The 111,089-nt window shown below is 55.3% G+C and overlaps 4 protein-coding genes across 5 annotated transcripts; 1 reads left to right on the top strand and 3 right to left on the bottom strand.

Annotated features, from left to right (window-relative positions):
* Positions 1-17,113: 17,113 nt before the first annotated feature.
* Positions 17,114-41,508, bottom strand: LOC121353636 (TCDD inducible poly(ADP-ribose) polymerase). 2 transcript variants are annotated; one of them, XM_041467616.1, is made up of 6 exons: positions 41,370-41,508; positions 30,246-31,243; positions 22,004-22,172; positions 20,821-21,002; positions 17,984-18,259; positions 17,114-17,807 (listed from the first exon to the last, which is right to left on the bottom strand). In XM_041467616.1, the coding sequence occupies exons 2-6, from the start codon at positions 31,178-31,180 to the stop codon at positions 17,360-17,362; spliced, it is 2,010 nt and encodes a 669-aa protein (XP_041323550.1). In that variant the 5' UTR covers positions 31,181-31,243; positions 41,370-41,508; the 3' UTR covers positions 17,114-17,359. The 2 variants fall into 2 exon arrangements, with proteins under 2 accessions (XP_041323550.1, XP_041323549.1); XM_041467615.1 differs by lacking the exon at positions 41,370-41,508 and adding an exon at positions 33,044-33,286.
* A 1,192-nt stretch (positions 41,509-42,700) lies between these two features.
* SSR3 (signal sequence receptor subunit 3) lies at positions 42,701-45,950 on the top strand. Its single transcript, XM_041467646.1, has 5 exons — positions 42,701-42,952; positions 43,629-43,755; positions 44,197-44,295; positions 44,799-44,930; positions 45,562-45,950. Exons 1-5 carry the CDS (start codon positions 42,814-42,816, stop codon positions 45,626-45,628), a joined length of 564 nt encoding a protein of 187 aa, XP_041323580.1. The 5' UTR covers positions 42,701-42,813; the 3' UTR covers positions 45,629-45,950.
* Positions 45,951-48,155: 2,205 nt separating this feature from the next.
* Positions 48,156-104,720, bottom strand: LOC121353823 (voltage-gated potassium channel subunit beta-1-like). The gene is made up of 11 exons (XM_041467983.1): positions 104,182-104,720; positions 68,522-68,644; positions 60,568-60,612; positions 60,225-60,268; positions 57,628-57,714; positions 53,648-53,733; positions 52,642-52,762; positions 52,099-52,193; positions 51,074-51,194; positions 50,118-50,206; positions 48,156-49,545 (listed from the first exon to the last, which is right to left on the bottom strand). Exons 1-11 carry the CDS (start codon positions 104,451-104,453, stop codon positions 49,456-49,458), a joined length of 1,173 nt encoding a protein of 390 aa, XP_041323917.1. The 5' UTR covers positions 104,454-104,720; the 3' UTR covers positions 48,156-49,455.
* LOC121353647 (voltage-gated potassium channel subunit beta-1-like) lies at positions 88,515-101,716 on the bottom strand. Its single transcript, XM_041467647.1, has 2 exons — positions 101,198-101,716; positions 88,515-88,624 (listed from the first exon to the last, which is right to left on the bottom strand). The coding sequence occupies exons 1-2, from the start codon at positions 101,407-101,409 to the stop codon at positions 88,591-88,593; spliced, it is 246 nt and encodes an 81-aa protein (XP_041323581.1). The 5' UTR covers positions 101,410-101,716; the 3' UTR covers positions 88,515-88,590.
* Positions 104,721-111,089: the final 6,369 nt, after the last annotated feature.

Below are 111,089 nucleotides of genomic sequence, written 5' to 3'. Positions count from 1 at the left end.
CGGCGGCCGCCGCCATTTTGTGGCCGCGGCGTCCGCCGTAACCGCGGCAACAGCGCGTGCGCGTCACAGGGGCTGAGGTGAGGGGGGCGAGCGCGGCGCGGCGCGGGCTCGCCGCAGGATCGGGGTTTAGTGCACCCCCAAAAGCCCCCTGACACCCCAAAGCCAGCCCTGACATGCCAAACATGGCTCCCCAGAGCCGCTCCTGACACCCCGAAGCCGGCCCCGACATCCCAAATTGGGCCTTGACACCCCCAAGCCAAACCTTGGCACCCCAAATTCCGCCTTGCCACCCCGAAGCCGGCCCCAAAATCCTGGATTCGATTTTGACACAAAAAAGACAAAACATGGCACCCCAAATTCGGCCCTGCCACCCCGAAGCCCCCCAATACCCTGAAGTCAAACCCTGACACCCCAAAGCCAAAACATGACATCAATGTCCCCCCAATTTGGCCCTGTCACCCCAATTTGGCCCTGCACTCGCAAAGTCACCCCCAATGTCCCGACTTTGGCCCTGACATCCCAAACCCGTCCCTGACTCCCCAAATCCTATACTGACACCCCAAAACCACCTCTGCCCCCCCCCCCCCCCAGCCAGCTCTGACAGCCCAAATTTAACCGTGACACCCCAAAGCTCCTCCTGACACCTCAAACCTGTATCTGACACCCCTAATTCAGCCCCACCAGCCCCAGTTCGGCTCTGGTGCCCCAAAGCCACCCCTGACACCCCCAAATCCGGGCCTGCCGGCCGGGTCATCTGCGTGTCACACCCGAGGCACGAGCTCAGCCTCGGGATGAACCGGGAGCCGCCAGCTCCCGGTGAGACCCACTGGAGCGAACACAGTCACGAAAATAAATAAATCAGGGAAGGATTGGCAGCGAGATTCGGCAGTTTCAGCGGGATTAATTCCACTTTCTGCCCTTCTTTCCAGCGCTGATGGGTTCCTGTTTCCTCCAAAACCCAGCCCCTGTTGGGACTTGGATTTGTCACACAGCAGGGACCATCTGCCCAAAGGAATTCCTACATCCCCAAAGCACTTCCTACATCCCCAAAACATTCCCTACATCCTTATATAAAACAATACACCCCCAAAACCATAATTTAGGGACACACACACAAAACTGGGGACAGGCCATGGCAAAAAAAAAAAAAAAAAACCTGAGGTGACCTTAATTTAATTTATGCACGACCCATCTCTGAGGTGAAGCATCAGTAAGGTTGGGAGACGAATAGGGGAGAAAAGGGGGGTTGGATTGAAGAAAGTAGTGAATTTTAGGGGACAGAAAAAAAAGCTTCATGGGAAAAAAAGGAAAATTGCATCAGTAAAGAAGGGAAGAAAGGAAAAAGGGGTAAGAGTTGTCTCAACAGAGGGATGCAAAGCCGGGGGGGAGACGGAGGGTACCGTGAGCCCGTTCGGGCGCCCGGTGCTCTGCGTCTCCCCCCGGCTTTGCACGGCGGTGCCACGCGTGTCACCGCGGGTCCCTCGCGTGTGGCCGCCGTGCCCCGTCCCGCGTTGCGTGCCGAGCTCCGAGCCGCGCTAATCCCGCCTTGGCAGCCGCCTCACGCCCCCGCCTCCATTTTAACCTCTTCGTGCTTCCCCGCCAGGCGCGGGAGAACGGGGGGAGCGCGTGTTGCGTGTGAAGGGCGGCTCGCCCCCCGCGGGGGTCATTAATTAAGATCTGCATTAATAGGAGCTGGCGAGAGCCCGCCTTGGCTGGGAGCGGGGTCTGGGAGCGGGGTCTGGCCGCGCCGTGCCGGCAGCTGTTCCCGCCGTGCGTGATGGCGGCGGGCGGGGGGGCGGCGGCGGGCGGCGGCTCTCACGCGATGGCGGGGCTGACGTGCCGAGCCAGGGTGTCGTGAGGCGCGGCCGTGAGCTCAGCGCGGATCACCGCGGGCGGCGAGCGGGGGGAGCGCGGCAGGGCGGGGGGAAGGCGGGCTGCAGCACGCAGCAGGCAGCGAGGGAGGCAAGGGGGAACGGAGGCTGCTGCATCCCGGCCCCCCCCGGGCTGTGCCCGCTGAGGAGGGGCTGGAGGGGGCTTGGACAGAGGGAGCTGAAGGGATCCAGTCTTGGGGATCCCGTGTTTGGGGGGCTGAGGGGCTCCTGTGCTGGGGAGAATGAGGGGAGCTTGTCCCAGAGGGTTCTGAGGGCATCCAGTTATTGGCGGGGCTGAGGGGAGCCTGTCCTGCAGGAGCAGGTGAGGGGATCCAGTCCTGGGGAAAATGGAGGCGATCCTGTGCTTGGGGAGCTGGACAAAGGGGAGCTTGTGGATGAGAAGATCCAGTCCTGAGAGGCTGAGGGGAGGCTATCGTAGGGGAAATAAAGGGGATCCTGACCTTGAAGTCTGAGGGAAGCTTGCACAGAGGGAGCCTGTCCTTTGGGAAGGTCGAGGGGATCGGGGGAGATCCTGTCCTGGAGGTGTGGAGAAGCTAGCAGAGCCATGCTGAGCCAGCCGGGATGCTCCCAGGCCAGGGGCCCTGTGGGAAGCAGAGCACGGGAGAAGCACTCAGCTCTGAAGCAGCTGTTTCCTCCCATCAGGAAGCCCCCACAAACCCCCACTCCTCACGGAACCCACCGCCCGCTCCACACATCCGCGGTGGCTCCGGGGGCTGAGGGGGTCGGTCAGCCCCTGCACATCCAGTCGGGCTCTGGCCAGGCTGGAGCACGGCCGTGCCCGTGGCTCGGTGCCGGTGTTCGTGCCAGCCCCGGCGCCCGGCACCGCTCGAGATCAGGTTCCAGGCAGTGCAAGCAGCTCCAAGGACAAACGAGCGGGCAAGAACCGAGTGCGTGACACGCAGCAGTCATAAGGCAGCTATTTCCATTGTTTTCCGGCAGGCTTTGTACCTTCTCAAACACACGTGGAAAGCCTCCCGCTGCTTAGAAATCCCAGCCCAGAGGAGCAAAGTCCGTGCCAGTGTACAGCTGGGAAAAAAGGCAATAAACACCAACACCCTCTTCATACAAAGCGGGACCGGCCGAGGGGCTGGGAGGGTGAATAGGTGTGTCCACACCTGCAGCATTCTCTGGACAATGAGAAATCCAACTTTTATATCCCAGCCCTCTGGCTTTAGGCTGCCCTTACATTTGCTCGGTACAAGGAGCAGTGCGGGGAAGCGGTTTTGCAGCGTTGTCTGCAAACAGCTCCTCTGGGAAGCTCCGGTTGTTTTCCTAGGGAGGAGCTGAGCTCGGTTATCGCTCCGTAGGTACACAGGGGATTTGGGGAGGAGCGGGGGGTCCTGTGCCGGGCCCGCAGCACGGAGGGGTCAGGGGAAGGACAGGGCTCGGAAGGCAGCGAGGTTATTCCTGGTGCTCCCTGCACATTGCATTGGTTCCCCTTTTCCAGCAGTATGGGGTTTGTTTGGTTTGCTCCGTTTGCCCCCTCTTTGCAAATGTCACAAGGACGAGAGCGTGGGGGGAGAGGGGCCTCAGTGGGAGATGTTTGGAGAAGGGATCTGAGCGCTCGGGCTACCTGGGAGTCAAGGTCAGGCAGGTCACTCTGTGCTAAGAACAGAAACTGCAAAGCAGCAGGGAAATGATAAAATCAGGCACAGCGGTGGGGAGCGGGGTGCTGGTGGCGTGTGTGGGAGGGCACAGGAGAGGAAATGGTCCCACTCTCCAGAGGCACGGATGTGGCCCGGAGCAGAGCACAGAGGAGCGTGCTGGTGGCAGTGGGACATGCGGGGCTGCAAAGGGATCCCGAGGGATGTGCTCCTGCCGTGACATTGCCAAATCAGAGTCAAGCTCTTGGCTGCAAGAGCACATGAGGTGACTCAGAGAAAGAAACCATATGATTAAGCAGCAGCTGAGTGCCAGAAGTGAAGAGCTGTCAAGGATAATATCAGGAGTGTGTGTGTGGAGGACAGTGGGTTTATTTGCCACGATAGGAAAGGATTTGAAAGGGAATACAAGACGCTTGTACTGAGTCTGACTTGGCAGCAAGAGGAGTTGGGAAGGGTGCCAGGAAAAGCGTCAGGGATACAGGGCTGGAGTGAGGAGGGAATGCAGAGCACAGAGGCAGCTCTGGCAGTCAGGAACGGGCACAGAGGGGCAGAGGGCACAGACCAGTCAGCAGGATGGGATCTGGGGAGGGAATCAAAGAATTGTTAGATTTGGAAAAGATCTCCAGGATCACGGAATCCACCCTTTGACCAAATACCACACTGCCACCAGCCCGGAGCCCTGAGTGCCACATCCAGTCCTTCCTTGGACACCTCCCTGGGCAGCCCCTTGGAGTGCTGAAAAACCCTTTCCATGAAGAAATTCCTCCTGATGTCTAACCTGAACCTCCTCTGGCACAGCTTGAGGCCGTTTCCTCTTCTCCTGTCAAAAGGCCCAAGCAATAGCCCAACCCCCTGGGAGATGGTGCAGAGGGTAGGAGGCTTTGTTCTCTATTTTCAAGGCATTCAAGGGCATATCTATAAGATCTCCTAATGCTTCTGGATGACAATGATGGTGGCACTCCTGATGGCTCCTCAAGCAAAACAGAGCTGTTACCGTGAGGGTGAGGTTCATCATGCAGGACTCAGCAGTTTCCCAGGAGCCTGCCAGGGAACTCCCATGGGATTGCAGAAACCTCATCAATCTTCCCTGTTCCCCCAGCCACCAACGATCTGCTCTTTCCTAATTTACACACAGGAGCTGGAGGGAGCAAAACATTTCTACTGCTGCCTTAAAAAAAAAAAAAAACAAAACAAACCTGAAAATCCTGCCAAAACAGAAACTGCACACAAAGCCTTCCCCACTGGAAGGGGACAAGGATGGATGAAACAACACAGATGTTACAGCCTTGGTGAGCTACTGGAAGAAACACCAGGCAGTGATGAAGGAACTGTGGAGTCACTGTAAAACAGGAAAAGATAGAGGGAAAACACAAATGAAGGAAGCTGGGATGTTTAGAGGATGGAGCATCCCAAGGAGGATGGTGGGGCTCACTCGAATCCAGGGGGCAAGATGAGTGTGTGTGCATCATTCTGAGATCCAGTGTGCAAAAACAATGCCTGGGTCTCCCAGCTTACAACAAAGGGAATGGGAATACCCATACAAGTAAGGACTAGTGAGGAGAGTCTTTGCAAGCCCCGAGACCGTGTTATGATATTTACTGGTGACACACTTCTGGAGCTTTGCTTGGGCTCCTCTCCATCCCCTCTGAAGCCCTTTCAAACAGCAGCGTGCAGTGCCTGGCAGGAGGCCAGGCTGCTCCTTCCTCCGTCCCACCTTAGTGCCCAGCTCCTGCTTTGGGATTGCCCTGCAGCGTCCTGGCACATCCTGGCAGGAAAATGCAAATGTTGCATTTCCATGGCATGGCCTGACAATGTAAATTTATCTCCCACGAAGAGATAACAGCACGTGTGTGTTGGTTGCAGGCTGTTGCTACAACAGACTCGTTAAAAGCAGCCCTACCCTTATATGTGCGGAACTGGGATGAAAATAAGGTGGGATAAGATTTTTCTTGCTTTGCTTTAGAGCCTGTTTCCTCATCTGTCAAACCCGCTGACTTCAAAAGGAGCAAGGGCAAGACTGCAGCTGACATCCAAATATAGATAATGTTTACTGAAGTGCAAAACTGGTTATTTCTGCTCTCTGAAGGTAGATCCTGGGGGAGGTGATGGCCAGAGGATGGCCCTCTGTGCTGCCCTGACCAGGAGCTCGGCCGTCGTGTCCTCAGGCCACCTGCGGTGACCCGTGGCCACCTGAGGTGACCCATGGCTACCTGAGGTGACCCATGGCTGGATGCCAGCTGAGCTGGCAGCCTGTGGAGCCCGGGGAGGTGCAGGAGCTGTAGCAGCCACCACCTCACCGTGCTGGGGCTCCTCTAGCACTGCTCAGCATCACAAACTTTGCCCCCATTCCTGTGGATCTGTCAGCACGTGATGGTTTCCATAAGCTGTTTGCTATTTCAAAATGTCTTAAATGGTTTAAGAAAGGAGATTTTAGATTGCTTTAAAATCTTTAGAATTTTTTTTTGGTGATTTATCCCAGATAAAAGCTATTGAAGAATTTGGCACAGCTGCCAGCAGAAGGCCCAGAGCTGTGGGATCAAGAGTGGGGACTCCCTGCCAGGGGTCCCTGAGCTTTAAGGTCCCCTCCAGCCCAAGCAGCTGTGACTCTGTTGTCAGAGGCACACAAAGAGGTGTCCGTGGCTCTGGGGAAAGCAAACCATGTGTGTGACCCGTGAGAGGCAGGGGAGGCTGTGAAATGGGCCAGTGTTTCCTGGTCACCATGGAGTCACCGAGGGAACAGGCAGATTTTCTTCCTGTTTACACAACATGGCACCAGCAGCTTTGTCCCCATCTCTGGGGACCTGCAGCCACCATTTGGAAGCCATGGTGACACGCCATGGTGATAACACATTGCCAGAGGGTTTTTGAAGGGGTCCCCAGCTGGCACAGAACCTGGCCCTGCCACAGGATGCTGCAGTGCAGGAGGGCTGGGAGGAGATGCAGCCCCAGCCTGCAGCCACCACGGTACGAGGGAGGGCACACCAAAGGTGGCCCAGATATGTCACAGGGAATTGCTCCCCAGGGAATGGCAACAACGACCTGCATCCAGTCTGTCCTGTGAGGGGGCTGAGGGAGCTGGGAAGGGGCTCAGCCTGGAGAAAAGGGGGATCAGGGGGAACCTTGTGGCTCTGCACAACTCCTGACAGGAGGGGACAGCAGTGGGGTCAGGCTGTGGAGAGGGAACAGCCTCAGGCTGAGCCAGGGCAGGCTCAGGGTGGACATCAGGAAGAATTTCTGCATGGAAAGGGTTAAACTTTGGCAGGGGCTGCCCAGGGAGGTTTGGAGTGCCCATCCCTGGAGGTGTCCAGGGAATTCACACAATTCACCTCATGGCACTGTGATAAAATAAAAGTGAATTCATTCCCAGCGGGTGCAGCGAGTGCTTTCGTGAGCCCCCGGCAGAAAATTTCATTCCCAAAGAGTTTTGCTGTCGTGTGGTGATGGTGAGGAGCGACAGAGTCCCCAGCTGCACCAGCAGAGCAGCACGGGCTGTCACAGGGCATCAGTCACACAACCAAGCTGGCATCCCACGCTGCAGCCTCCTCTCACGAGCCATGGCTGCCTTCCTGCAGAACCCAGTTCCAGGCACTAGGCTCCCTGACCTTTACCTGCTGGCCTTTCTTCCAGAGCTCAGAGGAAGGGCTGTGGGTTGTTCTGCCAGGTGTGCGGGGTGAGAGCCACGTCCCCCAGCAGGATTTGGGGTGCCCAGCACTGGGATCAGCTCACAATGTGTCCCACTGTCCCTGCACTCTCCCTTCTCCCCGTTCCTCTGCAGGAGGACAGCACACCGAGCCCCCCTTTCTGGGGAGGGAACCTCCCTTTCCAGACCAAGTCAGATCTGACTCAAGCCTGCAATTTGGGGAGCTCTGCAGTGTGTCACCCGCTGACCCGGGCTCGGTGCCTGCGGAACAAAAGCTCTCCCTGCTGCTGTTTGCTCTTTGCACAATATCCCTCTGAGTACACGTCCCATATCTGGGCCGATAGGGTGGGAGATACTCGCTGTAGTATCTTGCACTCACAAAGGGAGGATCAGCACTTCCTGCTGGGGGTACAGCACTCCCCGCCCCGAGATTAAGGGCACATTCAATATTTATCGAGCTGTCACACCTTGAGGCCCTGTCAGGATTAAGCTCCGCAGTACCTGGTGCTCTAAAACCCTGATAAGAGCCAGTCCCACTCCCCCCGTGCCGTGTGTGTCCCTGCTCACCACCAATGTCACAGTGCCCGGAGCTGCCACCCCGGTTATTTTAAGGATGGCAATGACTTCCACACAGGTGTCACCTTTCAGAACTCTCAAAAATAGAACTTTAGAAAGTGCTTCACGTAACCCTTACCTTGTAAAGCCTTCCCAGTGGAGGGGAAGGGACCAGCCAGAGCAGCAACAGGACACAGGAGTTTTGGGAATTAACTTGGATCCAAAAAGAAGCATAATTATAGGTTATTTACACAGAGTCTTTTTCCTTCACAGACTGCACAGAAAGTGGATTGAATCATAGAATCACAGAACCACTGAGGCTGGAAAAGCCCTCCAAGACTGAATCTGTGACCGATCCCCATCCTGTCCCCAGCCCAGAGGACTGAGTGCCATGCCAGCCTTCCTTGGACACCTCCAGGGATGGTGAAATGATCAATTGGCAGAATAATCCTCATTTTACACTGAAAGAGAGGTTTGCTCAGACAGGCCAAGCTGAAAGAGCATCCAGATCTCTGGATTATAGAATCATGGAATGGTTTGGATTGGGAGAGATGTTAAGTTCATCTCATTCCACTCTGCAGTGGGCAGGGACACCTTCCTCTATCCCAGGGAGCTCCCAGCCCCATCCAACCTGGCCTTGGGCACTTCCAGGGATTGTTCCGTTGATTTCAGCCCACTTGGTCACAGCTTTCCTGCTTTGTAATAAATCTATGATCAATAACAGATAATTCTGTCAAGGCGGTAAGGGCAATCAGACAGGACTGATCACTTATGTTTGCAAAGGTGTGAGGCTCCCTGTGAAGTGCCTTTTGCCAGTTCTTTATGGGGCTCAGAACACAGTGCCATCCCCGACTCCCTGAGAGCCAGCACTTCCCAGCTGTGCGTGTCCCCAGTGAATCAGAGGCAAACCCTGCCTCTGCTTCCCAGCCTCCCCTGTTCCATGGCACTCCAGAATGTGTCAGGACAGCAGCACAGCTGATCTGGCACGTCACCGCTGCTCAAGGAAATGAAAATAAATACAGATTTATGAAGGAAGGCCCATTTCTGGCACCAGGCACGGATTTCCTGGCTGACTGCTAATACCAAAGTGCAGATCCTCTCTTTTATATCAGCCAGGGGAAATCCCAGCAGTTCATGCCACAGCATTAAAAAGCAGGGTTCTAAAAATAGCGTTACAGAGCTGGACTGGAAACAGCAGTAAAAACGAGAAAGGAAACCTTGTCCTTTTGTGTGCTTGGTTTTTTGAAAGCAAGGATGTTAAATTCAACCCCGAGAGTTCATTTCAAAACAACAGGGCTTGGAAGGTGAGCTGGCAATATCAAAATAGCTACTGCACAGGGACATTTCTCTGTTTAAATCCTACATTTATTTAATATTTCCAAAACTCGCCTCTCTAAAAAGGAGGGTGTTTCCCAACCTCCGTGTTTTGTCATTCCTGCTCAGCCACGTTCATTTATCCCATGATCCTGATAATTAGTCCACATGGATAGACTTGAAATTCAGATATTTCACTCTTTGACCTGCAAATTCACATTCTGATACAACCCAGGTCCCTCGTGCCATTGCATTCCCTTAAACTCACGGGAAGAAGAAGAAACAGGGAAGAATCTTTCCTGCCTGAGGGCCCCTTGGGAGACCACACAGGAAAACACATCTCATTATCCCACCATAACGTGGGAAAAATCAAACATCCCCAGGCCAGGGAAGTGATGTCAGGGGCTGTAGGTTTCTCACAGCTGAATTAAATACACAACACCCACAAAAATCCCAGCTCAGTTGGATGCAGGACGGCTGGGACTCGCAGTTATCCCAGGAAATCAGCAATCCTTGCAGCACTGCTGAGCCGAGGAGATCCCCCGGGCCTTCCCCCGGGTGTGACTCCCTCCCAAACGCCTCTCTGGCAGGTTGGGAAGGCAAAGTTTGTGGGAATTTCTCGTGGTTTTCCCCTGGAAACAGAGTTTCTCAGGAATGAGGCTGTCCAAGAGGAAGAGGTCAGTGGGATATTTGTACAGCTGGCTGATCAGGTTGCATTGGTATGGATTTTCCAGAGGTCTGGTTACTTATGGACCTGCCAATCCATTCCCAAACCTGACTCATTAATTTCACTCAGTAAGAACTTCAGTATGGCAATAGCCAGCATTGCTTTGCCATATTTTTTAGCATTCTTGCTAATCCATAAAACTTAGCAACTCAGCATGAAAACCACAGGAAGACAGAGCTAACGAGGTCCTCCTGTAAGGGCCTGTTTCCACAACTCCCATTAATATTAATTGGCCTTACAAGAGACACAGCAAAAGGAAAACAGACCCTAGAAGACAGAAAAAAATCAACTTATTTGCGCAGCCAGGTAATGATCCCCTTTCCACAGCCTCACTCAGTCCAACAGCTACAGCTATTCTGGCTCTACCCCCCCTCAAAAGCCTCGAGACACATTGCAGATGACCAGACTGCCAAAGACACTCAGTCACATTATTTATGCTGTCACAGCACATGACTTAATAGGAAAAGAAGAATAAAATCCAAACCCACAATGCTATCAAGGGAGCACTTGAATTTCAGCACGTATTTGATTTCTAAGTAAGGTTTCAAGTCTGAACAACCTGGTCTGGGGAAGGTGTCCCTGCTCAGGGCAGGGGAGAACAGGAGGGGCTTTAAGGGCCCTCCCAACCCAAACCAGGCTGGATTCCTGATTCTGTTCAGCCCTCGAGGATGAGGAGATCAGAAGGAAGGATGAGGAGCTCTTGGGGCCGGTGCCATCCACTCAGGGCTGCCCGAGCAGCTCCAGCACTGCTGGGTGGGGCTGCAGCCAAGCCAGCCCCCAGCTGAAACTCCTTCCCATAACTATTCAAATAAAACATTTCCATAACCACAACCAACAACTGCCAGCAGGCTGTGAAGTGACAAAGAAAGGCTTCTCCAATAAATTTCATGAGAAGGAAGGTGAAAATGCACATGAGAGGTTTTGGCTGGGGCCACGTGAAGCCAGCTTTTGTTAGGTGATGTTTGTCCTTGTGGGAATCGTAGGCTGTGATCAGATGGAATATGTTGGGATCTTGGGATTATGATGTGCAGGGCCAGGAGTTGGACTCGATGATCCTTGTGAGTCCTTCCAACTCAGGATGTTCTGTGATCCAGTAAAACCTGACACACGCCAAACCTGAGGCATCACAAGCCTTTTACATGAAGCCCACAACAAAATTTCAGTCATAGACAAGGCACATTTAAAATAAATCAGGTTTAGGGTGGGGGGTTTTGTTATTATTGCAACTACACAGCAGCCAGCAGCAATTGCTGTGCCCTCCCATCCCACCGGGATGCCAGCAGTGGACATGGCACTGAGCTACCACTCCTCAGCCTCCTGAAAGAGATCATTAAAACTCACTGTCAATTAAGGCTCAGGCAGTGTGGAGGTGCCTGCCCAGCCCAGGGGGCTCAGGGATCACCGGCAGTGGCCAGCAGTGGCCCGACCTCTCTCTCCCCCTCCCTCCCAACCCATCCCTTGCATCACTCCATGTCCCAAGGCAGCAGCTGCATCTTCCCACACGGGCCATTAAACTGAATAATGCACTGGTGTTTCCCGAGGAGAGGAGCTCCCCAGCAAAGTGCTGATTCTGGGAATTCTGGAGGGAGGAAGGGCTCTGGTAAGAGGAGGGGAAGAGCAAAGGCTCCTTCCAAGCCCTGCTAGGAGGGTGCCAGGCACACACAACACACACATCTGTGCTCCTGGACCCTCTCCAGCTGCCTTTTGGAGAATGCTAGGCAGGAAATTGATGCCACAGGGCAAACATTCATTCTTCCCGACTTCCCTCCCAAAGCAAGCCCAGATTTGCCCTGGCTAGACTGGCTTCCTGCAGCCTCCCCGGAGCGCCCCCGGCAGAAATGACGAAAATGTGTGTGAGGTGGAAAAACAAACAAACAGCGGGCTGCCAGATGTTTGCAACACCGACCCAGGAGCACAGAGCTCACAGGAGCAGCTGATGCTCACCTTACATTTCCAAGCCAGGCTTGGAGAAGCTGCCAAGTCCAACTTTCCACCAAGTACCCCCATTTCCATAAACCGTATCTCCAAGGGCCACATCTCGACCCCTTCCAGGGACGGTGGATGCTCCAGGCAGGAGTGGGGTGTTTAGTGCTGCATCCCTGGGAGTCAGGGAGAAGAACCCTGCCTTTTCCCTGCTTGCATCCTGGCGTGGGAGATGATGAGGATTTAGGAGGCACCGCATCTCCTCGGTGCCGCACCACGTCCCCTGCCCCTGCCTGGGACACTCGGAGGAGCTCAGGCTGAGCTTTGTTCCCCGGGGCTGTGCAGTGACCGCCTGTGCTGAGGTTTGGGCCAGCCCGAGCCATGCAGAGGTCGGGAGAGAACAAACCCTCGCAGCGTTGGTTCATCCAGGGCTGCTCTTGGCGGCGTTAGTTCTGAAATGTGCTTCCCATGCCTAATGCTCTGGATGTGGGCAGGAATGAGACAGAAAGCACCTGGATCATCTCCGTCAGCAGGAGACTTCTGAGCTCAGCAGATCCCAGCTGAGATTATCTGGAAGAGGCATCACTTGGTGCCTTGGCCTCGTGCTGCATCCGAGTGAAAGGCAGAGCCCTTTGCTCTGACTGTGCAAACACCGAGTTCATGGGAAACAAACAGCAATTTGACTCCATAGTGGTATTTACTGCAGCACTTCCCTGTCCTGCCCTTCCTGTGACCCAGCGGAGGGGGTTTGGGATGGCTCTCAATGAACACCCGGCCTGGGGGCAGCAGCACGAGCAGGACAGGCTGGACAGGCCTTGGAGCAACCTGCTCTGCTGGAGAACTGCCCCATCATCGGGGATGGACTAACAGAGAGGCTCAGGCTCCAGGCTGGGCCATGAGCTGGGAGCAGATCCACCCTCTCCATGGACACCATGGGTCACAGAACCACGGAATGGTTTGGGTTGGGAGGGACCTTAAATCTCATCCCGTCCCCCCTTGCCACTGGGGACACCTTCCACTGTCCCAGGCTGCTCCAAGCCCGGTCCAGCCTGGCCCTGGACACTTGCAGGGATGCAGGGGCAGCCACAGCCTCTCTGGATCATCTCCAGCAGGCTGAAGCCGCGTCCTGCCAGGGCCCATCCCAGAGCAGCTGCAGTCCGTGGCTGTGGAGCGGCTCCTGTCCCCGTGCAGCTGCGCAGAGCTGGGCGAGGCTGGCCCTGCTGAGCTGCAGAGGTACAGGGAGTGCACGGAGTGCACAGACAAACAAACCCCAGCGTGGATCAGCACATGGGAATGTGCTCCTCGTGCACGGGGAGAAGGCAGGAGATGATTTATCACGGGCTAATTACGCATGAGACAACTTGTACCCGGCTGGTTGGACAAGAGGGAGCCCGAAGAAAATTGAGGCAACAACAACCCTTAGGTCAACCTGACATTTGTTGTTGGGTCTGTGGGAAATTATTCTCATAAAAACAGACTTTGTAGCCATAAGAGAAAAATAAATATTAATGCAGAGGATGTGCTGCGATGGTTGGATGGGGATGACACGGTGGGGACGGAGGAACCCCAGGGGCAGCCAGAGATGCTCCCTGTGTCCATCCCCCAGTTCTCACTGCTGTGTGAGAACCTCAGATTTCCACATTAAAAACTACAAATAAGGCTGGGCAGGGGTTTGCTGCTGGGATCATGAGGCTCTGGTGTGTTGTGCTCTGTGCCACCCATGACTCAGCCTCTCATGAGGGACCAAATTCCCCTCCAGCAGAAGGAAACCCAGGGCCAGTCTGTGCCCACCCTGCTGGGACACCACAGCCTCGTCTCACTCTGCTTCTCCCAGCACAGCTGAAAGCAAAGGGATCTTTTTTCCCAGGCAAAACTCCGGTGAGCTACAGGAGAGCCACAGAAATCCGATGGAAGTCCTGGGAGAGCCACCCAGCCCCGGCTTCCTGCTCCCAAGGAACCTCTCACTGCAGCCATTTATGGTCCCACTCATCTCCAGCCCCTCTCCCACGGTCCCTGCCCCAAGCCTGGAGGTCACACACCCAGCTGCAGCCCAGGAGCTGGGGTGTGTCATCCTGGGCCACCACAGTCCTGCATTTAAGGGTTTTACCCCTCACAGGGACATTGCTGTGCTGGGAGGCTGTGCAGGAGCTGGGCAGGTCCAGCCCTGCAGATTCCCAGGGCAGGCTCAATGGTGTGACCTCAGAGCTGACCCTGCTTTGAGCAGGACGTTGGTTTAGACACCTCCCAAGGCTCCTTCCCGCTCACAGGACACCTCCCTGGGAACCTTCCCACCACCAGCCCCCTCTGCCTGCACCTTCCCCAAAGAGCCCTGCACAGCTCTGCCCGGCAGCCCTCAGCGCCTGGAAGGGGGGGACAGGAACACTTCCCACTCCAGGGCCATTCTCTGACGAATGCCCCAGAATGACCAGAACAAACCCCAGGCAGGGCAGACACAGCCGGGTCCCTGCGGGTGCCCCTGGCCAGGGTGGCTACCTCGGGAGCAGCGTTTGTGCCCGCTGGGAAGAGGGGACAGGCTGGCTGTTCCCAGCACCTTCGGGCAGCTGACACTTCAGAGTCTGCTCCAGGAACAGCTCCTGCCCTTCTGCCCAGCTCCCAAATCAGCTCCTGCTCAGGCTGTTCCTTCCTCCCGGCCTCTGGGGCACCTTTATCCCGCTGTCCAGAACAGGCTGTTTCCTGACAAATCCCAGGCACGGCGGTGACCGCGGCAGGGTGACCTCACCCTTCACTGTCACCCACGTCACTGCCCCGGCTGCTGCCTCCCGAGCTGCGCTGACCGGGCAGTCCCCAGGCACAGGGTCCCCAGGCACAGGGCACCAGAGCCCCCCGAGTGCCTGGGGTACCCCCACACCCCCCCGGGGTACCCCCAGACCCCTCAGCCCCCGGGCTTGTGGGGTACCCCCACACCCCACAGCTCCCTGGGGATCCCCACACCCCACAGGCCCCCGGCTCCTGGGGTACCCCCAGACCCCCGGGCTCCCACGGGAACAGAAGCACGGCTCGTGGCCCGGCCAGCCCAGCCGGTCCCCCTCGGCCAGGCCACCACTGGTGCCACCCCGTCAGGGCCACCAGGTCCCCGATGGGCTTTTCCCAGCCCGGCCTTGCCCCAAGGCGTGTCACCCCGGCGGTGACACAGCGAGATCCTTATCGCAAACCGTCCTTTGTCACCCGGGCCATCCTGCCAGCCCAGGTGACAGCCCCGAAAGCAGGGCAGGAGGCACGAGCAGGGCTGGGCCCAGAGGGGCCGCTCGGGCCCGGACAGGCCAGAGGGGCCCGGCAGCGGCGGGAGGCTGGAGCCGGGCCCTGCCGCACCATCCCGCGGCTGCCACCGCCCTTGTGCCCCCGGCACAAACAGAGCCGGGAGCGGGGACATCCCCTGGCACAGCCCTGTCCCTGTGCCCCTCTCGGGCAGGATTTGGGAACGGGCGATTTCTCAGGGCCCTGCTCAGGTGTCCCTTCAGCAAACGGTGCCGCGGCCGGCGCACGCGGGAGGCAATTAACAACTAAGGTAATTAGGGGCACGCTGTGCCCCTGCCAGCTCTGCCCCACGCTGCTCCAGCGCCCCTGCCCAGGCAGCTGGGAGCGATCCCACAAATCCCCCATGGACAATGGGGTCACCAATGCTCAGCTGGCCGGGCACTGCGGTGACACTGACACGGGACAGTGACACGGGACACTGACACGGGACACTGACACGGGACACTGACACGGGGACACTGACACGGGGACTCGGCTGCGGCCCCGCCGTGCCCAGTCCCGGGACCAGCCGGGATCCCCGGGGCCAGGCTCAGGTGGCCCAGAAGGGGACACCAGGCCGTGTCACCGAGGCGGGGCTCAGCCCTGCAGGGTGGCTCAGACACTCAGCACGTTGGCAAGGAAACACCATAAATATTTTCAGTGCATTGTCAGCGGCGCCTCCCTCATCCCACAGCTCCAGGGAAGGTGGGAAGGGAAGGGAAGGCTGGGGCAGACCCCTCCCAGGGAGTGTCCCCAGGCACAGGCTGCGGAGGAGAAGGACCCAGAAAAGCAAAACCCCATTACAACATCCAGGGAAAAGCACAGCTGATTTCCTGCCTGTGGAGAGTGGGAGGGGAGACCGAGTCCCCACTCGGGGGGAGCAGCTGTCCCAGCTCCCGCTCCATCCTGCTCATGCCAGGCCCAGCCTGGGCAGGCCTCGAGCGAGGAACGACTCAACACAACCCCACAGGAACAGCAGCCCTCATTCCCAGGCTTTGGCTCTGAAATCAACCCAAAATCTCCACTCCGGAGCCACCACGGCCCCGGTGCAGACCCCCCCAGTGCCACACCTGGGACACCTCCAGCCCTTTGGTGACTTCAGCTGTCCTGAGGCAGCCCCCAGCCCTCCCTGGCCCCGGTACCTTTCTGCAGCCATCCCGTGGGACGTGAGCTGCTCCATGGTCAGGAGCAGCTCCATGCTGGGAGCTCCCACCCTGCCGTGCCGCTGTCTCCACCTCCTGTGGGAGCTCTCCCAGATTGGGGTCACTGGAGCCAGCTGCTGGTGCCTCCCCTGCTGCTCACCTGCAGCTGATCCCAGGCAAGCGGGAGATCCAGAGAGGAACCAGCACTGGGGTGCTGCTGGGAGCAGGGAATTCTCTCCCATGGCCCAGGAAGGAATTCTCTTCCTGAGGCCCCAGGAAGCTGACTGGAGCAGGTTGTCACAAGGCACAGCTGAGTTTGGGGGGAGCCCCAGCACACAGAGCCTGAGGGTCCCTGCCCATCCCCTGAGCCCCACAGGAGCTCCCTGGAGGGCAGCGAGGGCTCCCAGCCACACCTGTGCTGCTGCAGGAGCCTTCAGAGGGACACACAATTCCTGGAAAGGGTCCCAGTGAGGACAGGGCACCTCAGGTACATCCAAACCACAGGCCTGGAGGTGAAAATTAGAGTCAGAGTGGTTTGGGAGGAGAGAGACCTTAGAGCCCATCCTGCACCACCTGTCCCTGCACAGGCAAGACACCAACAAGTGACAGACTGTGTGTCCCTGCTCCTGCTGGGAAGCATCCCAGGTTTTAAACCCTCCCCACAGACTATGCTAATCTCTTCCTAATTTTACCCGATTTTAGAAAATTATCTGTTTGTGTTGTCCTGTTCAATAATGCAAAGTGAGCAGGGGGTAGTTTTGTGATCTCTCCCTCAGTCTCTCTGAAATATGATCGTAAGAACAATTTTACCCGATTTTAGAAAATGATCTGTTTGTGTTGTCCTGTTCACTAATGCAAAGTATGAGCAGGGGATAGTTTTGTGATCTCTCCCTCAGTCTCTCTGAAATATGATCGTAAGAAATAGTGGTTGGGGGAATGTCTTCTTTAATATCCTTGGGATGAAATGTGGTTCTGAGTCCCCAGAAATGGCCATGCTGAAATGTTGAGAGATCAGGGCGTGACAGGCACAGAACACCACTGAAATGACACCCACAGACACATTCTGAAACATGAATATTTACTAACATAAATAAACAGTGTTTTATAACAAAAGGCACAGATTTTCAACTATAAACAATGGAAAAATATGTACAGTTTCCACACAGGGAATCAACCAGCAAGTGCACAGTTGGTCACCTCAGCGACCTTCCTTCCAAGTCATTCCACCAGTCAGGAAGTGTCCAGATTTCACCTCCCCCACACGAACTGCTGCCAGCCGAGTCTGCGGCAGGGAGCAGCGCAGGCTGTCAGATGGAGACGGTGCTGCTGACCTCCTCGTACTGGATGATGAAGTAGGGGTAGCTCTGGTCGTCGTTGAAGATGACGAAGATCTGGGGCTCGAAGTAATTGTCCACGCAGGAGTCGTAGAGGTCGCTGGTGATGCTGCCGGGCTCCACGGGCGGCGGCCTCCTCATGGTGTGGTTGCCCACCGTGTACCTGCCCGTGAGCACCTTGGCCAGGAACATGAAGTGCACGCCCTTGGGGGAGCGCTTGGAGAAGTTGTGGGAGTAGCTGGCCTTCCTGGCGAAGTAGCTGCCCTGGCCGAACATGGTGGCGTGCTTGCCGCACACGCGCGGGTCGAAGTTGTGCTTGCAGATCCCGTCCACCACGTCCTGCGACGTGCCGTGGAACAGGTGCCGCTCGTTCATGATCCTGTCCAGCCCGGACATCTTCTTGGACATGTACTCCTTTTTCCTGGAACACAAAATGGGAAGTGAAGGTGAGCGTTCGCTGCGGGTCAGCCGGGGAGAAGCTGTTTTCATCACGGGATCACCCTCTGGAAGAGCTCAGCTGTGAGAGGAGACACAAATCTCTCTCGTAAAATTCCTCCTCTAGGAGTATTCATTATTAAAGATCTGCAGTTCTCTTACCTTTTATACTTCTCCCAAAGGAACTGGTTCTGCACTCGCAGGATTTTCAAGATCTTGTATTTGGTCTCTGGCACAGTCTTGTGGAACAGGTTGTAAATGGTTCTGTAGCTTTTGTCTTCCTTCAGAACAGGCACTTGGATGAAGTCCTGAGCTGGATCCATTCCAATCCAGGTCTCGGGGTAGAAGCTGGGAGAGGTGACAGCAGCTGGGGACAAGTCGTGTGCGGCGGCGGGGTCGGAGCACGGCGAGGGCACGGCAGAGCTGCCACCCAGGGTCCTGGGGGGGACAAAGGCTGTGCTCAGACACCCTCAGCAGCCTCCAGGCACCCCCAGTTCATCCCCAGCAGGGCTGAAAAGCCTCTGATAACCATGGAAGTGTCCAAGGCCACGTTGGACAGGGCTTGGAGCACCCTGGGATAGTGGGAAGTGTCTGCCTGTGGCAGGGGGTGGCACTGGATGGGATTTAAGGCCCCTTCCCAAACAGGAAGATTCCTACTGCCATTTACACAGCCAGAGGTGGATTTGCATTTGCAGCTGGTTATTTTCCTGCCCCTCCTCTGGGAATGCTGCCTGGAGAGCAGGCAGGGCTGAGGGAGGGAGCTGTGGCCAAGAAGCCCCATGGATGCCAGGAAAAAACCCTTGGAAAACCCAGGAAAGGAGCCCAGCAGGACCCTGCTCCTCCCCTCCTGCAGCTCTGTGGAATCCTCACACTCTGGGAGCTGCTGAACTGAGAGAAGTGGCCGTGGTGGTTTGTGTTCCCTGATCCCACCTGAGTGAGCAGCCCTTACTCAGCTGAGTGAATCCTCACTGCCCGGGTTCTCCCTCCTGTGCCCAGGGGAACACTGGGACCATGGCACCTGCAGGGCCCTGGCTCACACCAGCACAGCTCCTGCAGCTGCAGCAACTCGTGGGGCGAGCTCCAAAGTCCAGCAAGGAGGATTTTCCCAAAGTATTTCTCTGGGAAAAGCTGCCAACCCTTCAGTGCCCCGGGGCAGGCAGCAGGAGAGAGCCACTGGCTGCTGCCAGGCCCAGGGTGGAGCTGCTCTCCAAAGCCCACAGATGGCCAGAAACCAAATCAAACCCAAGGAAAAGCGTTGGGAGGGGAAGTTTAGTGGAAAAAGATCTATTTTTAAATCAACACATGGAAAGCTGTGACAGCCCTCCCACTTTTCAGGGCAGAAACACTCTCTGAGTGTTCTCTGGCTGTTCCCTCCTGCTCGAGGCCAAGGCCAGGATTCCCTTCATTTGCATGGATTTGACTCAATTCCAACTTCTTCTCACTGGTTATTAACAGTTGAGCAGAAACCCAGAAATATGTTCTACAAATTGCTAATAAAATAGCAATCAAATATCAAAGTATGCATTTGTTTTTAGTTTAATTTTCCTCTTTGATGGGCAAATGGGTAAAAAACCATTCCTGTAGGGCCTCATCACTCACACTGGACCGGAAGAGCAAGCAGAGATTGCCAGTAAATTGTGGATTAATGAGGAAAAATCAAATCCAGTAAAAATCCTACAATCCTTTGCTGTACTTTGTTCAGTTCTTCTGACTGGTGTAAAATATTCATGTTATTTATTCTACAGGGGAAACCATAAAAAAGTCAACATTTTTCATTCCTATTCAAGGATTCTTTTCCAATTCTAGAACAGATTTAAGCAGGTGGGAGGTGAGGGAAAGAACAAATCTCAGGTGGCATCATGTAGGAAGTGGAGGCAACACTGACTCCTGAAGGACAGATCCCATAAATATTTAAAATACTCCTGTTCCTGCCAAGAATCCGTGTTTTTAAGTGAGCTTTATAAGGTCTTTGGATAAATAAAATCAGAACAAAGTTTGGTGCAGAACAGAAGCTCAGATTTTAGTCTGTAGCTTTGGTAGCTGCCACAGACAGTTCTGGTCAATCCCTCACGAGTGTAGAGCCCTCAAGGCCCAACAAAATTAGCTGGGAATTCATTGGGAATTGCATAAATTTAGCAGATTACTGTGGTAAAATAATCCCAGGCAGCAAAACACGAGGAGGAGCCCTGAAATCCTCATTTTTCATTAGGATGAGAACCAGGACTGCTCAAACAAGCAAGTCCACTCCTGGTGTTCTACTGGCAGCCTGCAGTTTCTCTCTGATAAGCTGGGGTTTCCTTCCTGTAAAACCCTATCTAAAAACACCTCCCAGCCCAGGTGTGCTGAGGCTGTGACCAAACCCCAGAGGGGTGAGGGCTCTGTGAGCACACCCGCTGCTCCACTGAACCAGCCCGGGATGGTTTGGGCTGGCAGGACCCCCAAGCCCACCCAGAGCCACCCCCTGCCGTGGCAGGGACACCTCCCACAGCCCAGGCTGCTGGGAAATGGACAGGATGTTCCAACACCCACAAGGTACATCACGAATTTAAACAAGGAGCTCCTCAGATAAATGTTCCTTTGGAAAGCCGGAGCTGCCAGCATGACCCAGATTTTGGGTTCTCATTCCCATTTCCCACCCAACAGTGCCTGCTCCCTGTCACAGGCCAGGAACACAACTCCCCCACCCAGCCCCACGTGGAGAGCACTGGGAATGGCCCAATTTTGGGGATACCTACTGCAGGAAGGGCACTGGGAATGGCCCAATTTTGGGGATACCTACTGCAGGAAGGACACTGGGAATGGCCCAATTTTGGGGATACCTACTGCAGGAAGGGCAGTGGGAATGGCCCAATTTTGGGGATACCTACTGCAGGACGGGCACTGGGAATGGCCCAATTTTGGGGATACCTACTGCAGGAAGGGCAGTGGGAACAGCCAGTTTTTGGGGATACCTACTGCAGGAAGGGCAGTGGGAATGGCCCGATTTTGGGGATACCTACTGCAGGAAGGGCATGAGCAGCAGGCAGGAGCGCAGCAGGGGCCTCCTCTTGATCTCCCTGCGGAAGCAGGAGTTCTGCTGGAAGCCATCCTTGATGTTGAGGATGTACTGGTTGTGCCAGGTGATGAAGCGCACCTCGCGCAGCCCGCGGCAGCTCGCCTCCTCGATCAGCCTCACCACGGGCTGCACGGGGAAGTGGGGAGAAACGGGGGGAAAGGGGGAAAACAGGGGGGAAATGGGGAAAACAGGGGAGGAAAGGGAGAAAAAAGGGGGGAAAAACAGGGGAGGAAAGGGAGAAAAAAGGGGGGAAAAACAGGGGAGGAAAGGGAGAAAAAAGGGGAAAAACGGGGAGAGGAAATGGGGAAAAACAGCAGGGGGAACCGGGAAAAAATGGGAAGCAAACAGGGGAAAAACAGGGGAAAAACCAGGGGGAAAACCGGGGAAAAACCAGAGGAAAATGGGGGAGAAAATAGTGGGGGGGGAAACGGGGGGGAAAAACGGGGCAGAAATGGGGCGAAAACAGGGAAGGGAAATATGAGAAACCACACATGAGAAACCACACGCTCCAAAATTCATATTCCTGTTGTACACTGCACAAATCCAGTTCTCCTCGCAGCTCCAACACCCTGACTGTGTTATTTGTGGTATTTGAGAGTTGTGCCCAACTCTCTGCAGGTCTTACACTCGGGGATTATTTCTGGCACTGCCAGCACTGACGAGGTTTCACTCCAAACATCAGCCCAAGGGCTGCACCCCACAGCTCGGGCAGTGCATGTCCTGCCTCAGCAGAGCTCTGGGACAGGGAAATCAATTAAAAACTGCCAAGGTAAATGGAGCTGCTGTTCTGAAGGCTGCAGAAGCTGTCCCACTGTCATAAAACCAAATCAGGCTCCAGAAGGGCTTCCTTGGTACTGCCACAAGCTGGTTTGCTCCCCAGAGGGACAGTCTGGCCAGCTCTCATGTCTCTGATGCTTTCAGGGTAATTCTAGTCACAGGAGCACAGAATCACAACCCAGGCCAGCAGAGCTGTCCCTTCACTCCTTTCTCAGTTCAACACTGACTCTCCTCCTCCTCAGAAGAACCCCAAATCCCCTCCCTGAGTGTCTGCAGGGCAGCCAGGCTGAACATGGATGTGTGCAGCGTGTGGGGCTGGGCCCAGCAGCAGGACTGGGAAGGGGCCGTACCTCGGAGTACTCTCTCCAGCCAAAGTGGTCCCTGCAGAAGTACTTCCACACCGTGTAGCAGTTGGAGCTGGAGCTGGGGCACGAGGCTGTGGACAGGCGCCGCATTTGGTCGAAATCTGCGCTTTCATAAAATTTCATAAGGTTCAGATCCACCCAGCACTCCTGGCCCCTGGGGAAAACGGGAGAAACAGACAACTCTCACCTTCTGTATGCTATTAAACACATGGTTTTCAGCACAGCGGGACAAAGCCTCAAACCCAGCAGCTGTCTGAGGTGTAGAATCCTGGAATGGTTTGGGCTGGGAGAGAGCCCAAATCCCACCCAGTGCCACCCCTGGGACACCTTCCACTGTCCCAGGCTGCTCCCAGCCCTGTCCAGCCTGGCCTTGGGCACTGCCAGGGATCCAGGGGCAGCCACAGCTGCTCTGGGCACCTGTGCCAGGGCCTGCCCACCCTGCCAGGGAACAATTCCTGCCCAATATCCCATCCAGCCCAGCCCCCAGGCACTTTACAGCCATTCCCCTTGTCCTGGCACTAAGTGCCCTTGTTAAAGGTCCCACAGAGACTGGAGAGGTGAGAACAGATTTCTCAAGAATTTCTCCTCACTAACTCACCAAATAAAGGTCTCTATTTATAAAATAAAGCAGTTCAGTGGAACTGTTTGCACAGAAAGAGTGAGCACGTTGAACTCTCACAAGAACAGGGCACACAACCCAAATTTGGTGCTGTAGAACAGCACAATGCAAAATAAAACTCCACAAGCTCTCAACAGCAGAATATGACCCCACTAATAAGTTTCATTTTCTCTGTTCCCTAAATGTAAGAAATAACAGAAGGTGTAAACTTTGCAGGACGCTGGACTGAGCAGGTTCCTTGACTGGCAGGTTTTAACACTGATAGATTTTTTCCAGATTGGTGCAGCCAAAATAAGGATATTTAGGCTCTTCCTTCCATCCTTCTGCAGAACTCCAGCCCAGTCAGTGAATCCCCCGAGCTCTTTCCCTTCAGCAGGACAAACGCTCTCTAGACGTCACGGTCACGATCACGTACAAGGAGATGAGCAGAGAAATCGGTCTGTAAGCGCTCTGAAACCACGTGTGGTTTGAGCTCCTCTCCGAGTTACCGCAAACAGGTTCAGAAAAACAGAAACGCTGCGAGCAGCAGGGCCCAGCAGGAAACGAGAGCTGCTCCCAGCAGAACAGCTGTGAGACACAGCACGGCTCACAGCCCGGCTCCCTGCCTGCTGAAACTGCTGATCTTCTCTCTCTGACTCAACCAGTTCCTCCCTGCACAGCAACAACCTGGCGGCCCCCGGACCTCAGGGCTTCAAAGAGCCCAAGGGGCACGAGAAGCTTTTGTACTCGGGGCTGGGGGAGCCACGCTGAGCTCAGCCTCTGCAGAGGCAAGGCAGGCACTGACACTTGCTGGTGACACCAAGGCAGCAGATCTTATCTGGTTTGTGCTCTTGGTGGAAGCTGCAAGGGAAGGGCTCTCCCACAGATGAGCCCAGCTTTGGGTGGGGGGCTGAGTGTTTGAACTCCTGCACGAAACCGAACGTCACTTAAAGGATGCTGGCTTCAAAAGATCAGAGAAATCACAGATTTGGTTAAATTGGAAAAGCTCCTGCAGACCATCAAGTCTAACTGTGCCCAGCACTGCCAAGGCCACCCCTGGCCCACGTCCCCAAGTGCCACATGCCCAGGGCTGTTAAACCTCCAGGGATGGGGCTCCACCAGGCAGCCTGTGCCAGGGCTGGGCACCCAACCAAGAATTTCACGTGGAAGCACAGGTACTGAAATGGCAACAGCAGAGCTCAGACAGCAGAGCCAAATGTGCTGCCATGGAAAGGCAGAGTGAGAGGAAAGGCCAGGGAACACTCCCAAGGGATGCTCATCAGCAGCTCTTCCCAACACAGCAGTGGGAGCACAGCAGGAACCAGGACTGGGCTGCCAGGCACACAGGAACCTCTGCAGCAAGGCAAGGGCACAAACAACCCATCTGAGCCTGATCTTATCAGTGCCTCCTTCAAACCCCAGAGAGGGGCACCAGTGCCAGGGCAGCACGTGAGTTTCAGATTTTACTGCATTTGCCCTCTCATCAAGTCATGCTGCTCTCTGTGGTGACCGTGGGCCACGTGGGAGGTGACACCTCAGGCTGGGGAAAGATGCTGCAGACACATTTCCTCTCAGCTTAAAGGCTCCGTCCTCAGGGGACAAAAGAACCCAAAACCAGTGACTTTGCTGCTTTTCCTGTGTTTATTTTTTAAAAGCTGGAAAGACTGTTTTTCCCTGCCTTTACAACTGGTGACTGGGGTGCTTGCAAAAGCAATCTTCTGGAATTTTCACAGCCAGGGGGGCCAGCTTGTAAACCTGAAACAACTGCTGACACACTGGCCCATACATGTATGTGTGTGTGTGTACATGTACAGCTTAGATGAATGCCTGGCAGGGAAAATAAAAACAATAATAGCAATAATAATAATAATAAAAGTAGCCCCCCAGCTCTGGATCAGGAAGTCCTTGAGGCAGGGCTGCTGGAGGAGAAGAGACCGTTCCAGAAGCTGTTTGTTCTTCCCAAGAACCCACTCCTGGCCACTCCTGAACACGAGGGCCTGGGCCAGGGGGGCCTGGGGTGTAGGCACGGGAAAGTTCTCAAACTCCACAGCAATGAGGATGTTGAACACATCCCCCTCTCCCAAGGATTGCACAGGCACCCTATTTCCTAATTCCAGCCCCAGCTGCACCTCGTGTTTGCAGGGCAGCACAAAGTGTCCCTGTGCTTGCTGGGCTGCAGGGGCTCTGAGCTGCTCGGGATGTGGATGTGTTTGGGAGGGCTTGGTTTGTTTCACTGGTAAATCGGTAGAAGATGCTCCTGGCAGGGGTGGGGCTCGATGACCTTTAAGGGTCCTTTCCAACCTAAACGATTTAGTTTTAGAGGAGTACAAGCCCAGCTCTGAGTGGCTGCAGAGCTGGTACAGGCAGGGACCCTAAAGCTCACCCGGTGCCACCCCTGGGACACCTCCCACTGTCCCAGGCTGCTCCAGCCTGGCCTTGGGCACTGCCAGGGATCCAGGGGCAGCCCCAGCTGCTCTGGGCACCCTGTGCCAGGGCCTGCCCACCCTCTCAGGGAGGAATTCCTTTCCAATGCCCCACCTATCTCTGCCTTCTGGCAGTGGAAATTCATTCCCCTTGTCCTGTCATTCCAGGCTTTTCCTAAAAATGAATGTTCCCCATCACACCTTCCAAAACCAACTTCCCCCAAAGAAACCTCTCCTGTGTACATGTGACTACAGGAATAAGATTCCCAATTATTACTCATCCCTCCTGATTTCAACAGCTCTGAGCACCCAGCAGGAAGAAACCTCCTGATCACTGCTCCTGCTGAGCCAAGCACTGTCACAGCCCTCTGTGTCCCCTGGGTCTGTCACAGCACCGTCCTGCTGCCCTACCTGGGAGCAAGCCCTGATCTTTGTGTCAGGAGGGGCTGCTTTATCGGCAGGAGCAGCCTGACCTCAGCCTGCAGCCAGGTGACAGCTGTTCCCCAAAGTGCAATCTGTTTATTGACAGGAAACGAGAGCAGGGATGGCAGTGATTGCCGGCTCCTCACAGCTCAGGGCCTCCCTGGCTTTGTACAGCTAGAAGCCAATTAGCTCCATTTCATATGGAAATGGTGCTGCACAGTGCAGCAAAAAGGAACCCACACAGCACACGGCAAACACTTCCAAAATCACTTCACAGGAGTTTCATTCGAGGCTCTGCCTTGCATTCCTGCTGGAAAGGAATGAAAAGCAGCTCCCAGCCACTCAGAGGGTATAGCCAAGAACCTCCCCCAAACTCAGGCAGAGGGACTCTCAGCTGGTTTCCCATCTCCCTGTTATCACTAACACATGCCTTATCTCACACACTGTGGCACTGTGTGGATCGCACAGAAAACTTCTGAAATTTAACTGTTTGATGGGCCAGGGGCCTGCAGAACTCCGAGAGCTGTGGCTCTGCCCCAGCCCTGGCAGTGCCCAAGGCCAGGCTGGACGGGGCTTGGAGCAGCCTGGCACAGTGGAAGGTGTCCCTGCCAGGGCAGGGGTGGCACTGGCTGGGCTTTAAGGTCTTTTCCAAGCCAAAGCACTCAGTGATTCCGTGATTCCATCCTGAAATGCCTCCACCGTGCTCTGTATGATTTTAACACGTCAGGCACATTCTGTCAGCACCAGAGAAGCAGCCATCCCACACACAGAGGAATGAAGGAAAACCAGTTTCCTGTACATTTTGTTGTGTCCATGCCTCTCCTTCCCAGTCCCTTCACATGCCCCTGATAACTCCAGTGGAACACTCTGTATTTAGAGTCAGGGAATCGTTGAGGTTGGAAAAGCCCTCCAAGAACACCGAGTCCAGCCCAGCCCAGAGCACTGAGTGACACGTCCAGGAATTCCTTGGACACCTCCAGGGATGGGCACTCCAACCTCCCTGGACAGACCCTTCCTGTGCCTGACCACCCTTTCCATGGAGAAATTCCTGCTGATATCTGAGCTGAACCTTCCCAGGACAGCTTGAGTTTCCTCGTGTCCTGTCATTTACTGACTTCACCCAAGGGCCAGGAGTGAGCACAGGGAGAACAGCAGGACATGTACCACTGCAGAGCCACCTGCCCTTCCCTCACTGCAGCCACTCCATTCTTCTCTCCTAGCTACAAGGAGCCATTCCATAAAATTACAGAAATTACGGGAAAAAAGAAAGAAAAGGAAAGAAATCACAGCAACGGCAAGAAGCTGCTGTGTCAGGCGAGTTGGGAGCCCTTTTTGCCAAGAGGAAGAGTGGAATTTTCAGCCAAAGCAGGGAACTGTTGGGTCAGGAACTGCAGAGTTGTTTCAAACAAATCCTCCTGTAATCTCTACTGCTGCTGCTTGTTTTGAAAAGCAATGTGTGCATGATAGGACAGGTGTGTGTGTGTGGGGAAACCTGCTCAGCCGCTCAGCCAAGTATTTCCCCTTAGCAAAGAGCATCTTAAAATATCCCAACGTGGGCATCTCCTGCTGGAAAGCAGCACTTGGCACTGCTCTCTCTTTGCTGAAAGCTGGAACTTCTCCCAGGGCCTCTCCTCACATCTATGAAGAAAACTGAGTGCTTCTAAGTACTTTAACCTGTTTAAGTTGATGTTCCCCCATTTGTTTAGATAGCTTGGTATGTGGCTCGACATACTTGGCAGACTCAAGAATACAAAAAAACCCACATAAGTAATTTATGATTCTAGTTTGAGGCCAAACTGCAAGAAGCAGCTGAAGGAGTTGCATTACAAAGTAACTAAACAAGGTTTACCACTCCTCTGAGATCACATTCCCTTAGGTGAGAGGCAACAACTTAATGTGTATTTTACATTACTCATCTCAATAACTTATCTCCATCATTACTCATCCCAATAATTAAGAGGAAGGAAGGTTTATATAAATAGCTCTTTGAAGAACACCCTAATTTAGAGCTCATTCCCTAATTGAGCTGATGGCCAACACTTTCTGGAAGGGCCCAGCTCCCTGGGGGCAGCGCCGGTGCCAGGATCATTCCAATCCCAGAGCGTGTGGGACACAGAGCAGGACAAACAGCAGCCTGGCTGGCCAGCAGAGTGCTGAGCAGGCGTTTCCTCTGGCTGCCAGGGAGCAGACAGGCCTGCAAAGCTCGTCTGACCACGGCAGATTAATGGCTTTAACAAATAATGCTGTAACCATGGGACGCGGCGCTGGCGGGGCACGGTCACAGCTCCCGGCTCCCACTGCCAGGGGACACAGCACAGGGACACTGCCACCAGCCTGAGTGACCACCAGGGAGCTGGGGCTCCCCACACCTTGGCAGGTTCTCCTCACAAGGTGATGTTGCATAAGAAGCAGCTGGTGGATGATGCACACTGAAACACTGACCTCCCACCTCAAAACCTGGCTTAAAACCTTGGCAAGTCAAAGTTCCAAGGAGGGCCAGACTCAAAGTTTGAAATCAGAAGCTCTGGTCTTAAATAGAGCTTCACTCCAAAGGTCTCACTGACACAGATCCAGCCGTGAAGCTCTTCCAAGGTTGGAAGGGATCTTAAAGATCAGCTGATTCCATCCCTGCCCTGGCAGGGACACCTCCCACTGTCCCAGGTGCTCCAAGCCCTGTCCAGCCTGGCCTTGGGCGCTGCCAGGGATCCAGGGGCAGCCACATCTTCCCTGGGCACCCTGTGCCAGGGCCTGCCCACCCTCCAGGGAGGAATTTCTCCCCAACATCCAGTGTAAATCTGCAGTTTGGCAGGACCCACTCAGCCCAGCAAGGCCAGGGCTGCATCCCCAGGTCCCGAGGGCAGTGTCCCACCCGGCTGTGCCCAGCCCACGCTGCTCCTGTCCCTTCCCTCACGCTCAGGGAACGTCCTGTCCCTGGCACACACCTGCCACCCTGTCCCCAGCTGGATCAGACAGGCAGAAATCCATGTGCCACCAGCCCCAGCAGGCTGGGACCTGCACACCCAGTGCAAGGGGATGTCACTGCACAGCAGCTTCCCAGCCCGGGCTGACTAAGCCATGACCAAGCACTCTGTCCTTTGCCATTAATCATTCCCATGTCCATCCTTTAGGACACTGCTCACGTGCACTGATGGATTTGGTGACACAACTTCTAAAAGAAAACCATTTGCTCATTTACACAGAATTCAAAGTTAAATCATTTAATGGCCTTGTCTCTGGCTGTGCTGTTTTGTTTTCAGAAATCATTTCTAACACTTGGGAAACAGAAGTTCCTCTGTGGTAAAATACAGCAAATTGTATCTGCTATGCACTTAGAAGATTTTTAAATTTTCATTAAAGACTGGCATGTTTCTTCAAGACAATTCTATAAAAGGTAGTTGTTCCCTACTACATATCCTACTTCATTTTCATTTTCAGTATGGGACATCCACAATTTGATACTGCCATCATTAAAAAGGCCCTGGCACAAGGTGCCCCTGGATCCCTGGCAGTGCCCAAGGCCAGGCTGGACACTGGGGCTGCAGCAGCCTGGGACAGTGGGAGGTGTCCCTGCCATGGCAGGGGTGGCACTGGGTGGGATTTAAGGTCCCTTCAACCCAAACCAGTGTGAGTCTATGACAAAGATTGAATTCAGTGTCTAATCCAACATCAAATTAAGTGAAAGTAAAGACTCACACTGACTCTAAGCGCTAGATTTGATCTGGTGCCAAATGAGAAACCTCAGCTTAATAAATGAAAATTAAATATTGAGAAAGTAGGGATATACTTTCTTGAGGAACTGAAAGGAAGAAGAGGCAGAGAGCAGAACCCCCAAGCATTCAGGTGGAAAAGGCAGTGTGAAGTTTTCACTCCAGAAATGTCACTTTGAACTGGGGTTGTGCCAGCCTGGCAAACTTCTCCTCTCTTATCTGCCCTGCCACGAGGTGCACCACACACTTCCTCCAAAAAAAAAAAACCAAAACCAAACCAGTCTGCACCCTGCACTAACTGGACCCTGCAAACATCACTCTTCCCCACTGCTCCTCAAACTGGAACCTGCAGGGAGAAGCTGAAGAAGTTTTAGCTCTCGGGGTGCAGGAGCCCACACAGGTCACACAACCACATCCACCTAACAGCTGTTGGCTAATTTTAGAAAATGAGTCAATAAACAAGCTCTGTACAGAGAAAACAATAACTTCAATAACTGCTTTAATAGTGGAGATGATCAGCATTTCTGACCGTGTGGCTCAGGCTGCTCACAGGGAATCAGCTGGAACATCCCCACTTACTGCCAGTGATATGACACTTCCCAGGGCCCCTGCAGAGCTCCCCTCTGGTTCAGCTGTTTGGGATGGAATGATGCAGGCTGTGCTGGGAGTGCACACCAGGCTGTGCTCACAGACACAGAGCAACTGCTCTGTCATCCCTGTCCCCAGCGCTGCCAAGGCTCTCATGCTGCCACTTTGTCCAACTCAGAGGAAAGACTAATTAGGAATGCCAAGAACAAGCACAGCATTCCACAACAGTCTCTGAATTCCTACAGAGCTGAAGTTTTCTTATTTCACACACTCCAAGTCCTCCAGCTTCAAAGAACACATTCCAGATGCTAAATAACAGTTTTACAAGTGTACAGAATTTTTTTGTCCAGTTAAACTTGTTGGATATAAATCAAGAAACATCATGCCAGAGTTTATAACACACTTGGATACAAGTATCAGGGAAAAAAAGGCACATCCTGCTATATTTCTGCACCCTTCCCAGCAAGGGAGTACATTCAATTACCTACCCGTACTTGACTTTGATCTTGTCATTGTCAGGGTTGCAGTAAAGCCTTTCCAGGTGCTCCTGGGAATCGTTGGTCACACTTTGCCACCTCTGGGTTGCTGTCCTCCTCACCTGCCAGTGATAGGGTAACACTGTGTGATGCTTGGGACAGTCACTGCCATAAACACAAGTGCCCTGGAGAAAATCCACACAGATTTCAATCCCATCCTCCTGGTGGGTGTGATACTGCAGCTGGTTCAAGAGCTCAAACACCAGGTCAAGGGAAGCTTCTTCACTTTTATCCTGGAATATCCCAGCACTGAATTTATTGCTTGGGGTCAAGTTGTATTGCATTGGACAGCCGTTCTCCTGGAGTAAGCCAGATGTGTAGCTTTCCAGAACCTTGTCTGGGAACAAAGGACAAGCTGCACCATCACCAGCACTTGGGTGCAAAGGATGATCCTGGAATGATTCATGACCATTATCAGCAGCAGTTCCAGGAGTTTCTGGGGAGAAACCTTGCTCTCCTGACTGCACGTCCTGCTCAGGATGCCCAGGGGAAGGACGAGCTCCTGGCAGCTGACCCTGCACATCTGGAGCTGTTGGCATCAGCACAGTCACATTATTTTCTGTCTGGGGGCAAGAGGTACCGAGGTCCAAAGTCTTTTTCACAGCAGGTTCACATAAGTCACCATGGCCACCACGCTGGCCTCGGGGCACAAAGACCCTGTCCAAGGCCCCGGCTCCCAGCAGGCTGGTGAAGATGGGCCGCAGAGCCCGCAGAGTCTGTGTGTCCAGTCTCTTCTGCACTTGCTGCTTCTTCTTGAAGCAAGGCTTCACCGGGGGGATCTTTTCAGCCAGCCTCACCTGGGGAGAAAAGTCCTCTGCAGGAGAGCACTTCATTGCTGGGCAGGGAGCCTGGGGCACCACGCACGCCGGCTGCGGCTCGGTGGCCATCGGACACAGACTTTGCTCTCTCCAAATCACTTTCAAATGTCCCAGAATGTCCCAGGAATCAACCTAGGGCAGAAAGGAAAACAAGACAGTTAATCTCTCTAATTGCTCATGGTTGACACGAACAAGATCACCCCTGGAGAGGATTTTGAGCCAGCAAGAGCAAACTCCTCCCCTCGCTGTGACTGCGGGTAGCCCTTAGGCACGTAAAGCATGAAAACAGCTAAACTCGGGCTAATTAATCCCAAACCCACACTCCTCCTCTCCCCGCACATGCAGGCTCTGAGACACTCCGGCACGCACACGCAGTCCCCCGAGGGTGGGCAGGAAAGGGGGATGGTCCGACGCCTCCTCCCTGTCAGGATGTTCAACAAACAGGAGCACTTGGGTTCGTTCTATCCCACAAAAGAGAACATGACAGCGCTCATTTCTGTGCCTCCCTCACACACAGACCCGAGGAGCATGAGACACGTCCCCCCCCGCACTTCAGACATTCCTGCTCCATTTCCTCTCCCACCGGAGGAGCAAACCTACACATTCCCATTGCACTGGCATGTGTCCTCCCTCGTGTCACCTCCCACGGCCCGGCGGAACCGCTGGCTGCGGAGAGCCACGGCAAACTTCCCACGGACTGCGGCGGGGCCACCGAGCCGCTCACTGCCCGTCCCTGCCCTGCGGCACCCGCGGTGACACACCGCGCTCCTCTCGCCACGCCGGGCACCAGGAATCAAAAGTGGGCAGGGAAGCAAACAGAAGGGTGATGGTTACTCAGGAACCGAGAAAGGCATTACTTGCAAGCTGCAGAATTGTATTATTTTAAAGCACAAATAAGCAGTGTGTCGCGCACGTCACCAAAAAGCAAGTGCTATGCCTTTTAATCAGGAATCCTGTAATATTTGATTACATTTAATTAAACCTTCTTCAATCTCACATGCAGGCTCAATGCTCAGAGTGGAGCACATTAAGGATTACTTCCTGGATAAATGCATTCCGAGCAAAGTTACTCCTCACTTCAAAACAAAATCCCGAAAAACAGAGAAAACTTGGCAATAATCTCTTACTACTGATTATTTGCTCTGGAAAATTTCTCATCCAGCCTTCTGTATTTTGGAACATTCATTTATAAGGCTTTTCCATTTCCCTGGGAAACAGCACGTCAGAATTGCCAGGAAAAAGAAAAAAAGTTGTGCCTCTCCAGTTTTCCCATTTTTAGATTAAATTTAAAGCAACTGGTATATCTGTTTGGCAGCTAACCCCAAAGTCATCGGTGTATCTGTTATTCTTCCACAGACACCAGGCAGTTCCTCCAAACCACCAAAGGCACCTTCAGGTAACTCCAAAGGTTTAAAATATCCTCGGCTCCGAAGAGAATGAGATGTTCCCGTTGTGGCAGCCCAGGTCTCAGTGCCCTGGCGAGGAGCGAGAGGATCCGCCAGGGCTCAAGGACCCCTGCAGCGCCAAGGTGCTGAGCAAGTGACTTCTGATCTCCTCCAGCCATACCTTTGCTGCTATTTCAACACTCATACTCCTCACTCGACCAGCATTTAAGTTTGGCTATTTTTACAGAAGTGCCTCAGTGAGCAGAGCCGGATCCCCCAACGGCTCTAAAAATAAAGCGGCAGGAAGGACGAGGCTCGGGCTTTGCCGGCGCTCCCGCAGCGATGCTCCCGCAGCCGCCGCTCTCCCGCCGGGGGCTTCGCTCCCCGAGCGCTGCCATCGCACGCGAGCCGCGCCTCCTCTGCAAAGAAAGCCGCTCCGCTGGCCGTGAGACACGCTTCAACAACGAACAATGGACGAGCAGCCCAGACACAGAACCTGAGGACGGCGGAGCTGCCGGGCAGCCAGCCCAGCGCAGCTGGGACCTACCGGCGCGGGCTCCCTCGGCGCTGCTCCCGCCTTCTGACCCAAATCCAGGGTAACTCCAGAGCGAAATCACTTTTCTGATGGGGGGGGGAGCTGCAATAAACACGGCGGGCGGTGCCGGGACACCGTGACCGCGGCCGGTGCGGGGTCAGCCCCGCCGTGTCCGCACCGAGGGCCGCACCCGCCCGCACATCCCACCCTGCCTCGCCCGGCTCCTCCGGCTCGCTGTGCCGCCCGTTTAAATAGCGCTGCCACGGCAGCCGCGAGGGCAGCGCGGCCGGGGCGGAGCACGGGCGGGTAGGGCCGGTTCCCCGCCCTCGGGGCCGGCTCTCCGCCCTCGGGGCCGGTCCCCCCGCGGCGCCGGCCAGGCTGCAGCACGCCCCGCGCCGGTGTCAGCGGCCAGAACCGAAAGCGCCGCCCGAGGCCGTTCCCAAGAGCGATAGGACAAGAGGCCCCTTCGCGTTTCATTTATCACGCACCGAGCGTTTCGTTTCGGGCGGCAGGGAGCGAGCGATGTCCCCGAGCACGGCGCTGCGTGCGTGGGGCTCGCACGCGAGCCGGGAACGGGCCGGGAACGCGCCGGGAATGAGCCGGGAATGAGCCGTGTCAGCCCGGGCGCTCCAGTCACGCAGCACGGAGGAACACGCCGTCCTCACGGAAGGCAAGCACGGCACCCTGAGCCTCCCCGCGCCGCCCAGCTCTCGGTGCGAGCGGCTCCAGCCGCGCTAATTAATGAGTAAGAGACAAACAGGGAGCCCGTCCCGGAACAAAGTCACCCTGACTCACTCGGTGCACCCACACGCAGCCCCTGGCACGGCGCTGCCCCCATCGGGGCTGTGCTCCTGCCGGTGACACACTGCGGAAAAGCGAGCGTGGAGTGGAACAGGTTTCCCGGAGAGGCTGTGTGTCCCAGCCCGGGAAGTGCTCAAGGCCAGGCTGGACGGTTTGGAGCAACCTGGTCTGCAGAAGCTGTCCCTGCCCGAGGCAGGACGGTGGAATGAGATTGGTTTTAAGGTCCCTTCCGAACCCCAGGCATGCTGTGATAACGCACTGGAGGCAGCTATTGTTTGTTGACGGAGTATTTTATAGGTGGGATTGGTTAAGAGCAGCTCGCCTCCCTCTGTCCCAGCCGTGCCCGTGCTGTCACCGTCTGGCTGTACGTGTGCGGGAGCACGGCCGGTTCAGCTGTCCGTGCCGGCCCGTCATGCTTCCCTGCTGAATCACTGCCTGCTCCCGGAGAAACCCCAGCAGGGCACGGCCAGCAGTTCACACGGACACCAACCACAACCGATGCATCCACAGCACGAATAACAGCCAGATAACTTGTAAAGGAGGCAATAACTTCAGAACGTGACACTGGTGTTGATGGAACACCTATTGTATCATCTGCCCGGAGAGGCTGTGACTCCCTGCCCCTGGAAATGTCCAAGGCCAGGTTGGACCAGGCTTGGAGCAACCTGACCTTTGGAAGGTGTCTGGAAGGGGCTGGACCAAGATGAGCTTTAAGGTCCTTCCATCCCAAACCACTCCTGGTTTCCACAACTCGTGTTCTTGTTTTCTTCCTAAAGCCAGTCTTTCATTCCTTGTGCCCAATGACTTTATGAAATTACGCATACAGAAAACAAAGGCAGCTGGAAGGAAACTTGTGTTAAGGTGGCACAAAGTGTACAGCACAGTTGGAAAATACTGCACAGCTGCATTTATAGTGCAGGTAGGATATGGCATTTCCCCAACAAATTACAGAAATGGAGCTCCATAGAATCACAGACTTTTTGGGGTTGGGAAGGACCTTAAAACCCATCCAGTCCCACCTTCCACTGTCCCAGGCTGCTCCAAGCCCCATCCAACCTGGCCTTGGACTTCCAGAGATGGGGCAGCCACAGATTCTCTGTGCTAGGGCCTCCCCACCCTCAGAGGGGAGAATTTTATCCAATCTAAACCTATTCTTTGTCAGTTTGAAGCCATTCCCCCTTGCCCTGTCCCTCCATATCCTTGTATATAGTCCCTCTCCAGTGCAGTTGGAGAGAGAATGACTCAAGAGAAACTGAGTAAAGGTGTATCTGCAGGAGCTGAAAACAAATTATCATCTATAAATTAATTGAGCTCTTGAGTGTCTGAAGCATCAGACAGAGCCTCCCAGTCTGTCTGGACTGGAGCATTCCCAAGCAGGGTGACTGGGATGTGTCACATCCTCGTTCAGGGAGAAGGAGCTGCTCACACACACTTGTATTTATGTGCCACCACCAGAACAGAAATTACCACTTTGGAATAGCTCCCTTCACGCATGAGCTATAAATAAGAGGCACATATGGCTGATCTGCACACTGGGGTGGGCACAGCTCCACTGCACTGGGGCTGGGAGGATGGAACCAGGCAAAGACAGAGGCTGGAATAACCATCTTTCCCCAAACAAATATATAATTAAGGAAACACAGCACACCAGACCCTCGGACACCCATTTCTGAGGCCACTCCACACAAATATAGAAAGAAACTCTGACCACCATGAAAGCATGATCTCATCTTTAAATACATGTTTAAATCTTAAGCAAAAGAAAGAAAGCTTTAATTATTTCTTTCAGATGGTAAACGGCCCCAGCTGAATACAGCAATTTACAACTCTGACTTGCAAATACAGGATAATCAGTATGCACTCTTGGATTCGCTGATGAAAAGAGGGGAAACATCTGACTTAAATGTTTGTGATAAAACAACAAAGCTCTCAAGCTCCAACACATTTTTTTCTAATGACAGAACTCCTTTTCCACCTCAACTCTTGCACAATGAACATTCTTCACTTCCTAGAACACATCCCAGCACAGGAAAATTCATTGTCCTTTCCAGTGTTTCACACAAGGCAACAAACAGCACCGTGCTGACAACTAACAAAGGGATCACAGAATGGTTTGGGTGGCAAAGACCTTAAATCTCACCTCATTCCCACCAGGGCATGGGACAGGGGAGGTTCTGGGCCAGGTCAGGTCATGTGGAGCTCCCACATTCTTCTCCTCAGGGCAGCTCCCAATGCCTGGCCTTGTGCTTTTCCATGCCAAGGCTTGATGGCAAATGCTAATCCCCTGCAAACATCACCCCAAGCTCTACCCTTCACCAGCCAGCCAGGGGAGGTGAGCACTCAGGGAAGGAAAGGTCAGCGATGCAGACATTTATTAAAAGTTAACAGGAGGGACAAAGGAACCTCTGGCTGTGCCTCTGAGACGGGGAAATGAGGCCAGCCAGGTTTCACTGATGGAAGGAAGGGGCAGGAGGGCAGCAGAGGTTCATTCACAGGAAGCCTTGGCTGGACTGACACCTGCTGGGCTCCACCTGCTCTGCTCGGTCCTCAAGACAAGGAAGGCAGAAATGTCACAGTCTAAATAAACATGTCAAGATTAAATTCTCTATTCGTTAAATTAATTTATTAAGGAATTTCTATTCATTCATTTTGTTCTGTTAATCTCCAGACCTTATCTGTTTATACATGATAATCTAGAGCAGGTCAATGGAAGAAGGTGGTGCTAGACTTTAAAATAAAAATTTTCTTGCTGGTTACATATTCACTGTGTGTTGGGGATTTTTTAGTAAACCTCGTATTTTTCTTTTTTACACTGCTCAAAAGAAAAGTCCCAAAACTAGAGTGGTTCCAATTAATCAATGAAACCATCTGAATTCAGACCCAACTTTTGCATTTGCAGCTGGCAGTAACCAAAGTAATTTCTTTGGTCTCAAATTCCCCCTCTTTTAACATCTTGTACTAGTAATAAAAAGTTCTGAAAGCACAGCAAATTGTTTGTTCTACTGAATATCAAGTCTGGTGAAAACAGCATTTATCAGTCATGTATTATACATGAGTATCACCACACCCCTATTTCACTATCAAATAATCTTATCTCAGGAAGTGGTTTAGGATAGATGAATTTGGACAGGGAACACATGCTTCCAAGGTGGGCCCTTTTCCTGCAAATTTGTCAGGAGTTAATCATTTCAGCAGAGGTATTTTAGTGCCCCAGGCAGAGGAATGGACCCTGACCCTTGGCCATGAGCAGACACCACCTCTGTGCTTTCAGGATGTCAGCACAGCCAGGGCTGGGTCACTCCTGAGCTCCTGACTGTCTCATGGAACAAGAAATCATTTGGCACAGAGCGTTTTTCTCTTTCTGTTCTATCACTCACACTCAGGTCAGCAGTTTCTCCAGACAGATGGAGTTTCCTTCTGCAGCTGGATCAGTCTGAGGGGGAAATTAATGATGATTTCCAAACTAAAACGATAATATTTTTTAAATCCCTACACTTTATTTTTAAAATGCTTGCTGTAGGATTTGCAGGGAATCAGGCATAGACTGAGACCAGGTAACACTGGGCACCAAAAAGTACCAGACTGGAGGGACACTCTGGGACATGGAACTGATTTGCTGAAGCACCCATCCTATTTGGAAGTTCGTGTAAATACAAAAATTAATACATTAAATTAATCAAAATATGCCCACAGTGGGGACAGGCTCGTCTGGTTTAGATGGGATTTTGTTGAACTGCTGCACCCTCTCGTGGAAGTCTCTTAAATCCATGTAAACCCTGGAAATTTTTGAAGGCCAAAGCAACACTTACCAATCCTTAACGAATACAAAGTGATTCATAAAACACCACTGAACTTTTGAGCCTTTTGAAGGATAATGATGATTCTGGACACTTCCCAGGTGGATCCTGCCACCACGTGAGCAGTAAGGTGTGGATGGCAGTGTTTTAGTCTTTCTCCTTCAGGCCAACTCCTTTTTAAACTAAACAAAATGGGAATGTTCCTTTACAATGCAGTGTTGGCAACAAAATATTTTCCAAAATCACTAGCTAGTTCTACCTAGCACACAGACAGGTCACTATCTAGATTCAAATAATGCAATTAGCACTTAGCTCTGTTTTACCAACAGGTAATATACCATCTACATGCAAATAAAGTTCATTCTTCAACCAAAAATTCCATCAAATTAACAAAAGGATGCCTGGAAGGTAACAGGACTGGCCTGTTTTACATGTGAAAACCAGCTAAGAGCTGCTCCGGGAGAAGCTGAAGGTGTGAATGAAGATCTCTGTAGATAACCCTGGAAAAGGTCAATCCGGACAACAGAAAAGGGAGGCCTTGTAAATTTGAATTCCTCCCAGGCTCTGCACAACTCAAACAGCAAGGAGGGAAACAGGAGTGTAAACACCTCAAACTGAGAATAACATAACCAAATGGACAAAATCAATGCGAAATTCAAGAACACATTTTCCTTGTAAGATGCAGGAACTGAAGAATCAAAATCTGAGGCTCAGGGAGCAGCTGGGTGGGCTGCAGAATACCTAAATAAAACCAGCCCTAGGATGATGCAGAAACAGCCAAATGCCTGTTCTGCTCAGCAGCTGTTCTTGGAAACAGCCTGAAGTGCTGTGAGTAGGAGATGCTCTGCTCTGCAAATGAGAATCTGGATTTGGACATTTCTTTCCACAAGAATTCTGTGTGGGAGCACACTAGAAATGCTTTATTCCTGGTATTCATCCATCTGTGTGTTGCTGGATCCAGCATTCCTGAAGGGTACAGGATACTGCCTTGCTCTGTTCATTCTGATCATGACTTTTTGTCTTTCCCATTTCCTAAGGTTTTTAAAATTAGGAAAAAAAACCTTGGTAGAGGTTTTTCTAACCAGGGTTAGGTTGAGCCTTGATTGGTCAGCTGGATTTTCTGTGGATGCATGAAACCCCAACTGCTCCAGGAGATGAAGCAGTCAGTAACACCCCCTCCTATTCCCTGAGCCAAACATTCCTCACGTGGCACTTCAGTTTTAGCTCATCCTTCTTACTTTAGGTATTAGCACTTCAGGAGCAGCCAGCACAGGGATGGTCAGCTCTTCTGACAACACAGCACAGGCTAAAATGTTCCTGTGCTTCAGGCCCCGGTGCTTGCCACGCTGGAGGCTGCAGGAGTGGGGAAGCCTGGAGAAGACACAGGTGGGAAGTGGCAGCAGCACCCTGAGCCCTCCATCCCACACTGCTGAGGGATGGAGCACAGCCGTGGGTGGGTGCCAGGATGACACATCCTGGCTCAGAAATCCCATCTGCCTGCTCCCTCCCACTGCCAGGGATCCAGCCTGCTGAACTGCACCAGGATCATCCCACTGCACCTCACCTCACACATCCCGTGGGGCACCTCACCTCACACATCCCCATCGTGGGACCATGGAGAGCCAGTGTGGGGCACCTCACCTCACACATCCCCATCGTGGGACCATGGACAGCCAGTGTGGGGCTGCTGCTCAAGAGAAACAAGCTCACTGTCCCACATGGAAACAACTGCTGGACTGCCTTTATGCTGTGGTGATTTTCCAAACAGTGCCTCTGATACTGCTTTTCAGAAGTGGCCAGTTCCAAACTGTTCCCAGAATAAATGCTGAGCAAGGCTGAATCTATTCCTAGACATGATTTCATTCATGTGGTCCACAGGCACAAGAACCTTAAAAATGCTAAAGAAGGAAACTGGAGCAGATGAGACCATTTCAAGACATCAAAAAATGGGTCACATATGCTACACTCTGAGCTGCCTTCACCGACAGCAAATGCCACAGAAATCCAGCAATTCCCAGCTTTTAGAAATGATTGGCACCTCTTTTGGGGGCTACATTCCAGTGGAAAGTGTCCCTGCCCATGGCAGGGCTTGGAACAAGATGAGCTTTAAGGTCCCCTCCAACACAAATCATTCTGGGATTCTAAACCACATGGAGGGACTGATTTGTCTGGAAAATAACACAGCCAGATTATGGCTCCAATTTTAAACCTCAGACACCACAGAATGTTTCAGGGAAAGCACAGCACACAGGAGAACTGGAAAGCCTCTCACTCACCCAGTTCTCACACACAGGGAGAAGCTGCTCAGCTCATGAGTGTCACGTTCATCCAAAGGAGGTTTTCCTTTGTATTTAAACAATTCCCCATCAGCTGATCCCAAACTCAGCACATTAATCCCTTCCTGCATCATAAATTGCAGTAATCTGACACAAAAGTGCTTTGAGTCTATACACAAATAAGTGGCAACAATAAAATAAACAAAGCAAATCCTGCCAGGAAATGTCACTGCCCTCATTTAAATTTTCCACCTTAGTCCACCTTATAAATTTGGAGAAAAAGTGAGAGCGGTGAAGACAATCCATGTATTTTCAGAATACTTATCACTGCTGCTGTGCTTCAGAAGAAATTTGGTAAGAAACCCAATTGCTAAGTTACAAAGACAACAGCATTCATTTTCCTATTGCCAAGAGAACTTTTGCTTTTGGGTCACAGAGCCATTGCTCCCCTGACCTTGATGCCTCACATTTCCAACAGCTTCTGAATGAGGATATGGCTGAGATACAAATTTAGGCACTTAAAGAAAACATGGAATTGTTTTATTTATTGTCACATAAATAAAGTGTCGGCCCTGTTTATTTTTGGGGAAGCATCTGTGACACTCAGGGTATGAAGCTCTCACTGTACACAGAGTTCTGCCTGGAGCCACAGTTTGCCAGTGGCAGGGGCTTTAAAAAAGCAAAGTGCTCATTTGTTTTTTCAAGAAAATCTTTCATCGTGCCACTGACTGAATCAATGTCCTATTTCATCCTAATGGGGAGACAGATGGTCACTGGGCAGATTTCATTCCAAAATGACAGCATCCTTCCCATGTAAGCCAAACCAAGAACAAAAAGACTTAATTGCATCCCACCACAACACAAAACAAATTTACCCAGATGAGAGGAAGGAAGAAATCTGGGCAAGGGCAGAGATAATGACTAATCTAAATCTTGAAACCTTCTTAAACTTAATTTTCCCCACAGTTGCCAACTACTTTATACAACTCTAAGCATGCTCTTTAATAAAAAAATTCACATGACTGGCAGCATTGATTAAAAACTGATGTTTTCTACTGGAATCACAGAGTGGTTTGGGTTGGGAGGGACCATCCAGTTCCACCCCACAGCCATGGGCAGGGACAATGTGGGTTTAACCTGTTCTACAAAGAAACCAACCCTGATCTCCAGTCTTGCTGAGGAACCATCCTCAGCACACTTTTGGGGATGCCACCTAAGAGGCAAACTGCCTTTCCCACCTGTGGATCCAGGAGCTGCTGAAAGCCCTTCAGGAGAGGCTCATCCCTGGCAGGGTCCAAGGCCAGGCTGGGCAGGGATAGTGGAGGCTGAGCTGAGCTCTACAGCCCCTTCCAGCCCGAGCCATTCCATGATTCCCTGCTGAGGGGAGGGCTGGGTGCCTGCTGTGGCAGCTGGGGAGCTGCACACCTGCCCTCTGTGCACAGGCATGGCCACAGTGGTACTCACAGGTGTTCCTGCTGCTCCTCAGAGCTCCTGTGCTTCATCTGACGGGCTGGTGCCTCCTCAAACCCAGCCTGGGCATCCCTGCAGGAGACAGATTTCCAAGCCTGAAGGAAGGTCTGGCTAGCAGAGCTGTAACTCCCATAGCTGCCTGCAGATAACATGACACCAACAGATCCTGTTAGCACACTGCATCAACACACTCTGAATCTGAAAATCTGCTCTGTTTGGTCTTGGGAATTTATTATGAGAGTCCTACTGCACTCAAGTGTTGTATAAAGCTCTATCATAATGCATTCATTTTGATAATATTTAGTCTCACTTAAATTTAATCTCATTTTCACATAGCATTTCCTCATGGCATGCACAGAAAGTGTTTTCTTGGAAGTAGAGAATACTAGTAACTGGAGGGAAATAAATGGGGGATATGGCTTGAATTACATTTTAGAGAAATACACGCTTTGCTAAATGAAGTTGACACCAAAACGTTAAAGATATGAAGAGAATTGGCAATCCAGGGGACAAGGAGTGCTGCAGCCAGCCCAGGCCATCGGGACAATGCCTGTACCCCACTGGCAAGTGCTCCCACTGATGCTGGACACTGATGTTCATCCCCAAAACCTCTGTGGGGAATCTGTCACCACAAACAGCAGAGGGGACGTTAAAAACAGTGAAAAGCAGAGATCTCTGCACTGCCCCCAAGCTGGGCTGGAGCTGGGCAGGGCAGCAATGGTTCTAAAAGCCTGAAACAGGACAGAAACGCTGCTGTGAGAGCTGCAGGGTGGGATTTTTCACAGCGGGGGAAAACACGAGAGAAAACACGGCCCTTTTCCACTGCTTCCCAGCAGAACTGAGGCAGCCCGGAGGGATCCGGCCCGCCGGGGACTCACCTGCCTCAGCCACGCGGGCAGCGGGGCTACACCGGGACGGGATCGGGGGGATCAAAACTGGGATCGGGGGCGGGCTGAGAGACGGGATCGGGACGGGATCGGGACGGGATCGGGGCTGGGCTGAGGGAGGGGATCGGGGCGGGGCTGAGGGAGGGGATCGGGCCGGGTTCGGGCCGGGCTGAGGGAGGAGATCGGACAGGCTGAGGGAGGGGATCGGGCCGGGCTCGGGCCAGGCTCGGGCCGGGCTGAGGGAGGGGATCGGGCCAGGCTGGGGCCGGCTGAGGGAGGGGATCGAACCGGCTGAGTGAGGGGATCGGGACAGGCTGGGGCCGGCTGAGGGAGGGGATCGGGACAGGCTGGGGCCGGCTGAGGGAGGGGATGGGGCCGGGCTGAGGGAGGGGATCGGGCCGGCTGAGGGAGGGGATCGGGCCAGGCTCGGGCCGGGCTGAGGGAGGGGATCGGGCCGCGCTCCGGAAGCGCTCCCGGCCCGCCGGGCCCGCCCCGCCCCGTGGCGCCTGACCCGGAGCCGCTCGGCCGCGCTGACGCTGCCTTGTCCCGCCATGGCTCCCAAGGGTGGCCCCGGCGGCCGGCAGCAGTCCGAGGAGGATCTGCTGCTGCAGGACTTCAGCCGCAACCTCTCGGCCAAGTCCTCCGCGCTCTTCTTCGGCAACGCCTTCATCGTCTCCGCCATCCCCATCTGTGAGCGGGCGAGGGCGGGCGGCAGCTCTGAGGGGGATCAGCAGCCCTGGGGGGAGCAAAATAGCCTGGAAGAGGGAGATCAGCAGCCCTGGGGGGAGCAAAGTAGCCTGGAAGAGGGAGATCAGCAGCCCCTGAGGGGATCAGGAGGTTGGGAAGAGGGATCAGGGCTCCCCACCGCCCGCCGCGGGCTCCGTCCCGAAGCCGCGGCGGATCCCGGGGCTGCTGCTCCGAGCCCCGCCGGATCCTGGCTCCGGGCCCCATCGGATCCCGGTTCCAGCCGTGTGAGATCCTGGCTCCGGGCCCCATCGGATCCCGGTTCTGAGCCGTGTGAGATCCTGGCTCCGGGCCCCATCGGATCCCGGTTCCAGCCGTGTCGGGTCCCGGTTCCGGCCGGCAGGGCAGCATCACTGACACTGATCAGTGTCACCGCAGCAGCGCTGCCCGCAGGCTCTGCCCTGCTCTCACCGGGCCCCTTCCAGCCACGCGCAAAGCTCATTTCCCCCTTCCAGAGTTCTTTTAATGCAGTTGAAAGAGCCCCGAGGGATTTTGGAGGAGTTGTCTTTGCTCAGGCAGAGACTGTGGAATTACGGAACTCGGATTCTGTACGGGTCTCTAGTATGGGGTGTTTTTCTTGGAGAGAAACTGCTTCAAATGTCATTCTTCTTTTTTTTCTAAGGGCTTTATTGGAGAATATGGCATATGGATCTTGTTCAGTCTGCAGTCCTGTACAGTGTCATGACCCTCATCAGTACCTATCTCGTGGCTTTTGCATACAAAAACGTCAAGTTTGTCCTCAAACACAAGTAAGCTTGGTGCCTCTTTGAATTTATCGTTTAATAACTTAACAAAACTGCCATTTACTACTGTAGTTTTTTATTAATAAGAAATGTTACTCAAAAAATATTTTGCACAGAAGTATCTCCTAATTGGTTTCTGTTGTTCTCTTGTAACTATAGTCAAATCTTGTCAGCTAAGATTATGGTGAAATAGTAAATCCACCATCATGCTCCTTGGGTAGCACCACAAATTATGCTTAAATTATAAATTATATTACTTATTGGATGTAAATTATATTACCTTTAGTAATTGCTGTTACTGTTTCTTTTCCCTTCACCTTGACAAAACTGTTGAGTATCTTGGCTAAGTTGTATTCTTCACTGTACCTAAAACTTCCTGTAATGCCAGGGCTGTGCTGTGGGGTTTTTTTTATTTCTGAAGTGTGACATGAGTGGTGGTACTTACAGAGTAGCCCAGAAAAGAGAAGATGCTGTTTCCAAGGAGGTGACTCGCAAGCTGTCCGAGGCTGACAACAGGAAGATGTCACGCAAGGAGAAGGATGAAAGGTGATCCCTCTGTCCTCCTCCTTCTCTCCCTTGTTGAGGGAGGGCCTTAAATGTCTTTGGGGCTCTGGGTGGGGCAGTAGGCACTGTGCTTGGCACTGTTTTTCTGTATTCTGGGAAGCAGCAGCTGCAGGGTAGCTCGTGGCTCAGCTTCAAGCCCTTTTGAGGCGAGTTGTCAAGGGAAGGTCCCAGATGCACTCAGTGTTAGAGGGGATCCCCACTGGGACTGTGCAGGATGGGAGCTGTGGAGCCAAACTCTCTGTCTTCCGGAAAAACTACTGCACACTTCATCATGTGGGTGTCCAGGATATCCCCTGGATCCCTGGCAGTGCCCAAGGCCAGGCTGGACAGGGCTTGGAGCAGCCTGGGACAGTGGGAGGTGTCCCTGCCGTGGCAGGGGTGGAGTGGGATGAGCTTTAAGGCCTCTCCCCACCCAAGCCATTCCAGGATTCTGTGATACCCATTGATTTAAATATATTTGAAATTTTATCTCCACTTGCTCCTAGAATTCTCTGGAAGAAGAATGAAGTTGCAGACTACGAAGCCACAACTTTCTCCATCTTCTACAACAACACCCTCTTTCTGGTCCTGGTTATCATCGCTTCCTTTTTCGTGCTGAAGAACTTCAACCCCACTGTGTATCCTTTATCCCCACCCTAAAACCCCCACAGCCCCACTCCTGTTAGCTGTCACCACCAGCTGTGGTTGTCCTGTGGGCTGTGGCATTCCTCTGATATGTGCAGCTCATTGTAGTACAGCAGCTTAGAATGTCGAAACAAAAATAAGAGCTTACAAAAATAAAATGTCCCACTTAAAGTCTCTTAAAACATGAGATGTTTTAAGGATATTGCTTGGACAGTATACAGGAATTCTCCTGGCTTTGCTGTTTCCATTGTAATTGTGGAGTGAGGACACAGCTCAGTTTCCTGCAAACACAGTGTCAGTGTTGGTCGCCAGGAGCTCTTCCCTGACAGGATGCTCTAGCTCCAGTAGCTCACAAGTAAAATGTTTTGTTCCTGAAGGATATTAGTATTGCCAACAGGGCAGTTAATTCAATGTCTGTATTTATAAGTCCTGTAAGAGAACAGGCTGAACTTCCTGGGTGCCTTAATTCTGAAGGTCAGTTCTGAAGCTGTGTTTCAGGTTGCAGTTTTCCAGTTTTAAAATTGCAGAGAAAGACCATTTCAGTTCCTTCCTTTTCATAAAACTCCTACCAAATGTTGTGTACCAGAAAAGGATCTTGACAATTCCTTAACCTGTTCCCTACAGAAACTACATCCTTTCTATCAGTGCTTCCTCAGGACTGATTGCTCTGCTGTCCACAGGATCCAAGTAGACACAAAACCCTCAGCAGTTCCTGTGAGAGGCTTCAGCTGCCATGAAAATGCCTAAGGGTGGAATAGGAATATTTTTTTTTAGCATGAGGAAAACATGGGGAGGGTTTGAATCCAAAATGGTTGAATTGTATTTACTTTTGGTATCTTTACATGGTATTTGATATTGGAGTTACTCAGTTTTTGATTTTTTTTACTTAGCAAGAAGAGGGTGTGTGAGCTGTGAGCAGACACATCTTTCTGCAGCTCCACCCTGGGGACAATCCATTTATCATTGTAACTTGAAAAGTTGTAATTAAAAGGAGCTTTTTTTTTGCCATTTGATTCCTTGTATTTTCATTCTTCTTTTTTTTTTTTTTTAATGGGAATTTCCATATCTAGGTTTGTCAACTCTTTCTGCTTCCAGAAGAGAGGAGACTTCTACAAGCTAACATATTCCTTAGAAGCACTCCTCATTTTTGAGTAACGTGGAGTCAGGACAAAACCTAAATCTCCTAGGAGAACACTTTTGAAGTGGTTTGAATGCACTTTTTTTTTCATTAATCTTCAAAGTTGTAAATAAATAAAAAACCCTGCCAGTCTCCCTGCACAGCTTAAGGAAGATACTTTCGCTGGCTTTTAATAATGGATTTATCAGACAATCCTGTGCCTTCTCTTCTGGCTACCACTGGAGCAGCTGTTCACTTAAATGCCAAACTCTACTGATATTAATGGAATTCCAGTTACAGATCCTGCCATTACAGACTTGGGATCCTAAAGAGAGAAGAAAGTTTTGAATCTGATTTAATGTAACAATTACTCTGCTAATCTTGGCTTCAATAAGATTAAATGGAAAATAGAGCAAGGAGACTGTGATGAGCAGGAGACAGTAATGGCTCTGTTTTTGAGAAATTCAAGTACTTTTGGCCATTTAATACTCTTGAATTAACTGTTTTCTCTTAAAATACATAGAATTTTCTTTATCCCTTCTGCCTGACTATTCAGCACTGGAAGGACACATTCCCTAAAGCTGCTGCCTGCCTTGGACAATTTCCCTTTCCTTGGCCTGACTTCTTACAAGGGATCTAATTGATGGGTTTTAGCTGAGTATTTAGCTCACATAAAGCAGATTTTTAACAGCCCTCTCCAAACAGCCAGAGCCCAACTCCAAGCCAGGCTGGCTCCTCTGGGAGCAGCAGGACTTGGATGTTGCTGGTTTTGCTCTGTTGCTCTCAGAGCCCCCAGTGCTGAACCCAAACCCTTGAACTGACAATGTTATACTCACTCTCCTGGCAGGGCTTTAGCAGGTGTATTCCCCAGAAAATCTGCTGTCTGCAAAGTGCTTGGAAGCAGCACTTTCTTCTGCCATTACTGTCGGCTCACTGAGTCTTTTATTACCAGCTTTTCATCTTCTCTTAGGGCTTTTTTGGTATTGACAGTTGCTGAGGCCTGGAGCTTAGCGTGTCAGAATTTTCCTGGAGAGGGAACATTGAGCACTGACAGCCTGAAACAAAAGCAGGTGGGTGGGTGGGGTGGGTTGTGTTCTGCAAAAAACCTAATCTTGAGCCTTCACAGAAAGGTTTGGGGCTTTTTTTGGTTGGCATTTGGATTTTTGTTCACTTTTCCAGGTTTGGGGATTTTTTTTTTTTTCCAGAGCTGGTGTTTGGTTTTTCCCTTGCAATCCCCACTACAAGTTGCAATGTTAAATAAAAAATTCATTATAAAATGCTGAAATTATATTTCTATAGTCTAATGCTGGGAGTTAACCTGAAGCAGGGCTGCTGCTTGGCCCCACATTGCCCTCAGAGCCTGTAAGGGAAAATGTCATCTCCTCAATTAAAGTTGGGGATTGATCTAGTTTTAATACATTATTGGATTCCCAAGTACATGAGAAGGGGAAGGGAGAACATTAAATTGTACCTCCAGGGGGAGGAAAAGGAATTAGTCTGTTACTGGGAGGATAATTATATTAAATTAATAAAGCTGTTAACTGAGAAACGGTTGAAGCTCAGTAAAAATTAACAGTGGTAATGCAGCACTGTTCCCAGGGCAGGGCAAGGTGGGCTCCACCCCAGCTGGCTGGGACTGGCCAGTGTCACCTGGGGACAGCTGCACTGGGCTCATTCCAGGCCAAATCACAGAGCATGGCTTAGAAAGGAACTTAAATCCCACCCAGTGCCACCCCTGCCATGGCAGGGACACCTCCCACTGCCCCAGGTGCTCCAGCCCCAGTGTCCAACCTGGCCTTGGGCACTGCCAGGGATCCAGGGGCAGCCACAGCTGCTCTGGGGTCTGCCCACCCTCCCAGGGAGGAATTCCTTTCCAAAATCCCATCCATCCCTGTCCCCTCCCTGTCAGGCCAGGACAGACCTTACCTGGGACTGCTGTGCTCCTTGGGGACTGGCTGCCAGCAGCACCTCGGGGCCAGCCCAGCTCCCTCCTGTCCCTCCTGGAATGTTCCCTGTGGAACAGCACCCCCCATCCTCAGCACAAAGCCCTGCTGGTCCAGAGCAGCTCCAGTGTCAGTAACAGGTCTGCAGCTCTCAGGGTAGATGCACAAAATGCTTTTATTGTGTCCAAGCAGAATTCCAGTCAGACTGCATTTCTCATGTACAGCAGGAGTCATTTACACACACCACAGCTTCAAATACAGGAGGAGACCACTCAGGTGTGGGGAGCTGCTCACCTGGCCCAGGTGAGCGCTGCAGGGGGCAGTACAAGGGTCCTACAAATACTGTACAGAGCTGTGTCCCAGCAGGGACGGGAGAAATACAGACTGAAATCAGAGCGTGGTACAGAGCAAATCCTCGGGAAGGTACAACGGGGGCTTGAGCTGGGCGAATTAGGACGTAAATTCTTCCTGTCATCTCCTGTAAATGCTCACAAAAATCTGTTTAAAATGTGTCTGTGCATTTACTTATCCCCGTTTCCAAAGCAAGTGGAAGCAGGGGTAGCCTTTTGGAGTACGTACCTGATTGTTCCTGCAGTTCTCAGCAGCTATATATTGTATATATTTATAGTATCTAGCTCCTTAAAAGCTCCTGAATATTGAAATTTGCAGTAGCTCTGTCTACAAGCAGGCAGAAGTAGAGGCAGGTTTCTATAGATGCAAAACCCAATATTTGATCATGGCTTTCTTGGCTTAAGGTTTATGGAGAAGTAGAACTTTGCAGAGCTGTCGTGTTCAGTAACCTGACATGCGTGTTTGGGCTTCCTAGCACTGCTCCAGGGTGCTGCCCAGGAGCACTCCACAGCTGGAACAGCTGTAAAATTAGGAGCTGAACTATCTAATTGCTAACTAGTTCTCTGTCTTACAGCCTTCATTCAACTACAAAGAAATCCTAGAGCTTCTATTCAGCGTAAAAAAAGCAAAGTTTGAGCTTGATCCTTCCATCTGTTAACCTGAAGAAACTTTATAGTTGAGATTTCCCAAACATGGTTTTATTAAAACCTGAAGTTGTATCTGGCTTTTCTTCATTGAAAAAATAGATCTGTACATCCTTCTTTAATTACCAAGTACCTGAAGGTTATAAATTTTTTCTTTTTTTTTTTTTTTTTTTGCTTTACAAGTGTTTGTCACAGCACAAGCATGAGGTGCAAAGAGTAAAGTAAAAATTAATGAACTCGGTCAAGAAGGTAAGAAAATACAAGGTTATTCTTGGTTAGAAGAGAGATCAACTGTGCTTTTAAATTCACTGCAGAGTAGTAGCAAGAGCACACATCTCGAAGGATCCAGTGACAGTAGACACCGAGCAGCAAGTGCTGAATGATTCTCATGAGAGTAATTCAGGGCTGTACTGGAGTACAGAGCACTTCTAAACCATGCAGTCCAGGAAATTCATGCATTGCATTAGGATCTGTAGTCCTTCTTGCTGTAGGGCTTGTTGCCCAGGATATTATCTATTTCATTTACAATATGGGATGTCATCTTTGGAAGGACCTGGGGTGGAAGAAAGCGATGCTTAATCGAGATAGTTCCAAAATGAAACCTAGATTTTATCAAAGTACATTTCCTCTGGGCTTTTTGTGTGACAGATATTAAGTATTCATCTAATAACTTTCTCCCTTAAAGGAAAAAAACACTGGAGGATCTTTACTTGGTGAGAGAATCACAGCAGAGCCTCTCAGCTTTGTGTGTGGAATATTGCCTGGCTGCAGTGGGACACGAGCTGGGGCAAGGACAGCAGAGGCAGAGGAAGCTCTGACTGGGGAAAAACAACAGGGAATAATCAAGGTGGGTGCAGGTGACACGTGGCAGCACAGAATCTGTCACAACATGCCCTGGACTCACTGGCATTTTTCAGGTGCATGAAAGCTGCTGATGCCACCCTCGTGTCACTGGACAACGACCCCAAAGGTGCTAAGCCATGGGGACAGCAGGGGTGGGCCTGATGAGGGTGCATGGATGGAGCTGAGACAGAATGCTGAGTGCCAGCCCTGTGCTGAGTGAGAGAAGGGGGTGCTGAGGTCTGGGGGTGTCTCTCTCCACGGAGGTGCCACCCCTGCACTCACCTGGATGGCTCCGAGGTTCTCGATCAGCTGCTCGGGGTTGGAGGATCCCAGAAGGACAGAGCTCACCCCCTCATTCCTCAGGCACCATGCTGGAACAAAGGCACAAGGTGCTCAGGGCACAGAAGGGCTGGCAGGGCCTTGCTCCAGTCCCTGGTGTTTGACAGAGCCTCTGTCTCTGCTTGACAATAATCCCATTCTTTGTCTCAACTTTGCTCCTCTGGCACTACCCAGGGGAAGATGCACAGATCAAATAGCAAACCCCACAGATCTTCCAGGATCCTGAGCCTGCTCCCTGCCCCAGCACTTCTCCTGGCTGTGGGGTTTGGATATTCCCCATCACAAGGATTCACTGCTGGCAGGTGGAACCAGGGATCATTTTTCTGACAGACATGTGCTATTTTCCAGCCTCAGCTCTCAGCAGCATAAAGATAATTATTAGGGAAAAAAGCCCCAAAACTCATTTTGAACAGCATTCTCTTGTCTGCCAGCCCAGCACCCCAAAGGTGATGGCTTCGTGGGGGGAGGGATGTCCAGGGGAACAGGGAGGTGAGACCCCTGGGGATGCCCAGGACACTCTGACCCTGTCAGTCACAGCCTGTGCTGCTGCTGGAAACAATCCTGCTTTAATTAATTGCTGCCCAGAGCAGCTGTGGCTGCCCCTGGATCCCTGGGAGTGTCCCAGGCCAGGCTGGACCGGTTTGGAACAACCTGGCCTATTGGAAGGTGTCCCAGCCCATGGCAGGGGCTGGAACAAAATTGGCTTTAAGTTCCTTTCCACCCCAAACCGCTGCACGATCAATAATTTTTTTACTCATTTTAAACAACAAACCCATCTCTAGCTGCAGGCCTGGCCCAAACCATGGTGGAAAGAGAACCCATTTTCTGTGTTAGCCTTTCCCCAGGCAGCCCTGAGCCCTGAGGAGGGCCAGGAGCAGCCCAGCTGTGCGGGCACCCACCAACAGCCAGCTGTGGCAGCGTGCAGCCGAGGCGCTCGGCGATGGGGGACAGGTCCTTCAGCTTCCCCTGCTGCTTCCTGCCCTCCTCGCTGATGATCTTCTCCTTCAGCCACTGGTAGCACTGCAGAGCAATCACAGCACATCAGGCTGTCAGCTTTCAGCCTCCAAAGCGGGGACTTTAAGGCGATTTATAATTATAATCTATAAATGTCTATAAATAGCAGCACTTGAAAAGCCACGTCCAGCCCAGAACGTTGCAGAGGCTGAGTAACACAAAGCTGGGCTACCCAAAGCAATTAGGGCACGGCCAGAATGTCTCCTGCTGTCCTCAGCTCTCTGGCTTGATTCTCACTCCAGAACCTGGAATCTCCCCAGTTTTCTTTTTGGACCCCCTAACCCCCAATAAGAATAAAATCAGGATAATTGTGGAGAAACCAAGTTGTGGTGACACCAGAATGCCAAAACCTGTTAGAGAGGGCAGCCCCCAGGTCTCCAGTGGGCTTGCCCTTGGCCTGGGGTCTCGGGAGGGATGCTGGGACCACTGGGGGGATGCTGGGGGGCTGAGCACCCCCGTGGCCTAGGCTGGTACCCAGGGAAATGATGTCCAAGTCTGCTGGACCTACGTGGTTCGGGGGGCTGCAAGTGGCAGCAGCTGCATCCATTCAGGGCTGGACTCCGTGACCTTGGAGGTCCTTTCCAACCTCAAAATTCCAGGGTTAACATCAGTGAGGAGCCTGGAGCACCACAGAGCCCGTGGCTCGTGCCTCCCCCTGGGTGATGTCCCTCAGTGCAGGGTGGGGACAGCACCAGCACCCCCAGAGCTGCCCCAAGCCCCCCTGAGCTCCCTGCGTGGGGAGCCTGAGCTGGTCCTAACCCAGATTCTGCTGCTCTTCGGAGTGTGGTTGCCAGAGAAACAGAGCTGATCCATCCAAGCACAGCCCTCCTTCTCACGAGGGAGCCCTTTCCCCTTTGTTGTTTTCCTGCCCTCACAAAAGCAGCACGACTCAGACGTGCTCCAGAAATACCTTGAGTGAAGCCCTTGAGCTTTCAGGGACCCCGTTGCCGTATTTCCCTGAGATGATCCCACAGGCCAGGGGAGACCACGTCATTGCTCCCACCCCTGCAGAGGAAACAGAAAAAGGGGTTTTAGGGAAGTGGGACAAATCAGAGCTGGAGCAAAAAATGTAGCTTTCAGTCAAAAACTAAACCAAGAGCAAACTGATTGCTGCTTGTTTCTGTTGCCACTGGCAGCAACGCTCAGCTGGTCTTGCAGGAATGTGCTGCTGATGTCCTTAAGGATTTATTTCACCTAATGGACCACATGAATCTCAGAGAGTAAGGAGCAGCCAAGCCAATTAATACTTAATATGTTCATTAATGTACTTCAGTTATTAACATAATATTAAGCAATACTTGATCAGAGGCACAGTAAGCTGGTTTTTCTTTTAGGTCACTATCAGATAGAGACTTGGCTTTGTCACCGGTGCCATCTGGAGCCCCAGGCCATCCTACCCTCCGTTTCCCTCTGGGAATGCCCCAGCCAGAAGGCCCAGCAGGCTCAGACTCACCGATTTTGTGATACAATTCTGGCAGCTGCACCTCCACCTTCTCCCTCTGGAACAGGTGATACTCGGCCTGCTCACACACGGGGGGGATCATGTTGAACTGCCTGGCCACGGAGTAGGCTTCCTGCCGAGGGGAAACCGCGGAGAAAGCGCTTCAGAAAATGGAGATGCCCTGCAGGACACGTTCTCTGAGGGTACAGGAGACGGCCAAGGCAACGCTCGCTGTCCCTCGGCAAGGGCAAGTGGCACCAGCAGGATGCTGCAGTGCTGCATCTCCTGGACTCACAGCCTGCTTTGGACACTGAAGCCATCTCATTCCACCCCCATCCAGCCATGGGCCAGGCTGGTATCAAACTGAAGGACTTCAGTCAAACCAAAATGACACAAACCCAAAGAAACCAGCCAAACCCCCACACATCAGCCCATCTTCCCCTAATTAGCACTGGGCTCATTCTGGGACAGGCTGTTAAATTATTTGAGGTGGAAAGCCTGGATGGAGTGGAACCCACTGTGCCCAGGGTTGCCATGCCATGACCTCCATGGCCCCACCATCATCTCCACGCTCCCCACCATGGTCTCCATGGCCCCACCATGACCTCCATGCTCCCCACCATGATCTCCATGGCCCCACCATGACCCCCAAGCTCCTCACCATGATCTCTGTGACCCCAACATCACCTCCATGCTCCCCACCATGACCCCACCATCACCTCCATGCTCCCCACCATGATCTCCACGCTCCCCATGGCCGCACCATGACCCCCAAGCTCTTCACCATGACCCCCCAGCTCCTCACCATGATCTCTGTGACCCCAACATCACCTCCATGCTCCCCACCATGATCTCCATGCTCCCATGGCCCCACCATGACCCCCAAGCTCCTCACCATGATCTCCACAGCCCACCATGACCCCCCAGCTCCTCACCATGACCCCCCAGCTCCTCACCATGATCTCCACAGCCTCACCATGACCCCTCAGCTCCTCACCATGACCCCCCAGCTCCTCACCATGATCTCCATGGCGCTCCAGCGGGACGTGCCCCAGTACATGGCCATGCCCTGGTTGATCACGTGTGTCATCGCCCGCACGATTTCTGAAGGACAGCAAAAACAGGAGTGTGAGAAGTGCCCAGAGGCCACGTTTCCACCAAACCCACTTCCAAACACCCCACACTGACAGTCCTGAGCACGCTCCTGCTGTGCTCTCCTGCCCAGCTGTGGCTGGAAAAGCACTTTCAGTGCAAACACCAAGACAGTGACCCTGCAGTTGGTTCAAAACTGCTTTTCCCACCTGGCTCTTGCCCACCACAGCCTTAAGAGGACATTTCCCCCAAAACGGAACACAAGAGGGCAGCACAGCGGAAAAATAAACTTCAAAATAAATTCCTTTTTTCTTTTTTTTTTTTTTTTAATTTGCTTCCTGAATGCACATATCTGGGTCTGCCTCTCTTTACCAGGAATGCCAGGGGCAAAGCTACAAGGATGGCTGATTGAACCCTACTCTGCCAGGGCCCTGTCACCCCCAGGTGTCACCTCTGCACCCCAGCAGTGCCACGCTCCCCGTTGCTGCTCTCTGGGATATGGAAGCTTGCAAGGCCACACACACCTGGACAGGATCTTGGATTTCACCCCTCAGACCTCCCCACCTGCCTGGGGGTGAAAAATCCCTGATGAACTTTAGTTTAAAGGAATCCCAGAATGGTTTGGGTTGGAAGGGATGTAAAAACTCATCCAGTCCCACCCTGCCATGGCAGGGACACCTCCCACTGTCCCAGGTTGCTCCAAATGTCCAGCCTGGCCTTGGGCACTGCCAGGGATCCAGGGGCAGCCACAGCTGCTCTGGGCACCCTCCCAGGGAGGAATTCCTTCCCAATATCCCATCCATCCCTGCCCTGTGTCACAGTCCCCAGGAGCAGCCACGAGCCACAGCCCTGCCCTGGCTGTGGCAATAAACCCTATTTCTGACAGGGCTGCAGCAGGGATGCGACCACTGCCCACAGAATGGGCAAAATGAACTAAACTCACTGTGGGAAGTGAAAGAAAACACTTCTGGGGCACTGCTGCCTGTGGCACCTCGAGGTCAGCGGGCACTGCCCACCCACCCCAGCAGCTCTGACCACCCAAACCCCTCTGGAGGGGCTGCCCTGGAGCCTGCAGTGCCCAGAACATCCCTGGGGATTAGGGGTGGGCTAAGGGCTGCAGGCACTGCTGCCCCAAAGCAGGCTCCAGTGCCAAGCTGGGCACTGCTGAGAACCCTCCTGCAGGCACTGCCAGGCAGCTGCGAGGGGGAAGGCTCCATTTATAACCCTGCTTCCACACACAGACCTGCCTCAAACCCAAACTCAAATCCACTTTATCCGAGGCAATGAGGGAAAGGAAATAAAAACCCCAGAGAGCCTCAAAGCCAGCACTGGGATGTAAAGGAAACTTCCAGTTCTTCCTGAAAAAATACCAATTCATTTCAGTGAAGGGAAAATATCGAATCAAAGACTGGTTTGGGATGTAAAGGACCTTAAAGATCTTCCTCTTCCAAGCCCTTGCTGTGGGCCGGGACACTTTCCACCTGACCAGAGCTCCAGAATTCAATTAATGAGCAATTTCAAGCTGCTCCATCTGAATATTTAATTAAAAATTGTTTTTCATTTCCTACCACCATCAGTGTAAGCCTGCAAATGATCCTTCCCTTCCTCCCTCCCTCCTCAGCAGCTTCTCCCTGGGTTTAGTTTTCTATTTTTGCCCCGCCACCATTTCGGAGTTTTGGAAAACATTTCGTCACACGCCTCTTACACATCTCAGCCTGGGGTTGTTTTCCTTTCTCCAGCCTCTACTCCTTTCAAAAAAAAAAACCCCAAGTCAACTCAGAAAATGTATTTAAATACATATATATATATATATCTCCTTGCTGAGAGAGCCAGGGGACAGTGCTGGGATTTGGGAAGGGCACAGGCTGGATCTCCTGTCCTCCAGCTGGATGCCCAAATGGCAGCACTTAAGAACAGGAGTTGTTGGTTTTTTTTTTAATATAAATCAATGCTTCAAATCCCAAACAACAGCCCCTGGCACCATAACAATAATAACTCTGAAGTAGGTTAAAGTTCCCTGGTTGTCACCTTCCTCCCCGGTGCCAGGCTGTGCCTGGCTGCTGGGCATGCCGTGGGCACCTGGCTCTGTGACAGTGGGGACACCCCAGGGACCCTCCTCTCCAGCTGCCCTGCTGGAAGAGCCCCTTGGGATGCAGGAAAAGCAGCTGCTTGCCCAGCTGGGGGATGAGATTTCACCCCAAGGAACGAGGCACGGAGCACACGGGAATTGTGGAGAGGACGGATCCGTCCCAGCAGCCGTCCCCAAGGTCCCCAATCGAGGGGCTGGGGTGGCACGGGGTGGCACAGGGTGGCAGGGACACCCCTCACACGGCTGAGCCAGCCCCAGGAGGGTGGGCAGCCTCAGCCCCCTGCCTGGCCCTGGGGCACAGGGGGCACAGCCAGACCCACGTGCCCACGGTGCTCATCCCCAGCTGCTCCCTGCCTCCAGCATTCCCTGCTTTTACAACGGAAAACTATTTCAATTTGCTCTGAGACCTTTAAGAACATTAAATACCTTTCGGGGGTTTAGGGTAAGCAGCTTTGCCAGGTGCCCTGAGGCCCAAGTGGCTGCCGGCACAGAAATCCCCATGGATGCTCATCTGCTCCTTCCCCAGGGGAGGAGCAGAGCCCGGGCAGCCTGGGGACAGAGGGATCTGCTCTGGCATCTCCAGAAGCTGCTCCTTGGTGCTGCTGCCCAGGGGCACTGCCAGCAGAGGGACAGGGGACAAACCCAGGAGCAGCAGGCAGGGAAAACAAACAGGACATTCCAGGCTTTGATGTGGCTGTGCCCCCCTGCTCACAGCGCGCTGGCTGCTCCAGCCTGACCCACAGGCGATGCCACGAGCAGGGAACACTTTAAGGTCACCTTCTCCTCCAGGAGGGGCTGCCCCAGCCCTGGAAGTGTCTCAGGCCAGGCTGGAGCAGCGTGGGACAGTGGAAGGGAATGGGATGAGCTTTAAGGTGCCCTCCAAGGCGCTCCATGGCTCCCCGTGGGAGAAGCTGAGGCGTGTGTGGTGCTGAGCAGGATGGAGTGGCTCAGCAAGCAGCACCGACAGATGGCCCAGCAGATGCTCTGGGAGGGAAGTGCCTTAGTAGGTGATCCATAAAAAAGGCAGGAAGAAGATGGGAAGTGTCTCCAGCATGCCATTCATAAGAGAAATGTCCCTTTTTTCACCCTGCTGGAGCCTCAGCCAGCGCCACAGCCTGTGCCTGGCTGCCAGGGCTGGCTCTGGGGTGTGGGATCAGCTGTGCCCTGGGCACAGGGGCCCCTCCACACTGCTCAGTGACAGCAGAACGAGCACAGAGGTCACAGCTCCCTCCCAGACACAACACAGAGCCTTCCTTGACCTCAGCAGCTCCTGGAGAAGCTCCTAAGATCCCAGGCTGGTCCCTGACCCGCACTGGGTGGCACCCGCGGGTCACCCTGGGTGGCACAGCCCCACATCCAGCAAGGACAGGGGTACCAGCACTCCTGGCAGAGCTGCAGCTCTGTTTGATTCCCACGGACCATCCACCACAGCCACCTGCCACGGACACCTGCCTTAAATCCAGCCACAAATCCACTTCGTCTGAAGGAGCTGGGAAAAGGAAATACTCCAAATGTTAAAGTCACTCATGGGACAGAAAGGAAACTTTCATTTCCTTCAAAAACATACAAACTCATGTCGTGGCAGGGTAGGCATTGAAACCTTAAATAGGACCTTAAAGGACATCTAATTCCAACCCTCTGCCTGGGCAGGGACACCTTCCATGGAGCAGCCACCAAAATGAGATATTTCACATTCAAACTGCCCCACCTGAACAATTGATTACTAACTGTCTTCCACTTCCTGCCCTCCTCAGCCTAAGCCCTTAGGCCAGGATCAGGCTCTGAAGGTTAACCCTTTCAGGGCAGCTCCCACCAACCTTCCATGGGGGTGTTGTTGTCCGGCCGGTTGGCAAAGACCACGTCCACATATTCCAGCTGCAGCCTCTGGAGAGAAGCCTTCAGCCCTGGGCATGGGAAAGCAGAGACAAGGACAGGCAGGGTCACAGGGAGGCACGGAACAGGGCCAACATGGCACCAACCACAGCTTGCTGTATTTAAATATGTGTATTTTTATACACACACACACAGAACCACTTAGGATGCGAGAGGGATGCTGAATGGTGCTGTGCCATCTGAAGAGGAAAGCACCAGCCTGGCCACACAGAGAGCCCCTCCTTCCCCAGGAATGTGCTTTAGAGCTGCAGGATTTGTGCTGACCAGCCCTGGTTACAGAGCTGTCCCTGCCAGCCTGCCAGGGACTCTGTCAGTGCCCTGCTCCTGCCTGCAGGGAATTCCATCTGAATTTTGCCACAGAGCCTTTCCTGCTCCAGCCCCAGCTGCTGGGGCCATTGCAGGGGGCAGCCCCAGAGGGCAGGATGGTGGCACTGGGGCTGACTGGTGCCACTGGTTATGGGAACAGGTGAAGCACCAGGGAGGGCTTCCCCTGCCAGGGTGAGCTGTGCCCACCCACCCTGCACAGGGAGCTTGGCACAGCGAGCACAAGCCCTTTGCAGCTCAGTCCATAAATGTCCAGGTTTTCAGAGCCTTCCTGCGAGGATCTGATGGGAGATGGCATCAAACCCCTGCAGATATATTTATATATCCATGTATGAGTGTATGAGAGAGGGCGAGCAGAGGATGGGCATTTTATCCAGCTCAAAATTCAGCAAACATTTCCAGCCTGCTCTATTTTGACTCATTCTTCATGAACATTCATAAAAACATTTTGTTCTTGGGAAGATTTGTAGAAAATAACTGTTAAAAATCCTCTTCTCTCTCTCTCACGCACACAGATATATATAAATATATATAAAAATATAAGATATCTCTCATTGACCTTCACGTTGTTTGCTGGGTGTTCTGTGAAATTATCCCAACTCCTGCCAGTGCTTTTCTGTCATTTCACAAAGTAGTCCCACAAGAAATGGAAAATGGATGGGTCTGGGGTGCCTGTGACACATCTGCCACCTCCCTGAGCTCTTTCAGTGCCACTGCCTCACTGAAGCTTATTGAGATGAAAATTCAACAAAACGTTGCTACCAGAAAAGCTTTCTCAGGATTACCTTCCTGGGAAAGTCCCAGGATCCTGATGTGCCTGGATCCTGCACACACTCCAAGATAAACCTCTGCAGGGCAATCCTGGATAAAACTTGCCAGGAGCAGGAAGGAGGAGGATGGAGGAGCCAAAGCTGCACCCCAGGGAGGGGCTGCTGACCCCCACTCACCCCACCTGAGCTGGGCACTGCCCTGGGGCTCCCATTTCCCAGGTGTGCAGCACAGGAAGGAGGAGCTGCTGCCCAGAGGATCCCACCCCTGAGCCCCAGCAGCACGGTCTGCACATCCCAGGGGGCAGGAGGCACAAAGGGGTCACACAGGGACAGGGTCACAGGGGACAGTGCTGGTCCTGGACGTGACCCCCAGCTCCCCAGGCACAGTGGGACAGGGTCACAGGGGACAGCACTGATCCTGGATGTGATTCTCACTCCCCAGACACAGTGGGACAGGGTCACAGGGGACAGCACTGATCATGGACGTGACCCCCAGCTCCCCAGGCACAGTGGGACAGGGTCACAGGGGACACTGCTGATCCTGGACGGGATCATCACTCCCCAGGCAGAGTGGGACAAGGTCCCAGGGGACAGTGCTGATCCTGGACGGGATCATCACTCCCCAGGCAGTGGGACAGGGTCACAGGGGACAGCACTGATCCTGGATGTGACCCTCAGCTCCCCAGGCACAGTGGGACAAGGTCCCAGGGGACACTGCTGATCCTGGATGTGACCCTCAGCTCCCCAGGCACAGTGGGACAGGGTCACAGGGGACAGCACTGATCATGGATGTGACCCCCAGCTCCCCAGGCACAGCTGTGTCCGTGGCACTGCTGTCCCCGTGCTGTGAGCTGAGCCCTGCAGAGCCAGCTCTGGTCCAGCCCTGGCAGACAGGGCCAAGGCTTTGCAGTGCACAAACAGAACACAGAGCTGCTGCTGTCCCCTCTCCTGCAGGAACACGGCCACAGGGACAAGGCAGAGCAGCAGGAAGGGGAGCAGGGATGGGGTCAGTAACCCCAGGATGGGATGGAGCCAGGTGAGCAGAACTGAGCCCTCGAGGAGGAGCAAAGCTCAGCCCTCCAGAGGCTATTTCTGCAGGCTGACATCCTGCCACATCCTCATCCTCACCCCTCCCAGCTCCAAAGGCAGCCCAGGCACCTCTGGCCCCACGGGGAAGGGCTGGGGGGTGCAGGGAGCTCCCCAAACCCAGCAGAGCCCCGGGAATGAGGGGGCAGGGGGCTGCCAGCGCCGTCCATCCCCTGACACTTTTTGAGGGGAACCTTGGGTGCATTCTGGGCATTTCAGGACGAGTTGGGGAGCTGCCCTGCGTGGGACTGGCACAGGGGCGGTGGGATACAGAGCCCCGGGCTGTGGGAGAGCCCTGGAGCAGAGGACAGAGCCCACCCGGGGCAGCCCGGCCCTGGTACCTTCGATGATGTGTTTCCTGGAAAGGCCTCGCTCCGTCTCTGCTCTGCAAGGGAAAAACAGGCACAGCTGGCAGAGGTGCCAACAGCCCGGGAGCACTGAGCTGTGCTCTCATTGAAACACCCCCAAAACTACGGAATCACACGCTGGTTGGGCTGGGAGGGACCCTAAATCCCACCCAGTGCCACCCTGCCATGCAGGGACACCTCCAATTCCCAGGGGAGCACCCTCCCTGGGCACTGGGAAGGGGGGATGCTCCTGTGGGACCACGGCACCCAGCAGGTGCTGGGACAGCACCCCCCAACACGGGAAATTCTCCAAATCAGGGAAAATGGCATACTGTACCTCCAGCCCTTCTTCTTCAGGATGTTCCCCAGGATCACCTCGGCCCTGTGCAGGAAGAGGGCAGCGTGAGGGGGGCAGGGGATGCTCAGTGCCCCCACCCAGCCCGGCTGCAGCTGCCTCTGCCCTCCCCTGGTGACAGTGACCCCCAGCTGGGACAGGTCCATCTAGCACAGAGCCCCCTGTCCCCCACTGCCCCTTCCCAGGTGCCTGACCCTGGGCTGGTCCCTGAGCAGGACACGATGTCCCAGCCCAGCTGGGAGCCCTGTCAGTCACCCCAGTCCCACTCAGCACGGGTGGTGGCCCCCATCCCATCCACAGGCGATGCCCCCCACCCCAGAGGGGGTGTCCCCCCACCCCACAGTGGCTCTGAGAGCAGCCAGAGGGGCTCCCCCCGGGATTCCTGCCTGGAGCTGTCACAGCCCCAGCCATCCACCACCACTGAGAGCCACTTTCCATCTGTTCAGGGTATTTTTCTCCCTGTGCCAACAACAGTGCTGCACTCCAGCCTTGGCTGGGCACGAGAGGCTTTGGGTTAATTGTCTGGGTTTGTTTGATGAGTGCCCCAAACGCAGAGGTTCTCCTGTCCCACTCAGAGATAAAGAGGCTTTCCAAGCACACCCAGAGCCCAGCCCATCAGAGGGGGAGCAGAGAGCCCAAGGAAGGCAGGTGCAGCTCTGCCAGCCCCTCTGGGCACACCCTGCCCACGTGTGCCTGTGCCAGCCCCCCCGGGCACATCTGCCCAGGTGTGTCTGTGCCAGCCCTGCCCAGGTGTGGCTGTGCCAGCCCCCCCGGGCACACCTGCCCAGGTGTGTCTGTGCCAGCCCCTCCGGGCACACCTGCCCAGGTGTGTCTGTACCCCAGCCCCTCTGGGCACAGCCTGCCCAGGTGTGGCTGTACCAGCCCCCCCGGGCACACCCTGCCCAGGTGTGTCTGTGCCCCAGCCCCTCCGGGCACACCTGCGCAGGTGTGTCTGTACCCCAGCCCCTCTGGGCACAGCCTGCCCAGGTGTGGCTGTACCAGCCCCCCCGGGCACACCCTGCCCAGGTGTGTCTGTGCCCCAGCCCCTCCGGGCACACCTGCGCAGGTGTGTCTGTACCCCAGCCCCTCTGGGCACAGCCTGCCCAGGTGTGGCTGTACCAGCCCCCCCGGGCACACCCTGCCCAGGTGTGTCTGTGCCCCAGCCCCTCCGGGCACACCTGCGCAGGTGTGTCTGTACCCCAGCCCCTCTGGGCACAGCCTGCCCAGGTGTGGCTGTACCAGCCCCCCCGGGCACACCCTGCCCAGGTGTGTCTGTGCCCCAGCCCCTCCGGGCACACCTGCGCAGGTGTGTCTGTACCCCAGCCCCTCTGGGCACAGCCTGCCCAGGTGTGGCTGTACCAGCCCCCCCGGGCACACCCTGCCCAGGTGTGTCTGTGCCCCAGCCCCTCCGGGCACACCTGCGCAGGTGTGTCTGTACCCCAGCCCCTCTGGGCACAGCCTGCCCAGGTGTGGCTGTACCAGCCCCCCCGGGCACACCCTGCCCAGGTGTGTCTGTGCCCCAGCCCCTCCGGGCACACCTGCGCAGGTGTGTCTGTACCCCAGCCCCTCTGGGCACAGCCTGCCCAGGTGTGGCTGTACCAGCCCCCCCGGGCACACCCTGCCCAGGTGTGTCTGTGCCCCAGCCCCTCCGGGCACACCTGCCCAGGTGTGGCTGTGCCAGCCCCTCCGGGCACACCTGCCCAGCTGTGGCTGTGCCCCAGCCCCTCTGGGCACACCTGCCCAGGTGTGTCTGTGCCAGCTCCCCTGGGCACACCTGCCCAGCCCTGCCCAGCTGTGTCTGTGCCAGCTCCCCCGGGCACACCTGCCCAGCCGTGCCCAGCTGTGGCTATGCCAGCCATCTGTTACTACAAGAGGGTTTTGACATCCAAAATGAGACTTTGCCAGAATTCCCTTTGGGATTAAATGGGTTTAGGATGGGGTGAGCTGGCTCAGGGGGTGGTGCAGCTCCAGGAGAGCTCCTGCAGCCAGGCAGGACAGGGCACCTGCTCCCAGGGTGGGACTGGCACAGGCAGCTGCCCAGGGCAGCTCCCAGGGGAGCTGTGGTGCCAAAACACAGAGCTGGATTCAAATCATGGGATGGTTTGGGTGGGAAGGGACCTTAAATCCCATCCAGTGCCACCCTGCCATGGCAGGGACACCTCCCACTGTCCCAGGCTGCTCCAGCCCTGTCCAGCCAGGCCTGGGACACTGCCAGGCCCTGAAATCTGAAGCTCTTTCCAAATCAGAAATCATTTTCCAAAGCTTCAATTTGACGAATTGGAAAAGAATCCGTGATGCTGCCACAACACATCATTTGGGGAATGAAACTCTCCTTAAATATGTACTTCAGCATTCAGCATCCTGAAAGCCAAAATTAGAAGTAAAAAAAAAAAAAGAAGACATAAAAAAGAGAACTATTTCTTCTGACAGGAAAGATTTCCAAGCCAAAGTGACTTTTCCCTAGGAACTTTTCCATGCAGCCGATGTCCAGTGCCAGCCCAGCCCAAGGGCACTGCTTTCTCCAGGCTGGCCCCTAAAGCTGCTGCAGTTTAGGCTCAGTTGCTGACTCTGGTCTATTATTAGGACAACTTGGGGCATTATCTCTTTGTGATCATTGCTTTAAAAAAAAAAAAATTAAAAAATCCTGTGGTGGAAGCAGCGTGTGGCTTTAACCAGATCATCAACCAGTTTGGGGTAGAAGAGACCTTTAAAGGTCAGCTGGTCCAAGCCAAGGAATTCCCACAGGAACATGATTTCTGTATCCAGGTTTTGCATGCATGTCTTTATTTCAGGAATACAGACCTCCCAAGGCAGGGGGAGAGGCAGAGGGAGCTGGGGCAGCTGCAGGTCCCACAGAGACATCCCTGCTCGCTGGGCTCAGCAGGGCTGTGCGCCCCTGGGGCTCCTGCCAGCCTGCCACAACGTCCCCCTGAGCCCAGCACAGCTCCTCCTCACTCCTGCAGACTGCACGGAACCCCAGGTGCCAAATTCAGCCACCGCCTGCGCGGATGGGGCAGAGCTCTCACAACTCCCTGCTCTGACTTAGGAGGGCTCAGGCTCCCAGCTGGGGCTGGGAAAACCAGCTGAAAAACCCCACTGAAAACCCAGCGAGATTCCCCCAGCCCCGGCAGCGTGCCAGGCCAGGCTGGACACGGCTGGCAGCACTGGGGCAGGGGGAATGTCCCTGCCATGGCAGGGTGGCACTGCCCCTCCCAAGCCACCCCACCAAAGCAGGGACGCGACAGCACAGGGACTGCAGTGCAGGGCCGAGCTCTGGTGCTGCCAAGGGGCACAAACTGCAGCTCCCCTGCCTGCCTGCACTCGAAAAGATGCAAAAGCTGCTGCCAGAGCCTCATCAAAGAGGGACGGGGTCCCTGGGACACGGACCCCGAGCAGGGGTGGAAGCGCTGGGGCAGCTTTGATCAGCCCTGCTCAGAGCACAGCCACCCGTCGTCCCTGGCAGCTGGAGCTCGCCCTCTTTCCCTCAAAAAAAGGCCAGTCTGAATTTTTTAATACGTCAGGTTTCTCTCAGTGCAAATAAAGCTATTTAAAGATGCACAAAGTGTGAGTTCAAACTGCAACTCCTGACTTCCTGCAGAACAACCCGAGCTGGAAAAGCCAAGTTTGCCACAGATCAGAGATGAAATGGGAACTAAACAAATGAGCAAAGAGCTCACATTTTCTAGCTGGTTTTGTATTTTCTTTAGCTCTGTAAGGACAACAATAATGGGACAGGAGTACCCCTGCTGCACCTTGCTGGCTACAGACCTCAGGAGAGGTATTTTCTCTGATTATTGGAGTTTAAATGCTCTGGTCCTGCACAACAAAGATAAAACTGAAACCTGTTTTCATTTTATCTTTAAGCTTCTTCATGCAGATAAAAAAAAATAACCAAATGAAGCCTGATTTCCATGTTAAAGCTTCAGAGGTGTTATTTTTACAGGAATGCATTAAAATGTGTTTGTACCAAAAAATGGGTTGAGACTGTTTATCTCAAAGAGATTTTTTTTTCCCCTTTTGCATAAGCAGCACACAGGTGCACAGGTGAGAAGGAAGAGGATTATTCATCCTCCCCACAGAGCGCACATCCTCTCAAAATTCACCTTCTGACACAAAGCACGTCCCACTGAGTGACAACGTGCTCGGGGAGAGCAGCCTGAGAGCTCAAAGCAGAACAACAGGCACCTTAAAGCTCCTGAAATGCAAGGAAGGAATCCCTGGGCAGCCTGCCCGAGGGCCCCCTGTGCCCACCCTGTGCCCCCAGACCCAGCTGGGGCACACAGCACCAGCAGAGCACACGGGTGGGGATTCCAAGGGCTCTTCATCCCCACGAGCATCACAAAAACCAGGCAGGGATGAGTTTGGGCTCAGCAGGGTGAGCTCCAGAGCACCAGGGGTGGCTGGGGAAGGGAAGGGCTCTGCTTCAGGAGGCAGGAGCAGGGAAGGCTCCCCCACCAAAGCAGAGGCACGGCGTGCCACAGGCTGCTCCCCTCCCTCTGCAAAGGAAAAAAGGCAAAAAAAAAAGCACAAGGCACATTTGGCATTTCAAACAACAGCCAAGGATGATTCACAACCTCAGCCAACACACTCATTTGGGAAGAAAAATATACTGGAGAAAGATAGATGTTTTTTTTAATTGCTCCTTTCCCCTTTCCAAATCACTGTCTCTCTCTCACCTACCCCAACCCTTGCCCATCACCTTCCTCCCTCCTGCCTTGAAAAGGTTTTCCAAGTGGATATCCTCTCCTCCAAGGGGAATTCCTGCACGAGGCCCTGCTTTGGCTCCATCTCACCAAGCCCAGCAGGGCGTGGTGCCAGAGCAAAGCCCACCTGAGCAGTGTCACAGCACTGCCAGCACGAGTGTCACCCGTGCAGGAGCAGAGGGCTGAGCCCCCAGCCCGTGCTGCTGCTGCTGCCAGGCATGGTGCCCGTGCCAAACCTCACCCCCAGAGCAAGGACCAAGGGGAGAGCAGCACCTGCCCCCTCTGGGCTCACAAAACACCATTTCTGCAGCCACCTGGGACCTCCTGTCCATGGGATTGGGGATATTGGCATGGCAGCTTTGTCCTGCTCCTTTCCCTGAGGTCAAGGCTCTCTCAAAACCTGCAGGAGCCCAAGGCAGGGTCCCCCTGAGCTGCACAGGTGAAAAACATGACCTGGCATTCCCTGGAATCACGTTTCACCAAGGAAAGAGGCTGGCAGCAGCCCAGGACCAGGCTGGCAGATCCCCAGTGGAAGGCTCACCTGGAGGAAACTCATCCAAGCAGGAGGTGGGAGCTCAGCCCTGGCAGGAGCAGGACCCAGCACTGGGATGCTCCCAGGGAAGCTCAGCCTGGCTGAGCAGCCCCAGCTCCCAGGAATGATGCCCAGCCATGCTCTGAGGGGCTCAGGGCCCTCCCAGACAGCCCTGCCAGCAGAGGAGCTCGCTCCCCCGAGCCAGGAGGAGCAGGATGTCCCCAAAGGGTCCCTGCTCTCAGCCCTGCCCACCCCGGATTTCTGCCCCACTTCCCCTTCTCCTCCACTTTTCATCCTGCAGGATGAAGCGCACTCCCACCTTGCTGAGATTTTGCGAGGCTTTTGAGGAAGACTGCTGAGCCTTCAGAAACTTTAGTGAGCCCTAAATTGGATTTTCATGCTGCAGAGAACACAGGGATACACATTTATCTCTTAGGGAACTGCAAGAGAGAAGGCATTTAGGAAAGTCAGAGAAGCCAGAGCTGGGAGCAGACACCTGGGGGATCTGCAGAGGGACAGGTGGCACAAGGGGGAGGGTTTTAAACTGAAAGAGAGGAGATTTAGATCAGATCTTGGGGAGAAATCCTTCCCTGGAGGGCGGGCAGGCCCTGGCACAGCTGCCCAGAGCAGCTGTGGCTGCCCTGGATCCCTGGCAGTGCCCAAGGCCAGGTTGGACATTGGGGTTTGGAGCACCTGGGACAGGGGAAGGTGTCCCTGCCATGGCTGGGAGAGAACAGGATGAGCTTCAAGGTCCTTCCAACCCAAAACAACCATCCAGAAGAAAAGGTGCTGTGCAGCAAGAGGAACACCTGCCCACTGCAGGGAATTTGGATTTCTGGATTCTGGGTTTGAGGCTTGCAGCTCCCTCTCCCTGCTCCCGGGGCAGGGGCTCAGGGCTGTGCTGGAGCAGGAGGAGGTGCCCAGCAGCTCCCAGCCCCTGCACAGCTGCACTCACAAAGCCTCTGTATATTTAGATGCTGCTGCAGTTCCACTTCAAATCAAAGAAAAGCTCTGCAAAACTGCTTGTTGTTTTGGTTTTTTTTTTTTCCTTTTCCTGCTGCTACTTCCTTCCCGTGGCTTTCTCCCCCACCCCACCAGCAGCACTTGGGGAAGCTGTGAGGCTGATAAATAAAACTGATAAATAAAACCTCTGCACAGACCAGACCAGTCCTTTCCAAGGCTGGGCTATTTTAACCAGAAGAGCTCTTGGCAGAGCAGGGCCTGCTTCTCCCACTTGTGCTGCAGGGTGACTTTCACAATTCCCTCTGGTTTAACCCCTGGGGGCAGCCAGCCCTGGCAGGGATGATCAGGCAGAGCCCCCCAGCTCCTCCCCTGCCCCAGGCAGCAGCACCCCCACCCTGGCAATGCCCACCTGGGCAGGCGACCCCCTGGAACTTACCCCAAACACTCTCTGCTCTCACAGCCTGTGCTCTACCAAGCTCCTGCTTTCCAACAAACAGCCCCAAGGCCTTATTTTTGTGTCTGAACGGCCTGAGCAGAATAATCACAGAATCGTGGAATGGTTTGGGCTGGAAGGACCCTAAAGCTCGTCCCATTCCATCCCTCTGTTGGGCAGGGACACTTCCCAGTAGACCAGATTGACCTGACCTAATAATAATAATATTATTATTATAACTGGACTTCTCAAAGAAAATTCCAGTAACTACCCACCCAAATTGCACCCAGGATGGAAATTTCCTGATGACTAAAGCCAGGCATGCCATAGGTTGTGAGCCTAGAGACAGCAGTGTTTCCCTGACTATTCCACAGGTTTAAAGCTTGCTGCAGACTCCTTGGACCTGTGGGTACATCAATTGATTTAAATACTCTGAGTAAGTGTAGAATGAACACTGCCATCTCAGATTTGTAATTAGCTTAGATTCATAATTAAGCTACTGTTGTGCTTATAGCAAATCCTATTGAGTCACTTTATAAATGTTAAATTAGTCAACTGATTAAGCCCTGCTATTGTTGTGTTGATGGAGCATTGCTAAGCCCTCCAGACCCGAAGCACTGATCAGTCTGAGGCTGAGCCTGGCACTGGGGCTGCTCTGAACCCCAGGGCTCCAGGGGAGGGTCTCCTCCCCTCTGCACCCCCCTTTCTGTGGGCCAGCATCCACTTCCACCACTGCAGACTGATTTTAACCTCATTTCCCTCCACGTGCTCTGTCTGCGTAGCAATAAACCAAAATGCGCCATCAAACTCCACAATTTCATAAATTCCTGCTCAGCCTGGGCTGGCTGCTGCCTTCCTAGCCATTCTTTAAGGAGCCTGAGGTGGTTCTGCAGCTCCTGTGGCAGCACTGCGGCCCCCGGGAAGCAGGAATGGGCTGGGGGGCTGTGCTGGGGCACAGCTCCATCCCTGGGGCTGCACCGTCCTGGTGCCCAGCCTGGCACTGCCGGAGGAGCTCACAGCAGAGCTCAGCCTCCTCCTCCTCCCTGCGGGGCTCGTCTCCATCACACAACGCGATCTCGTGCCCCAGGGGCTGCACTTCAGAGCATTTCTCTGAGTAAAGGCAGCAGGAGCTCTCCAGGAGCAGAACCCTTCCCCAGGAAACAGCACAGGGGGGATGGAGCATGGCTATGGAATTGTGTGCTGCTGCAGCCAGGGGGAAACAGGGCACACAGGGGATGGGACGCACGGGATGGAGCTCTGCCCGAGCCCAGCTGGCCCTGGGGACACTCCGTGGGGTCCCTGCACTGCTCCTCGCAGGGACGGGGCACACCAGAGGGTCCCACAGCTGCCCCGGAGGGCTGGCACAGGGGCCAGAGGTACTCACCCAGCCCCAGGCACGACACTCGCAGCCCGGACTTGCCAAGGTTTCTGGAAGGAAAAGAAAACAGAAAATGCAGGTCAGCCCCTGAGGGACACACAGCACAACCCCACGGGAAGCCAGCAGCTGGAGGGGACAAGGCACAGCTTTTGCCCAGATGTGTTTTCCTCCAAAAGGGGCAGATCTCCCACGGTGGGACCTGGGCACCCAGGCTGGGGAGGGGTGGGTGTGCTTCCATCCTCCTCCTCCTCCTCCCTGAGTGCTCAGGGCTGGCAGTAAACCCCAACACATTCAGCTGTAGCTCACACCCACCAACACCACCAAGGTTTGGGGTCCCACAAACCTTCCCTGCACTTGCACAGCAGCCCAGAGTGCTTTGGGTGGGAAGGGCCTTGCAGCTCATCCCGTTCCCCCCCTGCCACGGGGCAGGATCAGGAATAAATCCCTGCCCATCCCTCTGCTGCAGGCACCTCGAGCAGTGCCTGCCCTTCCTGCGGAGTTATTGGCAGCCAAATGAAACAAAACAGAAGGAAAAGCCCTGCTGGCCCCGGGCAGGGTCAGGGGAGGGCTTGGGCAGCACACCCCAGGCTGTGACCTGTGCTTCCAGCCCGGCCCATGTCTCCACACTGGATTCCTGGCCGTGTCAGCTTTTCATTCCTGCAGCACAATTTCCCTGAGGAGCATCCCAGGGGGGCAGGAGGACCAGCCCAGCACCAGCCAGACCTTGGGGCAGGGCTGCCCATGTTCCCACCTCTCCAGGACCCCTGAACGCACTGCTGCACCCAACATTTAGTGCTGCTCATGGGGATTTCAGATGCTGGGAGACACAGGAACCTGAGCTGCAGGTCTGAAACCTGCACGTTTGAAAAGCTGCAGCTGCATCTCCAGCCCCACGAGCCCCCAGGCTCACAGCACAGCTAGGGCAGGCACTGACCTCTTTTTGTGTGTGTGTTCTATTTTTTCTTCTTTATTCCTTTTCTAGTTTTCCTTTTTTTTCCCTTTTTCTTTTTTTTTTTTCCCCTCCATCTTTTGAGTGCAAGCACAGCTGGAGCCTGCCCACCAAACCCATCCATGCCCAGAGCAGCACAAATCCTCCCCATCCTGACTGGAACCCTTGGGGGGCTCAAAGGCAAAGCCCCAGAGCTGCAGCACCGAGGGCAGGAATTCCAGAACCCCAGACCCATGGGATGGGGATTTCTGCATTCCCTCTGGACACAGCCCACCCACCCCAGAACACCCCTTGGAGTCAAGTGCTGCTGCTCATTCCCTCACAGCTTCCAATTATTTTACAGGATTTTAATCCTATTTCTCACGGACCTGATCTTTGCTCTTCAAAGTCTGTGGGCACAGCTCAGCCACAAACTCCTCTCTCCATACAAAAATAAATACACATCTACACATACACCCTTTATATATATTTGCACATATATATATTTTTATATACCCCCTTTGCATGTATGCCCTTCAGCTCTAGGCATATCCATACCCTTTATGTGTAATCTTTAATGGAAATACCCACATCTACCCCTCAGATCTATATACCCATGGGCACACCCTTGATATACACCCCTTTTTATATCCACACACAGATATTCCCAGTATCTATGTGCAAACACAGATCCTCTCCACACATCCCTTTGTACACCCCTATATAAGTGCATTTGTAGGGACACACGGTGAGTGCATCTCTGGGGTGTTTCCCTGCCTTTACAGGACTCACCACCCCTGGCAGTGGGATCTGCTGCAGGGTCTCAGCCCAGACCCCTGTGATGGTCCTGTCCTTCCCCACAGCTCCCCTGTGCCACCACGCCAGGGCTGCCCCCTCCCCACCCCAGGCAGCTTTTGGGGTAAAACACGCCAGGTTTGCTCCAGGGAGCAACACCCAGCTCTGTGAAGAGCCTGCTCAGCCAACAAATCCGGGCAGAAATGTTGTGTTTGGATTTCCAGAGCTCTGCCATTTGCTCAGCGCACACCTGACCCAAATATTTGGGAAACTGACGCTGGAAATGCCAAATCCCTGCAGGGCCAGATCTCTCTGCAAAGGGAGCTGGGAGGCTGCTGGGCAGGGGGATTGCTGAGCCCCTGGCCCAGCCTGGAGAGCACCCCCAGGTGTGCAGAGAGGCCCCACCAGCACGGGGAGCTGCCCACACCGGTGGGAACTGCCCACACCAGTGGGAACTGCCCACACCAGTGGGAACTGGTCCCAGCCCAGCCCTGGTGCTGTGTCAGAGCCCACTGAGCCCAGCCCTGGCTCCTCCTGCAGAGCAGGAATTGGTCTGGAATTCACCACCCAACACCTGCTTCTCCTCTGCCCCCCAAAACAGAAGAAACAAACCGGCGAGAAAGCCACAAACACCCACCAAGCAAATACTCACGTGCATCTCCACTCACACCCATCCTGCAGCAGACAGGTGGGTGCAGATGGAGCAGACAGACAGACAGACACGTGCCCGAAGCTGCACAAGTGCCAGGTGAAATCAATGGGCTGTCTCCAAGTAACGGGGCAGTGAAAGCTCTCTGTGCTTCCCCTGCAGCAGCTCCGTGCCTGCAGCTGAACTGGCAGCAGCCCACAGCTCCCGAGGCTGGCTGTGCTGGGAGCAGGGCCTGGGAGGTGCTGGGAATGGGGATGGAACAAATCCCAGTCCAGCAGGAGCAGCTGCTCTGGCCGTGCACAGCCGAGCATCCTCCTGGGAAACCGCTGGGTGCCCGCGCCAGCGAGCTCAGGGAGCTCACCTGCTGGGCTCCAGGGGCTCCAGGAGAGCTGGGGACAAGGGGAATGGCTTCCCACTGCCGGGGGTTAGGTGGAATAGTGGGAAGGAATTCCGCTCTGTGACAGAGTAGCTGTTAGAGAGGACAAAGCAGGATCTCTGGTCTCTGAGGATTTCTGGTTTCCTGGCCAAAGCAGCTGATTGAAAGTCAGCTCTGACCCAGCCTCTCCTGGTTTCCATTAGCACAGCCATCGTGCTGCTCCTGCCGTGCTTTGCAGGCGTGGAGCCACGGCTGTGCTCCCACAGAGCACTGCCCAGCACACAGAGAACCCAGGATTTATCTGTGCCGGGCCCCAGCCCTGCAGCCACACAGCTCCCACCTCCCAGCCTGCAGCCGCCTCCTTTTCCTCGCCTTGACCCCAAACCTGCACCACAAGGCAGGCCTGAAGGTGCTCAGCCCCTCAGCTGAGCTCTTGTAAAGCCAGAGCCCAAAGCCAAGCAGCACACACTGCTGGGCTACAGCCGAGCCCAGCCTGGCACTGGAGAGCCCCGCAGGGGATGGGAAAGGGGCAGCAAGGAGAGCTTTTGGGGGACAGCACCCACAGTGGAGCTGTGCAAACCTCCCGAGGCCACCAAAACCTCCAAGGCACAACAGCTGCAGCCACCTCAGCCCGCAGAGCCCCAGGGCACTGCTTTATTCTGGGGAGAGAAGGGACACCCCAGCCCTTCTGCTGTTCGTAGCTCCAGGATGTATTTTAACTTCAAATCTTTGCAGCCTCGGGACAGTGAGCAGTGTCTGTGCTGCCCTGTCCTGGGGAGTGGCGCTGACCAGGGGACAGCCAGGACAAGGGGGCTTCATCCCCCCCAGAGCCCCTCTCCGTCGGGCGGGTTTTGCCGGCCCCGCTGTGCTGGCACCACCCAAGGTGCCATTTCCCTGCCCAGCAGCAGCCCGGGCTGGCAGCACGTCCCCGCAGCAGCAGAGCTGAGTCACACAAACACAGCCTGGAGCCTGGCACCCGCTGAGCACCGCCCGGGGCACCCAGCAGGCGGGCACGGCTGCCATCCCCTTGGCTAGGCTTTTCCTTGCTCCCGAGGGATCCTGGCGGGCTGGGGCAGCAGCCCTGCAGGGAGCCGGGGCAGCATTCCCGGGAGCTGCTGCCAGAGCCAGGTGCCAGGCAGGGAAAAGGCTGGCGAGGAGCTGAGAGCCCAGCCCGGGGCAGCAGGGAAGGGCTGGCACCTCCCTGCCAGGGATAGCAGGGAAGGGCTGGCACCTCCCTGCCAGGGATAGCAGGGAAGGGCTGGCACCTCCAGGCCAGACAGGACCCTCGGGTGGCACAGCCCCAAGGCTGGTCACCCCCTCTGCCCAGGACAATCCCAGCCGTGCTGCTCCTTCCTCTTCCTCACCCACACCCAGGTGATGCCCACTGGCTGGTGGGGCTTTCCCTGGGCTGAGCTCAGGGTTTTGCCCCAGGTGGGCACAGCTCTGCAGCTGGAGGGGCAATGCCAGCTGCACAGAGACGTGGAAAAGTCAGCTCAGCTGCTGCCAGCCCTCGCCAGGCTGCACAGAGGGCAGAGCCCTGCCTGGGCACACATCCTGGGCTCACAGGCTCTGAGCCACCTTGCCCGTGGCTCGGTCCCAGCAGACACACAGCTCAGCCCCCACGGGACCACTCCTGACTCCCCTCAGGAGAGCCACAGCCCAAACCCAGCCCAGCACCGAGTCCTTCTCACACAGCAGGCAGAAGAGACACTTTGGCTCTAAGCAGGGCTGAATAAGCCCAGTTAATTATCTTGTTAAATGGAGGGGACTCGGGGCTGACACCAGCCTGTGCAGGACAGGGAGGCACCAGAGGACACCCCCAGAGCCGCAAAAGCCTCCAGCTCCTTAAATCTGGGGGAAAAGCCATCATTTTGCTTGTCAGCCACCTAACTGTGAGGAGTTGATGGGCAAAACCAAGGAAAATCCTAGAGATGCATCCAGTTGGGAGTGCTGGGTGAGGAGGGCTCATTCTGTGGCCAAAGAAAGCACCAGGGTCCAACATGCACACTAAAGGCCAAGGTGACCATTTTTGGCTTCAAGAGCCCTGCAGTTCAACATCAGAAAGTGAAGAAGCAGCACAGAGGGAAAGGGAGGACTAACACATCCTGCAGCAGCACAGAGGCATCTGGGATAAAACCTGACAGTAAAAAGACAGGAGGAAATATCACAGGTTTCCAAGAGTCTTTTAACTAAAGTCAACATTACACACTTAATCCAGGCTTCAACCAGGGCCACATTACAAGGAAAAGTCCCCTAGGATTGAGTTTCACCTTCCCTTGCTCCTGGATGCTGCACAGAGTCCTGCCTTAAACCAGCAGTGCCCAGCCTAAGCCTCCCTCAGCACAGGGCAGCAGCGAGGCTCGAGCATGGCATGGAAAATTCCCAGCCCCTCTTGTGCCTCTTCCCTCACCCCATGCCTCCTTCATGGTTTTCATGGGAATTTGGAGTGGAATTATTCCCTGGGAAGGGCGAGTGCTGACTGTGCAGGCAGAGCTGAAGGAGAACCAAAGGAATTGTAATTTATATATGTACATAGAGATGTGGGATGAGCAGGGAGCTCCCAGGGGAGCAGGCACAGACATCCTGGGGAGCCAGGAGAGAGGGGAACTGGAGAGCAGGGCTGTGGGGAGGATGAGGCTCAGCTCTGGCAGACAAACCAAAGCTTTAGGAGAAAAAACCCGACACGGTGACATCTGTGTGACACCCGCTGCTGAGGCCACAGGGACAGCAGAGCCCTGCAGGGGGGCAGAGCCAAGAGGCTCCTCAAGCAAAGAAAGGAGAGGAAGCAGGGGTGAAACATCCCTGCAAAGCACCCCGTGCCACAGAGCGGGCTGTCTGCTGTGGCACAGGGCAGAAAACAATTGTCATTGTGGGGCTGTAATTAACGCTGAGCAGGGGAATGGTGAGAGCCCAGCGGTGGCACTGAGACACTGAGTGCGCTGGGCTGAGGGACCGGGAGCTGCCCCGGGGCTGTCACTGTCCCTGCAGGGCCACCTCCATCCTCCCAAACCCAGCCCAGCCCCAGGCAAACCCCTCAGCCAGCAGCAGGGAAGGGCAGCTCCCCTCCTCAGGAAACCCTCACCATCCCTTTCCTCAGGAAACCCTCACCATCCCTCTCCCATTCCCTCCTCAGGAAACCCTCACCATCCTTCTCCCATTCCCTCCCCACCCACCGTGCATCAGCCCAGCTCCTGCAGGGCACGCAGAGCTGGAAGAGCAGCACAAACCCCACACAGGCACACAACCCACCCCTTCCCTGGCAGAGATTTATGGCCTGAGACACTTGTGCTGCTTAATTACCTCGTTAACCTACAAGGGTTCCTGTGTCCTTCAGGGACAGAGCAATTACAGCACAACACATTCCCTTGCCCAGGTGGGGATTTGCTTCCCTTCACTGTTGGGAGCAGGGACAGTTTGGGTTTGGCCTCTTCAATTAACACCCTCCAAATCAGCCCAAATCTTCCCTTCCCCTGCAGCATTCCCAGCTGGAAGGGATCAGGATAACCATCCTGTCTGCCTGTTTATCTGTGGATCTATCCAGCCATCCAGCTTTCTATTTATCCATCCATCCATCCATTGATTTATCTGTCCACCCATTCACCTTACTATCTATATCTATCTATCTATCTATCTCCCATTCATGCATTTATTCACCCATCCATCCATGTATTAATCTATCTATCCATCCATCCATCTATTGATCTGTCTATCCATCTATCTATTGATTTATCTATCCATTCATCCACCCTTCTATCTATCTATCTATCTATCTATCTATCTATCTATCTCTTAATCTATCTCTTAATCTATCTATCTCCCATCCATGCATTTATTCATCCATCTATGAATCCATCTATCCATCCATCCATCTATTGCTCTGTCTATCCATTCACCCTTCTACCAATCCATCCATCTCTCCATCTCCCATCCATCCATCCATCCATCCATCCGAAATGAGACAGGAGAGGATTTTCCCCCCATGCAAAACCAGAAGTTTTAAATAAAATCTCTGCAATAACACATACAATGACTAAAACATTTCTGAGTCCACACCCACAGAAGAATCTCCAGGCTTGAGAGAGCTCCACAGAATTCAGATAAAGCTGCTTTTGGCTCCTTCCAAGCCTGGTTTCGTTGCCCTGTGTCTGTGCTTGTGCCCACAGCAGCCAAACTCTACCAAAATAAAACCTGAGGGGACGGTCCCAGCGCAGCAACCGGGGGGAAGGTGACCCCCAGGGGACCCCTCACACACCCCCTCACAGGTGGGGGGATACAGCCAAACTGGGGAAATCATGGCACAGCTTTCCTGATATAAACTGCAGAGAGTTTGTCTTATTGCTACAAAAATATGAAAAAAAATAGTAAAAAAGTCACTGCTCCTGACGCTGGTGGTGGGAAAACAACGTTGCTTAGAAACATCCCCATCAGGGCTCCAGAACCGCTCCTTTCTGTGCAGAAATGAATAAAATATGTAATTTATTCCCTGAAAAAAGAGGCTGTTTCAAGAGACACCAAAATCTGATGAAAGCAGAGACCCTCCCCATCTCCCTCTCCCGCTGCAGCTCATCTGATGTCCCTCACCTGTCACCTGTGGAGTGGGGACAGTGACAAGTTTGCCCTTGACCCCAGCTCCATCCCTGGCTCCTGCAGGGAAAAATAACAGAATCACAGAATCCCAGAATGGTTTGGGTTGGAGGGACATTAAAGCCCACCCAGTGCCACCCTGCCATGGCAGGGACACCTCCCACTGCCCCAGTGTCCAGCCTGGCTTGGGCACTGCCAGTTCTCTGGGCAGCCTGTGCCAGGGCTTCCCCACCCTCTGAGTAAAGAATTTCTCCCCAGCATCTAATCTAAATCTCTCCTCCTTTTATTTCAGCTCTTCCCCCGTGTTCCATCACTCCCTGCCTGTGTTTAAAAGTCGCTCTCGTGTGCTTGGCCAGCGCCCTGCACGTCCTGGAAGATGCTCAAGATGCTCAGCTGGTCCCGACACCTCGGGTACATCCATTTGTCACCATCCGTCGGGCTCAGGCTCGCAGGGAGCCGAGGCTGGGCCCCACGGAGGTGCTAATTCTCGCCGTTAATTAACTTGGGTGGCTTCCTGCCCTCAGCCCGGTTTCCTCCGGCTCCCTCGGCTCCCAAAGCCCCGCGGCTCTCGAGCATCAGGAGCTGTCCCCGGGCCAGGCTCCGGTGGCAGGAGCTTGTCTCTGCCTGCCGTGGGCGGCAGGAGAGACAAATAATGCTTTGTGCGTCTCATGTCGGGAACAAAACACTTCCCAAGTGCACAGCAGCTCGCCTGGACCCGTGCCGCGGGGATCGAGCCATGGAGCCGCAGCTGGGGCTGGCCCGGGGTCACAAACCCGAGATTTGGGTGGCCCGGGGTCACACACCCGAGCTTTGGGTGGCCCGGGGTCACACACCCGAGCTTTGGGTGGCCCGGGGACTGCAAACCCGAGATTTGGGTGGCCCGGGGACCACAAACCCGAGCTTTGGATGGCCCGGGGTCACAAACCCCTCTGCTTTGGGTGGCCCGGGGTCACAAACCCGAGCTGGGGCTGGCCCGGGGACCACAAACCCGAGCTGGGGCTGGCCCGGGGTCACAAACCCGAGATTTGGGTGGCCCGGGGTCACAAACCCCTCTGCTTTGGGTGGCCCGGGGTCACAAACCCCTCTGCTGCACTGCTGGGGGGCTGAGCGCCCCAGGACACCCGCAGCAGCCCGGGCAGGGACAAACCACAGCGTCCCCGCTGCTCTGCGGGTGCCGCAGAAAGTGCTCACTGCTGGGGAGAAACGGTTCGGCGAGGATGGGGTTAAAGCCGTCAATAATGCAAAACAAAAAGGGCGGGGTGGAGCAAACCCTGCTGGGCAGCTTTCCTGGCTCTGCACAGCCCACCTGCCTGCTTGTCCCTCGGAAACATTCCCTGTTCCTAAACGGAGCCTGTTTTACCCCAATGCGACCCAAACTGCTCCGTCCCATCCACGGGACACAGCCCAGCTGAGAGGGGCCCTCCTGTGCCTGCAGTGCCACCTGTGCCTGCAGTGCCACCTTGATCCCCACAGTGCCACCTGTGCCCGCAGTGCCACCTGTGCCTGCAGTGCCACCTGTCCCCACAGTGCCACCTGTGCCCACAGTGCCACCTTGATCCCCACAGTGCCACATCCTCCCCACAGTGCCACCTATGTCTGCAGTGCCACCTGTGCCCACAGTGCCACCTTGATCCCCACAGTGCCACCTCCTCCCCACAGTGCCACCTGTGCCCACAGCAGCCCGTGGCCCTGGCACCTTTGTGTGCCCAGCCCAAGGCACCACGTCCAGCCAAGGTTCCTCGTGTGGAGAGAGGTCAGGACAGCTCCAGGCACAAAACTGCAGCACAGAGAGAGAATCAGAATCACAGAACATCTGAGCTGGAAGGGACCCCCAGGGGTCCCCCAGTGCCAGCCCTGGCCCTGCACAGCCACCCCAGCACTCCCACCTGGGCATCCCTGGGAGCGTTGCCCAAACGCTCCTGCCTTGATGAAGTTTGGATATTTATGCAGAGCATCAAATCTCAGTGACTTTTTACCTCTGTTCCCAACTGAAGAGCAGCACAGATAAACACACAAAGCTGCAGCAGCTGGACCAGCGTAGGTGGCCCGAGTTGTGCAAGCTGAAAACACAGATTTCTGCTCTTACTTGAGCACGTGCATCCTTCACTCTGCTCTGGCATTCAATCTGACACCTGCACTGTGACTGCGCTCGTGTTTGCTTCTCTGCAAACTGCTGTGTGATCTCCTACCTGTTACAGAAATAAAAGGGAATTGCATTTGGGTCACGTGCAGCGCAGGGAAGGAGCTCCCAGAGCAACGCTGCCTTCCTGCTCTCAGGGCAGATGGATCACAGAACCCCAGAAGGGTTTGGGTCACAAGGGACCCTAAAGATCATCCCACTGCACCTCTGCCACGGCGGGGACACCTCCCACTGTCCCAGCTGCTCCAAGCCCTGTCCAGCCCGGCCTGGGACACTGCCAGCCCACAGCCAGTCCCCGGTGTCCCTCTGTGCCCCCTCCCTGCCACGCAGCCCTGCTCAGGACTGCCTCAGTGACACCAAACAGGACACAAACTGCTTGGTGCAATAACAGCAGAGACAAGGTAGGGCTGGGAAGGGCTCTGGGGGAGGCAGGAGGAGGCTCCTGGGCAGTGGGCACCCAGCTGGGCACCCAGCCCAGCCGTGGATGGCACAGGGGACGAGCGGGTGCCTGAAGGGCATCCAGCCCCCGTTCCCTGGCTCCCTCCTCACTTCCCAGCTCCCCTCCCGTCCTCGCAGGGCCACCGGCTGCGTGGGTGGTCGCCTCAGCTGCAGCTCCCCAGCGCTTTCCCGGGCTGCGTGCTCGCTGAAGTTGCAGATGACGCATTAAATGTGGATAAGGCAGAGGAGATGGCCCCGAGCCCGCGGCCCCCGAGCCCGCCCGCAGCCGGGCACAGCTGCCCGGGGACCCCCAGAATTACCGGGGTCAGCGGGGGGTGCCGGGGCGGGGGTTTCACGGGAGCAGCTCCTGCCCCGGGCCCGTCCCGGCGCATCCCGAGCGCATCCCGAGCGCATCCCGAGCGCTGCCCACGGCGCTGCCCCCGCCGCGCTTCGTCATCGGCCGACCCCGGCTGCAAGGGAAAAAAAAAACCTCTTTGTCATTCCGCAGCGAGGCTTTTAAAGTGCAGGATTTCAGATGGCTGAGGGGATTACGTGATCCGTGCAAAAAACCCTTGATGGAATCAAGTTAGTGCCAGAAATGAGAGGAACAAGGGAGAGCGCCATCCCATCCCGGCTGTGCGAGGGGCGACCGCGGCCCCCGCTGTCCCCAGTGTCCCCTGGCGGTCCCCAGCCCCGTGGGGCTGCTGGGGATGGACACAGAGCCCCGGGACACGCCCTGCCCCGCCCGCTGACCGCATCCCGCTTTTTGGAAATCAGTATCCGAATCATGCCTGCGTGCAGGGGCACAGCCGCCAAACCCCTCAGGGCTGGCACCAGAAATGCCATCTGCCCTGCTTTCCGTGCCACCTCCCAGCCGAAGAGGCAAAGTACAACCAGTAAAAGCCTGTCGGGGGTGCCTCCCCATCCCCCGGCCCACCCTGGAAAGCATCGGTCGCCGAGCTGAAGTGGAATCAGCTGGAAATGAGGAACAGGAGCTTTCTCCATAGGCAAGAGAGGCTGATTCTGGCACAATCCCGGGACTGGGGAGGGGATCTGGGCAGCCCCAGGGTAACTCCGGGCTCTCAGCACAGCCCAAGGCAGCTCCATCCCATCAGCATCCAGGAGCACCCTCAGGGATGGCTCAGGAAGGGGAGACCCCTTTGGAGGGGCAATCTACCCCTGCAACAATATTCAGACAAAGGTGATTTTCAGGAGCTGTTTTAAAAACAAGCAGCCCGAGGTAGGGAAATCACTGGGAAAAATAATGGAATTTATCTTTTAATTACTGCACGGGACTTTTGGTTTTTAACAGAGAAAATAAATTTTTTTAAAGATTTGAAGAATTGCTGAACAAGGGCCTGGGGAGACAGGGTAGGAGGGAATGGCTTCCCACAGCCACAGAGCAGGGATGGATGGAATATTGGGAAAAAATTACCATGCTGGACAGGGCTTGGAGCAACCTGGGAGAGTGGGAGGTGTCCCTGCCCATGGCATCCCTTCCAACCCCACCACTGTGGGCTGTTTGATGGCTCAGAGAAGCAGCTGCAGCCGTTTCCCAGCCAGCACAGCTGAAGCTGCTTTTCTGTGTCAGTTTTTATGGTGAAGTCAATGCCAAAAGGAAAATATAGGTATGCCATAGAACTTTCATGACTTCATCCCCAAAATATCTCCAAAGCAGCTTGTTCACATAAAGGGCACGTTTTCCTGGTGGCTCAGGAGCTCCCAGGGAGCTCAGGGAGCCCAGCCCAGCTGTGCTGCCCTGCACAGACACCAGCCCCTGGTGCATCCACGCTCTCCACGTGTTGCACCCAGCTGCTTTAAGCTCTCACACCAATCCTGAATTTTGTAACCAAAACCAAGGATTAACCTGCTCCAGCTTCCCTCTTGAGGAGCTGCCAGGGACAGGGCACCAGCACTTAAAGGGGGCATCCAGGAGCTTCAGGACTTTATTTTCCATAAGCTTCCTGCTTCTCCTGCTCCTCAAACCCCGTGTCCCGCTGATTATTTCTGTTCTGGACAGAGCTTTGCCAATGAACATCTCCCAGAACTTGTTTGCAGAGCCCTGAGGGAGCACAGGGCCAGCCCAGAGAGGGATCAGGACACCAGGCCCTGCTCCCCTCCTGCCTGAGCTGGGTTTATGGTGCTATAAAAGTGGTTTGAGAAACAATGCAAACACATTTCTATGCTTCGAGGAGCAAGTCCCACACAGGACATTTTCCTTTCCTCAAAGACAATTAATTTCTTAACAAACACACTCTACAGAAGGCATTTTGCAGCGTTAATCTGAAACAAAAATAAGCACGCTCAAAATTCCAATTGGATTTTGCCAAAGCAGCCAAGCTAAAATAATACATTTTAAATGTCTTAAACTGTGCGCTTCCCAAGTAATTAAATTACAGCCTTCCTGCACGACGGCTCCTCTTCCATCCATTTAAGCATTAGATTAAAGTTGTCAGGCAGCCTTTAGATGGAAAATACCAGGCTGCAGGGAAGGGCTTGGGAGGAGGGTTGAGTTAGAGCAGCCGTGGGGCAGGACCTGCCCCAGCCACCAGCCGGGAGGGGACAGCCACCCACTGCCACTGCCCAGACAGGGGACACGGCTCTGGGGACAGCGAGTGGCAGTGCTGGGACAGCCACTCCTGGGGGATGGGGACAGAGAGCTGCAGGGGATGGGGACAGCACACATGGGTGACAGGGAGAGTCAGCCATGGGTGACGGAGACACCCACCCACGGGTGACAGGGACACCCATCCACAGGTGACAGGGACACCCACGGGTGACAGGGACACCCACCCACGGGAGACAGGGACACCCACGGGTGACAGGGACACCCAGCCACGGGAGACAGGGACAGCCAGGGGTGACAGGGACAGCCACCCACGGGAGACAGGGACACCCACGGGTGGCAGGGACACCCACTCACAGGTGTCACCCACTAGTGACAAGGGCACCCACGGGTGACAGGGACAGCCAGGGGTGACAGGGACAGCCAGCCGGGCCGCTCCGTGCCCTTGTCCCGCCCGTGCCCCTCGGCCGTGGGCGGCTCCACGGCGCACCCCCGCAGTTATTTCAAAGCCCCAGTGCGTTATTTAAAAGCTTCCTTAAATCCCCTCGTTTTCCTCACGCAAAGCCGAGCCCTGGGAGCCCTGGGAGCCCTGGGGGCCCTGGGAGCCCTGGAAGCCGAGCTCTCAGAGCACCCTGCCCTCGAGCCCAGCCCTGCTGCTCTCCCGAGCTCCCAGCTCCCCTGGGTGTCACAGCGGTGCCCCGTGCCCCCAGTGCCACCCACACGGCGGGCAGGGCTGTCCCCAGGGCCACACAGGGCTGTCCCCGGGGCCACACAGAGCTGGGCAGCAGAAACCCCTCTGGCTGCAGGGGCACAGGGTGGGCAGTGCTGCCCCAGGACACAGCCAGGCTGGGAATGGGCAGGGAGGGACAGCAGGGCAGGGCAGGCACCGCCCGGCAGAGCCAGCTTTGCTTCACCTGACACCTGGACCAGGAGATCCACCTGCAGTGCTCACACCAGCCCAGGCACCCGCCAAGGGCCCATTTACCATGGGACTGTGGAGTTGTTGAGGCTGGGCAGAGCTGGGGGTGGCAGAGCCAGCCCCAAGGCAGCAGTGCCAGGCAGGAGGGGCCCTGCCAAGCCCCTGCCCTGCCCTGGGTTTGGAGTGAGCTGGGGAATAAATGTGTGTCCAAATGACCCTGCAGTGTGATGGGAGCAGAGAAATCCAGACCCCTCCAAGCCCCAGCCTCACCTGGGAGCTGCAAACTCCCGGGGAGCCACTGGGAAGGTGAAAGCAGCACAAATCAGCAGATTTTGTTTACTCAACTGGTTCCTTTTCCTTCCCCTTTGAGTTATTCCTGCCTCCTTTGCAGCCATTATAAGCTACAGTCCTGGGGGGAAAAGCATTGTGAATTCAGCGTAAATCCATTCTGTTCACTGGATTAATCTTAATTTGCAGCAGGAAAATGAAGATCAGACGATGAGCCATAAAAGTCAGCCTGATGCGGAGAGTACTGAAACAATATTGGAACTTGATACCAAAATAATTGTGCCATTTGCATGCGAGAGTTTAAAACTGCTCATAATTGCAGCAAGACTTAAATAAACCACAATTTCCTAAATATGTGAGGTAGTTATTATGGTTAATGCTTGGAAAACGAAACGCAGGGGGGAAAAAAAAGCACAGCTCCTGGAACACCGCTAAGAAATACCTGCTTCCACTGACACCCCTTGGCAAGCACAAGACTTAACCGCAATTCCCAAAGGAATTGTGCAGCCCAAGGTGACCCGTGTGCGTTTCCCAGCCCATCAGGCTGGCTGCTCTGATTTCCCGAGCCCAGCCCGTGGCAGGGAGTCCGTGCTTGGCAGGGCACTCCAGCGCCAGCAGCAGCCGGTGCCACAGAGGGAATTGGCATTTTAACAAAAGCTTCCAGCCCCGGGTGGGCCGGGCGTGCTCAGAGGGGGAAGGATGCTGCAGCCGATGGTGCTCGCTCTCTCAGACCCGCCCGGGGCTCCGCGGGGCTCGGGCCCCTCCCAGGCTGGGCTCCCCCTCCTCTGCCAGGAGCTGCGCCAGGAACGCTCCAGGAAGGGCTCAGGGATGTTCCACAGAACAATCACAGAATCACCACAGCTTTGGAAGGGACTCTAAAGCCCTTCCAGTGCCACCCCTGCCATCCGTCCCAACCTCCCACTGTCCCGGCTGCTCCAGCCTGGCCCTGGGCACTGCAGGGATCCCCTGTGCCAGAGCCCGCCCACCCACACAATTCCTCCATAAAACCTGCTCTAAATCTCTCCTCTTTCCCGGGAGACGAGGAAGAAAGCAAACTTTACTTCTCTCTGGGTTTATCTGCCCAGATCACCTTGACGGAATTGCAATGTCAGCAGCTTTTGTTCCACAGATCCCTCCGTGTACCTTCACCATCCCCACACGCTCTGCTGCCCCCGGATTTGCAATGCTGGGGAGGGACACGACCCTTTTCTGCCCTCCCTTCTGCTTTATTCCCCTGTTTTTCAGCTCTTGTCTTACAAACGTTAGTAACACCTCTCTAAAGAGGGAAGATTCTCACCGGCTTTGGGTGGGAAGGATGGGTTTCACCTCGGGGGATGGTGCCCGGCCTCTCCCCACCCTGCCCAGGCTCCCCGCAATAGGAACTCCGCCACTTTGCCTTTGCAGATAAAATTTTTTGTTTAGGCAGTTAATGGTCAAAGCTGCCTCCATCAATTATGGATGAGCACAAATAGATAGTTGTGCTCTGTAAATTGGGCCCCTCGTGCCCATGCGCGGGCAGGGCTCGGTAAAAAGGGTTATTTGTGAACTGCTGACGGCCCCAAATCGGCCCCGCAGCGGCGGAGCCCGGCACAGCCCGGCTCCCGTCATATCCCAGCACATCCCAGCTCCGGGCACATCCCAGCACATCCCAGCTCCGGGCACATCCCAGCACATCCCAGCTCCCAGCACATCCCAGCTCCCAGAACATCCCAGCACATCCCAGCTCCCAGCACATCCCAGCTCCCAGCACATCCCAGTTCTCATCACATCCCAGCACATCCCAGCTCTGGGCACATCACAGCTCCCAGCACATCCCAGCTCCAGGCACAGCCCAGCTCCGGGCACAGCCCAGCTCCCAGCACATCCCAGTTCCCATCACATCCCAGCTCCGGGCACATCCTGGGCACAGAGCAGGCTCCTGGGTAGATAGGGTGCTCTGGGCAAGGCTTTGCAGTGCTGCAGCTGCTATGGATAAGGGTGGTACCAAAGAATCTGGGAATTCTAAGACAGCCTGGGCTGCAAGGGACCTTAAGGACTCATGGCCAAGGCATCCGCAGCCTCATTGTAAAAACTTCTCTCTGAGATGTAATTTAAAGTCTGAGAAGGGGCAGGCTGGTGCCAGTGTCACTTTGAGAAGTTGTTCCCTGCGGTAGCAGCGCCACGTCTCAAACAGCCCCCGGCACCAGCAGCACGGCTGGGACCACTGTACTGAGATGAATTTTAAGGAAATACGGCAGCTAGGAGAGAGAAGCCGTGCTGTGACCTCTGTCCGGGCAGACCCGGGCTGCCGTGCCTCCTCCCTGCCGTGCATCACCTCGGGAAGCAAAGCGCATCCTTTGTTTCCAGCAGCGGTGCGGCAGATTGCAATTTTCCGAGCCAAGCGCTGCAACCACATCATTTTCAAAGAAAGGCTTGAAGTGATCCCAGATATTCCCCCCGAGCACCCGGGCAGGCTCCCCAGCGGGACTGAACGGGAGCATTACAAAGGACAAAGGAGAGCAGCCCTCCGCAGGAGCAGGCAGCGAGGCTGTGCCCGGCGGTGACAGCGGAGGCGACGCCGGGAGCTCCCGTCCGGCTCCTGCCACAGCCGGGCGGGGAAGGTGCCAAACGCAGAGCTCGTTTTGCGAAGGCAGAGCCCAGCTTTGCTCAGGTGAGCGCCGCGGGGACGCACCTGAGTCCTCGCATTTGCAGCTGTTTCCCGGCGAACGCATTTATTCCCGTAAACTTTTGCCTCCCGTATTCCAATTCGCTCCCCGAGCTGGAGCGGGGCCAGAAACATGTCACTTGGTGAAAAGCCCCCGAGCTGGCTCCTCTCCCGCCCCCACCCCTGTCACAGGCGTAGTCGCTGTCTCTCCCTTTTACATAATGCCGGCGGATCGGGAGCGCCTGGCACCGGGGGAGGCAGCGGGGCTCGGAGCATCCCGGAGCGGAGCGGGACTCGGGGCAGCCCTGCCGCGGGGGCCGGGGGGGCGGCTCGCGGTATTTTTAGCGTGAATCGAGGGCCAGCGTGGCTGGGGTGGCATTTGGAGCAGCTCGCGCTGCAGAGCTCGGCATCAAGGACGTAATTCAGGCAGAAAATGAACTGGGAAGGACTTCAGCTTCAAAATGTGAGGGAGATGAGGAGTTCACGGAATTATTGTTGTGGCCGCCGGGAAAAGCCTTTGGCTCTGGATTCCCCTCGGGCTGAGGAAGGGGTCCCAAGGTGAACACGAAATTCCAGCTCCACTGGCTGGAAGGTGCCTCCCCACCCAAAGGTTACCGAGCCTGGCAGCGGCACAAGCTCAGCCCGAGGGTTACTCAGCCATTCCTCCAAATCCCCCTGCGCTGCTCCTCCTGGGGAGAAATCAGCTCTGCACACGGAGAGATCCGCGAGCAGAAACAGAGATTAGTCATAAAGATAAAACCTCAGCCTTGTCGCCAACGAGCTGCTATTCCTGGTGCAGCTCCCAGGTCTGGGGCAGACGGAGTGCCGGGGCTGTGAGAACTCCGGTGGGACAAGCCACCCTCACTCCCAAACCTAATCCAGGAATGAGGCAGAAAGGACTCCCAAAGGCCCAACTCTGGAGGCTGCAGGAGCAAGGAATTGCGGTTCTCTGGGGTGTTGGTACCCTGGGAGAGAGCCGGGAGCCCGGGGAAATCAGGGGATAAGTGCTGGCAATTAGCACACAGTGCCCCTACAGCCAGCGAGCGTGGCTTGGGAGCAGGTCCTGTCTCTGAGGGACACCATCAAAGACTGCCACAAATGAGGAAACTGAGGCATGATGGCTGGGATGGGGCTGCCAGAGGGGTCAGGGGTCACAGGAGCTGCTGGCTGCCACTGCTCCACTGGGAAGGTGGTTAAAGGACAAGTTACACTGATTCTGTGTGTCCTGCCTTCAGACAAGGCCCTCTGCCATGCTCCAAGCCCTGCCCTCCCCACGGCCTGGGAGCTGGGATTCCCCTGGACACTGCCCCTGCCAGGATCCCCCTGGGCACTGCCCCTGCCAGGATCCCCCTGGGCACTGCCCCTGCCAGGATCCCCCTGGATGGGCACTGCCCCTGCCAGGATCCCCCTGGGCACTGCCCCTGCCAGGATCCCCCTGGATGGACACTGCCCCTGCCCTGCCACCCCAGCCCCTGTCCAGCTGGGAGCTGGCTCCAGGAGACATTTATTAACCAGCAGCTCTGCCCTGGCCACGGGCTCACTGAGGACTTCTGCTGCCAACACCAGGGCAGGAGGGTGGCACGTCCCTGCTGGAAGTTGGTCATGGCTGAAGGACAGGGACAAGCAGCTGGAAAGGCTGGGCTTCCACTCGGGCAAAGCCTCCCTGTCATTGATCAGCCTTCCAAGGAAACCACAGAAAATGACATCTGAGCACCCCATCCACGCTGCTTCCCATCCCTGCAGCTCCTGGCACTTCCCGAGCTGCAGGATCACCCTGCCCTGGCTGCACCACGCCTGGATCCGGGAGCGGTGCTGAGCCCAGAGTGGCTTTGCAGCCATCCCAGGACCCCAAAGCCAGCATTAACACAAAACTGCAGCTCCCCTGGGCAGGTCTGGGGGCACGGGAGCCCTGGCTGGTATCCCACGGGCTGGGAACCAGGAGGATAAAACTGCCTGGGGCCCCACGCCCCTCAGCCTGCCCATGGAGCCCTCCTGTGCCAGCTGCCTCCCCCAGCAGCAGCTCCACCTCGGGCACAGGGTGCAGAGATCCCAGGCTGTCCCCTTCTCCCAGTCTGAACGTCCCCCACCGGTGGCTGGAAGGGACACCCTGAAGAGGCAGAAGCCAGCCCCAAAGGCACACAAATCCTTCTCACTCGCAGCCAAAGGCACAGAGGAGCTGATCAGCTGCCCACACTGAGCACTCCAGACCGAACTCACAGCCATTCTTCATTTTTGCTGCCTAGGCTAGGAGGAATAAAAACCTGTGAGGGGCAGGAGGCATTCCATAAGAATGCCTGAGATTTTGTTCTCTGCGTTTGTCTAAAATTGGCTTTGATCTCATCTTCCCCGAGTGCACCAGGTGAGAAGTCCGTGAGCCGCCCCCGCGGTGGGCTGATACCCACGGCACACGCCTCTGCTCCACAGCACGCTGCCAACCAACTTTCCCCGCCCGGCCCCAAGCACGCCTGGCTAATTGATCCTTCTGCTCATTAGCACCAATATTAGTTACACTGAACACTTAATAGGAACCATCTTAGCACCGCTGTCACAAATCCACAGCGTTGCACAGAGTCTGCCCGAGCAAGCGGGTTTTGGGTATAAAGCCACAAATGCATATGCCTGCAAAAACATAAACGCCCCAAAGCTTTCCAGTTATGCCCGAGTTTAAAAATCTATTAATAACCTGAGGAGAGAGCTCCTCTGCAAAACCAGGTGCATCCAGGCAGGCAAAGTAAAGAGCTATTAAGCTGCAAGGGAACAAAGACCGAGACCGTGCCCATACCTATATTTCATGCCCGTTTGCTTTGCGGTGGATTCTTTTAATGAAATGTGGTGCTGCGGGGTAAATGTCCCCAAACTGCGAGCGATAATAGCCACTGTCCGGAATTTTGCCCGGGCTGCATTCACTACGTTCGGGGTGGTGGTGTTCTGCTTGCTGATGAGCCTGTCTTCACCATTTCTCTTCAAGTTGTGGTCCGTGCAGGCGATGGACACTTGCATCGCGCCCGCGGCGCCCCGGCCGGGTGGCGGGCGGACCCCCGGCCCCCCGCGGGCTGCAGCTGCCCGGCACGGCCGGCAAAGCCCCGAGCTGGGACCCCCCGAGCACCGGGGGCTCCGGGAGAGCCGCGCTGCGCGCCCGCGATGCCGCCGGCCCGGGAACGCGAACTTGCCGCGGCGACCGCTTCGGGCTCACTCCGGGCTCTCCGCGGCGACGCTGCCGCTCAGGCAGAAGCATCCATCCAGTCAGGTGCTCCCGGAGCGCCGCTCCTTCATGGTGATCGCTCCGCAGCCGCTCTGGCTCGCCGCAGCCTCCCGGCCGCTGGTTTTAAATCACCGCCAGCATCCTGCGAGCGCTGGCCCCGGCGCCGCTGGACCGCCAAGTGCTGAGCAGGCACGGCCGAGCCCCGTCCCTCGCCAGCGCGTCCCTAAGGAGCGGCAGCATCCATCGGTGTCCTTCGCCCAGGCGCAGCAGCGCTACCTCCCACCCATGGCAGCCCGCCGAGCGCTGGCAGCGGCTCCGCAGCGGCGCCGGGATCCCCCGCCAGAGCCTGTGGGAAGGATGGCAGCGATGGGGAGGATGGAGAGGATGCGAGCGACGGGCCTCCTTTGTGCTCGGAGGGAAGGCAGGCGTTCAGGCAGATCCGCCCGGAAAAATCGCTGCCGGCATCGCTAAGCGAGGTCTTCTAGAGCGGGCAGCAATCCGCTGTTAAAATGGGTTAATTATAGGGGAAAGGAAAAAAATATATAGGGGGAGGGGGAGGAAAATCGCTGTGCTCCGGTGTGTGAGGGAGTTAACACGTTAATGCCGTGCTCCTGGCGCCCGGCTCGCAGCAGGGCCAGGGTTAATCCTGCTCCCCCAGCATCGCCAGCGGAATAAGCCGCAGCGCAAAGGCTTGGAAGCAAAACCATCCCCATCCCTCTTAGGTCAAAGCATCCCTATCTCCATCCCCGGCCGGGGCTGCCCTCCCAGCCCGGCACTGCCCCGTGCCACCTCTCCCGGGGCGCTGGCTTGGGGCACAGAGGGGACCCCCGGCCCGGGGAGCTGCTCACGGGAGCGGTGGGAGGGTGGCCAGGTTTGGAGACGCCCCAGGACCCCCGTCCTGGAGTCACTGTCACCAGCAGAGTGGCCCTGGGCAGGGACAGGCAGTGGGTGTCCCTGGTGCAGCCCCACGGCACAGGGTGCCCGTGGGTGGCACGGCAGGGTCACCCCTAGTCCCTTTCCCACCCAGCCCAGGCCACGGGAAATGGTCCAGAGGGGGTCCCCAGACCCCACCCTACATCTGCCCGGGGGGCTGGAGCTGGGGGCACCTCCGGGGGTGCTGGTGCCCACCCTGCTCACTGCCAGGCCCCTGGCCTGTCCCCTTGGGGTGGGAGCAGCCCCCAGGCCGGATCCCCCTGCTGGACCTGCCCGAGGCAGCCAGAGCTGGAGCAGGAGCGGTGGCAGAGCGAGCTGGGGGTGCTGGGGGTGGTCACAACCCGGTCTGAGCTCGGGGTGACAGAGCTTTGACCCCTGCCCTGCAGCAGGGGCACACCACGGTGGGTGTCCCCTCTGCCCTGCTGAGGAGGGGGGTGTGACAGCGGCAGGGGGGCGGCTGGCAGCCAGCCACGGCCACCCACCAGCCCGAGCTCCTTTCGGATGGCTCATTAACAGGTACCCAGCACATCCCTTTGAGGATGGAAAGCATTAAATCCCAGCAAAGACAGCTACTGTATTGTATTTTCCCAAAGAGGATTAACAGTTCATCATGCAGCAGACCCACGAACTCCCAGCTGTGGGTGCTCTCCTTGGAGTCACCCTCAAGCAGGGTTTGGGGGGAGCAGGACCCCTGGCAGAGGTTCCAGAGCCCTCATCAGTGAGTCAGCACTGCAGCACAGGCACACCCAGCAGAGCGGGCATCGGGGGGCACAAGCCATGGGCTCACGGAGCCCAAGGTGCCCCTCGCAGCCAGGACAGCCTGGGGGTCTCGCTGGGACGGGGGGATGCAGCTGGAGCCCTGCTGGCAGCACCCACTCGTGTTGGAGCCCAGCTGCGTTTCAGAGCCCCGAGCAGGTCCGGCAGAGCTGGAAACATTCCCCTCCCTGGGGGCCCAGGCACTGCAAGGTGTGCCCTGCACCTCTCGGGAGAATTCCCACTCTGTTTTTTTGGCCTGCCAAATGCTGTGACTCGGTGTTGGGGACGAGCCCAGGTCACTGCCACCCGGGTCCTGGCCACCACCCCCCTGCCAGGGCTGCCCCTGCCCTGAGGCACCAGGGAGGGGACAGAAAGGGACAGTCACGCTCTGCACCGGCACATCCCACAGAGCACCTTCCCTCAAGCTGCTTAGCTTTGGGGGGGTTACAGTCTCTGCACAGAAGACGTGTTTAAATATGGGATTTATTTCATTTCCTGAGCAAGATAATCACTTCTAGAGTAAAACGCTGGAGTGACATAATTCTGCATGATGAAAAGCCTGAGCTTATGGAAGAGGAGGTACGTGACAACCCCGGCAGAGGACTCAGCCACGAGCCGTGCCCAGGCTCCCTGTGCCACCTCAGTGCCACCAAATCACTGTGACAACGCGCCCGCGTGCACTTCCCCCTGAGCAAGACAACGAGCGCTCATTAAACGACTCGCTCAAAATGCTTCATCAAGCTAATGTGGTTTAACACAGCTGCCTGTGACCACCCTGTGACCCCTCCCCGCCAGCCCTGGGGGCACTGCAGCCACCGGGGCCGAACGAGGAGCAGCAGGAGCAGGGCAGCAGGAGCAGGGCAGCAGGAGCTCTGCACAAACCCTTCCCAGCCCAGGGCTGTCCCCAGCCCCTCGCAGGGACACAGCCATGCACACCCCGCGGCGAGCAGGACGGAAACCTCCGGAGAGCCAAGGCTGCTCTCGGCAGCCTCGGGGGGATCCCTGCGGAGCTGGGGGGGCCGTGGGGCCGCGCACAGAGCGGGGTGAGGCAGGAGCCCTCCCCAGAGCTCCTGCGGGGCTGCTGCTCCAGGGTCAGCCGGCAGCACGGCTCTGCCTGCAGCCGGAGGCGGGAAGATGCTCCTGCAGCCCAAAATATGACCATGAATCAAGGTCCTGCAGTCTGGGCTGGGTGAAAGCTCGTGAGCTGCTTGCTGCAGCCCTGGCCCAGCGTGGCTGGAGCTGAGCACGCTGATTGCTCCTCCCTTTTGTAAATTTTACCTTACAGCGGAGCTCCTTCGAAATAGGATGCAAAGTCTGGCTGGAGATTCTGCTTCTCACGGCTGCAGTCACAGGCTAAATTATTTACCCTGCCTGCCACGGCAGGGCATTGGGACTGGGTGGGCTTTAGGGCCCCCTCCAGCCAGAGCAGCCTGTGATTCCAGCAATTGGGTCAGTAATGATGCCAACCCAGCCTGCCTGAGCTCTCCAACTGAAATTCTTCCATGTCCAGAGAATACAACAACTGAATTCAGCAGCAACCCTGCAGCAGTGCCCATGACAGAGGTGGGGGCTGCCCTGGATCCCTGGAAGTGTCCAAGGCCAGGTTGGAGCAACCTGGGATAAGGGAAGGTGTCCCTGCCCATGGCAGGGGGTGGAACAAGGGCACAACAAGGTCTCCTCCATGCCAGACTGTTGTGTGACTTTATGATCAACGTTGGAGGTGTTCTCTTTGCTCCCAGGGCTGGAGGGTCCTGCCCTCCCCACGGCCAGAGCAGCCCCAGGGCCAGGGAGATGCAGCAGGATGGAACAGTCAGTGCTTCCAGGCTGGAGACACATCAAAAATATGGTTTCAGCCTTCATGAAGAGAGCTGTAACCATGTTGGACACTTAGACAGATGCTCAGTGAGAGTCTGTGTGCAATGCCCTTGGATGGAGCAGACCTTGGGAGAGGCATGGCAGCACTGAAAACACTGCTGGCAGTGCCATGGGGGCAGGATCCTCCTCCAAAATCAGAGCCCTTGGAGCTTTTCCACCCAAAAAAAGGCCTTTCTTTACTTACCCAACAGCCCAGAGCTGGCCACAGCCACACATTCTGTCCAGGGCCCCAGAGCCACATTCCCCAAAGCCAGTGCAGACACTGCAGGAAGCAGCCTCTCTCCAGGAGTGGGAGAACAATCCCAAACCCTGATTTCAGACACCAGGAGTGGGAGAATAATCCCAAACCCTGATTTCAGACACCAGGAGTGGGAGAATAATCCCAACCCCCTGATTTCAGACACCAGGAGCCCGAGAACGATCCCAAACCCTGATTTCAGACACCAGGAGCGGGAGAACGATCCCAAACCCCTGATTTCAGACACCAGGAGCAGGAGAACGATCCCAACCCCCTGATTTCCAGGCTGCCCCCATCCCTGCCGCAGGACACCTCAGGGCAATCCCGCCCCATGTCCCAATGAATGTCGCACGGGGCCGTAAGGGCAGCGGTGACAAACACAGCCCGTGCTCCTCGCTCCTCCCGGGAGCGGTTCCTGCTGGGAGAATTCCCGGGATCGCGGCTCTTCCTTCCATCCCCCTGAGCGGGGCTGATGCGGGCACGGCTGGGATGGGGAGCGCTGCCCGGAGCGGGCTGGGCTGGGCTGGGCTGGGGCTGGCAGCTCCCAGCAGGTTTGCCGGGATTAATCCCAGCTCCCCGCAAATTTCCCGGCATTAATCCCAGCTCCCAGCAAATTTCCCGGCATTAATCCCAGCTCCCAGCAGGTTTGCCGGGATTAATCCCAGCTCCCAGCAAATTTCCCGGGATTAATCCCGGCTCCCAGCAGGTTTGCCGGGGTTAATCTCGGTTCCGAGGCAGGGCGAGCCGCGGCCCCGCAGCCCGGGCGGTTCGGAGCTGAACCCGCCGGGAATGGCTCTTTTTGCTCTTTTTGCTCTTTTTGATAAGGCTGCTGGAAGCTGCGCGAGGAAATGAGCTGCAGAACAAAAGCCCGGCGCTTATCGAGCCCACAGCCATCACATTTCCGCTGGTTTCACATCAAAAACTCCATTTGCATTTGTAATTGCACTTGAGGAAAACTGATCCAAACTCCCATTAAACGGGTTTTTTTTTTTTAGTTAAAAGGCGTCGTTCTGGCAGGTTCTGAGCCAGGCTGGGGGCAGCGCCCCCCCGGGTTCCTCTGGTGGCACACGAGCTCTGTCACCTGCGGGACCCCCGGCGGCTCCGGGGGCTCCATCCGCCCGGGAGGGACCGAACCGGGGCGTGGGACAGCGAGGCACGCTGCCCTGCCAGCACCTGGGGCAAGGCTGGCTGGGATCAATCCAGCTGGGGCTGCTCCTGCATCCCTGGCAGTGCCCACGCCAGGCTGGACACCGGGATTTGGAGCGCCTGGGACAGAGGGAGGTGTCCCTGCCATGGCAGGGTGGCACTGGGCGGGCTGGAAGGTCCCCCCAACCCAAACCAGGCTGGGATTCTGCACTGCTCTAAATCCAAGCTCCCATCCCATCCCCAAGCCCCCCAGGGTCCAAGGCCAGCCCCACCCTGGCTGTGGGGGCACCCCCAGCCCCAAGGGAGCCCCGAGGAGCTCTGACCCGGCAGCTCTGGCAACATTAAATAAAGAATATCTTGGTACAACAGGAAGGAATCGGCACTGGGAGCCAGCCCGGAGCTCTCCGTGTCTGACACGGAGGGTGGAACTCATCAGAGCCCAATCCAATTAATGGGCTGCTTGTCCCCGTGGAGACAACACCCCCCCCTCGGTGCCTGCTGCCCATTAGCTGCTGGATCCCTGCTCCAAAGCAGGTAATTTAATTTTTCCGTGCTATCTATTCCATTTCTCAGCTGACTGCGAGCCAGTGCCTCACATGAAGGGCTCCAGAAGTCACCATTATATTAATGTATCGTGCTACACTGAGCACTTAATGGTCTTTAAGGTCCCTTCCAGCCCAAGCCACTCTGTGATCCTGTGATATCAGAAGGCTCAGAGCTGCACGAAGCTCCACGGCACAGCACAAGAGGGTTTTGTGTTTTATTCCCCCTGGGAGCCCCTGACACGGTATGCAGGCACTGAGCATCCATGCCAGGCCTGGGGCAGAGCAGCATTCCCAGCAGCAGCACCCTCGGGCACTCAGGGCTGTTGTGCCAGCTCGGGGCCAAGAAATGATCTTCCCTTCTGCCACACTCGTGTTCTACACTGGGCATACACAAAATGCACAATTTCCCCGCGTGCTTGGCATCACCTGATGGATAAATGTGTTCCAAACAAAGCCCAGCCCAAGCTGTGTTCTTCCAGCTCGGCTGTGCTCGTTGAATAGCAGATTTCAGGCAATTATGAGCATTGCTGTGTTATCCACACACGTCAAATCTCACCCGAGCATTGCTTGTAACAGCTCAGAGCTCTAAATTAACTTGTTTGGAGGAAGGCTGCTGAGGAGGGGGGTTTGGATCTGGGTGACAAGCACGCAGCTCCAGCTGCCCTGCTCTGGGACACGCTGCAGCACACGGGGGAGCAATCCCGGAGCAGAACTCCTCATTCTGTGACATTAACTGGCACAGGGACAGCACAAAGATCAGCTGCAGCACGCTGGGCTGTTTGGCAAACTCTTTCCCAATGAACACCCCTTAAAAAACCTCCCCCTCTTCTGGAAACCCTCAGTTTTCACCTCCTCCTACAGCCAATGGAGGGGCTTGGCCCCTCTGAGCAATCCAGAGAAAGCCAAGTGTCTCCATCAGTCATTATCTTATATAAGTCACCACTGCATAATAAGCACTATTAAAAATACCACCTTCCCAAATTGCATTTTTCAAAGAAGAACTTTAAGTCTTCTCCTGAGAGCCTCCCTTTGAGCCGCAGCAGCATTTCTAATGCGAACGTGAGTGACACAGGGTGGAATCCCACCAGCTGCAGGCACAGACCTGGCACAGACCCTGCTCCCTGCTCCAGGCAGAGCTCCTCAGCCCAGCAGCATCCCCAAGAACTGGAATCTGCTGGAATCAGTCACCGAGGAGAACCAGCACGGCACCAGGACAATGGTGCTTGCTGAAGCCCAGCAGATTACCAGGGAACCATCTCCAGCCCCATTAATTTTCATGGATCCTTTTCCCACTGCCAGGCTCCTCTTCGGGGGAGGGGCTGGCAAAACCCGCTGTGTCAGCACTGCTCTGCCTCCCAGTTACCAGCCCACACTGCTGCTTAAAAATCAGCATTTCGGGGGCTCGGGAATCTGCTCTTCACCTGAGCAGGTGCAGGCACAGCACTCTGCTGCCAGGCAGGAGCCAGGGCCTCTGGGGACTCTTTAGCTCCCGAATTTTCCTTTGCTCTTTTCACTTCCAGAATTCTCTGCAAAGGCTTTTAACGTTTTTTAAGCTTTTTTTTTTTTTTTTTTTTGGCCCACGAAGCAAGAGCACGGTGTATCTCAGAGCAGCACAATGCCATGGAATGGTTGAAGGGACCTTAAATCCCACCCAGCGCCACCACAGGGACAGCTCCCACTGTCCCAGGTGCTCCAGCCCCAGTGTCCAGCCTGGCCTTGGCACTGCCAGGGATCCAGGGGCAATGCCATTTTAGTAAATCAAGTTCAAAGGACTCTCGAGTCTTCAGGTGACCTCCAGCCACTGCCAAGCACTTCCGAGCCAAGATTTCTGCATTTCCCAGGCCAGTGCTGGCCGGGCAAGTAGTCCCCCGGTCTCTGGGCACATCCCAAACATTGAACAACCACTTTTGCACTGGAAAGGCGCCCATTTAATTAACAAAAAGATTTGCAAGAGGATCATTACTTACTGCCAAATGCATAACCGCTCATTAGGCCCTCAGGGGAAATGAATAATTGCTCCTGCAATCTACAGATTGTGTCTTTTTCTGCAGAGAAAAAACGGTTTCATGTCCTCAGCTGGGGTGGGACGCTGAGGCCGGGGGGAGAGCCCCCAGCCCAGCCGGAGCAGGGGGAGCAGCTCCCCAGCAGCCTCAGCCTGCCCCCCTGCACTCTCCAAGGATCCCGGTGCTCTCCACAAAGACCTCTGGAAAAAGCAGCAGCCGTGCCCTTGGAATGATGGAAATACTGTGCCGGCTTCTGGAGCCCTTCTGGCACAGGGCTGAAGGCAGCAATTGTGAAAACACACTGGAAACGAGGAGGAGAAGGCTTATCAGGCAGAGACAGCTCTGCACAGGAGGTTTGTCCGTGGCAAAGCTCCTTCCACCAGGCTCCCCTCCCCGGCTGCCCACGGCCCTCCCCGCACCAGGACAGAGGCACAAACAGAGGGGTGCTGCACTCAGCGTGGGGAAAACCGCAGAGCAGTGCCCTGGCTGCCTTAGACTGCAAAAAACTCAAAGTTCTTTCACAAAGAGCAGCCCCACCCGAGCCGTGCCAGGCACAGTCAGCACCGAGGCTGGTGACACGGGACCTGCTCTTCCCTGGCACTGAGCCTTGCCAGGGCCTGGATTTATCATCATTCCTAAAGGAGGCAGCCTTGAAATAAACCTGCAAGCCACGGGAGGAGGTTTTGCTCCCAAATTTGCTCAGCGTTTTGTGTCGGCGCAGCATCCGGCAGCATCCCTTTCTCAGCACATCCCAAAGTCAGCCCAAAGACTCCAGACAAAACCTCTGTTATCCAGGCCCTCGTGGGCTGAGCTTCATCGCAGGCTGCAGCCTTCAAACCTGTCTATAAATACAGCCAGGAACATCCCAAACTCCGGAGTCAGCCCCGCGGAGGAGCGGCTGCAGGGCAGGAGGAGGCTCAGCAGGAGCTCCTGCCCTGGATCTGGGATGGAGCAGCACCTGCCAGCCCAGCCCCACAGGGCAGCCAGACCCCACGGCTGCAGCAGGGCTGGGGGAGAGCAGCAAGAGTGGGGGAGAGCAGAAAAAGTGGGGGGGAAAGCAGAAAAAGTGCAAATTCCTGCTGGGAGCAGCCGAGGGTCAGCTGGGATCTGCTGCAGCCATGGGGAATGGGGAGTGCTGTGGTTCAAAATCTGCTTTGTTTTCCCCCAAAAGCGAGCTCCTGCAGCACGGGAAGTTCCCACAGGAAGGTGGGAATGGCCCTGGAGCAGCAGCACACTGAGCCTGAGCACGGCTCTGTGAGGACTTTAGGGAATCCTCATGGAATGGTTTGGGTTGGAAGGGACCTTAAAGCTCATCCATGGGCAGGGAGAGACCCCTACAAAAATAACACAGACCCCAAGGAGCTGGGATCATTAGGAAGAAGGCCAGATATGGGAAGTGTCCTGTTACCATCGCTCCAGGTAGCTGCTGTGTGCTCTGAACTGACTAAAAAAGAGTAAAAATCCACTTAGGAGGCCTGGCAGTGCCTATTGAAAAAAGGACACAGCTGGATGCAGCTCCACGGATCAATCTGCACAGGAAGAAGGGGAAACATGAAGGCTGGGAGATATTTCCCAATAAATATAATGCAGCAGCACTCAGGGCAGATGAGGACAGGATTACAGTGCAGGATTACAGGACCCCATCAAGAGCCCTCCTATATTTTGCCATCTAAAGATTAGATATTTTAAAGCCTCAATGCACAAAATGGGCCTCGCTGAGGAAGGCTGGAAGAGCAGCTATGGCAAAGGGATCATTCCCAAATTCCCCTCTTCGGGGGGAGCTCTGCAGGGTGTAACCCTGGGGTTAAATCTCCCCTTGGTGTTCAGCTGGCCTTGGCTGACACCTGGTGACACCCTCAGCCTGCTGGAGCCTCCAGCACCCACAGCACATCCCTGTCAGGAGCTCCCCAGCTCACTACAGAGGCTGCCAAAGGGTTTCCTGTGCCCAAACCTGTTGCACAAAATGTCCTTTGCTCCCCCCTGCCCCAGTTCCTGTGCTGGGGGAGACGGTGAGTGACTGGCTGCAGGCTGTTCCTGATTTAAACACATCTGTAATCCCTGCCCATCATCTTTTCCCTAAGCCAAAAGCCTGTTTAATCTCCCAGGGCAGGGACAATCCCACCCTCAGACCCCAGGAGGCTGAATCCACCTGGAATGGGATGGCCAAGGGCTTGGGGAGCTCCTCACAGCTCCCTCTGCTCTCAGCAAAGGGAGGAGGAAAAAGGATGAGGGGAAAGGGGGAAGGAGAAAGGGAAAGGAGTAAGGGAAGGGAACACCCTACAAAGGGCTGCCTGCTGGCCAGTCTCTGCACCAGAGTCTCACAATCCTAAACTGCCAGGTTTAATTAGTGCTTAACCAACAAAAGCAACAGAAAGAGGACAGCGATGGGCTTGGGATGGGCTGCAGGAGCTCAGGGGTGCCTGCAGGACACCCCAAGGAGGCCATGCCAAGGGAGGAGGGTTTGCCAGGGATTTCTGTGCTGTGGGAACAATTCTCTCCCTCCTGGAGCAGAAGCTCAGCTCGCAAAACAGAGAAACCAGGAAAGCAACCCCAGCCCAGCTGCAGCAGGGTTAACCCAGCAGTGCCCGGGGGCTCCCTGACCTCCATAAATACTTCCCAGCCCAACATTTGCCAGCAGCTCGCTTTGCAAGGGCTGCCTGGGTGCTCTCGCAGACACATCTCCTGTAGGATTTCCCCCCGGGCCCTGGAGCAGCCGCCCGGGCTCACAGACCCTGCTGGAACCGGGAGGGAGCAGAGCCTGGGCAGGGCTGGCAGCCAGAGCTCAGCCCAGCAAAGCGCACGGGGAGGAGCTGTGAGCAAACACCTCGCTGGGTAACAAACACCAAATTCGCTTTGTAAACGGTGTTTCATCTGAGAGGAATTCCGCTGTCACCAGAAACGAGCCCAGCTCAGGCAGTGCTGCACTTTGGGCTCCTCTGTGACAGCAGAGCTGAGCTGCACTGGCTGAAGCAACGAGAGGGAAAAGAGCTGATCAGCCTGTAAATGAGCCGGCTTACAAGTGTTTAGTAACTGTTTCTTGTTCACAATTCATTACTTCCCACACGTAATTGAATAAATCTTTAAAAAGGAGCTGCCACTGTGCTGGCTTCAGACTGGACCCACAGGGAGCTGTAGAAACACCCGGGAGGCAGAAGAAGAAAATGTCCAAGCTCACAGTCAGAGAGAAGAGTCCCTGCACTTCTGGGAGAGAAATACCCTGTGGAAGCAGCAGGTGGGAGGTGCTGGAGCATCCCTGCCCCGGCAGAGCCCTGTGCCCAGCGCCTCTCCCACAGCATCCAGCTCTGGCTGCGTGGGAAGGGCAGTGAGCCACAGCTGCTTCTGTCAGCTGTGAAAAATGCACACACTTAAAGGGGAGCAGGGGCTCGAATCCATCAGCTTCCACAGAAGTCAAGCACATGCTCCATTTCCCCGTGACTGATGGCTCTGCTGAATGAGGGAAACTCCACTCACTAAGCAAGAAACAGAGGAGCCTGAAGGAGCGTGCAGGGGCAGCCCCAGTGCCCCACACCAGTCCCACGGGCTCTCATTAATCACCTTTTTTTATGGCTTTTAAATGCCCTTTCACATCCAAGCCTACAGAAATTCTCTCCCCAAGCTCTCTGCAGGTTTCTCCCCCGGGCTGGGCACGTTTTGGTGCAGCAGAACACAGAGACAGAGAGCACAGGACGCTTCAGGCAGGGGAGCACAGCCCTCCCTGGGGACACCGTGAGCCCCCACCTCTGCTCCGCAGGGAGGAGCAAGGTTAAACCGTGTCTGCGTGCACTGACACCGTGCAAAGTGCAGAATTAGAGAGAAACTAGATAAACGGGGATTTTCCTGTCCTGAAAAGGACACCAGTCTTTTTAAACACAACGGCCACTGGGATTAGGATCACCAGCAGGAGCAAAGGAATTGCTCATTAAAGGGTGTCGAGTTTCCAGGCCAGAAGCCCCAGGGAACGAGGGGATCTCTCTGGGGACAGCAGTGCTCCTGCCAGCCCCGGGATCTCTCCTGCCACAGCTCCGAGCACAGGGGCCCTGGGATGCCCATCCACGGCCCTGGGACACCCATCCATGGCCCTGGGACACTCTCCCATTTCATCCCCCTGCCCTGTGGGTTCAGCTCCCTTCCTCTAATCCCAGCTTGCCCCAAGGGTGCCCAGCTGGCCCAGCAGCACCGTGGCACAAAGCCCTTTGCCATTTCTGCTGGTCCTGACTCCAAAACTGCTCTTTCACAGCCCCACTCTGTGAAACCCTGGGCACTGTTACCAAATTTCCCCATCCAGCAGCGAAAGCTGGGGCACAGCTGAGCTGGATCCATGAAAACACCAGGCACGGTGCCTTATTTCAGTTTTAAGCTCAGACTGGCCACGGGAAAAGATCAACCTCCAGGGAAAGCAAATGTTTCAAAGAAAATTTGCTTTTTTTAGAAGCAGAGAGAACTAGTAAACTTTCCATACAGGGCTTCATCCTTTTAAAGGGAACTTTGGAAGCAAGGCACAATGACAATTGCTGGACTGAGCACACCAGTGTCTCTTCACCCTCCATCCCCAGCCAGCAGCCCCTGTCCCCAGGCTGCTCCAGCTCCTGCAGGGATGACACCCTTTCCCTTGGACACCCTTCTAACCCAAAAGCCGTGTATTTCCCATCCTGAACCCAACCAGGGGTTTGGGCTCTCACTCCATTTGCTCCATGAGGACAGAGAGGGTCTCAGGGTTCAGGACCTGAGCTGGAGAATTCAGAGTGGTTTTCCCCATCCTGGCACTGCTCAAGGCAGGGCTGGACAGGGCTTGGAGCAGCCTGGGACAGTGGAAGGTGTCCCTGCCATGGCAGGGGTGGATGAGATGGGCTTTCACCCTTCCAACCCAAACCATTCCACGACTGTCATTAACGTGCTAAGAGAGAGATCAGATCCAGCATTTTAAGAGAACGGCTCACAGCACCCAGCTTTGCTCAAAGCCACCCTCATTCCCACAGTGCCAGAGGGACCAAAACAGCCCCTGAGGCAGCCGAGGGCCTGGGACAGTGGAAGGTGTCCCTGCCATGGCAGGTGTGGATGAGATGGGCTTTCACCCTTCCAACCCAAACCATCCCACGACTGTCATTAACGTGCTAAGAGAGAGATCAGATCCAGCATTTTAAGAGAACGGCTCACAGCACCCAGCTTTGCTCAAAGCCACCCTCATTCCCACAGTCCCAGAGGGACCAAAACAGCCCCTGAGGCAGCCGAGGCTCGGCTGTGCCATCCCCCGAGGTGTGCCATCCTCTGGGCTGTGCTATCCCCCGAGGTGTGCCATCCCCCCGAGGTGTGCCATCCCCCCGAGGTGTGCCATCCCCCGAGGTGTGCCATCCCCTGGGGCTGTGCCATCCCCCCGAGGTGTGGCATCCCCTGAGGTGTGCCATCCCCCCGGGCTGTTCCATCCCCCCGAGGTGTGCCATCCCCCCGGGCTGTGCCATCCCCTGAGGTGTGCCATCCCCCTGAGGTGTGCCATCCCCTGGGGCTGTGCCATCCCCCGGGCTGTGCCATCCCCCCGGGCTGTGCCAGGCGTGTCGCGGCTCTCCGTGCCCCAGCCCCGTACCTGTAGCTCATGGTGCCGCTCTGGCGGGCGCTGTCGCTGGTGCCCAGCCCGTGCAGCTGCAGGAACCTCTCCAGCTGTTTGCCCTGGCTGCGGGGGCTGCGGGGTCGGGGCCAGCCGGGGGCAGCGCTCCGAGCCCGGGGGGTCTCGCCTGCCCTCCGCCCGCCCGCCCGGGGCCGGGGCATATCGGCACACGCCGCCTTGTACAGGTGCATGCTGCCCACCGGGAGCGCCGGCACCACCGGGACCGCCGGGACCTCTGGCACCACCGGCACACCGGGACCACCGGGAGCGCCGGCACACCGGGAGCGCCGGCACCACCGGGAGCTCCGGCACACCGGGAGCGCCGGCACCACCGGGAGCACCGGGATCTCCGGCACCGCCGGCACACCGGGAGCGCCGGCCGGCCCCGCTCAGCCGCTGCCCGCAGCTGAACCCGCCGGGATCCCAGAGCTGGGCAGCGCTGCTGCCGCCCCGGACATTCCTCAGCCAGCCCCTTTGGTGATCTTGGCCGAAGCCCACCCTGGGCATCACCAGTGTCGTTCGTCTGCTGAGCCCTCTCCTGGCCCGGCTCTCCCAGGGGTGAGGAATGCTGGTGGGAATACAGCGCTGACCCCGTTTCCCAGGTCTTATATTTAGATAATGGGAAATATTTGCTTGGGATTCAACCCAAGGCCAATAAACATACAGCAAGTGCTCTCCCAGGGGGTATTTCAGGCCCTGGCTGAGCAGATGAACTCTGCAGGCATCTCCTCTGCAGCTCAGGGGAACATCTTGTTCTGTCCCAGTGCACTGAGAGCTCTCCCGGCTGGGGTTACCTGCTCTGGGAACATCTCCAGCATCTGCAGCCTCCCGCGGTGTGACAATTCTTATGAACTAAACTATGATGTTAACGATGATTTCACCACTGCTGAACTGCAGACACAAAAGGTTCTGGTTCACAGAGCCACAGAATGGTTTGGGTTGGAAAGGACCTTAAAAACCATCTCACTCCAAACTCCCCTGCCACGGCAGGGACACCTCCCACTGTCCCAGGCCGCTCCAAGGCCGGCCCTGACCCTAGCCTTGAACAATCCAGGGATGGTTTTATGGTCTCCATCCCAGAAGGGCCACAGTGACCTTTTCTGGTCACAGCAGACAATCCTGCCAAGGCCTGGTTCATGCCACTGAGGCAGATGTCTGAGACTCTTCTATTTTAAAAACTCACCCCATTTCAGCCCCAAATACATTAGAAAAATAAGTTAAATAATCAAGTGATGGATGTATCATGAACTCAACTAATCCTTAAATCTTTCAAAGCAGATAAAGAAAGACTGATCCCAACCCCAGAATACATTTGAAAAGCTCATAATTCAATGTCACAGAGGGGAGTTTGGCAGGAACAGTGGGATTACCCGGTTATTCTTCTTGTGTGACTGTCATACCAGGGCGTGGGTGGCCCTGGGTGTCCCCAGGTCCTGCCCAAGGGTGGGGGTCCTGTTCTCACAGTGCTGATCCCATGGGGGGTGCAGGGGGGATCTCAAGCCAGCTCTTTGCAGCCCAAGGACACTCAAGGGAGGGCAGGGTGTCCCAGGGCTGTCCCTGCTGTGTCCCAGGGCTGTCCTGCCCTGTCCCCAAGGCTGTCCCTGCCCTGTTCCCCGTGTTTCCTCCCCACAGTGTAACCCCAGGGCTGTACCTGTGATCTCTGCTGCAGCTGCCTTTGGTTTTACCACCTGCCAGCCCCAGCTCATCTATAATGCAAGGTGAACCAGGGCTGAGAAATATCTCTGCAAGCTCCTCTGAGTTTTCTGGACACAAGGGTTGTGCTGGTTTGGAGGATCAGGGCTTGTATGGACCAGCATCTTTAGAAACTTCTCTCTCCCAGGAGTTATTCCCCAGCCCTTGGTTTTTACGGTGCTGTGGGAGCCCCTGGGTGCCAGCCACAGGCCAGAGGGGCTGGGGGGCACCGGGCCCAGAATCTGCCCCCTCCCAGCCCCAGACCCCTCGTGCTCCCCTCAGGTGCTCATGAACACTCCTGCATCAACACCCACTTGCTCCTTCTCTCAGTTTTACTTCCTTTTCCTTTCACTTATCCCCTTCCTAATTTTTATCGTTGTGGCATTCTAACTCATTTCTTACCCAAGCACATCTGTGAGAGCTCTGTTTGTGCTGGGCACCGCAGGCACCCCCATCCTGCCGGGGACTGGGGAAGGTCTCGGCCGATTCTCAGCAGGAACCCTGGCTGCCACCGAAGGGAAGGGAAGGAATCCCCCAGATGAGGGGAAGAAGAGCCCCCAGGGGAGGAGGAGGAGGAATCCCCGGGGAGGAGGAGGAAGCCTCCCCTCCCCGCGGTCCCGGAGCTGCCCCGGGCGCTCCCGGCTCGCTCCCGGGGCTGCGGCAGCAGCAGCAGCAGCCGGGCCGTTCCTGCTGCGGTTCCGATTTCAGTGAGGGTCTGACCCCGCACAGGAGATTAGAGACTCGCACGTCTAATTTCCACTAATACCAAGATCCCCTTATATTTTTTTAAAGGAGCAGATCAGATTCGGAAGGCTGCGACATTTAAGACCGATGGGATGAGAGATGCAGCCACTGCAGGTTCCTCCTCCCGGGGGCTCCTTCCCAGGCTGAGCCCCCGGGCAGGGAGGGGGCACAGGGACCCACACGGTCCCTTCTCGACAGCAGCAACTTTCTGCTCTATTCAAAACACAAACGAAACCACAGTCACTTGGGCAAATTAGAAACAAGGCTCAACAACCACACGCAGCTTGTGCTGGAGAAGTTCTGGCTATCAACAGACAAGTTTGCAGGATATTCATCTCTGTAAAGCACGCATTACCAGAAAAATCAGACTCAACAAAGCCAAGACCTTTCTACTAATCAGACAAAGCCAAAGACCTTTCTACTATCATTACCATCGCTGCGATTAGTATCGTTGCTATTGCTATTATTATTATTATGGCCACGATGACGCCGGCCAGCAGCACAGAGGGCGGCGGGCAGGGACGTACCTGTGGGGCATGCCGGTGGTGTAGGCGATGGTGAACTCGTGGGACAGCTCGCACACCCGCAGGTACCAGTTCATCTCCAGCTCCCGCAGCAGCGCCAGGCGCCGCGCCCGCTGCTGGGGCTGCCCGGCCCGGGCCCGGCCCTCCTTGCTGCCCTCGGCCGAGCTCTTCAGGGCTCTGTCCCGGCTGCCCAGGGACAGCACCGACTGCTTCCTCAGCTTCAGGGACTCGTCGGCGCTCTTGCCGCCCACGGTCCCGGTGCGTGCCGCCAGCATTCCGCCGCGAGAGCGCTCAGCCTCGAATCATCCGAAGTGACTGCAGCGCTCCTTCTCCCTCTGGAGCCGCACGCCGGCCTCAAAGCTGTAATTAGAGACGTGGCTGCGGGGCTTAACCGGGAAGAAGAGCTGCAACCTTCTCATGGAACCATCTGTAGCGGCCGCGGCGTGCCGGCGGCTCCGCAGCGGGGCCGGGGGACGGTCCCCAAAAACATCACACCGGGCACAGCCCCGCGCCCCTGCTGGCCTCGGACCGGCGAGGGCTGGACGCTTCTGGAAAGCCCGTGCGCTGCCCAGAGCCGTAAACATCGGAGGTGAAGTCACACGTGTCACCTTGAGGGCGAGCCCTGCCCACGTGGCTGGCCCGGGCAGCTTGCAGCGCGCTCCGTGCCGGCCCCGAGCATCCCCATCTCTGCCCTCCTCCTCCTCCTCCCCCTCCTGCTGCTGCAGCTCCTCGGGTCGCCCCATCCAGCAGCAACTTCCATTCCCAAGGGATCTGTAGGAATTTGGGGATTTGGTCCCCCCTAGGATGAGAACAAAGTTCCGAGCGCTGCCGAGCAAGCGGCGTTTGTTGAACGCATGAAAGGGCGGGCACGGGAATCGCATTAATTCCCATCTCCGGTCGGAAATGTAAAAGCTGGCACAGAGATTACAGCTCTAATCACAGCAGCCACTTCGGGAGCACGGGCACAGCCGTGTGCGAGAGACAAACCCCTGTGAGGCGGCGGGATTTGGAAGGCACAGCCCCCGAGGTGCTGTAACCACCCCAAAGCAGGGCCGGCACCCCCGCAGGGTTCCAGGGATGGATGGAAGGTTCCTGCGATGGGGCAAAGGGAGCTCGGGGGGTCCCTGGTGCGGTGCCCACCCCCAGCAGGTCTGGCACCAGCTCGGGATGGTTTCACCTCCCCGAGCCGTGCAGATCCCGAGCTTGGAGGCTCCCCAGCCTCTTCCCAACATCCATCCCAGGGCTCCAGGCTGTGCCGGGGCCCTGCCTGACCCCCAGCCCCCCCCAGGAGGGTTTGGAGCCTCACCTCGCTCTGTCCCTGCCCTCCGGCACTCCCAGCTGTGCCGGGTCCCCTCCCAGCCCGGTGGGACCTGCTGGGCTCCCACCACCCCCAGCCCCGGGGACCCCCTGGGCCAGCCCCAGTGCTGGAGAGGGGTGCTGGGAGCCCGGCAGAGGCACACACAGTGGCTCAGCATGCTGCCAGAGGTGTTACAGGACAAAACCCCCCTTTTTGGCTGCTTTTGCAGAAAGCAGTTCCATCACCTTTTGGAGTAAGTCCTACAAAATGTACCTCCAACAAGAACTGGTGCTATCCAACCTATTCAGCAGATGTGGAAACATTCACTGGAAGCTCTGCAAAACTCTGGAAAAACGACTCAAACTTTGAGCTGTAAGACATTCTGGTTCTACGCCCGACCCAACGTGTTTACTCTTAAAATGCTTCACAGAAAGGAGAAGGTTTCCAGCAGAAGCCTTTACACCAACGCTGAGCAGCGAAGCAACGCTTCCATTGCACTACACGAGCTGAAGCCTCAGGAGATCCTTCAGGTGCTCCCATGTGGCAGTTGGTCACCCAAAGCCACAGCTGGTCACCCAAAGCCACAGTTGGTCACCCAAAGCCACAGCTGGTCACCCAAAGCCACAGTTGGTCACCCAAAGCCACAGCTGGTCACCCAAAGCCACAGTTGGTCACCCAAAGCCACAGCTGGTCGCCCACCAAAGCCACAGCTGGTCACCCAAAGCCACAGCTGGTCGCCCAAAGCCACAGCTGGTCGCCCAAAGCCCACAAAGCTCCCAAAGGGCTGCACAAAGGCACACCGTGCTTCCCCAGCCTGCTGTGTCCGTAACTCTGCTAAGCACAGCAGCAGCCGCTGCTGCCAGGGCCGTCGCTCGGCGCCCAGGCGAGGAGCCCAGCGCGGCTGCCGCCGTTACCGCTCTCGGGGTGGCACCGCCGCGGTGCCGGGGCCGCCGTGCTCGCGGAGCGGCGCTCGGTGTCGGGCGCACCGCAGCGCTCGCACAGCCCGGCGGTAAGCGGAGCCCCGCTCGCCTTATAAAAGTTGCAGGACGATTGATTTCCTGAAAGCAAAGCTGCCCCGGAGTGTCACGCTGGAAGCCTCGGTTCCACAAACCCCCCAAAGCCCTCCCATGGCACAGCACCAGGCTGTGATGCTCCCGGGAAAAACACCTCACCCTGATCCCTGCTAGGGTGGGGGCTCCTCCTGCCTTCTCTGTTCCTCCTATATTCTTTCTATATTCCTTTTATAGTCCATTTGTATTCCTTCTATATTCCTTTTACATCCCTTCTGTATTCCTTTTATGTCCCATCTAGACTCCTTTTATATTCCTTCTACATTCCTTTTACATTCCTTCCATATTCCTTCTATATCCCTTTTATATCCCTTCTATATTCCTTTTATGTCCCTTCTATATTCCTTTTATGTCCCTTCTTCTAAGCAATAATCTCTTAATGTATAATATAATTATGCATTTGTAACTTGCCTGTACACTGTAGAAATGTCCAGAATCGTGTTTAGGAGCTCTCCAGCTGTAGTTCATTATGAATTATAAGTGATTGTTATATTACTTATATGATATTATAGAAATTCTATTTATTAATAAATTATGCCAGGGTTTGAAAATTTGTCTGTCTCTTCTTAAAACGCTTTCTAAAATCAGATTTTCATTCCAGCTGCAGTCCCCAGAGGTGGACACAGGAAATGGGAACCATCTCCTGCTGAGGGGTGTCCCAGGGCTCCCCTCTCCCTGTGCCCTGCATCCACAGGGAATCCAACACAATCCCAGCTCCTGGAGCCAAGGGAGGCCTCGCGGGGTGCAGAGGGACAGAACAGCCCTAAAAGAGCTTTAACCCCCCAGTGCTGCTTGTGGCTTCAAAGCAGGACACTTCAGGGACAGCCAGCCTGCAGCCCCAGGATCAGAGCTCGGCTTTAATCCATTTTCCTCTGGCTCAGGCACCCTTTTAGCCAAACCTCCTGTTTTCAGATGTAAACAGGAGAAGCTTCTAAACCCCCTGCAGCAGCTGTTTTCTGCTCGGGGGAGCAGGAGGATGAGTAAATGCACTGCACACGGGGCCCCTCTAAAGCTGCTTTGAAAATCTCCTGAGCACTTTTCCAGCTGGATTTGCCATTCCAGTGGCACCTCTGCGGTGGCCAGTGTGTGACCCCACAATGTCACACACAGGACATCCTGACTTTCTGCACCACAAACTTGTTTTGATAGAATGAAGGAATGGTTTGGGTTGAAGGGACCCTCATTCCAGAGTAAAGGAATGCAGGACACACAGCTGAGCCTGCAATTCTCCAGTAATCCCAGCAAAACACAGTGACAGCTCACCCTCCCTTAAATGATCTCAAAATCCCCCCGTGCCCTGCAGATCCACAGCAGCTCCCAGGATCTGCTCCCACACGTTCCCAGCTCTGCACACCCAGAGCTGGCAGCCAGGCAGAGCAGCAGCCCAGCACCTGCAGGGTCCTGCTCAGGGATTCCAGCAGAACACCTCGAGCCTTGCCCAGGTACAGACTGATTTGGGATGTGATCCCTGAGCAAACAAAGTCTGGTCCCACGGGAGCAGAGCCATTCCCACCCCCTGGTCCAATTAACCACGGAGCTTAGCTCTTCCCAGCCCTCCTCTGCTCCAGGTAACTGAAACCCCCCCGGAAAGGTTCATTAAGGGGTTTAATTGGGGTGAAGCAGCTCACCCTGCTGTGGCAGCACTCAGATGCCGTGGGTATGACTCTGCCCGGGCAGCAGCCGTGTGCCAGGGCAGCCCCAGAGGGGCTCAGGGGATGCACCCGCGGGGCAGCAGCACTCAGCCTCCCCAGACCCCCCTGGGAAAGGCTGTGAGCTCACAGAGAAGGATGAGAAACAATTCTTATCTAACTGACTGCACCTGCTGCTGTGAGCATGTGGAATTGTCATGGAGATTTGTTTACCAAAGAGTAATTCTTCATTAGCCAATGGCAATAGTGTTATCATTGAAGGAGCAATTAGGTATCATAACTGCAAAAGCAATGAGCTTCTTAATAATGATATATATAATGAAGAGATTGATCAACCTTCTGTAAATCACAGAACCAGTGCAAATTATCACTCATTTGGGGATCGCCTACTGGGACAATTGGGAATTGATGTGTTGCTCTCTGTGGCCAGAGCTACTGCCACACACCTGTACCCCAAAGGCCAGAGCAGCCCCCTGAGAGCTGCCACACACCTGTACCCCAAAGGCCAGAGCAGACCCCCAAGAGCTGAAATCACAGAGTCAGTGCAAATTATCACTCATTTGGGGATCGCCTACTGGGACAATTGGGAATTGATGTGTTGCTCTCTGTGGCCAGAGCTACTGCCACACACCTGTACCCCAAAGGCCAGAGCAGCCCCCTGAGAGCTGCCACACACCTGTACCCCAAAGGCCAGAGCAGCCCCCCAAGAGCTGCCACACACCTGTACCCCAAAGGCCAGAGCAGCCCCCAAGAGCTGCCACACACCTGTACCCCAAAGGCCAGAGCAGCCCCCAGAGCTGCCAGCTGCCTCCCTGAAGGGCAGCAGGGCACAGCAGCCTCACCGAGCCCATCTGCTGAAATTAGAAGTGGCTCTCTCCAGCCTTTTATCTTCTCCAATAATTTCTAGATGTGATTGCGGGGCCAAAGGGCAGTCCCAGCACACCCAAGCGAGGAGGAAGATTCCTGCCTGTGTTAATTAGCTCGTTTTCTCCTCTTTGCTGAGTTCAGGGAGGTCACTCATGAGCAGCTCTTCGGGGCTTGCTCTCAGTTGCACCAGCAGTGACCAAGCAACCCGTGATGAGAAAGGGGAAACTTTTCCAAGGCCAAGGAGAACCCAGGCACCCAGACCTCTCTGGAGGCACGAGGCTGAGGGAGCTGGAGGAGGCCTTTGAGCCTGATGCTCCTGACCAGCTCAGCCAGCACGAGAAGGTGCAGAAGCACCCACATGCTCTTTACCTTTCTACATGAATTCCACACCCAGGGCTGAGCTGCTGGAGCAGGTGCCAAGCAGTGAATCCCTGCAGGACAGTGAGGGCTCCAGGATGGATTCAGAACAATCCTGGTCGGCAGCGAGGGCTCCAGGATGGATTCAGAACAATCCTGGCCGTGCTCTGAGCAGTGGATTGATTCCCTGCAGGGCAGCGAGGGCTCCAGGATGGATTCAGAACAATCCTGGCCGTGCTCTGAGCAGTGGATTCCCTGCAGGGCAGTGAGGGCTCCAGGATGGATTCAGAACAATCCTGGTCATGCTCTGAGCAGTGGATTTTCTGGGCAGTGAGGGCTCCAGGATGGATTCAGAGCAGCCCTGGCCATGCTCTGAGCAGTGGATTTTCTGGGCAGTGAGGGCTCCAGGATGGATTCAGGCTGTTCAATCAGAACGGGTCCTGCTCCTGGCCAGCCTCCTGTGCCTGGGATTGTGTCTGGGGGCTGGCAGAGCCCAGCCCTGGCCGGGAGCTGCACCCAGAGCCTGCAGCAGGCAGGGGACACGGAGCTGTCCCTCCACCCCAGAGGCACAGCCCTGCGGCCCGTGGTGGCATTGCCATGGCAATCAGCACCCCACAGGGACTAAAACTAAACCGCAGCTCTGCAGAGCACAGAGGGCACCCCGAGTGGCAGCCTGGGGCTCTGGGGTGCTGGCTCCCCGCTCCTGCCCGTGCCAGGGCTGCTCCTGAGCTCCCTGAGCTTTTCCTTCAGCCTGCTCCAGCCCCGGGCTCTGCCACTGAGAGTGCCCAGGAGCAGGTGGGCAGCACCCAGTGCTCCTCCAGGAGCCCTCCTCCTTTCCTCTGAAAGCCCCAAATTGCAGCAGCTCCTGCTGCATTCCCGTTCCCTGAGCAGCATCCCCCCTGCACACCACAGCTGGGCCAGCTCCAGCCCTCCAAGAGAAGCTGGGCTCTTGTCAGTGCCTTGTTCCAGGTCACCCGGCCCAAACTGTGACGGAATGACTGCAAAAGCAGCGCTGGAAGCATTTCCCAGGGGATAAAGGCTGCTCAAGAGCATCATTCCTGGGCAGAAACCCCCCAGGAGCCCCCCAGGCAGAGCCACGCCCTGAAGGAGCAGACACCCTTCTCCTTCATTAACTCACAACTCACACCCAGCTCTCCCCAGCTTGTCATTTACCCCACAAGGCTTTTCTCCACCCTAAGCAACATTTAAAAAAGGGAAGAAATCCTGCAAGCAGCTTAATATTAATCTCTGTATTCCCAACCACTTGGGAAAGGAGAAATATTCTCTAAAGAGCTCTAATGGGGCTCTTGAGCAGACAGTTAAATCAATTACATCCATAAAAACAGCTTCCTCAACCCAAAATACACTCCTATTCATAATATAGTTTTACACATAAGCCCTTAAAAAATAAAATTAAAAAAGAGTCGCGCCAAGGTTCAAACATAATATTTTTATTTGTGGATAAAAATTAAGGCTCACAGTACTGTATCATTTCACAAGCAGAAAAATGTTAAAAATTGAGACTGCTGGGGAGAGCCCCCAGTACAAATTCCTCTAACTGCTGACATGTTTTACTGAAGACTCGAGGTGAACAATTGCACAGGGCAGCTACAGGTATTAGTTTGTAAACTAGGTGCTAGACATCACTGGTTCTTGAGCAACGTGAGCAGA

Source organism: Pyrgilauda ruficollis, unplaced genomic scaffold (genome assembly GCF_017590135.1).
Source record: "Pyrgilauda ruficollis isolate IOZ18807 unplaced genomic scaffold, ASM1759013v1 scaffold21, whole genome shotgun sequence".
NCBI classification, from domain to species: Eukaryota; Metazoa; Chordata; class Aves; order Passeriformes; family Passeridae; genus Pyrgilauda; species Pyrgilauda ruficollis.
The sequence above is the reverse complement of the archived record's forward strand: the minus strand, read 5'-3'. Positions and strand labels throughout refer to the sequence as shown.

Bases quoted from the DNA above. Each gene is read 5' to 3' on its own strand.
- LOC121353636 (XM_041467616.1), bottom strand. From the start codon at position 31,180: ATGGCCACCGAGCCGCAGCCGGCGTGCGTGGTGCCCCAGGCTCCCTGC. The intron at 22,173-30,245 runs GTAGGTAATTGA...CGTTTTCCCCAG, and splicing joins AAGATCAAAGTCAAGTACGG to GGGCCAGGAGTGCTGGGTGG. The intron at 21,003-22,003 runs GTACGGCCCCTT...TTCCCCGTGCAG, and splicing joins GCTGGAGAGAGTACTCCGAG to CCCGTGGTGAGGCTGATCGA.
- LOC121353823 (XM_041467983.1), bottom strand. From the start codon at position 104,453: ATGCTGGCGGCACGCACCGGGACCGTGGGCGGCAAGAGCGCCGACGAG. The intron at 60,613-68,521 runs GTGCAGGGACCC...CTTCCTGCACAG, and splicing joins CCCCGTCCCTGCGAGGAGCA to GGCCGAGGTGATCCTGGGGA. The intron at 51,195-52,098 runs GTATTTCTGGAG...ATTGCTCTGCAG, and splicing joins GCTCAAGGGCTTCACTCAAG to TGCTACCAGTGGCTGAAGGA.
- SSR3 (XM_041467646.1), top strand. From the start codon at position 42,814: ATGGCTCCCAAGGGTGGCCCCGGCGGCCGGCAGCAGTCCGAGGAGGAT. The intron at 42,953-43,628 runs GTGAGCGGGCGA...TTTTTTTCTAAG, and splicing joins CGTCTCCGCCATCCCCATCT to GGCTTTATTGGAGAATATGG. The intron at 44,296-44,798 runs GTGATCCCTCTG...ACTTGCTCCTAG, and splicing joins CGCAAGGAGAAGGATGAAAG to AATTCTCTGGAAGAAGAATG.
- LOC121353647 (XM_041467647.1), bottom strand. From the start codon at position 101,409: ATGCACCTGTACAAGGCGGCGTGTGCCGATATGCCCCGGCCCCGGGCG. The intron at 88,625-101,197 runs GTACGGGGCTGG...CCATTTTAACAG, and splicing joins AGCGGCACCATGAGCTACAG to CGGATTGCTGCCCGCTCTAG.